Source organism: Rhinopithecus roxellana, chromosome 21 (assembly GCF_007565055.1).
Source record: "Rhinopithecus roxellana isolate Shanxi Qingling chromosome 21, ASM756505v1, whole genome shotgun sequence".
NCBI lineage: Eukaryota > Metazoa > Chordata > Mammalia > Primates > Cercopithecidae > Rhinopithecus > Rhinopithecus roxellana.
Genome location: NC_044569.1, coordinates 34,103,419 through 34,224,175, shown reverse-complemented (window position 1 = coordinate 34,224,175; position 120,757 = coordinate 34,103,419). Strand labels below are relative to the sequence as shown.

At 42.4% G+C, this 120,757-nt stretch overlaps 2 protein-coding genes and 1 long non-coding RNA gene across 3 annotated transcripts; all 3 read right to left on the bottom strand.

Annotated features, from left to right (window-relative positions):
• Positions 1-22,314: 22,314 nt before the first annotated feature.
• Positions 22,315-56,199, bottom strand: LOC104656988. Its single transcript, XR_747213.2, has 2 exons — positions 56,117-56,199; positions 22,315-23,920 (listed from the first exon to the last, which is right to left on the bottom strand). It is a non-coding gene; the product is annotated as an uncharacterized LOC104656988 (long non-coding RNA).
• Positions 33,611-34,180, bottom strand: LOC104656987 (NADH dehydrogenase [ubiquinone] 1 beta subcomplex subunit 5, mitochondrial-like). Its single transcript, XM_030925714.1, has 2 exons — positions 34,060-34,180; positions 33,611-33,903 (listed from the first exon to the last, which is right to left on the bottom strand). Exons 1-2 carry the CDS (start codon positions 34,178-34,180, stop codon positions 33,611-33,613), a joined length of 414 nt encoding a protein of 137 aa, XP_030781574.1.
• A 23,116-nt stretch (positions 56,200-79,315) lies between the features above and the next one.
• C21H18orf63 (chromosome 21 C18orf63 homolog) lies at positions 79,316-119,341 on the bottom strand. Its single transcript, XM_030926194.1, has 13 exons — positions 119,208-119,341; positions 116,586-116,664; positions 114,411-114,467; positions 109,100-109,211; positions 108,124-108,165; positions 106,172-106,248; positions 97,694-97,803; positions 94,251-94,347; positions 94,053-94,138; positions 92,690-92,873; positions 81,724-82,746; positions 81,424-81,513; positions 79,316-79,448 (listed from the first exon to the last, which is right to left on the bottom strand). The coding sequence occupies exons 1-12, from the start codon at positions 119,339-119,341 to the stop codon at positions 81,457-81,459; spliced, it is 2,058 nt and encodes a 685-aa protein (XP_030782054.1). The 3' UTR covers positions 79,316-79,448; positions 81,424-81,456.
• Between the last annotated feature and the right edge of the window lie 1,416 nt (positions 119,342-120,757).

The window sequence follows — 120,757 nt, the reverse complement described above, 5'->3', positions numbered from 1 at the left end:
TTTGCAACTGTATTCTAGCAAAAAGAAAAAAACCCACGTCAGTCACCCTGCGGCACAAGTAAATTAAAACCAAAGTTTGATGGCCAGGCCTAGGACTAGTGGCTTCCAAAGGAAAGGGCAGGGTTTGGGCTATTGGACGGAGGCTTCTATTTTCCCCAGAGCTGCGCTGGGTGCGATGCCTTTCTGTGGTAGTCAGGGGTATATTTTGGTCCATGCTCACCTTCTAGGCAGGTTCTCTACAAGCAAAAAGGTTTACGGGAAGACGGGTGTGAGACAGAGGGAGGGACGGAAGGAGGGAAGCCACCAGGGTTTTGCCCTCTGTGCCCTTTAAACAGTGGGGTTTTGCTCTGGGAGGTCAGAGTGGGTCTTTTGTGGGTAGACGCTGGGATGCCACCCATTCATTAGTGGCCTGAGCTCACTGACCAGGCAGCAAAGCCAGCCTGGAAAAGAGAAATAGTTAGTTTTCATTTCAACCAAAATGGAAACAAATGTTTTTGTTTACGATGGGGACTATGCAATATATAATTATCCAAGACAACTGTGGTTTTATTGATGAAAGGGAGCTGTTTTATCTCTTCCCTTTATGTCTGGCTACCCAGTTACACCCATACACACACCCTTTTCCATCCCTGCCTGGGAATTCCCATTAGGACAGTGGCTCTTCAGCTGTGGTGAAGTTCAGTTTTGTTTTCAATTTTGAAACCTTGCAAAATAATGCTTTTACATAATGTAATAAATTAACACTGTGTATATCAATATTTAGTATTTTGAATATGACAAATGACTTTTTTTCTGGCTGATCTAACTGAGCAACAACCCCACTCATAGAGGAAAATGTCTCCCTAAATGATTTCTATGTTTTGTTGTAATAACACATGATAGACAGAACACTCTCAGAGACACGTTGATGGGATCTGAAAAAGATTATGAAGTAAACTCATCAAGCTCAGGCTATTCCTCTTTTAAGTTTTATCCAAATTAAAGCAAATGGTGCTTTATTCATCTCCAGTCCTTCATCAGGATTCCATTGCCACAGTTTACCTTGACAAATTGTAGTTAAAACTTCATTTGATGAAAAGAAAGAATTGCGTAATTGTATACTCTATTGGCTTACAGCTGACAAAACCTTGACACATTGCGGGTTGTGTAGAAATCGTAGGTGGCTCAGGCCACACATTTGTAGATACCTGGACTGGTCAACAAGTCAGTTGGCCAACGTCAACTGGCAAGGTCATGTAATGTCACAAATGTTTACAAACACTGCCAATACTGCTAAACCCTCCTCTCAATTCTCATCTCACAGGAGACAAATTAAAGCCAACAGTTCAGAGACATGCTGCCTCCTAGAAGTGCACCCGGCTTAGCCTCCCATGCATCCTGCCCCATACTAAGGCCCAGCCTGCTCAGCCCTTCTCGAGTACCCAAGATGAACACCCAGGACGTTACCTTAAATTATTGGAAGAATAACTGTTTTTAAATCTTGATTTGGCAGTAAGTGGAGGAGTTTGGTTGGAAATTTCTAAAAACAATGACCACATAAAGATACTCTTTCATTCACCACACTAGCCCCTGTAGTTGGTAAACAAATGCCACTCTGGCTCTAATATCTGTTCGTTCAGGGGAAAACATAGCTATGAAAAGAAATGCCCCCACCTGGCTCACATTCATGGGCTGCTCCTCCTTAAAACCACCCTTTTACTTCTGTACCTTTAAGAGAAAAAGCAATCTGTGTTACAGCTGAAGCTGATGGAGCTGATTATTGATTTTCATTTAAAACCTTGCATCTCAGAGTCCGTTCCTTACCTTCTGAAATGGGGATAATCACCTCGCTCACAGCCTATTGTGAGGACTTAAGGAGATGAGCACCACGCCCATGGCACAGTGTCTGGTACGGAAACAAGCACAGGAATGTTCCTCGGTAGCAGTGGACAAATGCCAATGAGAAGGACTCCAGGTAGGGGACCAGCTTCTGAATCCCACTACACCTGCACTCTATCTCAGGAAGACCCAGTGTCAGGCTTTAGCTTTGTATGACATTGCACCTGGAGCCGTTCTCTGTGGATGCCAGTCTTGGCTAAAAGGTTGGTCTGGGTTTTCCTTACTGACTTAAAGCAACGGTTTCCAACCTTTTTGGCATCAGGGACTGGTGTCATGGAAGGCAATTTTTCCACAGATGGGGTAGGGGGGATGGTTTCAGGATGATTCAAGCGCATTACATTTATTGTGCATTTTTCTATTATTATTACATTGTAATATATAATGAAATAATGACACAACTCACCATCATGTAGAATTAGTGGGAGCCCTGAGTTTGTGTTCCTGCAACTAGATGGTCTCATCTGGGGGTGATGGGAGACAGTGACTGATCATCAGGCATTAGATTCTTATAAGGAGCCTGCAGCCTAGATCCCTCTCATGCGCAGTTCACAATAGGGTTTGCACCCCTATGAGAATCTAATGCTGCTGCTGATCTGACAGGAGGCAGAGCTCAGGTGGTGACGTGAGCCATGGGGAGCGGCAGTAAATACAGATGAAGCTTGGCTCACTCATCCACTGCTCACCTCCTGTTGTGCAACCCAGATCCTGACAGGGCACAGACCAGTACCGGTCCATGGCCAGGTGCTGGGGACCCCTGAATGAAAGGCGACCAGAGAGTGCATCCAGCTGGACGCTGCTATCAGCAACATTAACATCCTCAGCCAGCTTCTGTTGCCGGGCCCCAGCACACTTTGATAGGTGCTGACAAATTTTCCTTGAGGAAGACTACACCAATTTACCCCCTACCCACGGGCTTTTCTCATATCCTTACAAAAACTAGATATTATTGGTTGATTCTGTTTCTGCCTAAAAGCGGGGAGACACAGATCTTATCAATTTGCATTTCCACATCACTGATGAGGCTGTGCTCATGTATTAGCTACACGTGTACTTTTTTTGGTGACTTGTGCAGACTTTGCTAATTTTTCACTAGGCCATCTTTTTAAGAAATGATTAATCCAGTATATATGCTGCAGATATTTTCTTGCAATGCATGGTCTAATTATTGACTGCCACCGTCAGTGAGGAAACAGATGACTGAAGCTGGCTACTCTTTGCTAAGAAACATACTTCTTTTTCTTTCACTGTTGAGTACACTTTAGGGTAAAAGGCTGCCTGTCTGTTTTTCACCCCCAAGTCGAAGGGCTTTCATGCTTGTTTTTTAAAATGCAGCCGAGGGAGCTGTCTGCTCCTGGGCCGTGCCCTCTGCTGGACTAGCCACTTTTGCTTTGTGAAATGAGAATGCCCAAGAACGATTGGGCCCCCCTCTTGGATCCTGAAACCTGCCCTGAGGGCTTTTGATTCCCAAGGTTGGCCTGCCTTCTGCTCCTCGTATTTTTCCAGTAGGGTGTAGTTCACTCTTGCACGTTGCTGAGGCTCAGCCTTTCAAGAAATCCTACAGGACACTCTGAAGAGTGGAGAAAGGCGTTTGCTGGGCTCCACTTTGAGTGTCTTGTTTGAGCAGCTGACGAGGCCTGTCGTGCTGGACCCATATTAACTGCAGTAGGGATGGCAGTGAAGCAACTACGTTGTCTGGGGTCTATATTCCTGGGTTTCCTTGTTGTGAGCCAGGAAATTTTAGAACATGGACATATACGAGGAGTTTAGGGGCAGAGGTTTGATAGGCAGAAGAGAAAGAGGTCTCCAAGCGGAAGGGACCAGCTGGTGGCCAATGCGCCGGATTTTATAGTCTGGTATAAGAAAGCGGTGTCTGATTTACACAGGCCTCACAGATTGGTTGGATCAGGTATGACGTTTACATAGTGCATGGGGTAAGGCTGGTCGCCCCACCCTAATCTTATTATGCAAATGGACTTTCCAGTGGATCCGGGCCATCTTGTCTGCTCTTTACCGCACACGTGCTGGCAGAGAAGGGAAGGTGGAGCCGCTATCCTGAACATGTCTAGTTCCTGGCTCCCATCGGCATTCCCTCATGCAGACTCCTAGCTTGCTTGTCTCTGCAGCTCGACTTTACAGGCTGCTTTGTCATTAAAAAGAAAAGCCTTACCGAGGACTCCCACGCCTTCACTATCTGCCTAAGTAATTTCTTCTTCACTCCTGTATCAGCAGGTTTGGGAGGCTGAAGAAAAGGCCCAGAGCCAGCACACAAGACGTAGAGTTCACTGAGGGGAACTTTTACACAGAATGATCTGGCTGTGCTGGGCTGGACGGGAGAACTGCAGTCGCTTGCAAAAGGCATGCAGGTTATACAGCACTTTGCTGAGCGGCCTCCCATCAACTACCTCCATGCAGTAACCTTCATTTAACCCAAACAAACGGCCTTTACCACGCAGTGACCTTCATTTAACCCAAACAAACGGCCTTTACCCCTGGTATTGCTGCCTTCTGTGGTGTGGGCTGGGAGCTCAGATGTTCCTCATAGATAAGGAATGACTCTCCAGGATGGCCACTCCCAGATTCCTTGGCTTGGAACAGAGCTAAGGAATCATGCATACATGGCCATTCTCAGGGTGTTCTTAAGTTATCGCTGTCAAGTGCACCTGCCATAGGTGGCCAGGAGTCCAGGAGCTCACAAGCAGGGCACTTTCTTCCTGTCTTTGGACGTCTCCATGCTACAGAAACTCATTCACCCTTCTCTGCTTCTCCTGCCTCTTCCTTGGGTTGCTCTGGGCTCGGACTTTACCTTTTCCTCCTCTAAAGTCACTGGCAGACCGGGCATGGTGGCTCACGGCTGTAATCCCAGCACCTTGGGAGGTGGAGGTAGGTGGATCACCTGAGGTCAGGAGTTCGAGACCAGCCTGGCCAACATGTCAAAACCCCGTCTCAACTAAAGATACAAAAATTAGCTGGGTGTGGTGGCAGACACCTGTAATCCCAGCTACTCAGGAGGCTAAGGCACAAGAATTACTTGAACCTGGGAGGTGGAGGTTGCAGTGAGCTGAGATCGTGCCACTGCACTCCGGACTAGGTGACACAGTGAGGTTCTGTCTCAAAAAATTTTTTTTTTAATAAACTAAATTGAAAATTAAAGTCACTGGCATCCATTGTATTTCCCATGTCTAGTGCAGCCACATGACCTCTGAGATGAAAATCTGAAATTCTTTTCTCAGCAGCATCATCTGTCAGTTTATTGACACTGGGCAAGTTACTTAACCTCCCCGTGCCTTAGTTTCCCCATCTGTAAGCACATTAATAATTGTAATTGCCTTATCTCATAGGGCTGTTGCGAGGATTTAATGGGACAGTGGACATATTGAGAGGGGTCAGTAACTGGTGAGTACTGGCTATCTTAAGCCACAATGTTGGCTTTGGTGTAGGAAGAAGTCTCTCCTGCTTCTCTTTCTAACCCCTTCTCACTGCCCCCTTAAACTCCTTTCTTGGCACAGACTCTGTTCAGTGATCTAACACTGCAGTGACAGCCCCATCCCCAGCCCTCTGGAAGCCTCATCACACAGGGGAATCCAAACACAGGCTCTAGCTGACACAGGAGCCTCCTCAGCCAGCAGAGTTTGGGCCTCACCTCCCATCTCAGGGAAGAGAGCCTCAGGGGCAGGGAGCCTGGTCCCTGTCTTTCTATCACATTCCACAGGTGATTCTGATGCATATCACCTGTCTGAGACCTGACCGAGCTTCCCTGCCTGAGAGTGGTGGGCTCTGCTGTGGAGCTGTGGACTGCAGAGAACCTTCTGGCTGTGCTGCTGAGAACTGAGTCAGTGCAAGAGCCTCTGGCTCCTGCTTGACTTTGAGCAGCTGAGGTTAGCAGGTGGGCAAAGGCTGCGGTTCCTCTGGAGTGGAGGCAGCAGCTTGCCTGTTGTAGACGTCGTTTGCCGTGTGGGCGAGAGCCAGTAGTCCCCAGGCAACCTGTGCAGCAGGGTGGAGGGCTTCCCTGCAGGAGGGGCCCTGCAGCCCACACTCTCTAAGTTCATTTCTCTCTCCCTCACCTCCTTGTTCGGCCACCTTGGCCGCTCATCCTTCTCCACAGGAGATGGGCAGGAGGCCGGTTTGTTCCACTGCGATAACAAAGCTTCATCACTCCAAGCAGGTTTAGAAAGATGTTCCCAGATAGGTTCAGAGAGGGAGGACTGTGGGCTGAGGCCTTAATACATGAGATGGACCAGGGTACAGTTGTGGGAGGGGCCTTGGGGTACCTGATAGAGACCCTGCCCCTGATTTGAGGGGGCCACGGCTCCCAGGTTCTGTGCGGAGGGTCTGAGGCAGATGGGAGCAATGCCGCATGCCAGAGAAGCCCTGTATAATTAGGGAAGACGCTGTCTTTGAAAGAAAAATCGGCCGGGCGCGGTGGCTCAAGCCTGTAATCCCAGCACTTTGGGAGGCCGAGGCGGGCGGATCACAAGGTCAGGAGATCGAGACCATCCTGGCTAACACAGTGAAACCCCGTCTCCACTTAAAAAAAATACAAAAAATTAGCCGGGCGAGATGGCGGGCGCCTGTAGTCCCAGCTACTTGGGAGGCTGAGGCAGGAGAATGGCGTGAACCCGGGAGGCGGAGCTTGCAGTGAGCTGAGATCCGGCCACTGCACTCCAGCCTGGGCGACAGAGCGAGACTCCGTCTCAAAAAAAAAAAAAAAAAAAAAAAGAAAAATCAATACCCTTGAACTCATTAGCCAGAAACGTCACAAACATTTAGAACAAAAGGTTTCAGCTCACACAGCTGGTGTGAAAAGGGCAAAAAGGCAAACCTATTTATGAAAACTTAAAATAGTTTACCTGAGTTGTAAGAGCTATGAACTTTAATTCACTGTGGAGGCTCAGAAATCCCACAAAAGAAAAGCAACATCTCTACTAAAAACAATTTATAGCCTGGAAAAAAATCCTAATGTTCTGGTTTTCATAATAATGTAATTTGTGCAGTTTCTTGGAAGGAAAATGGCCAAATTCTTAAATGCTTCTTTAGTCACATAACTTCAGAAGTGCTATAATCTGGATCATCTAGGGGTATTAATAATCCAGTTTGCTAAGGGAAAGAGTGTGCACACTGGCTTGGCTGGGTCCGTGGACATTCAGGAGCAGGCTGACTCTCCCAGTCTCTGACCAAGGAGGTTTTCTTTTTTGTTCATGATCAGCAGTGGGACCAAGGCCTGGGCTGGACCGGGGCATCATCATTTCCAAGAGCATCTCTGTTAAGGTGCACCAGCCTGTTAGCTTCTGTAGCAATTGCCTCTGGTTCCCCACTGTTTGCTGCTGCTGGGGTTAGAGCCCCATGTGCTCACTCCAGCCTGCGGGGCATCATCTTCCTCTCTGCTGACACCAGGGGAAGCAGGCGGAGAACCTGTGGCCTGCGCTTGACTGCTTCTGGTTAAGAAGCCACCGCCAACCCCAAAACACACACACACTCACATGCACATTTGTACATACACACACGCACATACACTCGTGCAAGCCCACACATACACACCATCACACCATCCTCCTTCTCACATGCATGCTCACACATGCACACACACTGTCATACTCATGCATGTATCCTTACTCTCACATGCATGCTCACACATGCACACACACCATCACACTATGCACACATCCTCCTCACACGCATGCTCACACACACACCATCACACTACACATCCTCCTCACATGCATGCTTACACACGCACACACACCATCACACTCATGCACGCATCCTCCTCACATGCATGCTCATACACACACACCATCATACTCATGCACACATCCTCCTTCTCACATGCATGCTCACACATGCACACACACCGTCATACTCATACATGCATCCTTACTCTCACATACATGCTTACACACGCACACACACCATCACACTAAGGCACGCACCCTCCTTCTCACGTGCGTGCTCATACACGCACACGTACCATCACACTCATGCATGCATCCTCCCTCCACGTGTGCACTCACACACACACACACCATCACACTCATGCACGCATCCTCCCTCCATGTGTGCGCTCACACGTGCACCACACACCAGGAATCTAGTCCCAGAACTGCCACTTGCCTCTATGACTCTAGCGCCATCAGGGATTCCATGAATCAATGGCCCCCCTTCATTCTGCCTCTCTCCTTCCCACATCATGAACGATGCAGATCTGTTTAGCCCTCACAACAGGACTGGCACCCATTTCACTTAAGCGACACTCTGCCCAAGTCACTGAAGGTTTTCTGTCTGTGGGAAAAGAAAGGAAACCTACTTTTGAAAATTGCAGCTGGTGGAGAGTCACCAAAAATAGGAAACTGTGAGTTTTCCACAGCACCAAAGCAACAGCGCAGTCACACATTCCAGAATAATCAGCCCTTTACAGAATTTGGGTGGGAGACTGATAACATTAGCATCCAAGATCATTGTATAGTTCATGATGCATTGTTCTCATCTGTTTCCCTTTGTCTGTGTGCACTTGTCAAGCTGACGGTGCGCAGACACTGCCCATCCCAGTAGCACCTACGGACGCCCCAGGCTCTCTCGCCATCACTGCCCCCGAAGTCCTATTCCATGTTCAAGGTGAAGCCAAACACAATTTTATTTCCCAATCCCCACCCCCAGTTCCACGAGAATCAATCTTCCTTCTTGTTTGGTTCTTAACAGACTTCATACACTCAATTCTCCAAAATGGAATGTGTCAGCTTCCCAGACCAGGGGCTCCTCAGGGCTTTCAGACCCCTGTGCCCCATCCTGAAATGGGTGGCCATCAACACCATCCCTTCCCCCCATCCCCAATTCCCCCACAAGCCCATCAGTGCTGTCCAGTTCACTCCATCCATTCATCTCCACTTGCCCTGGCCCAGCCCCACTCTCCTCTGCTACCCGGATCAATGTGGCAGCCTCCACAAACCCGCTCTCAGGTGGAGAAGTCCAAGGCTCTGTTCACAGCCTTCCCTCCTTCAAACCTCATTAATTCCTTCCACACACTTTTATTGAACACCTACAATGTGCCCGGCACCCTGGGAACAGATCAATGAACAAAACCGGCCAAAAATCCATGTCGTCAAAGAGCTAATATTCCGAGGCAGGGGGATGGGTATGCTGAAGGCAGGTAATAAATAACAAATCCAGCAAACGGCAAGTTACGTTTACCTTAAGCTAAAGCGTGGTGAGCACTCTGGGTGGAAGCAGAGCAGGGTGGCCGTCTAGGGATATTGTCCAGGGAGGAGCGCATCTGGGCAGGGGCACAGCTTGGTAAAGGCTGTGAGGCTGGACTGTGGAGATGTGAGCAGTGTGGCAGAGGGGCTCTCTGGAGGCTGGAGGCCAGAGACGAGCAGAGGATGATGAAGAGGTCACGGGAGATCATCCCACAGGCTGGACTCTGATTCTGAGGGTGGGAAGTGGAGGGGTTTTGGAGGCTGTGTCGAGAACAGGCCTGGGGGAGGCAAAACAGGAAGATGAGGGTGAAGGCTTTGGCGGGGGCTCAGAGCCTGGCTGGGCCCAGCAAGGCCCCGTGGGGGAGTGGGAGTCTCTGCATAGAATCTGCCGACAGACCAGGCGTGGGCCAAGAGATCACCTCAACAGCACCCCATGTTTTGTGGCCACTGGATCGAGAAGATGCAGTTGTTCTTCATTGAGACTTGGTGTTGCTGGGGAGACAGGAGCCCACCAAGTTTTCAGCAAGCCTAGTGTGGGCGTCTGTCCGCTGCTGAAGCAGAGATATTGAGTAAACCGAAGGGTATTCCTGGAGAGGAGGGCTAGAGACATCAAAAGTGGTCCGCGGAGGACGGTGTGAGTCCCCAGCCGTGACTTTCCATTGCCCCAGAACTGGACTGAGACAAGCCCTCTCCATGTTACACTTTCTAACCTACACCCCACCCACCTTCTTCATCCCCTCCCTGGGCTCTTCCCCAGGGAAGTTATCCCATGCTGCAGGCTTAGCCCCTCTCTCCAGGGTGGCCTCAGCTCGTGACGCTGCCTCCATAGCACCGCACGGTTGGTCACCACTTATGTAAGAAACCACGCCAGGGCTGGAGCCGTGTCTGTTTGCTCCTCTTTATATCCTCTCACCAGGCACAAGGCCTGGCCTGGAGGAGCTGTGCAATAAACACGGTGGCTATTGGCTAAGATGAGGAACCCGCTGCAAATGTCTCCTCCTAAGATTCATGAAACTCAGGAAGGCCCCTTGCTAGGCTCGAAACAGTCATCCAAATGTTCCCTCCCTGACGGGAAACTGACTTGCAGACAGGTGACTTCTAGGCCTGCCCACGGTGGAACGGGGCGGAGGGATACAATATGAGGAGTATGGTGACGATTTTCGTAAGTTCAAAATAGCTGCAGTTTTCACACTGCTCCTCCGCACACTGCTGCTTGCACCCTGTCCCGTCTGTGCTCTGCAGGCTTCTTTCCCACGTGAAGCCCGAGTTTGTCTCATAGAAGGAGCTCCCCATGTGCCCACAGGGCCTGGGAGGATGGGATTTGGGGTTTGCCCTGCCCTTGCTCTACCCCCGATCACACAGGTCGGTGTCTCCTGCTGGTTCTCACTCTGATGTTTTAAACTTTGTTTCTTGGAGCCCAAGGAGTTTGAGCAGGCGTGGGGAGAAAAGAGGAAACTAAGGCCTGTCTCTGAGCCCCCTCATCCTATTTCAGACAGAATGTTTTTCCTGATGTTCTTAGACAGAGGTGGCCCAAGTCAGCTTTTATTTGAAAAGGGATCTGTCTGTTTTAAAATAAAAAGTTGGAAACCATTTTTTCTGGAGCTTCGAGGACCACTCCCAGTGATTGTGAATCTGAGGCTGGAAGCCGTCTCCTGAGGCCAGCCAGGCTCTCCTTGTCCGCAGTCGTACTACGCTCATCCTGTCTCTTACTGAGGCACCCAACACCATTCCAGAGACACATTTGCCCAAGTCAGGAAAGCCACACGCACGGCAGACTCCACGCTGGAAAGCCGCATGCACGGCAGACTCAATGCTGGATCTCACAATTACTAAAAATCGACGCCAATCAATAGCCTACCCACCCCCTGTTAACTGTCCCTCAACAGGGAGTGGTAGGCAAGGAGCCACTGTCCCAGCCACACCATGGGTGGGAAACTGGGGCCTCCCAAGAGAAAGGGGACACGGGAATTGAAAGACGTCCAGGATAGATCATTACATGGAAAAAGCAAGACACAGAACAGTTGGTAAATTCCAGTTCCATTTTCGTTAAAGAAAAAACAGCACATCTGTCGGTGTGTGTGTACCTATACAAATAGCTAGCCCTATACATTTTAAACCCTGAAAGGGTACATACACGAAACTACTGATTCCGATTGTTTCTGAGAGGGAATAAAGGGTGGATATTTACTTCTTAAGTTGTAATCTTCCATGTTGGAAATTTCTGACTTTTTTGGTAACTGAAAATCGATAATAAACATTTTAAAAGTCGGTGTTTTCAAAGATATGAGTCAGTTTTTGAAGTTTCCCAGGGAAACTTATTTTGAACTGTTAAATTTAATAAGATTATGGGCCAAGGCCTTGGAAAAAAACACAAGTCTATAAAAATCAAGTTTATTTTTTGCTCATATCCTTCGTACAGAACTGTTCTGTGAGCTGGGAAGGAAAGCAACCGTGCTCTCACATCCCAAATAGGCACTACCTATCTGTGAATAACATCGGAGGCACGTTCACATCTGTGTGCATGTAAGAGGCTTGATTTCATGTTGTCAGGAACATAGAACTTGTATTTGTGACAATAACCCTGAATGAACCCAGTTTCTATGATATGCTATGCTCATAGCTGAAAAGAAAATTCCGTTATTTGAATCTCCTGCTCATTCTCAAAATGTTTTAAAATTCAAGGGACTGTTTACTCACATGTTGTCTGGATAGAATTTGACTTTACTTCTGATGTTGCTTTTTCTTTATGTTTTGCAGTTTTATGGATGTAATTAATTTTCTATTTTATTTCATTTTTTTTAGAGGAAGAAAAGCAGGTAACAAGGATAAGTAGGCTGTGTACCCAAATATAAGTAGAGACAAATGATGTGTCTTTAAAATCTCTTTCTCTCTCTACAAAAATGGGGTAAGTCTGTGATTGCTGTTGCAGCATATGCTGCAGCGTAATTGATGAAGGATATTAGATCTCTGCAGCCTTTTTTGAGACTCTAAAGATATGGATAGGAAAAAAACTGAGATGCGTCAGGCAAAGAAAGTAGGTTTGTAAAATTTGTGACAGTAATTTGTTAAAATCTCTTTTGAGTCTTTGATATTTTATTTTGCTTTGGTTTGATTTTTTAATTTTTTTTTCTTGAGGATAATTGAGAAAATATATTTACTCCTAAATCGTGAACAATGGCTGTAACATAGCGATCTATCTTAAATCCTTTCTGGACCGAGAAGAGGGATGATTAAACACATCCTTTTAGGTCCAGCATGAGCCGTGTGGAGGAGGCTGTTGGAAATGTGCGTACACACATCTGCAGCTTGGCCATACCTTGTGTTCTTGGATCCATCCTTGTGACTCTGTTCTCCAAATCTTCCTGGGACTGTAACCTCCCCACGGGGGGACCATATGGGAGGGGCTCACCGGAGAGCAGGAAGCACCATATGGCAACTTGGAAAGTTCATGGCAGGGTGGGTGAGGACATTTCTACTTGAGGTCAATGGTGCAACTGACTTTCGGGCCCATTGGCAAGGACCTCAGAAGACAGCTGTTCCTGCTGCTGCTTCCAAGGGTCCATATGGCTCATAATAAATTCGAATGTGAATTTTCCTTGGAACATATATGCCTGAGATTCCTGAGGAAGTTGTCAATGCAGTCATCTCCTCCCCGGCTTGATTCAACAGCTGAGTCTGAAGAATAAAACAAGGGGCCCATTTTCAACTAATGAATAGTCAGAAGGTTTAAGTACTTGCTCTAAGGAAATAGCTGGAATGTGTTAACTTTAGAGAGAGAAGTTATTATCTTAGCTATCCACCTGTCAGTCTATCCATCCATCCATCCATCCATCATCCATCCATATCTATCTGTCTATCGTCTAGCTATCTTATGGTAGTATTTACTTAAAAAGAGATTCCATAGAAGCTCTCTTATTTTGAAAAGAAAATATTGAGTGAGATGGTACCATTTTTTAGAAGTAATATCTACAATGATGCTGAAAGTATAAATTACATAAATTAGTACAAAAATTGGAAAGCTTTCACAGTTGGGGTGCCAAGTCTTCGTAAGTGCACTGGTGAAGCCACTCTGCTGCAAAGCTTGCAGAACACTCAGTGTTCCTGGCAGGCGACAGGATGAGGGACTGGGGAAAGCCACTCTGACCCCCTCCCCTTCATGAAAGTTTCCTTTTAAAATGCACCCTCACTCCCCGCCATATATAAGTGAAAGGAAAAGCACATTTCACCCTCAATTTCTCCCCTCCTTTCCCTTTTCTCCCAGGTGAAGAGGATGGCTTGTGTTTTCCAGGCTTTTGTAAGCAGTCTTTTTAAAGTTGTACCTGGGTCTTTGTGAGTCTAGAAAAGCAGGCAGATATCTCAGAAACAATCCCATTTTTTTACCTCTAACAAACCTAAGGAAACATAATCTGAAAGGGTTTGGGGGCTATCTTAGTCACTTTCATGCTGCTGTAACAGAATACCACCAGCTGGGTCATTTATGCTGAAAAGAAATTTATTTCTCATAGTTGTAGAAGCTGAGAAGTCCACTATCTACATGCTGGTATCTGGCGAGAGCCTTCTTGCTGAGACATTCCATGACAGAAATGCAGAGAGTGTGTTTGAGAGAGAAGGGAAGGGGTCTGAACATGTCCCTTTACCCAGGAACCCACTCCCACGATAACAGCAGTAATGGGCTTTTCCTTCATGACATAAGCACTGCTTAAAGGCCTTGCCTCTTCACACTGTTGCATTGGGTTTAAGTTTCTCACACATGAACTTTGGGGGACCCATTCAAATCATAGCAGAGAGAGTTGTGGTGACAAAAAATAAAGTCTGTCCAAGATGAGTAATGTACCAGCTCCTATGTCAGCATTCAAGATCTTGCAAATTGTGTTCTTAGGAGGATGTTTGTATTCTTCCTGTTGCTTCTCATGACATTGAGTTTGGGAGTGTGTGTGTTTCACCAGTTGGCACCAGAGTGATTTTGGAAGAAAGAGACACATGGGTGAGGAGATGTGGGTGCCTGCTGGTGAGAGCCCACACCAGCCCGGACTGTTCTTCTGGTACCAAGAGGCACATCCTAAATGGGAAATCCCAGCAGGGGAAGGTACTGCTGGTGAGAACCGCATTGTCTCTGGGGCAACATTTTGGGCAAGAGAAGGGGTTAAGGCTGCTCAGTTCTTGGCCTGTTTTAGTGTTGTTCTCTGTATTACTCAGGGTCCTCTCGAGGGACAGAACTAATAGGATAGATGTCTACATAAAAGAGAGTTTATTCAAGAGAATTGACTCACATGATTACGAGGTGAAATTCCACAATAGGCCATCTGCAAGCTGAGTAGCAGGGAAGGCAGTCCAAGTCCTAAAACCTGAAAAGTAGGGAAGCTGACAGTGCAGCCTTCAGTCTGTGGCTGAAGGCTCTAGAGCCCCTGGCAAATCACTGGTATAAGTCTAAGAGTCCAAAAGCAGAAGAACTTGGAGTCTGATGTGCAAGGGCAGGAAGCATCCAGCACGGGAGAAAGAAGGAGGCCGGAGGACTCAGCAGGTCTGCCTATTCCACCTTCTTCCACCTGCTTTATTCTAGCCATGCTGGCAGCTGATTAAATGGCATCCACCCAGACTGAGGGTGGGTCTGCCTCTCCCAGTCCACTGACTCAAATGTTCATCTCCTTTGGCAACACCCTCACAGACACAACCAGGAACAATACTTTGCATCCTTCAATCCAATCAATTTGACATTTAATATTAACGGTCACATTCCCCTTGGACTGTGGAGGCAGTCCTATACTACACAGTTGAAAATCTTCCTATTCAACCACTTGTTTCCCTTTAGTTGTTCTAAACCCTTTGAGAAAATCTTATTCAACTTCACATGGTATAGAGAATGAAGGGCTGGGGCTGAGAAGGCAGGGTGCTCAGGCCACTGTCACCCTCTGCTCTGCCGGGGTACCCAAGCGAGGATGTGGATTCTGGAGAAGAAGAGGAGGAGGAGGAATGGGGCAGCCACAGGGGTGTGGGGGCAGCCCCTGGAGGGTGACTGGATTTCACGTTTGGAGTGGAACCCACCTAAGATGTCTCCGGTCGACTCATAAGGGACCCCAACAAGTCAATTAGTGGCTGTAAATAACTTACAATGCTGAGCAAGCTGCTGAAATGGGCAGAGGAGTCATCAATCTGGAATCCTGGAGAGGGAGACGTGCTGATAGATGGTTGGCAGAACAAGTCGCTGAAGCGCATCTTAACAAATGGACCTCACTTCTGGTGATGTGGTAATGAGCTTAGTGGATAACAGGAGTGGAGTGAACTAAGATACCTTTCTGTCTCTTTTAAGCACTTAAGCCTTTCCATAAAAATCTGTCTCAGGGAAAACCAGCTCATTTTATATCCACATATTGTGGTTCCATTGGTTGTGTTTTTCCTGGTGAAAGCATATACCAAGCAATTATTAATAGCTCAATGTCAAGTTAGGAGGAGGTATTGATCTGAAGAAAGCACTTTTCTCAATTGCTACCAGCTTTGGAGATTGACATTGACATTAAGCCTTCTAATTCCTTGGAAGAAACAAATGGAAATCTATAAAAGAAGGTTTATTGGGGACTAAAAAAAGAAATTGGTTGGGAAAGCAAAACTAAAACTATAAATGCAAAGTGTTGGAGACAGACATTTATGTGGACAAGAGTATGCCATGGAGGAGGATGAGGAGCAACCACAGAGCCTTTGTGGACACCTGATGCAACAGGATTGGAGTTTACCACTCATTCACAAGGGGACAGCGGAGTATTTCACAGCCACAAATGGGTGCTGTTATCATGGACTTCAGCTCTAACCTGAAGTCTTCCTGAAGGAGTTTTTCCAGCTAACAGGTGAGACTTGTCCATGTTAATAACACAGCACAGGTGGGCTGCTTCCTCTGCTTGCAAAAGGGGGATACCTAGAGTCAGCATGGCAAAGTTGACTGATCAGGGAAGGTAGACTGGGGTTTTCCTGGGGTCTGGAAGGGAATTCTGCTAGTCCAGGAATGATTTGGGAGCAGTGAGGCAGGAGGGGACTGTCAGAGGCAGGAATAGGCCTCCTGAAACCAGGGGGTCTTTGAGTGAGGATTTTACAGGTGCTTAGGTCATTCCTGTGGCCATTTGAATAACGAGGACTGAGATCACAAGGACATTCACGCTCCTCTTTGCCTCCGTGCCTCTCCACATGTTGGAATATTCTCCCCACCTCCTCCACCAGACAGGTGCCCCCGTCCTTCAGGGTGCTTCCCATTTCTTCCATTTCTCCCTTTCCCCTTCTCTTGAGACGACCTCTGGTCCCCTTCTCTGCACTCCCCTTAGCCTTGGCACATAGCTCTGTCATTGTGGGTACAATCAGTGCATGTCCTTCCCTGAGGCCATGAGGGGACCTCCATGTCCCCACCACTCAGCTTAGTGCCCAGTGGGTGTCAATGAGTGACCTGTGATCAGCATGGGATTCTCACAGATCCCTGACCATCTAGGAATAAAGAGAACTTGGAGGTGAATGCAAAGAAGAGCCATGAGGCTAGTAAGTGGATTGGGTCAGGAATGGACTGGAGGATGACTCAGGAAGCCAAGCACGGGTGACAGAAGGGGGTGATCAAGTTTAGATTGGAAGGGCAGGTATTTTTACCTGTTTAGTTCACTTGTATACGCCCAGTGCCTGGCACATTACAGGTGCCCAGTGAATGTTTTGCATGGATGTGTCCAACTTACCCTACAGAATAAGGAGTTTGAGTTGAGTGTGATGAAGGATTTCCTTGCCACAATTATACTGGGCTCTTGGAATTGATCATGAAATTCTGTCTCCGGAGGAAGTCAAGTCCCTGAAGCCAGGCTCTGCTTAATAAACATTTCCTGAGGGCTAGAAAGTCAATAGTTTCTTAAACTACTGGGGCACTGGGTTTCTTAAACTACTGGGGAAACTCTGCTTCCCCAAGCTGGCAAACCATGAGAACTCCCATAGAAACGTTTTAAAATGCAAATATGCAGGCTCCATCTCAAACCTCCTTAATCAATATCTCTAGGGATGACTCCAGAGTCAGCATTCTTTTTTAAATCTTCCCCTGCCATATTCTGAGGATCAGCCAGGTTGGTTTGCCAAATTTTGGCAGGGAAAAATAATCAACTAGGACATTTTGCAAACTAGCTAGTGCTAATCCAACCAGCTAATACTAATATACTTTTGGTATAGTTCTTCATGGCCAGGGGGCCAATGTTACACTAGTCAACTGCGGCAGGACCAGCTGGAAGTGCGTGAAAAATGCCCCTTTCGCAAATCTGCCCTTCACTCTGCCGAATACTCCACAAAATGCATATTAATTTCCAATACCAAGGACTCCCCTCTACAAAAGCAAACACTGCATTTCAGGGAGAGTCAATTGTTATATAATACACCTGGATTCATTCCCTACGGCTGTAACAAATGACCACAAACTTACCAGCTTAAAGCAACAACAATTTATTCCCTTACAGTTCTGCAGGCCAGAGCCCAAACTCAGGTTCATGAGGTCAAGGTGTCAGAGGGTCAGTTCCTTCTGCAGCCTCCAGGGAGAATTTTCTTCTTGCCTCTTCCAGTGCCTGGTGGCTGCCCCTGTTCCTGGGCTTGTGGCCACCTCACTCCAAGCTCTGCCTTCGTGGTCACACCTCCTCCCTCCTACAAAGACACTTGTGATGACTTTTAGGGCCCACCTGGATCATCTCAGAATCCTTAAGTTAATCACATCTGCGAAGTTCCTTTTGCTATAGAAGGCGCTGTTCACAGGTTCGAGGATGAAGATGTGGGCATCTTTGGGGGTTCATGATCAGCCGACCACTCACCTTCGTCTGGATGAATGAACCATGCAGACACTTGACAAGTTACTTGACCTCCTAAATGTAACAAAAAATCAGCTTTGGGGAGTGAAGGGTCATTTTTGTTTGAAGAGAGAACTGCAGAGCGAGGAGAGCGAAGGATGCGGTCCCTGTGTCTGCCAGAGGTGAGTGAACCCTGGGGTCTGAGAAGCAGAGTGAGGCTGCCTGTGTGTTGCAGGGAAAGGGCAGGAAGGGCCAGGCAAGCACCACCTGCTCCTGTGGGAGGCTTTTAGGGGAAAGGGTAAGGATTCCATACCTGCCCTGCCACCTCTGTGTCCGAAGGTGAATGCTTTGGGAAAGAGACTTTTAGACACATGTTAGTGATTAACACCATTGCTGTAACCTGTACACAAAGATTGTGCTCATACCAAGGCATCAAGTTCCCAAAAGGAAACCCTTAATTTCCACTTTGTTTATTTTATCCTTTCAACCTAAAGCCACACTGTTCTGAGAAACTTTCTTCTTCTGCAAAGCAAGATTTCACTAACGCGAACCTGAGAGCATTTCTAAGCTTCACAGCTGCAGATATTAACATGGAGACTAGCAGATTACAAATCACCCAGAACTTTTGACAAGGTCTTTAAGGAAGGTCAAAAGGAAGGGGGTATTTTTTTTAAACGTACCTCAAGATTCCAAATAGCAAGTTCCTGAACTTAAATAACGGTATTTTTTAAAAAGAGACATTATTTTCCTTAAAGCATGAGTAAATTACGATGCTTTTGTATTTGCCACCAAATGAAGTCATTTAAGATGAAACACTCTTTTGTGCTGCTCATACTGGGAACGGGCTTGGAAATGAGTGGGTGTCCCCTCCTCCGGGTGTGTGGGAACGCGTTCTTTCTTTGCGAGCCTTCCAATGGGAGAATGAGCCCTGTGACCTGTGGCAGGTGGCCAAGAGGAGAGCCCTAGGGAGGGTGTCTCCGTGCAGGCCTTGGAGACCATAGCAGGATCTCAAGCCACCCTCTTCCATTGGGGTCGGAGAGGAAAACACCAGGACAATGACACCTGCAGCCCATGCCCTGGGAGCCAGGCTCTCCTCCCTCAGCACATGCCTGGCCCTGCTGGCCTCTGCCCTTGAATGTAGGAGACTCACTGCTGGCATGGGGCCTGTGCCATGCACTTCAAATGGAGAGGCCTGGGGAAGAGCCAGCCTCAGAGGCTGACAGCACACAAGACACATGGACTGCTGGTGGTCAGTGGTTCACCTTGGCAGAAAGGCAGACTCCTGTGTTTCTGAGCTCTGTATTTTGCAGAAACACAGACTCCTGCATTTCAGAGCTCCTTCTGAGCTCTGTATTTTGTTGGGTTTTACTTTATTAAGTAGGATCAAATGCCCTCAAACTTCAGAAGGGTCGGAGGCAACAATGCATAGCGCTGAAGGGCATAGGTGGTTCACACCACGTCGTCACCACCTAGTGCATGCGTGCCTTGGTTTCCCTGTTTGTGGGTCAGATGTGGTCAACTCTCAGAAGCGCTGGGCACAGTGCACTCGGGGCCTGAGACTGGGCCTTATTTGTTCCTGAATCCTTAGCACCACACACAATGCCTGGCATATAGTTGGTGCTCAAATGGGTGTTTATGGAGTGATTGTGTGGTGGTGGTTTTCTAACTAGAGCACCCTGTGATTGATAGAGGTTGATGCTTTGATGACTGCAGCTCAGAAAAATGCTGTGAACATTCGCAGGGCTCGACTTTCCCATTTAGGGATGACCACTATAAACTTATTTCCATGGCTACGTGGACAGTTATTCTCTTTACATGACACGATTACATTAGAATTATTAATTCAACCCAAACTAAGTACTGCAGCTATTGTGGGAGAGCGAGGCAGTGAGGAGATGCACCCAGCCCAGATTTGGCTCTGACACGGGGGTGCTGGACGCCGGGGACCCGCCCGTGGCTGCCCCCTCTGCCTATCGCTCTGGCTCGGGTCTGCCCTGGGAAATCACTTGAAGGGAGCCCTCACATGAGGAGGGTTGCCATGGCTCCAAGGCTGAGATATTCTGGGAGATTCTTGTGGTGTGAACAGGACTTGGTGGGAAACCGTCGGCCCCCTGGCTCAGCACAGGGGCTGTAGCATCTAGAAAGCAGCCCTGTGGCCAGACACCAAAGACAACAGCAGAGAGGGCCCTGGTGTGAGGCGTGACTCCCGCCCAAGACAAATGGCTGGAATTCAGGGGAAGAGAGCAGGCGAGGCTGCGAGGGTGACAGAAGAAAAACACGGCAAGGGTCTCTAGGACCCTACAGAGAAGAATGATATTTGAGGACTTAAGTGTAACAATTTGCATCATTGGAAAGGAATTTTCACCCATAGCAGGGGTGTAGCCCAGTCTGCAGAGCTTCAGTGAGGCCCTGCGTATTACAAATGAGTGTGTCCCATGAAGACATAGGACTTTGCCTACGAGTGCTTTGTGGGGGTTTCAGAATGTTGTCTATACTTAAAAGAAAGAAAATTGTACCTTGGAGGGAAAAGGCTGTGATGCACTGATGCTCTACCCGACCAGGTCCCGGAGTCTGTGACGCACTGATGCTCTGCCCGACCAGGTCCCAGAGTCTGTGACGCACTGATGCTCTGCCCGACCAGGTCCCGGAGTCTGTGACGCACTGATGCTCTGCCCGACCAGGTCCCGGAGTCTGTGACGCACTGATGCTCTGCCCGACCAGGTCCCGGAGTCTGTGACGCACTGATGCTCTGCCCGACCAGGTCCCGGAGTCTGTGACGCACTGATGCTCTGCCCGACCAGGTCCCGGAGTCTGTGACGCACTGATGCTCTGCCCGACCAGGTCCCGGAGTCTGTGACGCACTGATGCTCTGCCCGACCAGGTCCCGGAGTCTGTGACGCACTGATGCTCTGCCCGACCAGGTCCCGGAGTCTGTGACGCACTGATGCTCTGCCCGACCAGGTCCCAGAATGACGGGCTTCCACTGCCCACCGTGCTCTGAATGGCACAAGCAATACTTAAAACCAGCACTTACAGAGGCCGCTTCCCCCAAACACTCCTCAACAGCCTGCCAAGAGCTTCCATAAATTTAACTTCCATGAATTTCCATCTCAGTCCTGCTCTGGCATCCATGAGGCTCTGTCTTTGAAACACTTGCAAAGGCTCCATCTCTGCACCCTCCCTCCCAGTCTCTCCTGTCTTCTCTTTCTGGCGTTTCTAAGGTGGACTTGCATCAAACAACACACCGAGTCCAAGAGGCCTGTGCTGCGGCCTCTGCCTCTCAGTGTCTGTGGAGCACCGAGGCCCCCACTGCGCTGTGCTGAGGCCACCGCCTCTATGAACACCCACTGAGTCCAGGTGCCTCCTAGCTCTGAGTGACAAAGGCAAGGAGACACTGTCCCTGAGCTCGAGTACCTCCTGCTATAACTGGGGTGACCTGGGCCGTTCTTTAGGAAAATCCGTGACCCAGAAATGATTTCTTTCAAGACTATGACCTGCCCCAGATCAGGTGCACCCCCTTGGTTATAAAACAGAAGATGAAGATGCTTTGGCTCTTGTTTTCGCTTCCGCCCAAGCCAAACAGTGCTGACATCAGTTATGCTGTGCTGCTCCTGTCTTTCGAACCATGCGTGTTCACTTTGTTCTCATTCCTTCTAGTCTGTGCCAGCACTTTGATCAGTGTGACACAGGAGAGCTGATTGGAATGCTGAGAGCTTAGGCTAAATGAGCTGAAGGAGGTCGGCGAAGTGGCTCACACCTGTAATCCTAGCACTTTGGGAGGCCAAGGTGGGTGAATCACCTGAGGTCAGGAGTTTGAGACCAGCCTGGCCAATATGGTGAAACCCCATCTCTACAAAAAAATTCAAAAATTACCCAGGCGTGGTGGCGTGCACCAGCAATCCCAGCTACTCAAGAGGCTGAGGCAGGAGAATCTCTTGAAACTGCGAGGTGGAGGTGGCAGTGAGCAGAGATTGAGCCACTGCACTCCAGCCTGGGCAATATGGCAAGACTCTGTCTCAAAAAATATATCATCATCATAATAATAAATGGGCAGAAGGAGAGGGTTCAGGATGTAAATAGCTGTAGACAGCCTCAAGAGCATTCTCCAAAGCTGAAGATGCTCTCTGTCTGGGATGAAGCCGCCGCTTTATATCCTCTTCCCACTGTTCATCCTTGAATCCTTGTGCTCACTTCAGTGGGGAGGACCTTCCTAAGACAAAAGCCACAGGATGGCAGATCGCCTTCCCTTTGCGTGCACGGCACCAGGGTTGTGTTTGGAAACCCATGCCTGTGCAGAGAGAGGATGGCCTGGAGCCACACTGCCTCCAGCTATCCCAGCTGGGAGCCGAGGACCAGGGCTGTTAGGGCAGGCATCCCCCAGGGCTACAGAGGATAAACAGGTCCTTTCCAACTGTCCTCAGGGGCGATGGGACTAGAGTGAAAGCAGCCACCACAGCAGAGATTTCTTCATAATTCTAGTTCTGTTTTCTTTCAAGGCCTTTTGTAGATATCTGCAAAAGAGGACTTGAGGGAGTCAGCAGAGGCCTTTCTGGTGCTGGTAGCAGGGAGTTGTCCCTCTTTGTTCTTCATCCACTGCCCTCCTAGGCATCCAGGGTGAAGGTGAACAGCTTAGAGCCACTGAGATGAGGGTCCTGGGAAGGCCAGCACGCATCTCAGTGTGAAGGCCCCTCAGGTGGAGAGGCCTGCCTTAGGGTGAGGACGAGACCAGGGCCCTGGAAAGGCCAGGAAGCCAAGGTGAGACCAAACCAGGACACATGGGGCGAGGAGGGGCACAGACCACTCACTCCAACTGACCAATGGAGACCTGTCCCACAGGCTCAGGGATGGGCTCCCTTCTCACACAGAACCCGGTAGCTCAGCTCTGAACGCGACTGAGAGAAACTGCACCGCACCTGGCCACACAACTCCTCAGTAAGCTGGTGATACGTGGACACAGGCCTGGCCCCATGCTCCCTGAGTGCCAGCAGGTCTTACCTCATGGAACCCACTTCACTCTCCTTGGACAGGGATGAATTCTTCGTCAGTACTGTAGCCGCACAGGCACAGCGAGCTCCCTGCCACAGGGGCAGGGGAAGCCAATCCAAGTCCATTGTTGGAAAACACTTTCAATGGCCCTGTCTCTGCTCCCCCTCCCCCTCTCTCCTTTATTTCTTCCTCTCCTGGGTTCTACTGCCCACTTCAGTGGCCTGACAGGCTTCTCCCCTCTCCCCCGGGTGAGCTTATGAGACTGTCACGTGGCAACAGGCGGGGGCCCTGCGACCAAAGCTCTCATTAATCCTGACGAGGGGGGACCCACCGTACAGTGCCCACTGTGGAAGAGAAAAGGCATCCAGTGTGCTCTGCTCCTGTAACTGGACACCCTCCACAGTGGCTGGCCACCCGCAGAGAGCTACTTGAAGCTATTTGGGTCATCAATTAGATGAAATGGGGCATTATAGTCCAATGAATGGCAGACTCTGAATAGACAGAAAAACCGTTTCGCTAGAGTCCCAGAATGGACAGCACCCGGAACGAGCATCTAGGCCATCACTCAGCTGTGGCAGGGTCCCCTTTGCCTTGTCCCTGCTGGCTCATCCTTTCAGGACCTCGATTCTTCGAATGTCTGGGAACTTGCCACCCTTCCCAGAGGCTCACCCATTCCTTACTTTCCTTACGTTTAGTTTCCATCCATTCATCTCCTCTCACCACTGAGGTTGTGCAGTATAATCCCCCTTCCTCCTCTGCACTCAACTGAAAGAAGCCACAGTGTAGTAGCCACCAAAGCGGGGGCTGTGGACACAGACCTTGGGTGGGATGCCCGGCTTTGTCGTCTTCTATCAAGTGACCACAAGCAAGGGACTTCATCTCACTGGGTCCCAGGCTCTGCACTTTAAAATGTGGACAAAGTACATACCTACTTCCAGTGAAGATCATAGACAGAAAGTAGAGTGTGGATGCCAGGGGCAGGGAGGGGGAGGGGCACCCGGGGCCGAGTTTCAGTTTTGCAGGATGGAGAGAGTTCTGGAGATGGGAGGTGGTGAAGGTTGCACAACGGCACAAATGTATTCCATCCTGAAATGTACACTTAAAAATGGTTACGATGGTACATTTTATTTCAAATGTATTTTAGTACAAAATAGTAAATTTTTAAAAGGAACAAAAAACGTAGCTACTTCAAAAAGTTATGAGAATTAGAGACGACATCTGTAAAGCATGAGTGAGGGGCAGCTGTCTGCTGCGCGGGCACCCAGGCGGGGCCAGGCACAGGTTTGATCCTGAAAATGGAAGGAGAGGCAGAGATGACCCCTTCCACGGTCCAGGGAAACGCAACAGTTCTCAGACTCGAAGTGCCCACCGTTAGCACCAGGATGTAACGTCCTTGGGTTTTTCTTTCGAGCTCAACTTGGTTATATTATGAACTGAGAATTCCAATTCTGTCCCCATAACCCCCATGGTGGTGGAGCTGATACGGAGATCAACCTGTCACAGAGTGGCCCTGATGCAAACACATAAATATGCTCCATAAAATAACAAAACATTTGGAAATTCAGATCCTCGCTTGAAATTCCCTAGCGCCAGAATGAAGCAACTCCAAGCCACAGCTGAGAACCAAGATGGGAACTCAGTGCACTGTAAAGTGCTCAGAGCTCTGCCTCCACCTGCCTGGAGGAAGGAGTTGAGCCCACAGCTGTCCCCTGTCCCCTGCCTCATGCCCCACACTCCACCCAGAGCTGGGATTTGTCATTCATGAGGGAGCCAGGAGGATTGCCCCAACTGTGATCTGGGAGTTAGAAAAATCTGTCCATCTGACCGCGGACACAGCTCAGAGGCATCCCGTCCACTCTAGGCCAGGCGTGGAAAAAGCATTGGCAGAATTCTGGGCCAGTTGAAGGTATGGGCTCCAAATTCACACTGCCTATGAGCTGGGAAAAGAACATGGGAAACTGGCCCAGAGATGAGGAAACCTGGGAGCCCTGTGGATGGCCCACACCCCAGGGCAGGTGCACGTCTACATATGGAACTAGCTCACACTGAAGCCAAGTATTACACATCACGTGGGGGAACAAACTGCCCAGTGCCAGTGACTGGATGTGGCAATGAGAATAAAGCACACCCTGGAAGAATCTGGAAGATATGTCAACAAAACTGTGCTTGAAGTCTTAGGAGAGGGGATGAAAAAAGCACAGGCAAAATTAAAAAAGGAACAAGTAGGAATTCTATTAAGAAGAGATGTGGTTGTGATAATGAAAACTCAACTGATGTACCACGCAGTAAACCAGCCGTAACTAAGAGCATGTGCAAGCAGGAGGGCAGGTCTGCAGAAGCCACCAGGAACATGGGACAGGACGCGGCAGAGGGAACCGCAGGAGGGACACAGAACAGCGTGGGACATGAAAGGAGAACTTCCAACACATGCCCAGAGGAAATGTAAACTGGCTTAGACATAATTGAACCCACAGAGCTTCCTTCAGAGGGAAGGCATGCAGAGAATGGAGAAGACAAAGTATTTGAAAAAAATAAAGGCTAATATTTTTTAGATTTTTTTTTTCTTTCTTTTTTTGAGACAGAGTCTTGCTCCATTGCCCAGGCTGGAGTGCTGTGTGGTGCAATCTCAGCTCACTGCAACCTCCGCCTCCCTAGTTCAAGCAATTCTCCTGCCTCAGCCTCACAAGTAGTTGGAATTTCAGGCGCTCACCACCACGCCCAGCTAATTTTTTTTTTTTTTTTTTTTTTTTTTTTTTTTAGCAGAGACGGGGTTTTGCCATGTTTGGCCAGGCTGATCTGGAACTCCTGGCCTTAGGTGATCCACCTGCCTCGGCCTCTCAAAGCACTGGGATTATAGGCCTGAGACACCATGCCCAGCCATGTTTTAGAATTTAAGAAAGACTTAAGTCTTCATATTGAAAAGCATGTGATGTCTGAATCAGGAAAAACAGAAGCAACCTCACACTTAGACTCATCATATCTATGAAATATCAAAGATGAACTTCAGAGAAAAATAGCACATCTCTTACCATGGAATGACAATTCCAGTAATACTAGATTTCTTATCGGCAATACAGCCTGAGTATCCCTTATCCACAATGCTTGGCACTAGAACGATTTCAGATCTTGACTTTTTTTGGATTTGGAATATTTGCATTATACTTACCCACTGAGCATCCCTGGTGGCGGCGCCTGTAGTCCCAGCTACTCGGGAGGCCGAGGCAGGAGAACGGCGTGAATCCGGGAGGCGGAGCTTGCAGTGAGCCGAGATCGCGCCACTGCACTCCAGCCTGGGCGACAGAGTGAGACTCTGTCTCAAAAAAAAAAGAAAGAAAAGGAAAAAAAGAAAAGAAAAAAAAAAAGAAAATCCAAAATCCTCCAGTGAGGGTGTCTTTGAGCGTCTTTGGAGCATTTCAGATCATTGGCTTAAAGATGCTCAACCCATATTAAACACCAGCAAGTAACATTTCTTTTTTTTAATGAGAGAAAATAGCTCTCATCCTCGAATTGTATACTCAGCTAGCTTATCTTTCAAAAATGAGGGTGAAATCAAGACAGCTGCAGTCTAAGATGTTTGCCAGGCCACGCCCTCTGTGAAACAATGACCAACAGGTGGATCCAAGAAGAGGATTGGTTTCTGGGAGCACGGTGAGTGAGACAAGCACACAAGAAAAAAAGAAGTGCGTAGCATGTGGTAGGAAACCTAGAGAAGTTTTAGCTCTTAAAAATGACTAATTTAGGGAAACAAGAATGGAACTAAGATAATCAAAAAATGATGTGGAAAGTAGGAGGGAATTCTGAGTGAAGACATTCTGAGGGGGTAGTTTTTTTTTTTTTTTTTCCAGAAAATAATAGAAATTTTCACTAGCTTTAATTTTGAGTGAGAGGAAATGAATTCCAGCATATTCAAGGGAGACCCATTTTCCAAAGGGAGGGAAAAACTTTCAGCTTAGCTAGGAAAATCTAAAGGAGCTAAGTTAGGAAATCCAAGTAAACTAGACCACTTTGGGAGAGAAGCCAAACTGTCACTCATTATCAAAATTAAAATTCCATCCTTTTCATGGCTTGTATATCTTCTGTTTCACCAAGAAATATCCAAATGGTTCTGACCACTTGGATGCCATTTTAGGGAAATGTGAGTTGTTTTTATTTAGTTTAGCTAAGGAGATTGGCAATAAGAGTGCTCATACTCCCCAGTATTGTAGTGGAAAATTGGGAGATGGGTTGTGGGCTGCTTGCTAGATGCCATTTGAAGCTGGGAATCTGGCAGCGACTCACCGGGGGCCAATACCTGCCACCCAGGCATAGGCAGGTGTTGTGACCATTGAGTAGGAAAGAGAGAAACAGCTGTGACATACACCTTACCAATAATCCTGAGTGGAATCAGTGTTGAATAACAAATCACACACAAGAATTAATATATGACAAATTGTCTTAAGCCTTTTTTTTTTAGCACCACAGCTTGGGAAGAAACCCCAGAAACCAGAACCCCTGAATTGGAAAAGGCTGCTATTCCTGGTATCTTTTCATCCAGAGCAATTTGATTCAGAGCTATCTGGACAGAATATTCTGGAATGTTGAGCCTACCCATAGGGGCAAGTAAGTAGGAGGTTCACATTTAGAGGTTTTAAAAGTAGGAACATGTGTTAAAATAGAAATCAAAACTGTAACTTTCTAACAAGGAAAGAAAGAGGAAAACTAAAGAAACCTTGATAAATTCAATTTTTAAAACAGGAAATGATGATGAAAGGAACCAAATACAAAGAAAAGCAAATAGAAAACAAAATGCCACAGTGGGAAGAAATCCTCACCACCCTGCACGAAAGTCCTAGCCCATGCAGCAACATAAGAAAAAGAAATCAAAGTTTAAGTACCAGAAGAAATAAAGAAAACTGTCATTATTTTTTGGGTCATACGATTGTCTAAGTAGAAAACAAAAAGAATTTGTTTTTCAGAAAACTCACTGAATGAACCTGGAGGACGTTACACTAAGTGAAATAAGCCAGACACAGAAAGACAAATCCTGCATGACCTCGCTTACATGTGGAATCAAAGAAGTCAGACTCTGAGAAGCAGAGAATGAAGTGGTGGTTATGAGGACTGGGGGCATGGGGAGATATTGGTCAAAGAATAAAGTTTCAATTAGGATGGATACATTTAAAACAAAACCCCAAATTAAAAAGAACCAATTAATTGTATTAAATGTAGCAGTTTTGCTGGAAGCAACAAGTGGTTAGAAAATGTAATTGAAAGAGTTGCCATTTATAACAGTAACAAGAACAAAATAAAGTAGCAATACATTTAACATAAAATGTGGATATCCTTTATGCAGAAACTTACATAATTTTAAAAAAGGATAGAAAGGAGCCAGGTAGCTCACACCTATAATCCCAGCATTTTGGGAGGCCGAGGCAGGTGGAGACCAGCCTGGCCAACGTGGTGAAACCCCGTCTGTAATAAACATACAAAAAATTAGCCAGGCGTGGTGGTGGGCACTTGTAATCCAGCTACTTAGGAGGCTGAGGCAGGAGAATCACTTGAACCCAAGAGGTGGGGATTGCAGTGAGCCGAGATTGTGCCATTGCACCACAGCCTGGGCAACAAGACTGAAACTGTCTTAAAAATAAAAAAAGGATAGAAAGGAGACTTAGGTTAGTGCAAAGACCTGCAACATCTGTGTATTTGAAGACATAATATTATACATGTGTCAGTTAGTCATAGTTGCTACTGCTTTGTAAAAAAGTCACCCAAACTTAGTGACATAAAAGCAACCGATTTTTATTATGCTCACAGATTCTGGAGGTCAGAGTTTGGAAAGCCTGCAGTGGGGAAGCCCTCCTTCTATGTCTGAGTCTAGAACAGATGAGGCAGGAGGATCCACTTCCAAGATGGCTTCTTCCCTCCCAGGGCCGCTCCCTGGCCTGAGATGACTTAAAGTTTAGTTCACCTGGGAGCGTCGCCTGAGCACCTGCATGTGTTCTCATCATCTGGTTTGGGCTTCACGTGGAAGGCACTGGGTTCTAAGAGAGAGTTGCTGGATGATATTTGATTCCAAATGAGAAAGTTCTTGGTCTGTATGGTGCAAGAACTGTCTCATTATTGATATTTCATCTCTATGGTTCAAAGAAAAATCAAGCAGTCCTAGACAGCAAAAGAGAATGCCCTATTTATACCACTCCCAAGTAGGTGGTGATGAGGGAGGGATTGTTAAATTCAATTTAGGCACATGCCTGTAATCTTTGTGTTGTTGTTTTTCATTTTTTTTCCCTCCTCTTCAAGCATGAATAGATGTCTTTGAGTTGTAAACCTAGGCAGTATATTCATTTTCTTGATTTGTTCAATTACATTTAAGCCATAATTGTATATTTATTATCTGCCTTGAGAAATGGAGAATGTGCCTGGTGTGAGGCAGCAGGACAGAAAAACAACACTAGCATTTTTATAATGAGAAGTGACCCACACCATGAATGCTGATTTTAGCTATGCAGGTCTTCTGATGGCTTATTCTTGGGGACTAAGGGTACCACACAGAAATAGGCTGCCAAACATGCAGATGGAAGAAAACCTTGCCATTCCTTACCTGGAAAAAGAGACAACATGTTTAGTCAATTAAAAAAAAGTCCAGGGTTGTTGCAAAATTGTTTCTCAATGGAAGTCATTTTCTTACCCTTCCTCCATGGTGATGACAGATATGTATTTGATTTGATATGAGAAAAAGTTCTCAGAATGAGAGGAAAACTTCATATTTTTTAGAAAAAAGCAGAAAAAGAATGCAAGTGGTATAGATTAAATTCATGTTCCTCTAGTTGACCTCTGAAAATGAAATAACAGCTTTTTAAAATTGCTGATTGTATAAGCCACCTAGGACCTACACCCAATTCTCATTGGCGCAGCCAGTGTTGGCCATGTGAATGCCCAATAGCACACCAAAAGATGCTCAACATCATTAGTCATCAGGGAAATGCACATCAAAACATGACAGCCGGGTGCGGTGGCTCATGCCTGTCATCCCAGCACATTAGGAGGCTGAGGTGGGTAGATCATCTGAGTTCAGGAGTTCAAGACCAGCCTGGGCAACATGGTGAGATTCCATATCTACTAAAAATACCAAAAAAAAAAAAAAAAAAAAAAAAAAAAAAAGCCGGGTGTGGTGGCACACACCTGTAATCCGAGCTACTTGGGAGACTGAGGCACAAGAATTGCTTGAACCTGGGAGGTGGAGGTTGCAGTGAGCCGAGATCGCACTACTGCACTCCAGCCTGGGTGACAGAGCAAGACTGTCTAAAATCAATCAATCAATCAATCAATCAATCATAATGAGATATCACATCACACCCACTAGGATAGCCATAGTAATAATAAACAACCAGAAAATAACAAGTATTGGTGAGGATGTAGAGAAATTAGAATCCTCATATGCTGCTAGTAGAAATGTAAAATGGTACAGCTGCTGTGGAAAATGGTTTGGCCATTCCTCAAAGTTAAAAACAGAATTACCATACTGCCCAGCAATTCTACTTTTAGGTATATACTGAAAAGAATTGAAAATAGATGTTCAAACAAACATTTGTAAGCCAGTGTTCATAGTATCATCATTCACAATAGCCACGAGGTGGAAACCACACAAAGGCCCATCAGCAGCTGAATAAACAATGCCATCTCTCCACACAATGGCATATCATCCAGCCGTAAAAAGGAGTGCGGCACTGACACAGGCCACAATGCGGATGAACCTTGACCACATAATGCACAGCAGAAGAAGCTCAGGCACAAATGGACATGTGTCCTCTGATCCCATTTATATGTAATAGCCAGAGTTGGCAAATCCAGAGCAAGGGAAGGTGGATCCATGGTTGCCAGTGGGTGGAAGGAGACGGAAGTGGAGAGGGACTGGTTCATGGGTTCCTTTTGGGGTGATGAGAAAGTTCTGGAACTAGGTAGTGGTAATGATTGTACAACATTGTGAATGTACTTAATACCATGGAATTGTACACTTTAAAATTATTTAAAAGGTAAATTTTATGTTACCTGTATTTTACTACAATAAAAAGATGTGCTGATTAGAGAAGAGAGATGCCAATACTTCTCCGTCACTCAGCTAAGGACAGACAAATGTTATTGCACAGGTTTCTTCTGAAGATGACTGGGTTTTGTTTTTGTAGGCAGATACCTGTATTGAGTACTAAAAGATATATTAAATAGGACATTAAGTATACTAATCGTAAAGGAAACGTTTGATAAATTGAGCTATATTAAAATCAACCACTTATATGTTCAAAAATGACCAGTAAGAGTGATTTGGAAAGCCACAGAGTAGAAGAAAGTGTTTGCAATACATGAATATGATAATAGATTTGTTTTGTTTTGTTTTGTTTTTGTTTTTTTGAGACAGAGTCTCACTCTGTTGCCAGGCTGGAGTGCAATGGCATGACCTCAGCTCACTGCAGTCTCCACCTCCTGGGTTCCACAGCCTACCGAGTAGCTGGGACTACAGGCGCATGCCACCACGCCCAGCTAATTTTTGTATTTTCAGTAGAGATGGGGTTTCACCATGTTGGCCAGGATAGTCTCGATCTCTTGACTTTGTGATCCACCTGCCTCAGCCTCCCAAAGTGCTGGGATTACAGGCATGAGCCACCACACCTGGCTATGATAATAGATTTCATGCGGAATACATAAAAAATTGAAATCAGTCAACAGGAAAAAGAGCATGGAAGGAAAAATGGTGCAAAGTCTTGGCCAGACGCCTTAAGTAATATGTGCAAAGAGCCAAGAAATAGGAGGAGGTTTTTACTGATAGGCCTGTGTTCGTTCTTCTAGTCTCAGGAATGCAGTTCCCTCATCATCTCTCTGAATTTATTTATTATTTTAAACTAATTTTTAAAATTTCTGGCCGGGTTCAGTGGCTCACACCTGTAATGCCAGCACTTTGGGAGACTGAGGTAGGCAGATTGCTTGAGCCCAGGAATTTGACACCAGCCTGAGCAACATATTAAAACCCTGTTTCTACAAAAAGAAAATACAAAACATTAGCCAGGCATGGTGATGCAGGCCTGTAGTCCCAGCTACTCCAGAGTTTGAGGTGGGAGGATCACTTGGGCCTGGAGGGTTGAGGCTGCAGTGAGCCATGATCGTGCCACTGCACCACTATAGCCTGGGTGACACAGACCCTATCTCAATATATATATATATATATTTTAATTTCTGATTGACAAATCATAATTGTATACATTACGTTATATTCGTGTTTGATACATGCATACAATGTAATGTTTTGATACATGGTTTTGATACACGTGTACAATGTGATATTTTGAAATATGTCTACAATGTGGCATGATTAAATCAAGCTAACCAGCATACCCATGGCCTCATTTACACACACACTTAGATTTTCTTGAACTAGAGTGTTTCTTGAAAAGAACTTGGTCCTATGAAGTTCATGCATGCATAGAGACTCATCTTTGGAAGTGAGAAGACTGTGGCAGTCCAGGTCTGTGGGTTCACAGAGCAGGCTGATTCAAATCCTCCATTCTGGCTGTTTGGGGACAGGTTTCCAGATGTGGCTGGGGGTGCTGTTGTCAACACTTTGAGTTATTCCCTCTTCAGAAGGAGAGGCAGCAGCAATGGAGATGGGAGGAGAGCCAGAGGGTGGCGTGCAGGCTCAATCCTGCAGAGGCTCTGCAGTGCGGGCAAGGCCTGGGGCTTGGTCTTGGGCTTTGGGGATAAGCAGGCTGCTAGTCACTTCCGAGGGCCACCTGCAGAGCCACTTGGGCTGCAGGCTTCCACTGCAGGAAACCTAGTCAGGACAGAAATGGCATAAGAAGAGCCCAGGGGGTGAGGGTTTGGAAAGTGCCATTTAGTTTCTGTTCTTTGGTTATTTCTCCACTGGAATGCCATTCCCCTTTCACCTGGTGGACTCTCATCCATGCCTCAAGGCTTAGTTTGAATACTGTGCACTTTCCTCTGGGAAGCCTCTCAGAGCCCATGCAATCCGAGTCAGCTCCAACTGCCTTTATGGTCTCATAGACGTTTTGTATCTCGTCACAGCAGCTTTGTCACATCTGTAACTCACATGGGGATTTTTGGGCTGCCCCTCTTGCTTTTACTCCACTCCCATTTATAGGTTGGGCTGAGTGAAGCAGAGACTGTTCAGTTGGCCTTCAGCGGCCATTCTCTTCTTCCTTAATATCAGAAGCCTAAGTTTATTGAGAGAATCGGTATATCCTTTTTGCCCTTCCCCCTTCTTTCTTTTTTTTGTTTTTGTTTGTTTGTTTTGTTTTGTTTTTTGAGACAGTTTCACCTTTTTTTTTTTTTTTTTTTTTGCTTATTGAAAATCTGTTTATTAAGGAGTTAACATTACAGAGTTGGTTCAATACTTTATGGAACTTAAAATCCTGAGTTGTACCTCAATAATACAGACATCTACAACACAGGCATTTGTACAAAATACTATAATTACTTGTGCTTAACATAATTAAACTTCTTTTCTATAACTTCCATTTGTCAGGTAAATAAAACACTAACCTTTAAAAGTTGCTACAACTTTAGGAGTTCACAAATTCCTATTTCTCCAGTTTTTATTAGTACATATTAAGCCTTCTTTGTGGACTGGAAGCCAAACTTCCTAAACGAAAGCCTCAATCTGAACCAACACTGAGAGACAGTAATGTCAGAAGCTCTTTTGTTTTTCACGGAGAGCAAAAATACAGAATATATTTACTAATTTATTTTCCAACAAAGAGAACATACTTTGTATTTGGAGGAAAAAAATGCTTAATTGTCAGGAGTTGCTTTTGGAGAATGATCAGTAAGTTCCTTATCAATTGTCTCATAGTAATACCAGGGTCTATCTCCTCTCATACGCATCAATCTTCGTGCTTCCAGCTCCTTTAACCGTAATTCAGCCTTTTCAGCTTCAATCTGAAGGACAGCCATTGATCTTTCATAAACCTTTTCAGGACTGTCATAGAAATTACGGGCAATCCATCTCGATATGGGATGCTTATAATATTCCCAGTGTTCTGGGATATAGCCTTCTGGAATTTCTGCTAGTTCAGCTTCACCAATGAATACATTCACCAGAGTTATGATAATTACTACTGGAATCCCAGTCAATGCAAAGCAGAATCTCAATAACTTCAAAAAACGGCTGTCATAGAATCCAGAAGGTTTGATGACAAATAGTCTAATCCCATGGCCTCCACTGTGTCAAACAGGAGCAACAGCCTTCGGAAAGCCACGAGTGAGGAAGCCCCCAAATCCTAGTCGAGTGCCAAGGGGGCGGCCAGAAAGCGCTGCCACTGCAGTAACCGAAACCCGTCGCAACAAACTCATGCCCACCATGGCTACTACGAGCAACAGCAGAGTTTCACTTTTATTGCTTAGGCTGGAGTGCAATGGTGCAATCTTGGCTCACCGCTACCTCTGCCTCCTGGTTTCAAGTGATTCTCCTCACCTAGCCTCCCGAGTAGCTGGGATTACAGGCATGCACCACCACACCCGGCTAATTTTGTATTTTTAGTAGAGGAGGGGTTTCTCCATGTTGGTCAGGCTGGTCTCAAACTCCAGACCTCAAGTGATCTGCCCACCTCGGCCTCCCAAAGTGCTGGGATTATAGGTATGACCCACCACGCCCAGCCACCCTTCCCTCTTCTTTCTAGCTGCCTGGAAGGCGGATGTGATGACTGGAGCTCCAGCAGCTATGATAGATGAAGAGGTTTCCTTAAGTATGGAAGCCACTGCTTAGAGAGTGAAGCAGAAAACTTGAAGGAGCCTGGATCTTATCATGGACCTGCCATATCAGCTCTGGACTGCTTTTACATGAGAGAGGAATACACATGTCATTTAAGCTACTATTATTTTGGATAGTTCTGTTCTACATAGCCTAAGCAGAATCTTAACTGATAGACCTAGCATATCCTTGCAACTCAAAACTCCCTCCACAAACTCCAGAAGCATGGAAAACTAATGTCAATTTTATGAATATGTCTGAAAAGATGGAGAAGGATATTATATTGCAAACCACATGAATTTCTAAAATCCCTTTAAAATGTTTCTATTCTTTCTCCAAGATACTTTTCCCTAGGGCAGCTGTTTAATTCCTATGATTTCCCTCTCTGACCCTCCAAATCTCCTCTTAAGCAGAAGCAACCACTTTCTCCCCAGGATATCCTCAGAGCTTTGTTAACTTGCACACTCGAGCCAAGCAGTGTGCCGAGCAAGACAAGACCACCAGTTGCTCACCAAGTATGTCCCACAGGGTCTCAAGTTATTCGGCCACACTTTCTGTTATAAGTAATTACTTACATCTTTCTGGGTGCTTCACTTCCTTCCCCTCTACTCCATATGGTGGGGTTCTGGAGGCCCAGAACTGCTTCTTGGACCTTTGTATCTCATTTCCTGGCATAGCACCTGGTGCACTGGTGCTCAGAGCTTGTTGGATAAATGATGTGTAGAGTTCAACCCAACAATCCCTGGTCCTCTTTCCTGTGGCCACAGTCCCCATCACAAACCCCAAAATAAATCAAGTCTTGTATCTATTTTCTGAGTAAAGAATCTGGCTGAACGACGGTTATGCTCTGAGCCACTGGGAGTCTCTACTCCTCTGACCTTGGGGGACTAGATTTTACCTCCTTTTTGGTTTATTTTTAAGTGTCGGGTGCAGGACAGGGAGGGCCAACTTCATTTGGTCTGTTAGCTACAAAGTTGAAAATAAATGTGCATCCAGTCTTCCCGTGTTTCTGTGGGCTTTGCTCCGTGCTTTCACTGGCTTTATCCCAAGCCTATTGGACAATTATTTTTGGCTCATTCAGTGAATGGCTTTCAGTCACTTTCTTCTGTTTTGAATGTTTAAAGTAGGGCTCATCCTCATGTAGTACAGTACTCAGAATATTATTGGAAAGTATCTCTTGTTAACAAATATTTTTCTCCCTAGCCCAGTTTCCTGTTCATGGGTGCTGTGTGTGGCCTCTCTGCTCGCCTCGGTGAAGAACTCTAAGTGGGTTCCCTACTGAGGAGCTGCTTCTCAGATCCCACATCTGAAAAATACTGTCCTAGAATTTACACAATATTTAATGTATCCAGAGTCTTTAAAGATTGGTGGTAAGCAGTGGAGGTGAGGAGAACCCTGGCCGAGGCTGCCTGTGCTGCCCTTGGAAACCAATATCACAGGCCCCTGCTGGTAGCTGGGGACAGGTGGCTGGGGACAGGTTGCTGCACCTGGGCCTGGGAAAAGTGCACTCAGGCTCGGGGCAGGCATGTGGGGTACTCAGGCTCGTTCCACATCCTCTCTACATCCCTCTTCCTCTATGTGGTTTCTTATGGCTGCTGTTGCAAACTACCACAAACGTAGTGACTTAAAACAATGCAGATTATGCCCTTATGGTCCTGGAGAAGTCTAAAGTGGGTCCTCTGGGCTGAAACCAAGGTGATGGCAGAATTGCATTCCTTCCACAGGCTGCAAGGGGGCATTTGTGTCCTTGCATTCTCCAGCTCCCGGGGGTTGCCTGCCCTCCATCACCCACAGCCCCCTCCCCCACCATCAGTGCCAGAAGCACACCATCTCCACACCTCCCTGCCTCCGACCTCTGCTTCTGTTGTCTCGCCTCCTTCTCTGGCTTTCCCATTTCTCTCTTTCCTTAAAAGGACCCTTTGGAGGACATTGGACCCACCCAAGTATTTCAAAATACTGTCCCCACATCAGGACTCTTTACTTACCTGTACCTGATGCTGTGTAAGGCAACATAGTTGTGGTTTCCGGGAATCAGGATGTGCAGCCTCCCGGTGGGGATCATGACTGTGTCTATTACACCCTCCTGGTGCTGTGAGACCCCCAAAGCAAGGCCTGTGTTGACCCCTCTAGAATGTCCCAGCCCCCATCCAACATCACACTCCATCTAATGGCTGGTCAATTTTTAATCGACTAAGTCTGATCAGAATAATAATTCTGATCAGAATAGTAATTCCAACAATATTCTGAATACTATAGTACATGAGGATGAGCCCTACATTAAGCATTCAAAACAGAAGAAAGTGACCGAAAGCCATTCACTGAATGAGCCAAAAATAATTGTCCAATAGGCTTGAGATAAAGCCAGTGAAAGCATGGAGCAAAGCCCACAGAAACACGGGAAGGCTAGATACACATTTGCTTTCAACTTTGTCGCTAACAGACCAATTGAAGATCTTTGACCTGACCATTGATTTCCCCACACAGAATGACAGTCGCACTGTTTTGGTGAACCCATGCACGCCCTTTGCATCTTTTTTTGTTTGTTTTTATTTTGACTTGTCTATTTTCCTCTTGCAAGTCATTTTTCATGCTCTTTGATTGCATAAGAATCCTTCCAGAACTTACCAGAGGAAAAGGAAGAGGAGAACCACTAAGCATGGGAAAATGTTTCTTCTGGCTCCATTCCCCAAATGCAGCTGTGGGTGGAGGGAAAGGAGGTCATTAAGTGGCAAATGAGGCAGTTTGGAACCCGTTCATCTTAAGCACGGAAATGTGCTAGAACTTTAATCTCTGCGTCTGTTGGCTTTTTCTGCTTTTGGACTGGTTCTTTAGTATTCCTCTGCTCTTGCCTTAAAACATAGCAACCCTTACATGTACTCTGTGGCTGGTAAAACAAGATTAGCTCAGAGGTTGTAGAAAATGGGAGTCTTAAGATTAGGAAGCAGAATGAAGTACACATTCACCTGAGTAGCTCCATATTCTCAACAGGAGCGCATCAGTGCTATTCTGTTTCAAAGGTGAGACTTTTAAAGCCTAGGCATTTCCCTTTAAAAACACCAAAACAGTTGATTTCTTTTTTCCACATTAAAAATTGTTGTTTTTCCCATAAGTGATTTAGCTCAGTCACTTTAAACATGGTTATTATGGACTGAATGTCTGTGTCCACCCCAAAATTCATGTCAAAATCTCATCTCCGGTGTGGTAGTGTTAGGAGGTGGGGCCTACAGGAGGTGGTTGAGAGGATGGAGCTCTCATGAATAGGATTAGTGGTCTCATACAGGAGGCCCCCAGGCCAGGTGCTGTGTGATCCCAGCACTTTGAGACACTGAGACGGGCAATTGCTTGAGCCCAGGACTTTGAGACCAGCCTGAGCAACATTACAAAATCCCATCTCTACAAAAAATTAAAAAAAAAAAAAAATTGGCAAATGTGGTAGTGTGTGCCTGTAGTCCCAACTACCCAGGAGCCTGGGGGCAGGAAGAGTGCTTGAGTCTAGGAGGCTGAGCTACAGTGAGCCATGGCCATACCACTGTGCTCCAGCATGGATGACAGAGTGAGACTGTCGCAAAACAAACACTCAAAAGAGGCCTCCAGAGAGCCCTCTAAGCCTCCTCCAGCCAAGTGAGGATGTGGCTGGAAGGCAGCAGTCTGTACCCTGGAGAGGCATCCTCCTCCCTAGAGCCTGGCCACGTGGGCACCCCGATCTCAGACCTCCAGCCTCCAGACTGTGAAAAATAAATGCTTGCTGTCTAAGCCCCCCAGTGTATGGTATTCTTTTTTTTTTTTTTTTTTTTTAATAAACGAAGTCTTCCTCTGTCACCAAGCCTGGAGTGCAGTGGCGTGATCTCGGCTCACTGCATCCTCTGCCTCCCAGGTTCAGGCGATTCTCCTGCCTCAGGCTCCTAAGTAGCTGGGATTACAGGCACCTCCACCACACCCAGTTAATTTTTGTATTTTTAGTAGAGACGGGGTTTTGCCATGTTGGCCAGGCTGGTCTCAAACTCCTGACCTCACGATCTGCCTGCCTCGGCCTCCCAAAGTGCTGGCTGGATGTCAGTCTATGGTATTCTGTTATGGCAGACAGTAAACAGGAAATATGGGTGGTGTTGGCGGGAATCACAGCACACATCTTAGTTCAAATCCAGTGTCTGGCAGCACAGTGAGTCAGAGAAGCGTGGCCTGGATGCTCCTTGTTAGGTACAGCCCAGCGGCTCTCAGAGTGCCCTGGTCCCTAGACCAGCCTCAGGAGCCACCCCCAGGAACTTGTAAGAAACGTGGGCCCCACCCCAACTTACAGGCGATTCTGGTGCACACTAGGCTTTGAGAACCATGGTCCTAGAGTACACGGAGGAGGCCATAGGTGCCTTGCGATCTCCCAGGCAGCTTCCATGGTCTGAGCTGAGAGACCGAGGAGCAGGATTCCTCTTCCTGCCCCTCCTTACTCCTGCAGATACCTGAGATTCCACAATGAGTAAAGTAATGCATTCTCTCTCTCTTTCTTTCTTTCTTTCTTCCTTCCTTCCTTCCTTCCTTCCTTCCTTCCTTCCTTCCTTCCTTCCTTCCTTCCTTCCTTCCTTCCTTCCTTCCTTCCTTCCTTCCTTCCTTTCTTCTTTCTTTCTTTCTTTCTTTCTTTCTTTCTTTCTTTCTTTCCTTCCTTCCTTCCTTCCTTCCTTTCTTCCTTCCTTCCTTCCTTCCTTTCTTTCCTTTCTTTCCTTTCTTTCCTTTCTTTCCTTTCTTTCTTTTCTTTCTTGTCAGAGTCTCACTCTGTTGCCCAGGCTGAAGTGCAGTGGTGTAGTCTCAGCTTACAGTAACCTCTGCCTCCCAGGTTCGAGCAATCCTCCTGTCTCAGCCCCCCGAGTAGCTGGGGCTACAGGTGCGTGCGTGCTACCACGCCCAGCTAATTTTTGTATTCTTAGTAGAGATGGGGTTTCACCACATTGTCCAGGCTGGTCTTGAACTTCTGACCTCAGATGATCCACCCATCTTGGCCTCCCAAAGTGCTGAGATTACAGGTGTGAGCCACTGCACCCCTGGCCAAGCAATGCATTATTTTATGTTAGGTGCCACCTCCTCTTTAAAGAACAGGGGAAACTGAGGAGCAATTTCACTGAAGTTGTGCCCTTTCTGGGGCCTGGCCCTGCACCCCTCAGACCATCAGCTTTTTAGATTGCACAACTAAAGACTGAAACTCATAGTTCCTGCACTTTACATTTTATTGCTTAAAAAAGATGGTCTCCTAAAGAGTATTATGCTGATGTGATGGAATGACACGAAAAAGCTTGAGGAAGCTGGGATTTACCATGTCAGAGAAAAATCATCCAAGTGATTTGTGCATTCTATGTACTGAAGTTCGCTAGGGTGAACGGTTCCCCCTTTTTTGGGCACTAATGGGGTGGAAGTTTGCAGTGGGCAACCACTTGATTTCAGGATTATAACCCAGCTCTGTGCTGAGGAAGTGCCCCCATAAGCTTTACAGGAGCAGACAAATTTGGGCTTGAGAACTGCGAGGATTCTGTCTCCCGCACATATGTGCTATAACTTTTTGGAACGGCCTAACAAACTTTCTGGAATAGAGCCACCTTCTCACAGGAAAGGGATTGGGAAATGAATGGCTTAAAACCATTTAAAAGTTCCTTTTGCAATTACAGGGTGCTATCAGCTATAAATGCTTGCTAATCACTATTTTCCCCAGGCTCCTAATTTCTACAGGTGCCAGAGAAATGCAAGATTAAGTGAAACATTAGCAAATACTTCAAGTGCTGTATTTTAAACATAGATACATTAACTGTGGTATTTCCAGTTGGGAAACATGAGACTGTAATAAAGAAATTGGAATCCTAAGTGCCCAAGAGTGCTCTCCCAGGGGGCTTTTAATCACTGGAAGTAGCAGGATTTCTTGAGAACATGCCCAGAGATCTGAAAATGGGCAAAGGTGTTCCAAGTTTGAGAAATAAGAAAATATTAGGTTAGCGATAGTCTGGAAGCATTTTTCTTTCCTACATTTTCTCATGGTGTTGGGATTTGTCCCTTTTCCTCTCGCAGCATGAGTCTGACATGCTCCAGGTTCGTCCTGGAAGCCAGTGCCTGGGTGTACGCTGTGTGCCTGAAGTCAGCTTATGGAGTGAGACCCCAGGCACATGGGAAGACCTGCTTTCTGGCCCCTGCTCTACCAGTGCCTCCCTTATGAGTCTCGGGCAAGTCCCAGTTTGTGAGGTTGACCTCCAGGCCCCGGCCTGCCACTCTGCTTGTGAGTAGCAGACTTGATACTGGGAAGGCCGTGGGGCAAATCCATCTCCAGGGGAGGGAGGCTTTTGGTGGCTGGCTGCGGTCTGAGTGGACAGCAGGCAGTCAGCACTAATTGCTCACCTAGTTTCCCTTTGTTCTAATCATGCACTTTATATTCTGTCAAGAGGAATGTGTGTGTGTCTGTGTGTGTGTTGTAATTATCCGACCTGTGAGTTTATTCGGTTAAGTTTTATTTGTCATACAAAAACAAAATTTCAACAAAGTGTGTTGATTTTTGTGCAATTTCCTTCCTTCTGTTTAAGCAAATTCGATTTTTTTTAAAGCAAAACCATGAAAAGCCCAGTGCTTAATCACCTTCCTCAAAAATCTATATATGCTAAGTGCAGTGCGGCATCATGGATTGGATCCCAGAAAAAGAAAAAAGAAAAAAAAAAAACCTAAGTGGAAAGCTAATCAAATTCAAATAAAGTCTAGAGTTTAATTAGTTCCAAAAAAAAAAGCAAAGCAAGGAAAAACAATTAATGTATAGCCAGATATATGGGCACCCTATGTGTCAGACAAGTTGGCACATAAAATTATCACCGGGCCTCTAAAATTTTTCAAGAATAGTTGAAAGACCATGAGCATAGGAGTCAGACAGATCTGACTTTGAGTACCAAGTATCGGCTCTGCTGCTGGCCAGCAATTCTCTTCAGCCTGTCCACCTGGAAAAGGAGGTGGCGAAAATATCTCCTTTTCAGAGATGCTGGTCCTTGTTCCCAAAGACCCAGCCCATGGGCCATGAGCGATCCCAAAGGTGCACACACATACACACAAAAACAGTCTACTCAATACGATTGTCTCATAGTTCCATCCACCTTCCAGCATATGACCACCCACATCACATGACCGGGTGATATGGTTTGGCTGTGTCCCCACCCAAGTCTTACTTTGAATTGTAATAATTCTCACACGTCAAGGGTGGGGCCAGGTGGAGATAATTGAATCATGCAGGCAGTTTCCCCCACACTGTTGTCATGGTAGTGAATACATATTATGAGATCTGATGGTTTCATAAACGGGAGTTCCCCTGAACACGCTGTTTTGCCTGCTGCCATGTAAGACGTCCCTTTGCTCTTCCTTCACCTTTTGCCATAATTTGAGGCTTCTCCAGCCATGTGGAGCTGTAAGTTCATTAAATCTCTTTTCTTCATAAATTTACCTGGGCTTACGCATGTCTTTATTAGCAGCATGACAACAGACTGATACACTGGGTGTGGAGGAAGGGTATTGAGAACACCAGGATAAATTTATTTTCCTAATCAAAATTTGCCTTTTTCCCTCAGAGTTCTCTGCCACCTTCAGCTTGTAAGGTCTGTCATCTCATCGGGGTTAACACCTGCCCGCAGGTGTTGATAAAACTGTGACTACAGACCTTGGTGCTTGAGCCCCACCCATGGTCAGCACTGATAAGTCATCAGGCTCAGCGTAGCATAGCTCTTACCAAGCAACTAGAGGAAAGGTGAAGAGCATTCTAGAATAGGGGACAGAGGAGTATCCCTTAGGTAATATCATGGGTAGTCTCACTGTACAGGAAATAGAAACATTGCCTTATCCTAGAGCAAGGCACACCCCCAACTGGGACGCTCCTCAAGTTCTACAATTTCATCTGTGCCTCCAAAGTGGTAAGATTTTAACGAAATGGTGACATGCTGGAACTACTCAATGGTGCAGTGGTTTTGTGACAGCAATAAGTCATGAATATTTATTTAGACTTTTTTGAGATCATTTGGACATAGGCTGGGCTAAATCTTAAGGTTTTCATTTTTTGTTTTGTGTTCTAGTTTTTATTTTCACCAAAGTTATGTATGCACATAGTTTAAACATTCAAAAAGCTCTGCAAAGATTGTTACAAAAAAACCCAGTGGCTCCCAGCCCTCCTGTCCCTCATTTCCCCTGCAAGGAAGTAGCCACTTCACTGGGAGCTGAGATTTGAGTATTTACCTCTGTCTTTAAAACCCATGCTCAATTGCCACTGCCACCCTTCACCTTGCAACATCAGGCATTATTTACTCACTTGTGGTGAAGACAAGGGTTTGCTGAACTCTCCTCCTGCCCCTCCTCCACTTCCATCCCCACCGCCTTCACACACCTCCCCAATGTTGTTCCACCATCAGTTTGCTTATGTCAGTGTTCAAAGTTTACATCATTATGACTAAAGATTATTCACAGCTGAGCCATGCATTTGCTCTGCAAAGTTTTGTTTTCCCTGCACTTCCTAAGTGTCTTTTTTGTTTGCTTGGTTTTCATGTTTTTGTTATGAATTCAACCTCAAACTACTTTCCATTTGTCTGAATCTCCTGTCAAGACATTCAGCCACCAGACCTGCTATCCTGAAGATGTCTCTCAGGTCCTCCTACCCTGCTCCATCTGGGGGTCACCCTCTAGGCCAAGTGAGCAGCTAGATTCAGAGATGGCCCTTCACTACTGTGACACACATTATCCTCCTCTCACTTCCTTTCTGTATTCCATAGCTTCACCTTCTTGGTTTGGTGGAGCACAATTCAGTGGCTGTCTGAGAAAGGGAGCCTGGGGGTTCATTTATTTTAGACCTTGACTCTCTGAAATGCCTTGAATCTGCTCTAATGCAATCTATTTGGCTGGACATAGATGTCTAAGCTGAAAATTTATTTTTCCTTTAGAATAATGAAGAAATTAGGCACCATTGCCTCTGAGTTCCTGCTATCGCCTAGTGAAGCGATTCTGATTTCTGCTTGTTAGATGTTACTTACGCTTTTCTTTCTGGACATTTGTAGTATTTTTTTGGGTACAATGTTCTGAACCTTCACCATGCTATAAAATTCCATTCATTATATTGGGTCCTTAGTGAGTCTTTCTATCAGCAAACTCATGCCTTTTACTTCTTGAGAAGTTTTCTTGAATTACTTTTTTGATTATTTCTTCTGTTTTAGATATTATTTTTATGTTTTTTAAAACGGATATTAGGCTTTCTGGAAATATCTACTTCTGTCTTATCTTTTCTCTCCTCTTTTCTATTCTCTTTTTGCTCTATGTTCTGGAGATTTCCAAATCTTTATCTTCTAATTCTTCTATTGAGTTTTCCATTTTGCCATTATATTTTCATAGCCAGGAGCCCTTTTACTGTTATTCCCTGAGTGTTCCTGGATTTCCTTCTTCTTCATAGTTGGTAACTGGGACAAAGAAGCTGATTAAAGATATGAGGATTTATATGGATTTGGTGGGTGTAGGGTTCTCATGGGGTGATCTGCTGAGCTGTGTAATGGGGGAACCACTAGCACCACTACCTGTATTTAGGAAATTTCCTCTTGAGCTGGTCAGGTTCCCCAGAAAAGCATTTTTCAGTCTGTTGCCTGGAGGACTTGGGCTCAGTGCTAGAGTTCCAGGAGCAACTTGGAGGAAAGCTGAGGCCCTCTCAATGAGTTGGGTTCTCCAGAGGAGCAGAGCCAGCAGGAGATTGGCTCAGACCACCACAGGAGCTGTCAGATCTAAATTCAGCAGGGCAGGCCAGCACCTGGAGACTCAGGCCGGAGGGAATGTTGTAGTCTTGAAGCAGAATTCCCTCTTTTCTGGGAAATTTCAGTTTTTACTATTAAGACTTTCAACTGATTCAACTCATGTTATCAAGGGTAATCTGTCTTATTGGTGGTAGGTGTTCACCACATCTACAAAAGACCCCATGGCAACACTTAGGTCAGCATTTAATTCAGTAACTGTGTACCATGGCCTGGCCAAGTAGGCAAAGAGGCAAACTATCACAGCCTCCCTATCCAATTAAATACTTACTAATTCATCAATAATTAATTCAATACATGTTTATGGAGCACCTGCTCTGTGCTGGGCACTGCTGTCGGCCTTTCTCCCCTCTCCTCCGAGCGTGCTGCAGCTCTCAGCCGTGCAGTTCTCCCAGCCCAAGAGCCTGGATCATGTCTGTGGAGAAGAAACCCCAGCCTGTCTGTGGCAAGCAAGTCACCTACATAGCAGAAGCAGGAAAATATGAGCTTGCTCCTTAGACAAACCTTTGGCAATGCCTTGCTCAGTCCCACTTCTTCCTAGCCATGCAAAGTCACCTGTCAACGGGCCAAGATGTTGTCCAGATTTTAAAACCACCTTGCACTGGATTATATTAACTATGTCGTAAGTACATTATCAGTGCCCATTGTGGTCAACTTAACATTGTCAGTGTTTCTCACAAATTAAATAGTATTTGCAAATCTTGAAGGAGTTTCACTTGGAAAAACTAAAAAACAAACTTGCAATTCTGTGTAATTAGAAGTAATAAAATAAAATTTCCTTAAGTAGATCCACTAACTGAGTCTTACCTTTCCCTGGTTAATCTGATTTAATGAAGTTTTGCTCTAATATAGGATTAAACACATGAAGGCTTTTATTGGATTGACTATCATTTGAAATGTCTTTTTCTCTCCTCAGTGCTAAGCCTAAGTGCTTAGTATCATGAAGATAAGAATCATGAAACTCAGATTTTCTTTAGCTGCATCAAATTGTTAATTTTTTTTTTTTTTTTTTTTGTGAGACGGAGTCTGGCTCTGTCGCCCAGGCTGGAGTGCGGTGGCCGGATCTCAGCTCACTGCAAGCTCCGCCTCCCAGGTTCATGCCATTCTCCTGCCTCCGCCTCCCAAGTAGCTGGGACTACAGGCGCCCGCCTCGTCGCCCAGCTAGTTTTTTGTATTCTTTAGTAGAGACGGGGTTTCACTGTATTAGCCAGGATGGTCTCGATCTCCTGACCTTGTGATCCGCCCGTCTCGGCCTCCCACAGTGCTGGGATTACAGGCTTGAGCCACCGCGCCCGGCCTATTAACCAAGCTATATGGAGTAAGATTTTCATCACAGCATTATGTAAAAATGGCAAAAATTATAAGCAACATAAATACCCAACGTTGAGGAAATATAAGTTCAGGATGAAACATTTTCACCATGAAATCGGAAACATTCAGTCATTAACACAATAATTATGTGGATTATATGGGCAACATGGGAAGCTGGTCATGGTGTAAATTTAAGTTGAAGAAAATCAAACTGCAAGATCACCAGAACACAATGAGGATAACTATTTATTTTGTATGTAAAAAGTAAAAGAGAAACCATAAAACCATAACATTTGGGTCATAATGTTAAGGTTATGAGTAGTTTTCTCCCTTTATTTTCTAAGCTTTCTATAGTATGTTATATATAATGCGTTATATGATTTATTTAGTATTTTACCCAAAACATATTCATTCAACCAATATTTATGAGAACTGTGCTGGATGCTTCACTTGTTCTAAAGCAGGTATTTTTTCTGTAGATAATTCTCTGGTGGTTTTATTTAGCAAATCAGAATACTCCATTAGCCCAAAGGCTAATGTAATTATGTAATCACATTATGTAATTTCTGCATTATGTAATTTTTATGCCTAATTAAAATAAGAGTTGTGACATACAGGGGTTGAGAAGGACATGGAGTACTTTAGGGGAGGCCTGTCGGGGGACCATCTGCCCAGCATGAATGAGCCAGTCCCATGGAAACTGGGTTTTGTCTGCAGCTCTCTGCTCTCTGTTGTGGTGCTCTTGAGGTAGGAGTTGGGACTCAACATGTAGGGCAGGGCTTAGACACTGGACCAAGTTGAGGACTAGCTAAAACAGGGATGGGGTTGAAGCAGCTTTCCATAAGACATACTCACCAGTGTGCCATGCCAGTTTAACATTGCCATGGCAATACCCGGGAGTTACTGCCTTTTACCATGGCAATGACCTGACAACCCCGAAGTTACTGCCTTTTACCTAGAAATGTCTGCATAAACCTCCTCTTAGTCCACATGTAATTAAAAGTAGGTGTAAATATGACTGCAGAACTGCCTTGGACTGCTACTATCTGCCTCTGCAGGAACAGTCACAAAGCGGTCACACTGCTGCTTCAGTTAAGCGATTTCCTCTGGCCTGTCCCTGAATTCTTTCCTGGGCAAAGCCAAGAACCCTCACAGGCTAAGCCCCACTTTGGGGCTCACCTACTCTGCATCCCCCTCACCCCGGGCTGGCTGGAAGTTCATGGCTTGTGTTTGGAATCCAGGTGATTCTAGGCAGCAGGTCCCAGTGCCTGACCCCCAGTGCTCCTCCCCTGGTCTCGTGGCCATGTTATCTCCGACTTTCTCAGAATGCAGGCAGGCCACACTAGGATCCATTCCATCTCCCACTGTCTAGGAAAACATTTGAAAGACAAAGATTAATGACCAGGGTTAGGGATCCGGGAAGGAAGGTGAAAAACAAGAGCAAAGAATTTGTTTGTGGTTGTCAGACGATACACGGAGCCTGCAGGAACTGTGTCCTCTACAAGGAGCTGAGCAAACACTTCCTGAAGAGCCAGTTTCACCATGAGGCAGGCTTTGATCTGATTAATCTGGAGAAGTTGTGAAGATCACAGGTTCATCATTTCCTCCCCAGGTTCAGACTCTGTCACAATGAAGAGAAGTAATGGAATGGTGAGTGTCATCTCTCTGGACAGTCACAGAATGCCCCAAGACCAGGGTTAAAGAGCCTGGGCCCTGCTGGCAGGGAGACGAAGGCAGCTCTCTCTTTGTGATTTGAATAAAACCAAGGCTCTCCTCACCGAGCCTAGCTGTGTCACTTCCACTGCTTTCCTGGCAGAGAAATGGGCTGTGTTCCCCAAACTCCATGCAGAGAGCTCCAACCCCAACCTTGGCTTCCTCAAACTGAAACCAGATTCAGGAACTATATTCTGCTGGGGGTGCCCAAACTAAATCTGACAAAGGAAGGGCCAAGACTCCATGGATTTAGGAACCACTGTCATTGAAGATGCACCGTAGTTTGGGGACCATCATCCGGGCTGGCACCATCTACCAGGAGCACCTCAAAGGCATTTTCAGGCCTATTCTGCTTGTGGACCCCCAGTAGGTCCTGCATAGATTGACTTTGGGGACCCATTGCAGGTGCTACTCAGCCCTCTCTGCCCTCAGGGAGTCAACACATGAGATGGAGTCATGCAGTGTCAGGCACCTTCATGCCATAGACATGTCTCTGGGAAGTTACATGTACATCCAACCATTTGCCTACCTGCTGTTGAATTTTCCAGTTTCTGAATCTGCTGTTGCATCCACATTTCCAGGTTCCAAAACCCTACCCATTCTCTGAGGCACAACTGCAGCCTCACCCGTTGCTAACACTTTCCTGGCAGCCTCAGGCAGCACATCCCATCAGCTTTGCACTGGTCCCAGCAGGCCCAAGGGGCCGATGAAATTTCATTGCACTCCAAGCCAGGAATTTTAAAGCCTTCCCCAACCTCTTTGTATCTGGCCATTGACTAACATTTTACTGGCAATGCCTTGTGTGTGTCTACATATTTATTTCTAACATCTTATTTATAATCTCAATTAATGAGAAAGATACTAATACAGGACCCAGACAATACAGTGAGGTATGTGTAGGAAACAGGTGACTTTGGACCTGCAGATCCTTTTCATATTTGTTCCTTCTGTAAACAACTATTGTTCTGGCCACAAAACTAACAAAAGAAAAGTATCTAGTTAATTTCATGTAAGAAGCAATACTGCACTTCTTTTGGCTGAACTAGCACAAAAATAAATAACATATAAAAACATTTCAGGATCTCAGAAGCTCTTCTAATATTTTCTCAGGTGCTGGGGCTGAAAAAAAAAAAAAAAAAAATGAAATAAGACCAGAATGGCCCTGAAGGAGTTGATGGTCTGGGAGGGAGGTGGTACACCCAAGTAAATGTGAGATGACAGCTGCGTGTAAGCTCCATGGACATGAGGAAAGGGGGAGCAGTGGAGGTGGGCTTTAGAGCTATGCCACCTTGAAACGCGTTTCTGGCCAAGAGGAAAGATCAGAAAGGCCTGGGAGAAGGGTAAGCCATTCGCTGTAGTGGGAACGAAAGGGTCCTGGCAATCGTGAAGTTAGAGAGGAGTGAGCTTGCAGGTTAAGCCAAAACAAGTGAATCATCCTCTGAAAGTTTTGGAGGAGTCGTCGTGGTTATAAATCTGGGAGATGGAAATATTACATCTTGAAAGAGCACTCAGGCTGCATTGTAAGAACGGATCAGGTTTCGGGAGCCTGTCCAGAGATGTGTAAACTAGCTAGGAAGTTTATTGCAGCAATCGAGGGAGAATATGGCAAGAGTCAGAGCTCAGGCATTTGCTGATGAATGTTGGTGCTAACTAGGCACTGATGTAGAGATGACCCGCTTGAGCGAGCTCAGGCAAAGAGATTTGCATTGGAAATATAGATGTTGAAATTGTTTGCATATAATTGATCATTAGAGCCATGGAGTGAACCATGTCCCTGGAGGGTGTAGGAGCGAGGACAGAATCCTGGGAACACAAGATGTAACGAGAGGGGGATGAATGGGAATATATGGAGGAACAACTAAAGACAGAAGAAACCCAAGGCAGCTGGTGTCCCATAGGCTGGGGACACACCTCAGGAGGAAGGGTGGGGGCCACCCACCTGATGTCACAGGAGAGTCAGTCCACATGGCTGTGGCTGGGAGGTGGGCATGTGATCTGGCCTTGGTGGCCTCTTTTGGAATATTTTCAGTGGAGAGATGGGGGTGGTGGTGTGGGTAGCAACTATCTGGGGCCAGTGGTGTGGGTGGTAAAAAGAATTTACCAAGACAGTTGTAGGTAAAGAAAGGCAGGCTTATTAGAAAAAGTAGGAAAATATGTTGCAAGAAAGCAACATGAAGATTAGCAAGAGAGGAGCTGGCTGCTAGGAGATGCAGGCTTGCAGGGCGTTTTATAGGATGGTGCTTGTGCTGGAGAGGGCTACCTAGGTTGCAGTGAGTTAACTTGCATTTTTCTATCAGTCAAGGTGTTTGAGGATAAGCCAGTTGCAGGAAGATTGTGAGTTATTTGTGCATGAGGGCTATGTGTCCTGGACCACAAAGAAAGGCAGACTTAGGGCTTGTCTGCTTTTTCTTTTTGCTTTCCCCTCTTCCTACCAGCCTGACTCCCTTTCCCTTATTAGAATTCCACAGGTGGGAGAGTCAGAATGCCGTAGCTAAGAGGAAAAGGGTGCTGAGAACTTGCAGTGGGTGCAGATACTGAGTCTGTCTTGGTTTCATAAATGGGCAGACACTTCCAGGAGTGTCTTACCTTTACTCTCCATATGCACTGAGGTGGAGTCAGACCACCGCCTCCTGTCGGGCCTCTCTGCTCACATTTCCAGAATGGCTTTGAGGTTCTCAACCTTGGCTGCCCTCTGCAATCACCCAGGGTTTTAAAGGCAGCATTAACACCTGGGTCCCATCCTCAGCGCTCTGGTGTAACTGCTGTAGGGTATGGCCTGAATATGGTACAGGTAGTTAGACAGGCATGAGCGGGGCGGAAGAGGGCTCTTCTCCCATCCACTAGGAATCCCAGGTGATGGTTCGACAACTATCACACTGCCTCTCTAAAAACGATAATTTAGCAGCTGGTGCCAGTGCACCAAGGAGTGACAGGCTCCTGATGACCCATAGCTGTTGACATTAAAGTGTTCACTGAATGCAGAGCCAGGGAGAAAAGACTTCCTGGGCGTGCACGTTAAGAGACAAAATGGCGAAGTCTGACCTTCCAGGGGCACTCCACGGGAAAGGGAAGAAAGCCTCAGATAGGCATGCATATGACTTTCTAAATGCACTGTGCGTGCTCACTTCCTCAGGGTAAATAAAGAGGGCACTGCACATGTGAGAAGCCCACCCTGAGGGGAGAATCATGGGAAAGAGGTGGGCCTATGAAGTCCTAGGATCACAGGTGAACAGGGCACTTGCTCTTTGACCCTCAGGTGCTCACTTGGGTCCCTTCCAAGTGAATCTTATTTCTTTCCTGTTCTGAAGGAGGTTGCAGTGAGCTGAGATCATGCCACTGCACTCCAGCCTGGGCCACAGCGGGAGACTCCATCTCAAAATCATAATAATAACAATAACAATAATAATCTTCCACTCCGGCTCTGAAACTTTTCTCGGTCTCTTTTTCTGTTTTATGCTCCTCAGTCGAATTCTTTCTTCTGAGGCGGCAAGGGCTGAAGTTGCTGCAGACCTGTCTGAATATAACACCAGTAACTCGTGGTAACTCAGATACCTGCCACTGGTAACAAATACGGGGATGTTTAAAGTCCCCCACCCATAGGTTCCAATATGTGGCCGGGAGGGAGGGAAATCCTCTGGCTGGCAGGGTGTTGTGAGGTTTGAATAGAAGGTAGGTGTGCGTGTGCCTGGTCTGGTGTAAGATGCCGCACACATCTAAGGGTTACCATTAGCCAGAGTGTTAGTAACAATGATCTGCCATCAAAGTCAGGGAATTCCTATCGAGCTGATACTCTCCTAGCAGAATCACATGCATTAAAAAGACCAGAAGCAAACTCTGCAGGCAGCATGTGCTGTAGACGAGGTAAGGGTACTTGCTGCAGCTGTGTCTGTAACAGCACACAAAGTCTGAACCAACCATGTCTTCACTAGTACAGAGCTTGTGGTGGGTGAATGGCGTTTTATGCACCTGAAGGACTAGGATGTAGCTGTTACCTGTAGGCTTATACGACAAGCTCTCCAACATGTAGTTATAGGAAAAGTGAGATGCAGAGCTCTGGGCATGCAGGGTCCCTCTTGGGCCATTAAAAAATAAATGGATAGATTAATGTGTGCTTAGAGGAGCACAGTGTGGAAGGGGTTTAAGGAATCATAAGGAACTTAACACCGGCTGCCTTTAGGGGTAAGATTGGGGGCACCAAGAATTCCCCACTCTGTTTAGAAAACCACAGCCACTGAGATTGTCATCCCGTGGGGCTTGCTGAAAGACACCATTGCAGCAATTGATGGAGCCCCACCTTGTACCAGGGGAGGACTTGTAACCACCCAGTGGGTTCTCCTTGCTTGGTGCCCAGACAGAGCCCATCTAGCAAGGCAGGGGAACTGCAGGAGAGAAAGAGCTTTACACACGTAGAGCCAGTTAAATGGAAGACTAGTTTTATTACTCGAATCAGCCTCTCCAAAAATTTGGAGGCTAGCGTTTTTCCAGGACCGTTTGGGGGAAGAATGGTGGCGGTGGCTAGGCAATGGGTGCTTGCTTGCTGCTGACTGGTTGGGGGTACAATCACAGGGCTGTGAGAAATGGTCTTCATGCACCATGAGTCACTTCTGGGTGGGGTCACAGGAGCAGTTGGTGGGTCCAGGTGGAGCCTTCAGTCATCAAACATGCAAAAAAAAGCCTGAAAAGGTATCTCACAAGGCCGCTCTTGGGTTCTACAATAGTGATATTATCCGCAGGAGAAACTGGGGAAGTTGCATATCCTGTGGCCTCTGGAATAGTGGTTTGTAATGTTTATATCCACACCTTAGTGGAATTCAGGCTCCTGACATCCTCCTAGCCTGGTAGCTTTGCATTAGCTTTACAAAGGTGACTGAGTTTAGGGAAAGGCTATTATCGTCTAAACTATAAACTCTGTGTCTCCCAAAGTTAGTTTGACCCAAGTCCAGGAATAATCAAGGGTGATTTGAAGGCCAAAGGCAAGATGGGGGTTGGCTAGATCAGATCTCCCTCACTGCCATATGAGGACTAAATTCAAATTTTTTTATCTTGCCCAAATTCCTGTTTAAGGGGTCTGAGGAGTCATGCTCTATAAATCATAAATTCTCATCAGATGGCTTTTATTTAACCCTATATATTGTGATTTACTTTCCAAAATGACTCTGGCATAACATTATGAGACAAAGAAGAAAATAAAAGTATTTTACCCCAAAACATGTTTCTTTGCCATATTTTGAAAAGGTCCTGCAAAGCTGTTCCTTGTGGGGGAAAATTTGCATCTGTAAAGAATCTCTACACAGCTAGATCTTTTTCTTCCAGACCCTCCCAATCCTAAAGAGATTAAGATCTGAATAGGAAACATTTGTCGCTTATTATTATTTTATTTTTATTTTTTGAGAAGGAGTCTCGCTCTTTCGCCCGGGCTGGAGTGCAGTGGCCGGATCTCAGCTCACTGCAAGCTCCGCCTCCCGGGTTCCCGCCATTCTCCTGCCTCAGCCTCCCGAGTAGCTGGGACCACAGACGCCGCCACCTCGCCCGGCTAGTTTTTTGTATTTTTAGTAGAGACGGGTTTCACTGTGTTAGCCAGGATGGTCTCGATCTGCTGACCTCGTGATCCGCCCCTCTCGGCCTCCCAAAGTGCTGGGATTACAGGCTTGAGCCACCGCGCCCGGCCAGTCGCTTATTATTTCTGAGGGCAGCTACTACAAGACTTCAAAAGAACTTTGGTCTCCATAATCTTTATCTTAACCTGAACATTTCCTTTCTATCTATCCCAGGTCTTTAGACAAAGTCAACCAATCGCCAACCAGAAAATGCTAAAATTCACCGATAGTCTGGAAGCCCCAGCCCTGCTTTCAGTCTTTGAGTTGTTCCGCCTTTCTGGACCAAACCAATGTCTTTCTTTTTCTTTTTCTTTTTCTCTTCCTTCCTTCCTTCCTTCCTTCCTTCCTTCCTTCCTTCCTTCCTTCCTTCCTTCCTTCCTTCCTTCCTTCCTTCCTTTCTTTCCTTCTCTCTCTCTCTCTTTCTCTCTTTCTTTCTTTCTCCCTTTCTTTTTCCTCCCTCCCTCCCTTCCCTCCCTCCCTCCCTCCCTCCCTTCCCTCCCTCCCTCCCTTCCTTCCCTCCCTCCCTTCCTTCCTTCCTTCCTTCTTGATGGAGTCTGGCTCTGTCCCCAAGCTGGAGTGCAGTGGCGCAATCTCGGCTCACTGCAGCCTCCGTCTGCTGGGTTCAAGTGATTCTCCTGCCTCAGCCTCCTGAGTAGCTGGGACTACAGGTACCCGCCGCCACCACGCCCAGCTAATTTTTTGTGTTTTTAGTAGAGATGGGATTTCACCATGTTGGCCAGGATGGTCTTGATCTCTTGACCTCGTGATCTGCCCGCCTCGGCCTCCCAAAGTGCTGGGGTTACAGGCGTGAGCCACCGCACCGGACCAAACCAATGTATTTCTTAAATGTATTTAATTGATGGCTCCTGCCTCTCTAAAATGTATAAAATCAAACTGCGCCCTGACTACCTTGGGCACATATTCTCGGGACTTCCTGAGGGCTGTGTTACGGGCCGTGGTCATTCATTTTTGGTTCAGAGGAAATCACTTCAAATATTTTACAGTGTTCAACTCTTGGTCGACACATAATTTTCTCACTGTTACGATTTTTGCCAAGGCCGTTTCAGGCAACGGGGAGGAGAGCTGCTGTTCTGGAGTAGGTGTGCTCTTGGAGAGGCTGCCCCACCCTGCACCTCCCCCGGGGATGGGAAAAGAGGAGCAGTGAGGCCCAAGGGAACCCCTCATTACGTCCCAGGCGTCTTCCAGGAAAGGGCACCTCATGTCCTTCCCAGCAAGGCATCTGCTCAGCCATGAGGAAGCTGACTGGCCCACAGCTCCTGGAGCAGGCACGGTGTGCTGGGACAGCCAGGAGGAGGGGGCAGGGGCCATCACCCAAGTTTGCAATCCCAAAGGCAGGGCCCGTGGAGCCAGAGAAAGCTCCGAGCCTCCCTGGGACCAGGGCGCAGGGCTCTGCTGGGTGGACGGAGCTGCTGGCCCGTAGCCTGCACAGTAGCCCTCAGATCCACGGCTGAAAGTGAAGCCAGGATCAGCCCAGAGGGAGAGGCTTTGCCAGGGCTGTTGTGTTGGAGATGAGCTGTCTCTGTCTCTCTTGGCCCTCCCTGGCCCCTGTTGCAGATCGAGCCAGGAGCGAGAAGGGGAAAGAGTAGCCCCTGCCCCCTGCTTTCCTCCCGCCCTCCCCCTAACGCACACAATTCACAAATCTCCCAGGGCTAGTCTAGGTCTGCTCTGCGGGGAGAGAAGGGCCATGGGTGTGATGTGAGATCTACATCTCAACATGAATATGGCTGAGTCTTACAGAACTCAAATACAGCTTGTTAAAAACTTGAAGTTATGGCGCGAGGCTCAGATGTTCATAAGGAGGACTGCTCACCCATAGGGAAGGGGGAGTTGGACGGGGCATTGTTCGCAGTTTTGACACAAAAAACTGTTGGCAAGCTGCCCTTCCCCATACCGATGGGGGCCCTGGTTCACCGGCCATTAACAGCTTGCACCTCATAAACAAGGAGGGTTTAGAAATGGTTTCCTGTTACTTTGTCCCCCAGAGCCAAAGCGATTGGCTGGAAGGACACAGAGGAGCAGCATTTCTCTCTCTTCTTCCCTGGTGCGGCTCCCACAGTAGGAAGAGGGCACCGCTCAGCCAATGTTGAGCCTCTCAGAAGCTTTGTCTGACAAGGACACTTTTGTGACCTCAGGCAAGCAGCGGTCTTTGTCTAAAAGCAGTTTTGAGGGAGAAGAGTCATTCTTGCCATTTACAGCCTGGTGAGCTTGATTCTCCGGCAGAGGTGACCATGGAGAGGTGACCATGGGGTCCGTTTTATTTTTCACGTGTTGATGGGCCTCACAGTCCAACCATGATCCTTACCTAGCAGTAGGGATGCAGGGCCGCTGCGGCTCGGTTAGTTTTTGGAATTCCTGGTGTCCAGGGTCTTAACAAACTCCAACGGTGCCCCACGGTGCTGTTTCTACAGTTTGAAAATGTGCAGCAAGACAGTCCCACTCACTGCCGGCCACAGCTTGAAAGCCACACCCCTCCCCGCACTGGCCCAGGGCTTCTGGCTACAGGCCTGCCCGGTACAGGTAGGACACAGACTCTCTTCTCTTCTTGTGGCCTTGGAAGCTCACTCACATCAGGGGTTTATTTGTACTTAAGTTCATTGAAGGCCCTTGTTTAAGGCCCCGGATTACATCTTAGGCTCATTCTTACCTGAGATTTATGATTCCACAATGAATCAATGTTCAAAGCATCTGTACAGTTGGTAATAAATGTGTGTTGCTTGGATAAAAACAGGATAGTGGGGATATAGGGCTCCCTGCTGTTGGCTCCCATGGTTGAAAAAAATCTACATTCCTTTCTTCCCCCTCTGCTGCCATCTCTTACTGGCAGCATGAGGACGTCTACTTGTCTCAGGTCTAGGGGGAAGGCAGCAGAAGCATGAAATAGAATTGTTAGCTACACAACTGCGGGAGGAGAACTCAAAATGCATGTCTCCCTTCTCACCTTTATCATTTATTTTAGAAACTTACTGGATGCTTTCTAGTGATTATAAAATCACTGTGGGCCGGGAGTGGTGGCTTACACCTGTAATTCCAGCACTTTGGGAGACCAAGGTGGGTGGATCACTTGAGGTCAGGAGTTCAAGACCAGCCTGGCCAACATGGTGAAACCCCAGCTCTACTACAAATATACAAATTAGCCAGGCGTGGTGGCGGGCACCTGTAATCCCAGCTACTCAGGAGGCTGAGGCAGGAGAATTGCTTGAACCCGGGAGGTGGAGGTTACAGTGAGCCAAGATTGTGCCACGGCACTGCAGTCTGGGTGACAGAGTGAGACTCCGTCTCAAAAAAAATCATTTTGAGTAAAATCCCAAGCCGCCTGAAGGCCCCCAACACACCATTACAACCTAATTCCTACCACTTCTCTTCACAATCCCCCATTCTAGACAAGCTAGTCTACTCCCTGCCTTCCAACACATGTGTAAATTTCCAGCATCAGAGATTTGCACATGTCCTTCTTTTGCCTCTCTTATCCATTCTCAGGGTTCTTCTCAAGTCTGCAATTCACAGAGGCATCTTCTCTGTCTGTGCCAGATGGAAGCAGGTCCCAGGAGGACCCTCTTTGTCCCCTGAACTCGGGCCACTTATTGTCTGGGCCATTTGTTAGTCTTTATTAGGTATGCTGTGTGTTCAAGTTATTTTTCTCCAACGTAAACATATCCTGTAGATCAGGAGTCCCCAACCCCTTGGCCAGGGACCAGTACCTGTCCATGGCCTGTTAGGAACTGGGCCACACAGCAGGAGGTGAAGTGGCAGGCAAGTGAGTGAAGCTTCACCTGTGTTTACAGCCGCTGCCCATCGCTCATATCACTGCCTGAGCTCTGCCTCCTGTCAGATCAGTGGCAGCATTAGAATCTCATAGAAGTACAAACCCTACTGTGAACAGCACATGGGAGGGATCTAGGCTGCAGGCTCCTTATGAGAATCTAATGCCTGATGATCAGTCACTGTCTCCCATCACCCCCAGATGAGACCATCTAGTTGCAGGAATGCAAGCTCAGGGCTCCCACTAATTCTACAGGATGGTGAGTTATGTAATTATTTCACTATATATTACAGTGCAATAGTAATAGAAATAAAGTGCACAATAAATGTAATGGGCTTGAAGCATCCTCAAACCATCCCCCAACCTTGGTCTGTGGAAAAATTGTCTTCTGTGAAACCAGTCCCTGGTCCCAAAAAGGTTGGGGACCGCTGGTGTAGATTAGGTCCTATTTTTCTGTAACTTTGGGTTACAGAAAATGTAGTTTTTATAGCTCTGTAGTTCTGAGGAGAGGAGGGTCAGCAGGTGTACCTTCATGTTCTCTGGCTCAGGGTCTCTGAACCTCAGTGCTCTTCCCATTTTGGGTAGAGAAGTCTTTGTTGCTGGGTGGGGGGGCTGAGACAACAGATACAATAGTACATCCTGTTGGATCCTAATCTCCTCTCTAATAATTTCCACATATTGTCTTCTGGATTTTCTTCCACAGAATCATCTTAGAAGAAACCCTCCAGCTCCTCACTCTTACCTTGTGCAGATAGAAAGGTCCTCAGGAGTCCATCGGGGGACAGATGAAGACTGCCTGGCAGGAAGCTGGTGGAAACTTCTAAGGTAGAAATGCTGGTGGAAATTAAGAAGTTGAAACCTTGAACATGGTTGATAGTGGCATTTATAAGCAATCTTATTTTAGAAAACTTGGGTAGAAGTCTTGTGTGATTTTCGGCCGGGCCCTCTGGTAGCTGCTGGGTGACTGCAGGAGCTGGGCCAGCAGTCAGGGAGGACAGGTCTGCATGTGGAGAGAAGCTGGGCTGTGGCTGGGCAGCTGCATGGCGTGTGGAGGTTTCCAGTGGTCATGAGCATGACTAGACAGTGTACAGCATCTCCCATGAAGCTGTGGTCAAATCAGGACTTGATTCCAAACTGGAGCCTGATGGAGGAATGAACTAAATTGCAAGGGTGGCTGCTGGCACAGAGCTCCTCAAGATGTTGACAGAGGCACAAATGTGGTGTTCTCAGATGAGGGACAGACGTGGCTAAAAATCCCTGGTTAGGGAGTGTGGGTAGAGATCATGGTTTTAAGGACCTGGAGAATAAAACGTGTCCTCAAGCTGTTTTGAGTTGAAGCTGTAGCAGGCTACCACTGGACACCATAGCTCACTTTATAGCCCTTTCTTCATCCCACTTCCTCTTTCAAAGTACACAATTCTGACTGGCAAAAAAAAAAAAAAAAAAAAAAAAAGCTCTGTTTTCTTCTCTAAATACCACCAGGTTCCCTAAAATTTGTGATTTTAAGGACTTACAGGAATTCAAACTACCAGCTCCAGAATTTCTTCACTGTATTTTTGTCAACTACTCCTTTGATTGTTAGCTTACAAGGCAAGAACCTTCCCCGCATTTCCTGAGGACAGCTGTCACCCAATTAAATCGTATTCTAACTCTTCTGCAACAGGAGAAATGACCACAGTGTCTCCAAAGTTACTAGAATTTCAGTGTTGTAATAACGAGGTTGAACAACACTTTCCAGGGACCATTATAATTGGAAAAAGGAGCTGGCATTAGATATCAGTAGATGCCCATTGGGATTCAGAGGTTATTTTTATGCTGTAGCCACTTATAGAAAACAAAGCAAAATCCACATTTTCTAGCCAGTGCACCCAGCCTAATACAGGATTCTCTTCCTTATGAAACAATAGTAATAAAACACAGGCTGAGGCCAGATCCCAAGGTTTTGTTTTTTTGATTTATTTTTTTTGAGACAGAACCTCACTCAGTCACCCAGGCTGGAGTGCAGTGGCACGATATCAGCTCACCGCAAGCTCCGCCTCCCAGGTTCAAGCGATTCTTCTGACTCATCCTACCAAGTAGCTGGGACTACAGGCGCACACCACCACACCCAGCTAATTTTTTTTTATGTATTTTTATTTATTTTATTTTATTTTTTATTTTTAGTAGAGACAGGGTTTCACCATGGTGGCCAGGATGGTCTCGAACTCCTGACCTCAGGTGATCCGCTCCCCCTCAGCCTCCCAAAGTGCCACCACTCCCGGCCAGTTTTAATTATATATAAATGGTACGCGCACGCGCGCACACACACACACACACACACACACACGCACACACGTCCTTAATGAAGAGAGAATATTTGAAAGTTGTAAATTTAAGGTTCCTGCGATTTCCTGCCTCCTAAGGGATAGAAACTTGAATTTGTTTTTCAGGCCTTCTTTATTCTTGGAAATCACCCCAGTGGGGCATGAACCTCCTCCAGGAAGAAGCCAGAATGCAGCCCTCCCTCCAAGGAGCTAACCCATTTGGATAATAATGTAAAGGCTGTAATTATTGTGGGCCGAGTCACATTGCTGCAGATTGTGATTCTTTAGAATAATTTTCTTTCCCAAATATGGATATAGACCACAATGTGCAAATATTTTATTGCTTATTTTTGTGGAGTTGGTGCAGGCTGTAGGAAACCCTGACAGCTTGGCCTTCTCTTCACTTCTCTGCACTGGAGGAGAGATCATTATAAAGGAAAAAGAGACAGAAAGAGAGGAGGAAAAGTAAGTTGAGGTCAGGTCAGGGGGGGGAAACAAAGGGAAAGAATGAACTGGGCTTGGGGCTGTGCAACTTGCAGAAAGGAAGGAGTGAACTGGGCTTGGGGTCTTGCTATGCAAAAAGGAAGGAATGAACTGAGCTTGCGGCTGTGCAACTTGCAAAAGGGAAGAAATGAACCAGGCTTGGGGCCATGCTATGCGAAACGGGAGGGATGAACTGGGCTTGGGGCCGTGCTACTTGCTCTAGGTTACTGGTGTTTCATCTGTTGTGTTGTTTAGAAAGGCCAATCCAGCCTTTGGGAAGTATACCAATGCTGGGCCATGCACCCTAATATTTTGGAAGACTAGGGGGCAGGATTATCCCAACTAAATTTCACAAATACACTTTTCTTCTAAAATAAGTGGATATAACCACTGCTGATTACCCCAGGGAAGGGGTCAGTACCCCATGGCAACTGCAGCCCAGAGTGGAATGAAGAGACAGGTGGAAGTGCCTGAGGGAGTTGTTCTGTAAGCTCCGCTGCTTTCTCGCTTCTTTAATGACTTGCAATTAACTCAGATCCAACGGGCGCGACAGTAAACCCAAGGAGTTCTTTCATGCCCTCCCCTACCCATGTTTATCACCCTGGATTTTGTCATCTCTATGAATGGGACCATCATCCACCTGCTTGCCCATGGCAGTAGCCTCAAAACTGCCCATGACTCATTGCTTTCTCCATAGTCTCTGGATCTCATTAATGAGGGTACACATGCTTCTGGCCATGAGGGAGGAAGACGGCCTGTGATCTCCCTCCCTCTGTAAGCAACTATAAAAAAAGGATAGAATATAGAAAGCAACTATTTGGATATAGGGCAAAACAAGACTGTGATTCCTGAGAAAATGGAAGAAAACAAGGTGAGCCCTACCATCAGCTAGCCTTTCTGCCTAGAGGTAAGTCCTGGGCTACAGTCCAGGGAGGGAGAACTCCAAAACAGTGAGGCAGCTTCACAGAGCTGAAGAGACAGAGGTCAGAGATGGGGAAGGCCAAGCGGCTCCGTGAAGACCCTGTGAGGCAGAGTTCTCAAGGGAAGGGGCCACACAGATAAAAGTACTCCAGAAATCTGCACAGGAGTTCATGGAATCTTTTTAAAACACAAGTCTATAGAAATATAAGGCCAGATAAGAAAAGCTTCTGGTGAAAGAGTAATTATGAAGAGTTCTTTTTTTTTTTTTTTTTTTTGAGATGGAGTCTCACTCACTCTGTCGCCCAGGCTGGAGTGCAGTGGCATGATCTCGGCTCATTGCAACCTCCACCTCCCATGTTCAAGTGATTGTTGTGCGTTATCCTTTTGAGTAGCTGGGATTACAGGCACCCACCACCACACCCCGCTAATTTTTGTATTTTCAGTAGAGATGAAGGCTCACCATGCTGGCTAGGCTGGTGTCAAACTCCTGGCCTCAAGTGATCTGCCAGCCTCGGTCTCTCAAAGCACTGGGATTAACAGGCATGAGCCACTGCACCCAGCAAGGAGTTCTAAAATGAACAATTCCCTAGAATTGCAAAGCCAAAAATCACTCAAGTTCCTTCTAGCCAGAGAGAGACCTCACTGAATATATGGGGCATTTAGAACAAGCCCCAGAAAGACCATGACTTGGAAGAGGAGTCCTATCAGTCCTGGAATAAAGGCTACTCTAGGCCCAAAAAAGCTTATAAGTAAACCTCAAGGGGATCACACTAATTTCTGAATAATTTATAGAACAAGTAAATAAAACATCAGTAAGAATATAGAAGACTCAAACACAGTATTAATGAAATTGACCTCATTGACGTTTATAGATGGCTTTACTCAACAGCAGCAGAATACATATTTTCATAAGTGCTCGTAAAACATTTGCTATACCAGATCATACATTGGGCTATAAAATAAGCTGACATAAATTTAAAATAGATAACCACAGTGGAATAAAAGTAAACAGCAATAAGAGAAAGATATAATATATGGAAAAGCCACGAATATTTGGAAATTAATAAGCTTCTAAATGGAAATTGGAAAGTATTTTAAACTGAATGAGAATGAAAATATAATGTGTCAAAACCATGAGATATAGCTAAAGCAGTGATTTGAGAAATATTTATAGCTTTTCATGCTTTTATTGGCAAAGAAAAGTCTAATGTCAGTCATCTAAGCTTTTACCATATTCAGTTAATTGTAAGTCCTGTCAACTGTACTTCCTAAACAACTCTTAATCAATTTCCTTCCCTCTGTCCTGCTGTCACAGCCTCCTGATCCTCCTATCTTAAGTCATCTCCAATCCCAAATCCCCAGTTCTTTCTGGTCAGCTGCACCTCTCACCACTACTTTCTCCTTGCACTTCAGCCTTACTGATGTCTCTAGTTCCTTAAAGCTCTCATGGTCTTCTCTGGGCCATCTCACAGACATTTGCCTTGCCTGACCACCCTTATTTCCAAGTCACCCTGCTAATTCCCACCCATGGAATTTCTCTTCTTTCTGGAAGCCTGGGTCCTGCTATATGCTTCCATTCTAGCTCATTGTACTTCCTTTGTGGTGGCATTTAACCTATGCTGGTGATTTCTTTAATTGTCTGTCTTCCCCAGAAGCTGGGTCTCGTCTTGTATGTCAGATTGTTTATCTGTCCCCTTGCACAGTTTCTGGCACTTACTGAGTGCTTAATATCTATTTGACAAATGGATGAAAGCCTATTTTAGTGGAAATATGACCACTGAGTTTGTGGTTACAGGTTGAGAAGATCAGCATTCCTGGATCACAGTTCACAGTCAACACTGGGCATCTCCCAGCATCCATTTGTCTTTCTTTTTTAATAGCAGCCCTGAATTCTGTTGGGGGCTCATGAGGTTCCTGAGAAGCCACTTGTCCTGGCTCCAGTAGCTATTGAAGTATTCATCACTGAGAAAATGGATCTGCTTTGGGGGCTTCAGTTCCTTAAAACTGTCATTTCTCACTTAAACATGTTACTGGGATTCCCTGGAAGTGTACAGGGTCCTCCAATTTAGTCACCCCCTTTAATGAGCGGCACTGGGGTAAAGTTATCTGGCAGGTTCCTGTTAGGCTTTTCTGGCTGGACTATTTACTTTTTAGCTTCGCACGTTCAAAAGGATCTGGGAGGTTTCCTAGTGCCCTAGAAACAGCACAAGCCATAATGTGACATCTCTGAGTGAAACAGGCCTAAAGCCACAAAGGAGATAAAACAGATAAGGTAAGAATAAGACAAGAAAATCGAAGTGGAATTAACCTAAATTTAACATTATCACTCCTGTGGTATTTTTGCATATATCAGACAAAAGGAAATAGCTATCTGGCCAGAAGACAAAATGCCGTGCCTCGTACCACCTTTTTTAAAAAAAACAATAATATGAATGATCTTTTCCTTGATAATACAAATAATTCACATTTATTATGGACAGTTTGGACACTTTTTAAACGTATTTAAAAATGGGTCACCCAAAATAATATACAAAATAACCACTGGTACGGCCTTTTTTTTTTTTGGGGGACAGAGTCTTGCTGTGTTGCCCAGACTTCAGTGGAATGACATGATCTCGACTCACTGCAACCTCCGCCTTCCAGGTTCAAGCAATTCTCCTGCCTCAGGCTCCCAAGTAGCTGGGATTATAGGTGCTCGCTACCATGCCTGGCTAATTTTTGTACTTTTAGGAGAGGTGGGGTTTCATCATGTTGGTCAAGCTGGCCTCAACTCCTGACCGCAAATGATCTACCCGCCTCAGCCTCCCAAAGTGCTGGGATTACAGGCATGAGCCACCACTCCCAGCCCATTGGTAATGTCTTGATGCATTTCTTTTCGTACTTTTTGTACATGTACAGACAGATGTGTATTTTTCTTTTCAAAATTAGAATTTTTTTGTAGATTACTTTTTTCACATACATCATAACCCAAAAAAGTGATTTTTGGTCAGGTGTAGTGGCTCATGGAGGCCAAGACAGGCAGATCATGAGGTCAGGAGTTCGAGACCAGCCTGGCCACCATGGCGAAACCCTGTCTCTACTAAAAATACAAAAATTATCTGGGTGTGGTGGCGGACGCCTGTAATCCCAGCTACTTGGGAGGCTGAGGTCAGAGAATGGTTTGAATCCTGGAGGCAGAGGTTGCAGTGAGCCAAGATCATGCCATTGCAATCCAGCCTGGGCGACAGAGCAAGACTCTGTCTCAAAAAAAAAAGTAATTTTTATAACTTTCTATTTTGTGGATATGCTATAACTTTTTAAACAACTATTTTTCTATTGTTGCACATTTAGGTTGCTCCTACTTTTTTACTAATATAAATTACTCTGTGTGAGCATCACGGCTTGAATCACAGGTCCCCTTCTCCTCTTGTGTTCTGGGCCATCTTTTGCTTTCTCAGGACCTCATCCCTGCAGTTAGCCACGTTCTCTCCTGCTCCAGCAATGTCTCCCTCTCCCATGAATTCTTCCCATCTGCACACACATTCTCTAATAGTCTCCATCACAAACGAATAAAAGCCCTCCTCTCACCCTGCATTCCCCTCCAGCTTTACCCTGATATCTCTGGCTCCCTTGAAAGCTACACTTATTATGGGAAGATCTGATCTTGGTTACAGTCCCCATTTCCTTTCCCAGTATTCACTCCCATGCATGCTGACCAGGTACGTCCCCTACCCCTGAATTAAAACTGCTTTCTCCAAAGTGACCACCCACTGCTGATCAGATCCACGTCTCTGTCCTCATTGGCAGCGTTGGCAGCGTTCCGTAGCGCAAACCCTCCTTCCAGACACTCTCAGCTCCTGACTTCCCAGACACACTCTCAGCTCCTGGCTTCTGCCACCCCAACCCTTTTGCCTCTCCTCTCACCCCTGCATCCTCTGCTGGCTTTTCTCCCTCATCTGGTCTAAAAACTGTTGAGAGTACTTAAGGGTTTCCTTTTGGACCTCTTCTTTTCTTTTTTTTTCTTTTTTTCTTTTTTTTGAGACGGAGTCTCGCTCTGTCGCCCAGGCTGGAGTGCAATGGCCGGATCTCAGCTCACTGCAAGCTCCGCCTCCCAGGTTCACGCCATTCTCCTGCCTCAGCCTCCCGAGTAGCTGGGACTACAGGCGCCCACCACTGCGCACGGCTAGTTTTTTGTAGTTTTTAGTAGAGACGGGGTTTCACCGTGTTGGCCAGGATGGTCTCGATCTCCTGACCTCGTGATCCGCCCGTCTCGGCCTCTCAAAGTGCTGGGATTACATGCTTGAGCCACCGCGCCCAGCCAGACCTCTTCTTTTCTAGACATTCCCGGGGTGATCTTATTTTCTCCCATGGCTTTGACTACCAGTGGTCTGCTGATGATACCACGCTGACTCCTCCAACCCAGACCTTTCTCGGGGCGGCGCCCTAACTGCCGCCAGCTACTCTCTGGGTGTCTATTACGCATCTCAAACCTAACATCGCTAACACAAAAGTTTTATTTTCCTCGTATCTCTAAAACACTTCTGCCTTTCCCCTAGCCTTCTGCATCTCCAGTACCCACCATTACAGTCACCTGGTTTCTCAATGCAGGAATGCAGGACTCAAGCTCAATTGCTCTGTTTTTTTTTTTCACCCTTCATGTCCAACCCAGCAACAAAGGCATCTCTCTCTTTCCAAAGTTTTCAGTTCGTTCTCATCTCTCCACCTCCATCTCCTCTTATCTAAGCCACCATTGCATGTTGCCTGGATTATTTCAACAGTCTCCTAATGGCCCTCCTGCCTTCTGTTTTGTACAAGTATAATCCGTTCCCTACATGTTACCCAGAATAGCCCCTGTACTCCACTCACTGCATCCAGCCTTGACTGGTCTGTGTGATCTTGCGTCTGTCTGCCTTTTAGATCTCATCTCTACCACTTTCCCATGGGCTCCCAATGCACTGGCCGCCAGGGCCTTCTTGTTCTTCCTCTAGCATCCCAAGCTTCTCACTGCAGCCTTGGCACGCTTCGCTCCTGTTTGGAGCACTCTGCTCTGTTCATGTGGCTGTCTCTTTCTTACCGCTGGGGACTCGGCTCAAATGCCACTTCAATTTAAAGGTGGCCCTCCCTTCACTTTCACCTCTAGTGTCCAGAGAAACTTACGGATATGCAAATCACACACAAACAAAAACAAACAAATGACAATGACAACTGGGAATGATCCAAATTGCTTCAACAGTGGAGTGGATAAATTGTGGTAGATTCATATGATGAGACTGTATATCTAAAGGAAAATGGATAAGCTACAACTAAGACATTGTCATGGTTGAACCTCAAAACATAATGTTGAAAAAAAGAAAAAAGTCACAGAAAAACACATACAGTGTTGAGTCCATTTAGATGACGTTCAGATGTGCTGTATAGAGATGGATACATCCGTGGTGAAACTCTAAAGAAAAGCAAGGGCGACCCCTGGAAGAGCCCTTAGGAAGCTTCCGCGGTCCCTGCGGGGGTCTGTCTCAGCCTGGGAGAGAGTGCGAGGTCTCTGTTTCATTATTATTCACTCTTGTTCTTTCAGTTGTACATACGACTGCATGAACTCTCTTGAATCCATGATATTCTTCACAATAAAAACTTTTTAAAAGAAACAAGAGGAAGATGGAAATACACAAAGTGACATCGTGGTATTTGCTCATACTCATCGTGTGAGTGGGAACTGCATGGCGTCATCACATTTCAGCTCCCTCCCTGCCAGTGAAGGCTCTGGGCTCACAAGCAGGAAGATCCCTTTCTGTTCTGTGTCCTGTGACTCAGTCAACCGCAGGCAGGCTTGAGGAATCTTGAGGGGACACCTGGGGCATCTCCATACTTCCCTTGCAGAATTGCTAGTTAAAGCCAGTTCAGGCAAGAGAGCACCAATCTGATTTGGAAACCCCAGTCCTCCCTTTCCCCAGGAAGAAATTCCACAGCCTGGTTGTATCATCAGCTTTAAGTGTCTGAAAATTCTTTCTCTTGACCTACACAGATTTTCCACAATTTGGAGGCTCTCTCCAAACAACGTGACAACACATTCAAGGTTCGCAAAATTTTGGAGGACTAAATCTAAATGAAGCTGCCTGTCAAAACGTCACAGTTCCCTTCAGACGATGGAAATCTATATTCTTTCCTAGACACGACAGGGCTGAGATGTTGCAGATGGGGGTGTGTGTGTACACACGTGTGTGAAGAGGTGATCAGTGAGGAGTGCAGGTTAATGTTCTCCTTGGCCAAATAAAGTTGTGAAGTTGATGGCAAATGCCATGTTCAGTGATCTCTGAAAGTAGAACCTGCCTTCTGTGTGTTAGTATTCCTATACAGCAGGGAAACTCAAAACTACGTGTTTCAATATAAATATTTGCTGATAATTTAGAGCAAGTATTCTGTTTTTCATAGCCCCAGAATTGAACTGCACTTGAAATCAGGTTAACTAGAGCTGAATTTAATCATTGTGTGACCCGATTGAGAATATGCAACCTGGGGTATTGAATATCCTCCTTTATGTTGTTTTTATTCTCAATTTCAGCTACTTATTTCCTTAGGGACCACAGAGCAATAGTAGGCAGCAGAGTAATGAAATGTGGTAAATCTCCTTAAAGAGAAACATAACTAAAAATACTTTCCTTTGTTTCATCTCAGCAGCCCTGTACATAGTGTGGTTTGCTTTGGTTAACAAAGTTCCAAAGTTCTTGGGACGAAAACGGCTGAATTTATTGCTCTGGGAAATACCACACTTGCTCAATTTTACAATATATAAAAGTTCTTTGTTTTATAGATATGCCATGAAAATCTCAGTTGTAACCATTAGCTGTCATTTACACCGGGAGCCGTAGCAAGTTTACCAAATTTCCTGGGGACCTTCTGAGGCAGTGGATCACATGGCCACGTGCGTTAGGGGCTCTGTCAGTCCCCCGGCTTCCCTGCCTCAAAACAACTCCTGGCTGGGGACTGGGGATTGGCAGGGAAATGTGTTACCATTCGATGGACTTTGGATGCTTGACCACAAGCTCTGAGGGCCAAGCCTCTATAGGGAGCATTTATGCTTGTTCCTCAAAAAGTTCTCAGTGCTGTAAACTAGGAAGATTTCAGAGCACTGGTGCAAACCAATTAAGAGTGATTGTCAAGGACAACAGAGGAGAAGCAGGGAGGGCGCTCCCTGACTACACGACTAACTTCAGGAGGGGTTTTTCAAATAGATTAGCTCCGGGGGCTGCCCTCAAAGCCTCGGCCACCCCTGAGTGAACTGAGAAGTGAGTTTACATGGGAACAGGGAAGGACAGAAGAGACAGAGAGTTACCAATCTGAAAAAAGGTTTTCAAAGGAGTTGTATGTACGTACAGCGGAGACTGCTGACACCCATGAAAATGACCATGTGAACATGCCTTCTAGATCCTTCCTTTAGATCACACGTTTCTGTTTATTTGTTTTGCTTTGTTTTTTGAGACGGAGTTTCACCCTTGTTGCCCAGGCTGGAGTACAGCAGCATGATCTCGGCTCACTGAAACCGCCACCTCCCAGCTTCAAGCAATTTTCTTGCATCAGCCTTCCACGTAGCAGGGATTACAGGCACATACCACCATGCCCAGCTAACTTTTGCATTTAAAAAAATTTTTTTTTAATGTTTTTAGTTTTTGAGATGGAGTCCCGCTCTGTCACCCAGGCTGGAGTACAGTGGTGTGATCTCTGCTCACCGCAACCTCTGTCTCCTGTGTTCAAGCAATTCTCCTGCCTCAGCCTCCCAAGTAGCTGGGATTACAGGTGCCCGCCACCATGCCTGGCTAATTTTTGTATTTTTAGTAGAGATGGGGTTTCACCATGGTGGCCAGGGTGGTCTCGAACTCCTGACCTCAGGTTGTCTGCCCACCTTGGCCTCCCAAAGTGCTGGGATTACAGGGGTGAGCCACTGTGCCCGGCCTAGATCTCGTGTTTTTAAACACTGCTTGAAAGTAGCGATGAACTGTGTGGCTTAGCAGGGAGAATGCTGCACTAAGCATTAAAAGATCCAATTCTTGCTCTGTGTGTCACCGGCCTGCTGAACTGACCTCATGCAGAGGTCACCTTGCCTCTCACAGCCGTGGCTTTCTTTCCAGGCTGCCAGGCATGTCAATGCCACATGGCCCCTTCCTCCCAGGACGGGCTCAGGAGCCCAGCACGGCCCAGAGAGAAGTAAAAGAGCAATTACAAAACCAAGAAAGTCCCATGAAAGGGAAAAGACAGGGTGCTGGGAAGGGGGCACCTAACCCTGACTCGGGTTGACCAGGCTCTCTGACAGAACTGGTATGTTAGCAACACTGGGGGGAGTTAACCAGGGAAAGAAACCCTGGCATTCCATCATTTCCCAATCTTGAGAAAACAGTTAGATCATGTTTCCCATGGAGTGGGTAGACTTGGTGAGAACACAGGTTTCCCCAGACTTTCTGAGGAATCTGTTTTGGGTAGTAAGGCTTCAGAGCTTTGTTCTCCTCCTACGCAAAGCGAGGTGAGAGTGAGCCCAGTCTAATTTGCACAGACCTTTTCTCAGATTTTTCATATGACTGTTCTCAAGGGCTTACCTAGCTATTTGGCTTGGAACCCCTCATTCTTGACCTTGTTCCTACACTGCACCACTCTGTTAGTTATCTGTTGCCATGTAACAAATTAACCCCAGCATCCAGTGGCTGAAAACAGCCATGAATATTTACCCCTTGCAGTTTCTGTGGGTCAGGGATGTCATTGAGGCTTGGTTATGGGAATAGATGACACAGGCCACGTGCAGAGGAAGGTGGGACTCCGTGGGAGCCATCCTGGAGGCTCGCAGTAATCCTGCTGGGATTGATAAGATGCTGGGTGGACTCTGCCTCCCATCTATCCACACTTCCCGTTTGCAATACTGACTATAGCTGTGAATCCCGTACCCCTATCCATTCTTAAACAAGCAAACTTTTTGGTGACTATCTCCTGCTTTTCTGAGTCACTTAGTTTTTGGAGGGGGGCATTTCCCCTCCTCCCTTTAAAATTTAAGATATGCTAGGTCCTGGCTATTTCTTCATAGTGCTTCCTATTGCACAGTATAACAACTTGCATTTGCTTTTCAAGTGAGGAAAAGAATCGTTTTCTGGTGTACTCTTGTTCTCTAGTTGATCCTGAAGAAGACACATCAAATAGTAATACCTTAGATTCGCATGGGTCACAAGTAGCTCCATCTTGGAGCTTCCTTCCCCCCTCTTTGTCCTCAGGTCTATCTCTCAGCATCTTCATTATGTGGATATCTATTAAATTAAACTAAATTGGAAACAGAGAGTATGAGGTATTGTTATTTTCTGGAACCCACATGAGTTGATTTTTTTAAAAAAAGAGGCCCCGAAAGTAAAAGCCATGCAAGCCAACTGCAGACCTAAGACCACAGTTCAATTCACGGTCTTATCACTAACCATTTATAGTATAAACTTCTCCAGCAGCCTCATATGATTTACATTTCATGCCATAGCAGGTCATAGGTGGGGCTTCCAATCTAGTTCTACGAAGCTGTGGGTGTATTGGTTGGCAACCACATTTTCTGAAAATTTTGCTTATTTCTAGGACTTTTCAATTCACTCGGAAGTTAAAAATTGCAATACCATCTCCGGAAAGCATTTTATAGTCTTAGCAGTTAAATGAAGTGATTTCCTTCTTCTAAAGAATTTCCTTCTTATTAATAGACACATTTTCCTACATAAGTAATGGATCTGGAAGACAAATCATTTCTTGTTCCACCTTTCCAAACTTCCAAAAAAGGAAATACATTTCCTTGGAATTGTGCTGGATCTCTCCCCTGCAAGCAGCTGTCCAAAAGACAACCAGAACTTATCAATAACAAAAACAGGATCCCCCCACTCCAGGGCGAAAAGAGCTCAACTGGTTGGACAGCAGATTGGACAGTGGAGGCCCCCCACCTGCCAGGCCTCCTTTCCATTTTCACCCTTTATTTTTCTTACTTTAAATAGACCACTTGTTGGCTGGCCAGAACTTGTGCTTCTCAAGAGGAACGCAGTGGAGGTTAATTACACTCTGGATTAGGAGAACTCTTCTATCTCACCCATTCTTACCAGAGGAGGAGAAAGAGCAGGAAGGAAGTTACAGGGTCCACAGGGTGGCTGAAAGCTTCATCTTCAGAACTGCTCTCAGCTCCCCACATTCAAGGGTGGATTCTTATTCTTTACTTGGCTCAGGAAAGGCTAACTTACTTTTTTGTGAATGTCGCCCTTTTAGAAGGTCAGGAGCCACAGCCACCTAAAAGTAAAAATCTAAGAGTCTGAACACCTGGGTTCCAACCTTAGCATTGCCACATAGTTCGTTGTACGACTTTGAGCATATTTTATAAATTCTCTCCATATCAATTTTTTCATCTCAATGAAAATAATAACCTCAAGATATTATGAGGAACAACAATGGAAAATTGTAGTGAAAGTGCCTTTAATTATAAAATATAGTACAATTTAACATATTATTATATGTATTTTTTCAGAATTTGGTATAAATAATAATACTGATCAAAAAGCTATTCTTTTGTGACCTTGAAAAGCAACTGTACAAATTTTAAAATTTTTCATAGAATAAAAATAGAAATAAAAAAATTCAGGGTCAAGGTGAGTACCTGCAAATTATATAAACTCTGTTTCCTAACTACAAATCATCATTAAAAAAATTTCTAAAGGTGGCACATTTTACTTAGTTTGTATTTCTTTTTTTGTTAGCTTTTCAAAGTAGACAGAATTCCAGTAGATCCTAGTTGCTGTAAACTCATTAATTTGCCACTATGATGAAACGCTATTGGCTAAAGTAGTATCACTGTTTTTGTTTTGTTTTGTTTTAAATAAAGGATTCACCTAGTAAGGTTGTATAATTATTCCTAGTTTTTTTCCTAGCAATAGCAGAGATAAAAGAAGGATCACGTAGACAGTCGACGCAGACCCTGTGCTTCTCCCTACACGGATGGTATGGGTTTCATTCGAGTCAGAATGGCTGGTCCCTAACCCACGAGGCACGCTTTGACTATCGGGATTTTTATTTCTGTATCTTCGATGCTCATAATAGGAGAGAGTCCCAGGAGTCAAAAATGGTTTACTAAATTTCTGCTAATGGAGTAGTTTTCAAACTCAATAGCTACTTCAAAAGAGTAGGATGTCATGCCTGATCCCGGCACTTTGGGAGGCCAACGTGGGCGGACTGCCTGAGCTCAGGAGTTTGAGACCAGCCTGGGCAACATAGTGAAACACCGTTTCTACTAAAATACAAAGAAATTAGCCAGGCATAGTGGTGTGTGCCTGCAGTCCCAGCTACACGGGAGGCTGAGGGAGGAGAATTGCTTGAACTTGTGAGGTAGAGGTTGCAGTGAGCCAAGATCATGCCACTGCACTCCAGCCTGGGCGACAGAGTGAGACTCTGTCTCTACAAAATAAAAAAAAAAAAAAGTAGGATAATAATAAAACAATTATTATGTTTTGGCATATTCACATAATGAAAATTTATACATTTCTTAAAATAATTTTTGAAGCCTATTCAACAAATGAGGGTTATATAAAACAATGTTAACTGAAACAAATCAGGGTACAAAACAGGCAGTATGCCAGGAATTTTGTAAGAATAAATAACAGGTTTCTACACATACACATGAAAATCTAGAGGGAAGAATGCCAGTGTGTTGACAATGATAATTTTGGGGCAGTGGGGTTTGGGATGATTTTTAATTTCCTTCTTCACATTTTTCTGTATAAACTCTTTATAATTAGGGTGTGCACTGGTTATGACTTCTTGAGTCACAAGAGTCAATAATACCCAACATAAACCAGCTCAAAAGCAAAGGGAAATTTTTTGTCCCCAAGACTGAAGAGCTGGCTTCAAGCGCTGTTTCACTGGGACTCAGACATCACTGGGACCAGTTACCATCTTTTTTGTGTGGATCCCAGTCTCACACTGCCAGGATAGCAGCTGACGGTTTAGGTTCAGCAGGAAAAAGTGCCACCTGTTTGCTCATAAAGGTCGCCTTGCTCACTCTCACCTCCGGAATGAGTTACATCCACATCTCCAAGACCAATCTACGAACGTAGCAGAGTTCTCCATTTACTTTGATTTCCTTTAATGCCACTCAGTAAAGTTTGAATTTTCTCCCTAAAGTTTTTGAGATTTCTGATGTTGTTTTAAACTAAATTCTTGGTTTGGGTTTCCTGGATCACGTTGCTGATATGAATATAGGCTGAAATCCACCAGGGATGGTGAGGGGGTCTTCTCAGGGATGCTTTTCCCCTACTTTATTCAGTACCAAGGCAATAGACCCCCACGGTGCCCTGCGGGTGGAGGGAGGGGAGCTGGTAACTCATGGCTGAGGTTTACTGAGGGTGTAGCCCTGCAGGGACCCAGCAAAATGTGTGTGCGGCTGGGATTGGTGGGCAGCTCTGGGGGGACTCCCAGCTTTGGTGGGACCTGGACTTCTTTGTTTCCGTTGCCCTCCCTCCTCTGCGTCGTCGAAACTGCAGCTTACCTTCAAATCTGGGTTATCAAATCTTTTCAGAGCAAAGTTCATTTTGGCTTCTGCTTACCTTTCTGGCTTTAGACAGGTAATTCCTTATATTATTTTGGTTCTTTGATGTTTCCATAAACTTTAAAAAATTAATCCAGCATGATGAGCTATTGTCCATGAGAGGCAAATTTGAATAACCTAGGCTGCCATTGGCCCCAGCAGAAAGCGATTAGTTTTCAAATTCTGATTCAGACCAAAACAAGAGTTTAGAACTAAAGAGGAAAAGAAGGTAGTGAGGCTCTCTCTGCTTAATATATTTATATATTGCTTAATATGCTTACTTGTTTCAGTATGGCAATATTGGTAAACAGCAGAACTAGAAATGAATTTGAAAATTTATATACGATTTTTATTCTCAGAAATAAAAACTTTATTGTTCTGTGAGTTAGGAGAATAAAATAATAAGACTTCGTAATGGTTTAAACAGTTAGTTTATAAAATTCCATTAAGTTATTCATTTTAACTAAATGATTATACTGATGTATGTTCCCTCTAAGCACTGACCCAGGACTTTATTTTAAGGCAGCTTAACTCATGTTCTTCACATATGTGAAGATTTTATTTCAAAATTATTTTAGTGGTGAAGTAGATATAGAATAAACGGTACAACAATTATGTTTTGCCAATTTTCTCCTTGAGGACGATTGCAGATTTGTACTTCTTATACAGGAATACAGGCTGTCAAGTAGAAATAATTCTTTTCAATGCTTTGGAAAGAGGTTAGTGGAACAAAATTTAAAATATTGTGTGTATACTCTCTACATAATTTCATAGTATCAAAGTGTATAATATATTATCTTTGAATGCAAATAGCGAAACATTTCTTGAATATTTTTAAATTCAGGGATTTCATAGTACAATGAATATATGTATTAGTAAATAGGATGATCTTTGTGGCATACAATAAAACATTAATGCATTTGATTTTTTATGGAAATTAGGAAAATTTTTACTGCAGAAAACAGGAGTAAAAATACATGTAATATTTAAAAATTCAGTCAAAACTAAGATGACTATGAGTTTTCTTCTGTTAATATTAAGTGGTAGCAGATTCTCCAGATTTAAAAAATCAGAGGGGAAAACGTTAAAATGGAAAAATCCTACCTATTTTTATATTCTCACTAGGTATTTTTGAATTTCCTGGCTAAATTATACAAATTATAATTATAAATTATATAATAAATATATATAATATATAAATATATATAATTATAAGTTAGATAATAAAGTGTCTATCCATTTCTTCACACCACAAAGATTCCTTTGCTCTTTCTTTGTGCTGCCTTGCCTCACAGCCACACTTCTCATAGAGGCCTCAGACACTCGTCTCCTCCATGCCCGACCACCCCTCATGTCCTCAGGAGCTGAGTTTGGATTGTGGCAGCCACCCAGACCCCCTCAGACACCAAGTCCCCTCGTCTCTTCTCAAGTCCTTTTCCTGGACTTTTCACTGCACTTGACACTGTGAGCTCCTGATGCTTCCTTCTCCCCGGCCTCCCTGACCTAACCTCTGCTTTCTGACTTGAGCCGACTGTCTCCGTCCTCTTTCCTCCCTCCCCACTCTGCCAGCATCAGTAGCACTTCACTCCCTGCACTTGCACACATACCTCCAGCTGACATGTCTATGTGGATGACTCCCCAAATGCTGTCAGTTCCTGAGATTCCATCTCATCGATGGGTTACCTTTACCAGGGTCTTCCACTAATGCTACCAACCCAGTTTGTAACACATAAACCAGGCATCTATCTGCTAACATTGTTTCCTACCATGCCTTCATTTTCTGTTTTTAAGAAGCAACACTCTCCTTGCAGTGACTCAAGCTTGAAAATGCAGCTTCATCTCTGCCTCCACCTCTATAGCACACGGTGATCTCAGCTTTCCAGGAGCTGCCATTTCTGGGTCTGTCCCTGGGGTCTGATTTTCTATCTCTGCCCTCTGGATTCCTTTTCTGAAAATCTCCAGATGACTTCATGGCCCTGGCCTGGGACAACCTTCTAGTTTCATCTGCAGTCATTCTGGTCCCAACATGAAGCTCCTGCTGAACACACCAGAATCGGCATCTGCTGCTCCCTAAACACACAAGCATCTTCATGCCTCTGCTCATTGTAGTCTTCCTCTTTGGAATGGCCTTCTTTCCATTTCTCCTGTGACCCAAATGTGTTCTTCCTCCAAGGTCCCTGGGGTACTTAATGCCAGTCAGTAAAGGAGACTGAAAAAATGCATCCAGAGATGTAAGACTGTAATGGCCATGGGAGAACAGCATTTAAAGAAGGAAATAATCAAAAGCAATGATATTTAGGGGAAAATGAAAATAAGGATTTAGAAAAGTCCCCTGATGACTCTTCTCTAAGGAGCTGTCTGTTCTTGCGATTTCCAGTCCTGGTCTCCCTTCTCTCTTAGATCCACTCCAGTAGGGCTTCTACATCACTCCACAGAAACTGCTTCTCAGGGTAACAATGGTCCCCATGTGTAAAACCCCATGGTCAATTCCCAGTCTTCTTCTTACTCCAAAGCCCACTCCTTCTCATCACAGTTGACGATAACCCCATGCTGCCAAGTGAGCCAATAATCTTGCTGCCATCTTATACACTTTTCTCTCAAATCCCCAAGGCAGTGGGCTCTCCCCTTCCGAATCCCCACTTCTCATAGCGTCTGCTGCTACTACAGTGGTGCAAGCCATCATTGCCATCTGTTTCTTGGATTTTTTTTTTTTTTTTTTTTTTTGAGATGGAGTTTCGCTCTGTCACCAGGCTGGAGTGCAGTGGTGATCCTGGCTCACTGCAACCTCCATTTCCCAGGTTCAAGCGATTCTCCTGCCTCAGCCTCTTGAGTAGCTGGGATTATAGGCATGCGCCACCACACCCAGGTAATTTTTATATTTTTAGTAGAGACGGGGTTTCACCATGTTGGCCAGGATAGTCTCGATCTCCTGACCTTGGGATCTGCCCGCCTTGGCCTCCCAAAGTGCTGGGATTACAGGCGTGACCCACCACACCTGGCCACTTCTTGGATTCTTAACTGGTGTGCCTGTTTCTTCTCACACCACCCCCCCACCCCAAGTCTATTCATAACACAGTAGCCAGAAGGGTCCTGTTGAAACGTAAGTCAGATCACTTCACTTCTTTGGCCTCAACCCCATTTTCGTCAGGGTAAAGCGAATCCTCCTCTCTGCTCCTTGTACTCTAGCCTAGGCTCCCCCTGAAACATTCTGCAAACACACAGGTCGTTCCTTATGCCTGGGAAGCACGTCCTTCAGAGGACAACTCCATGTAGCCAACTTGCTCTCCTCCTTCAAGTCTCTGCTCAAGGAGGCCTACCCTTACTATTTCTCTTACCTTGCTCTGTTTTTTTTAATTTTTCCACTGTACGTGCCATTTTCTAATGCGTTATATAATTTAATTACTTATGCTTATCATCTGTGTCTGCCTGCTAGCATGTAATTTCAGTGTTCACAGGTATATTGTGAGTATCTACAATAATGGTTGCACATAGCAAATACTAAAATATTTGTCGAATGAAAGCATGAAGGCCTTTGGAGAATAAAAGTTCTATGAAGCGCTAAGGATGTAAGATAGTTTACATGGGTCCAGCAGCAAATGCATGTGAAGAAATGGAACCAGAGAGGGAAAGAAACTTGTAATTTATCTAAGCCTTTCCATTCCTATACAGAGTCACTCTGACATATGAAAACTACATCTATTAGAAATACCTTTATTATTTTCAATTTTGAATAAGACACTGTAGCGTACAACAACGTGAACATTTTAAACAACAAAACATAAAGACCATGAGATTCTTAAATATTTATAAATACTATCCTTAAGTATCAATAAATACTCAATATATTAGCAGTTTCAGCATAATACCCCATCATATGCAATTTGAAAACAGAGCAAAAATTGGTCAACTGGTTAGTCAAATAAAAGCTGATCATTAACAAATCCATATTTTTTTTACCTTTTTACTACAGTAAGCAACAAATGCAAATAAAAATGTGTAATTATGATATGTAATAAAATAAAAACAAATATAGTAAGCAACCAATACTGTGAAACATAATATATGAGTATGTGAGAAGCACGTTTGCATTCCTAGAAATATGATTCTTGGCATTAATTTTGACATTGCCATAGATTTTTTAAAGTAATTGCTGATTTCTTCAGCTCCTGGAAATAGGCAAACATAAAATTATTTGCTTATGGTTTTGAAATTAAAATGGTTCTAAAACTCATGTATAATTGGAATATAAGAACAATTTCTGGGGGGAGGGCGGTCCATACTGCATATAAATCACCAATAACTTACACAAAGAAGTAAAATGTAGCTTCCCCTAATTAGATTTGGAATTATCTTGGCTTTCAAAACTTGCAATGTTTAAAATGAACCAAAATCTTATTGATTTCTCTGGTGATGCTGAATACAGAAATTTGATCTAGAACCTCTTTTTGGAACATGAAATATGAAATCAGCTATCTATATACCTATTTATATTAAATCTTACATATATACATATATGCATATATTTTTATAACTTTCATTAGGATAAATATTTTAAGATAAAGATAAAACCTACTTTATACAAAAAAATACACTAATATTAACATGGCAGGTTTTGCCATGTAGGTTAACATTGATCTAACTCAAGTACTATACTATATATTCTAAATTTTAGACACTAATGGAGTATAGGAGGGGCTATCAAGATTATTTATATAAAGAACTGGAAGATGTTAATACCACTTCAGTAGTGGATGTATGGTTTTCATTATTTTGCTCAGTGCAATAATAAAGTAAGTCTCCATTACCTGAGACATAGTGACTGGGCAGTAACAGGAAGGCAGCCTGGGAATCTGTGGAACAGTGGGGAAGGCTGGTTTTAGGAATGATTACACGCTGTGGATGACTGTGCTCATCAAATATGCATATTTACTAACGTTATTTTCACCACAGCCTCACAAACAAAATGACATACCACTCTTTATAAGAGTCTACTAGATATCTATAATACAAACTTTGGAATGAGAAAAGCACACTCAAAATGGGCTTCAGACAAAATGCTTGTCCTTATGAAAATGGTAACATCATTGGGAAAGAGAGATAATTCTGGAAAACAGAAATGCTTACAGTAAAGGTATATAGCAAATTAATTAACACAATTTCAGGAGCAGAAGTTACATTTAATGTTTGAAGGAGAGTCTGTGTTTACTTTTGCTTTTAATTGCAATGGTTTAGTGAAGTGGTGGACAATAAATCACATTTACAAAATCAGAGTTCAACTTATACTTGGATCTCTACTGGCTATTTTTATATAATTATTGTTTCAGTGGAATAGCCAATGAAGATTTTGGTTTCTTTTAAATATATTATAAGAATTAAATAATATTTTGTACATCAAACATATAAAATGTTTGAAAGCCAGAATAACATTCATTGTCTGAGAAGCTCCACTTCTGTTTCTCTTTTTTTTCAAATGTTAGATAATTTATTTGTAATATGGACCAGAAGGTCATTCTGGACATGTGCTTCAATTCATATATATCTCTAAGTCTGTGCCGGGAACCCAGAATGAATGTGCTTGAGACTAGACCACCAGCCCTCAGGGGCTCAGGCCATGGCTGTCTCATCCATTTCTGCAGTGGACACAGTGTTTTTTCCCCACTGCCTGGCACACAGAAGATGGTAATGAGTATTGGTGAACACAGAAATCTCCACCCCAATAAAGGCTCCAGTTTTGTTGAGAAATAGGTTTTACATTTATTCAGGGCTTCCTGTTAGTTTGCATATAAAAGCAAAAGTGAAATTTAGTGAGCCTGCAGAGATATGGTAGAGATCCCCAAAATGTAATATATATGCACATTCTTTTTTTCTTAAAATGTATACTGTATCTTACATTAGAAATATATACACTTTAGTGTTTATGGGTAAAATTATATGATGTCTTGAATTTGCCTTAAAAGATTATAGCAACATAAAAGCATGTCTGTGAGGAACAGATGAAACAGTGACAAACTATTAGTACCTGACAGATCTGGGTGATAGGTACTTAGAGGTTCTTCATACTCTTATCTGTGCTTTATGTGGTTTGAAAATTTCAATAACAAAAATGATACATTCAAATTTCAATAATAAAATAGTAAGGGCAAAATAAAGATATTTTCAACCATCAAAACTACTGTATAAGATCATTGGATATTTTGCAAAGATCTGCAGGAGACTATTTACATGACATTGTTGTAATAGTGAAAAGTTGGGAAGAACTGAAGCATCTGTCAATAGGGAACTAGTTAAATACAGAAACCTACATACAACAAAATCCTACGCAAACATTAAAAAGAAACTGTCGAGTGAAAAAGGAGGTTCCACAGCAGACTGTAGAGCTGATTTCATGGTCACAGGAGTGTGAGAGACATCCGGAAGAGTGTTCGTTCTATATTCAGAATGGTCATCTCTGCAAAGAGAAATTACAGATGGTTTTTTACTTTTTTCTTGAAACTGCTCTGTACTACTCAAGCTTTTCACAGGAGTATGTATTAATTTTATATTTAGGGGAAATTATTTTCTATAATGATTCCTTTAATTGAGAGCTAAATAATGTATACACATGGACACAGAGTGCAGAACGATAGACAACGGAGACTCAGAAGATTAGGGGGTGGGAGGGGGGTGAATGATGAGAAATTACTTAATTGGGTACAATGTACATTATTCCAATGATGAATACATTAAAAGCCCTGACTTTACCACTACAATACATCCATATAGCAAAGTTGCACTTGTACCCCACAAATTTATACAAATAAAATATTTAAAAATTTCTCATTATGTTATTCTTTCTACCTGATGAAACGATTTTTAAAATTTACTATTTATTGACTTTGAGACAGGCTCACTTTGTCATTCAGGCTGGAGTGCAGTGGCAAACACAGTTCACTGCAACCTTCACCTCCCAGGCTCAAGCAATCCTCCCATCTCAGCCCCCGAAGTAGCTGGGACTACAGGCATGCACAACCATGCCCAGCTAATATTTTTGGCAGGGGATGGAGTCTCACTCTGTCACCCAGGCTGGAGTGCAATGGCATGATCTTGGCTCACTGCAACCTCTGCTTCCCGGGTTTGAGTGATTCTTCTGCCTTAGCCTCCCGAGTAGCTGGGATTACAGGCACCTGCCACCACATCCGGCAAATTTTCTGTATTTTTAGTAGAGAAGGGGTTTGCCATGTTGCCCAGGCTGGTATCGAACTCCTGATCTCAGGTGATCCACCTGCCTTGGCCTCCCAAAATGCTGGAATTACAGGCGTGAGCCACTGTGCCCAGCCCTAGTTTTTCATTTTTTTTTTTTTTTTTTTTTTTTGTGGAGACAGGGTCTCACCCATGTTGCCCAAGCTGGTCTGGAACACCTGAGCTCAAGCAATCCACCTGCCTCAGCCTCCCAAAGTGTTGGAATTACAGGCGTAAGCCCCCACTCCTGGATGACTTTTTAATTTTAAAATTGTATCAGGATTTAAGCAGTTCAAAGTGGAAAAGTACTATATTTCTAAAACAATATGAAACCTAGAATATATTTCATTTATTTCTAAAAATGCAAGTAACATCTTAAAGGCACATGCATTTTTCCCTCAATCACCTACTGAGTACATTAAAATGTTAAGATGTCAAAAAGCACATAAAATACAACACATAACATATATAGGAATAGATTTAAATACCTTTTGGTTAATTAAAATCAGGCTGAAAATTCTGTTAGTTATAGGAAGAAATAGCAGTTGGAAAAGATAATGTTTTCTAGTTGGTTCTTAAAGAATCTGAATTGAAAGTATTCCAATAGTTCTATGTAAAAAATAACTTGTGGGTATTTTAGTAATATGTTTGTTCTTAGAATAGAACAGATGGCAGAACAAAATAAAATGTAATTTCCAGATGTATCATGTTGTAAATTCAGTGCCATGAACTCAGCATTATCAACTGAATATCACGTTTAAACATAGCCAGCACTGTAGCACTTTTCGAGTAAATTTTAACTAAATGATTAACCTTTGAAACATCATTTAAGGTTTATTATCTTGGGCAGGTATCCCAAAAAGTGGATATTGTAGTAGCTGTTCAAATCTTCTGTTTTTAGATTATCTGCTGCTGCTGTGTGAGCTCTTCCTAGTCTGCAAGGATCCCCAGAACAGAGTTGGGGGAGCCCACAGAGGACCATTTGCACTCATCCCTCTTTGGAGTCATTACAAAACAGCTGCTGTGTACGGTCCTTATCCAAGGAGTGTACTGTTCCCACCATGTCCTATTTCTTTGCTGATTTTAGGATTTCAAAGAATTAATTGAAAACTAGCTGCTTTTTACCAAGAGGTTGGGGACCCCTAAACTTGGCAATCCCAATTAACATAATGTATAAGCAAATCAAAAGCTATCACCTCATTTACCTGGTAGACATTTCCTTCTTTCAGGTCCATGTTCTAAGCATTAGGAATGATGAGAGATTTCTTAGGTTTTGATTTATCTGAGTCAAGTATCTGTATTAGATTGAAGAATCACATTTTGTTACAAATTAACTGCATACACTTACAGTTGCTCTAAGGTAGATACTCTGTTTATTAATTAGTATGGTTATAAATGATCTTGGGGAAATCATTTAAATACTTATTTAGGGATTTTAAAGGTCTAGCATATGATAAGTAGTGCCAGGTTATTATTATTATTATTATTATTATTATTATTTTTACCTGCTTCCTAGAAGAACTGGATTGGCCATAGTGCGCAGTATTGGAATGATGCTTCTTTGAAGTTTTGGAAGACTCTGGACATAATTTTCTTTTAGACCTGTGGGCTATTTTGCTTACTATCAACCTGTGGTCACTTGTACCAACTTCTTTAGCTTGATTTTCTGATTGCTGCTGTAGCAGTCGGGGATCTTCTGTTTCTCCATCTAATTCAAAAATGTGTGGCTGTCTTTTCAGTTTTAGTGACCCATGGCTTTTCCCTAAAATTTGTGTTATACATTTGCCTGTTAAATTTTCTTTTCCTTTCATTTGGAAGTCAACAGCACTTTTTACTACCCCTAAATTGTTATTTGACCTCAGCAATACTGCACTGTTAGATAGTTGCTTATTTTTGTTTAAACTCACAGTCGATTTTCCATTAGAAGAGGGAAACTTTGTCATATTTTCAGAAGACTCTGTATTTTTTTCTTGCAGAGGTCTGGAATTCTCCTGATTTAAATTGTTAGCAGCCTGCATCTGAATGTTACTATTATATCTGTTTTTTATAGCTGGACCTAAATTCAGTTTGTCATGCTGGATCATACTAGTTTTGAGTGAAAACAATTTAGATTGTGTCACAACATGCTGTTTTCTTTTCGGGCTGCCAAGTACTGAGGTATTTTTGTTCATTTGTAACAATCTATTTTTGAAAACTGGTACAAACTTAGGGGTGATGTTGCTTTGGGAGCTAAGATTTGTGTGTTGAACTTGAGCATTTCCTCTGTTGGGCATTAATACTTCCGAACGTACTTGCGGAGCCCTGATAGACAGGGATTTCTTTCTACCCTGAACAGACTCTGGCTGGAGATGCAAAGCTGAGAAAATGCCTGCTGTTGGCTGGCTGACTGAAAGCTCCACCTTGTGGTCCACTGCTACCGAACATGGTAGAAGACTTTGAGCCCAGGCAGGTTTTACGGAAGTGGCTTGAGTCAGAGATGCCCTGAACATTTTTTTAGTGGTCAAATTGGGTGGCTTGACTTTGTGTTCCTGAAAAGATAGAGATTTAAAAAAATTAAAAGTGTTAATAATGTCCTTAATGGAAAAGAAATAAAATATAAAATACCATCCAAATAAGAATATAAAGCAACACGATGATTTACAGAACAGGTAAAGAAAAAACAAAATAAAAATGAGCCTTCTGGTGGAAATGTGTACATTTCTTAAGGTTTGTATCCTCCTTCAGATACTATCCAAGATACTGTCTTAAGATAAAGGTATATACTACATTTCATATAAATTTACTATAAAAACCATTCGCACAGCTACCCATTGTCCTCCAAACATGCTCATGCTGCTGTCTTGCTCACTGAACAAGGGATGGCCTCCTTTAGATACTCAAAGTCCCACCTTCTCCCACCCATCAATCTACCAAAATAGAGTGACTGTTTTTCTGTCAACTCTCCAAGGATCTGCTATAAGTTAAATAATATTTGTCACACACACAAAAAATAGTACAAGGTAAGCTATCTTATCTTTTAGTGCACATATTCCATCTTCCTAAGTAGGTACTAGATTCTTGGAGGGTAGGAACCAGGACTTATTTACTCTTAAATCCTTCACAGTTACTAAAAATCCTTGTTGAAAGAAATTAATAAAGAGGTGGCTGCACCTACACTAGGCCTTTAGGAATAAGTGGGATTTTGACTACAGGGAAGGTATTATCTGTGTCTTAATCATGTTTATTTTTTCACTGCCTACCACAGTGCCTGGTACCTGGTAGCAATTCAGCAAGTATTTGTCAAAGAAATTTGTCAGGTGCATTAAAAAGATTCAAGTGTTTACAGTCTTTTAAAGATGAACTGTGAATACACACACACATACACATAAATAATATAAAATTTACCATTTTAACCATTTTTAAGTGAACAATTCAGTGGCTTTAAGTACATTTACCACTGTCCTGTGTTATGTAACCATTAACACTATTTCCAAAAACTTTTTTTCATTCCAAACAGAAACCTTGTACTCTGTAAATAGTAATTTCCTGTTTCCTCTTCCTTCTGTCCCCTGGTAACCTCTCTATTTTACTTTCTGTTCTATGAATTTGCCCATTCTAGGTACCACATGTAAGAGGAATCATAAAATATTTGTCTTTTTGTGTCTGGCTTATTTCGCATAATGTTTTCAAGGTTCATCTATATTGCAACATGAGTCAGGACTTACTCCTTTTAATGACTGATTATTTCCCTGTACATATATAGCATATTTTATCCACTCACCTGTTGGTGGAAAGTATTCTTTTAAAGTACATGTCTATTGAGTCCTGTTGTCTGTAAAAGACTGATAGGTCTTATTAAGACACAGATAATATCTTCCCTGTAGTCAAAATCCCACTTATTCCTAAAGGCCTAGTGTAGGTGCAGCCACCTCTTTATTAATTTCTTTCAACAAGGATTTTTAGTAACTGTGAAGGATTTAAGAGTAAATAAGTCCTGGTTCCTACCCTCCAAGAATCTAGTACCTACTTAGGAAGATGGAATATGTGCACTAAAAGATAAGATAGCTTACCTTGTACTATTTTTTGTGTGTGTGACAAATATTATTTAACTTATAGCAGATCCTTGGAGAGTTGACAGAAAAACAGTCACTCTATTTTGGTAGATTGATGGGTGGGAGAAGGTGGGACTTTGATAGGTGGCAATAATCTGAAACACTGAACGCCAAGTTCTTTTCTTACTTTCCCCATCAAAACACAGGTTCACAGCTTGAAATAAACATTTTAAAACTGCTAGGAATAATATGCAAACTTGAATGACTGGTTTTTCTCTCCACTACTGGAGGCTCCACTGTTGAATGAGGTTGAGAAGAGAATAGGAAAGATTTTGGAAAATCAGAGTTGGAAATAGGCACAAGTAAGAGACTAATCCAATTATCTATTAGGCATAAACGAATCACACCAAAATGTAGTTGCTTAAAACCAATAATAATGATGTTATCACCTCTCACTATTCTGGGGGTTGGCTTGACTTAGTTTGGCATCTCTCATGCTGTGTGGTTAGATACTCTGCAGCTGGAGATCACTTCCTCTTCCACATGTGATAGGTGATGCTGGCTGTTGACTGGAATGCCGACAGGCAGTCTCTTCCTGGGCTGGGGATCTCTCACAGATTGGATTCCAAGAACAAAAGTCCCCAGAAAGACCAGGTAGAAGCTGTTTCTCCTAAAGACCTAACCTCAGAGTATGTTGCATCACTGTCACAGGGACATCCAGACTCAAGAGAACAAGACCCATACCTCAATGACAGGAGTATTTTTCCATGACCAAAACGATGTGGAGAAAATTCCAGGAAACTTAGTTCCATAATACTTAACTTGACATAATAGAAAGTCATTACAGAGAACAATACTCTTCCTTCCATGTTGACTATTCTTGGGAAAAATGGAAAGTCTCCAAGAAAATATTGAGTGAGATTTGGGGGTGATGCTGAAAATAGGTGACTGGGATTCATTTCTGGAGATTATTTCAGTTGGAGGCTTACCCATACCATCAGGGCAAGAAGACATCCTGTCTTAGTTTGTTTTGGCTGCTATAACAGAGTAGGTAGTTTATAAACAACAGTTTTGGAGGCTGGGAAGTCCAAGATCAAGGCAGATCCCTCTTGGGCCTTTTAAATAAAAGCCCTAATCCTGTTTAGCACAGTTCTACCCCATGACCTAATTACCTCCCAAAGACCCTACCTCCTAATATCATCACCTTGGGAGTTAGGGTTTCAACATTTAAATTTTGGAGAAATACATTCAGACCATAGCACATCCTTCTTAATTTGCCCATTATTTTCAAGGGATATGAAGAAAACCCAGCGAAGTTTCATGACCCTGAATGAAGAAATACAGAAGTTAACCAAGGAAGAATTACTGGCTTACTGCCCCTTGACATTGCTCAGCTGAGTGAAAAAGCATGCATCAAGAAGGGGTTTTTGTTAGTTTGCTAGGGCAATGTGGTATAAAGTGCTACACACTGGATGGCCTACACAACGGAAACATTATCTCAGTTTTAGAGCCTTGAAGTGTGAAACCAAGGTGTTGGCAGGGCTGGTTCCTTCAGAGGGCCAGGAGGAAAGGATCTGTTCTGGGCCTGTTTTCTCGGCTTGTAGATGCCCATCTTCACATTCACACGGTGTTCTTCCTCTATGTGTGTCTGTATCCAAATTGCCCCTTTTCATAAGAGCACTAGTCACATTGGATTAGGGGCCCACCCTACTACAGTATAACCTCATTTTAACTAACTATATCTGCAGTGACCCTATGTCAAATAAGGTCACATCCTAAGGAACTGGGGGTTAGGATTTCCGTGTATGTATCTGGGGGTACACAATTGAACCACAACAGGATTGGGTATATACTTCTGGAGAGAGTAGAGAGAGGAGGCAGACGTTTTTCTGAAGACTCCCTGTACAAGGGAGCTGGGTAAAGCTAAAAAGTAACTGATAAAACCTCATATACTATCTCTGTCGAGATACCATATAAGAGACCACCACCATCAAATCAACCCAGGTCAAGAAGTGAAGTTGTGAAGGCCTCCTACTCCCACACTCCCCACAGCCAATCTCTCTGCTGTGACTGCAATGGATAGGATGGACTGGTATTCAACCTCCGTTCCACCCTCCTCCTAGTGCTCCTACATAGACTAAAGCCTGGAAATCTAAAATTTACATTTCATCTTTTGCAGCTAGGGTTTGGATGTGATTTAGAAACAGCCAATCAGATGCACTCATAAAATATTTGGAAGTAGAAGTAAGGTCAAGCCACACTTCTGCTGTTTTTGCAGTAACGCTTAATTATGAATGCCTTTGATTTTCAGTTGCAGAGTTAGCAGCTTAAGTGTAGGGGAGGAGAATGTAGGGTACCATTCTCTTGCTATAGAGGAGTAGTCCTCAACCTTTTTGGCACCAGGGACTGGTTTTGTGGAAGACAATTTTTCCATGGACCAGGGTGGCCGGGGGGGGGGGGGAGGGGGGATGGATTTGAAATGAAACTGTTCCATCTCAGATCATCAGGCATTCGAATCGCATAAGGAGCATGCAACCTAGATCTCTCGCGTACGCAGTTCACAATAGGGTTCGTGCTCCTATAAGAATCTAATGCTGCTGACAGGAGGCTGAGCTCAGGTGGTAATGCTTGCTCGTTCTCCTGCCACTCACCTCCTGCTGTGTGGCCTGGTTCCTAATAAGCCATGGACTGGTAGGTCCATGGCCTGGGGGTTGGGGACCCCCACTATAGAGCATACTAAGCAAACATATCAATGTACTTCACCACATACCACTGCCCTTGTCCTATGCAAGGTCTCCCTGCACAGATGCTATCGTGAGAAGAAGGGTTCTTAAATTGGAGTGAAGAACATTTCTACCTTAAAGAGATGTTTTGTCATAAGGGACTGAGTCACCTTAAAGTGTCCAGATTGAATTTTTTTCCATTTGATGAAAAAAGGGTTAAAGAATTAAGTTAAAATGAATATAGAAAAGCAAAGAACACGCACTGTTTGGACCCTTGGGTTCTATAAACTGTAGTAACGTTTAAACAATATATCCACTACTTGAGATAAAAGAAAACTCATAGGCAGATTCATATAAGTTACTTGTATTTGGACAGAAAACTGTACTAGAATATCTGTGTGGTATATGAAATATGTTTATATTCACACACTGTTTCTTCTTCAGCTGTCTTTTGGAAATATACATATGGTGAACATAACTTCTAGAAGTTTATTTTGCTCCCTAGCCTAGCCTGTCAATATATTATTTACTCATTCTTTCAATTTTTAAGATAAAGTAAATAGCTCAAAGGGGGAAACCTCTAGGTTTATATTCAAAATTTATAAAAAGACTACAAAAGAGCCTATGTAAACAGCAGATGAGATCATAAATAATTCACAGAACTTAGATACACTTAATAGTCAACAAACTACAGCTTTGTGAAGTCATAAGCCAACAAAAAAATATGCTTTATTATATCATTATCATTATTCTGCCAAGTGTCATTGGCAAATGTAACCTGGTTGAATTTTAATTTCTAGAATTTATATACAACTTATGTAACTTTATACATTAACATAAAATTATAGAAGAAGACTAAAAGCTTGAACTTGCATATGAATGAATATCTCCCAGAAGCTTAATATTAAAGTAATAATTAAATGAAACTTGAGAAATGACCAAGATGACTAATCAAAAGTTTTATTGCTCAAAATTTGGTTCAGTGCATTGCATCACCTCAGTGTATTTCTTGCTTCAAGCTGAAGCAGAATTCAGTCAAGCTTAGATATAACCACAGGTTTATAGGACATATGGGTTTTTGAAGAATATTTTCTTTAAGTGACATGACACAACAAGGAAGCAGTCAAATTCAGAATATGGGACATTCTCTAGGGAAAACAATCTAGTTTTCCAGCAAATAACTGGCCTAAATAAAAGGGGAGAGAGTTTGAGATGTTACAGAATAAAGAGATTTAAGAGACATACATAAAATTATGTGGACCTTTTTTTGGATTCTGATTTAAACAAAACTCCTAAAAATAAATCTGTGTGAGATAAATGGGGAACTGCAGTGTGAACTAGTACTTAACAGATATTAAGAAACTATTGTTAGTTCTGTTAGGTGTAATAATAACATAGGGGTTATATAAAAATATTTTGAAATGAGATAGAATGTACACCATAGTCTTTACAGGTAAAACACTCTATCTGGGATTGGTTCTAAAATCCCCCAGTTTACTCCCTACCCAAAAATATGTCAAGGGGAAACTAGATGAGAAGCACATGAGAGGTGATTATACTAATTTCCTTTATGTATCTTTGACATTTTCTGTATGTTAAAATAAAACAAGTTTGACTAAGCATTCCTAATTTTTTTAAGCTGACTGAGTTTTCTCAAGTAGTCTGATCAATTTATTTTCCATTTTTAAAATTTATGCCTTTTACACTGCATGAATCTTAAGAGTTAACATGTATGTGGCCTAGCAATAATAACTTACTGAGAGCTCACCAAGAAACTTTTCTATGTGTTATCTCATGTAGTCCTAAAAACCCCTATGAAGTAAGTACTGCAAAAGACATGACCCTCTTCAAAGGAAGGACATACTGCCTCTGGTGGAGTGCTGTCAGCAGAAACCCCTTTAGGGATTGCTTTGGTTACAGAGGGCCAATGCCCAAGGATATGCCTGTCTCAGGGTGGCCCAAATCCAATGACAGATGCAGAAGGGGTTATAAAGGCCTGGCTATTTGGACGAGTGCAGAACAACTCTGATGGGCCATTTTAGTCTCAGAGCTCCTCAGAAGGGTGGCCAGGGCCATCTGGTGTCTGCTTTGTTTTTGACTTCTCCCTTTCTCCAATCTTGCTTCCTCCCTGCCTTCCACAGGTATTGTTTCCAAGGGCAGTCCCTAACAAACATCATGTGCACTAGGCCACCTCAGAATCAGATCCTAGAGAACCCAATCTGTGACAAGTTTTATCATTACCACCACTAGCCTCTGCCTCATTTTACCCATGGAGCATTTTAAAATGGGGCACACGGAGATCAAATAACTTGTCCCAAATTATACAATTAGTAAGAGGTTCAAATTCAGGCAGCCTGTTTCTAGAGCTTGAGCTCTTAGCTACAAATATAAACTTTTTCCAATTACAGGACTAAGAATCTTGGGTTTCAATTCTAATTCTGCAATGCATTTAACTGTGTGGCTTTGGTTAAATAATTTTGGTTAAATTATTGGGATGTTCTGCCTCCTCTTCTGCAAAATTGAATAAATTCTTTATCCAAAGATCAATTTTTTATTATTAAATGAAATAATACACACAAAAGCAGCTGGCATGCAGAAGGCACTCAGTAGAATTGAGTAGGATAAATTCTTATTGTAAGGAACAATATAAAACCATAATTTCCAATTAAGTGTTATTTTACATTCATGAAGCAAATTTTAACAAGCACATTGTTCTGATTAACTATTTCTAAAACAAACATGGGCTGGAAATCTTAAGAATTCCAGAAATATATTCAAAAAACATGTGTGATATAACAACATATCTTTTTCCAGATTCTTTAGGTTCAGACCTGGCCAGCAACTTTAAAAGATGTTATGTGTTAACAAAACTTTAATACTATTTTAAAGATGTCACTGGGCATTTGTCCACTCACTCTCCCTTCTGAGGAGATGACCTTGCCTGCAGGCCTTCGTGTCTAGGTTGTCAGGTTTTTGTACCATTTTTCTCTAACTAACAGTAGGAGGAGTTGGTCCCTGACCAGGAAGATAAACAACTCTCAATTATAAATTTACATGTATCTAATATTGTGGTCTCAGAATACATAAAGCAAAATCTGAAATAGGAAAAGTAGATAAATCCACATGATGTTGGGGGATTAGAACACACTTCTCAGCAACTGACTGACAGGTCATAATGTATTTAAGCCAGAAACCCGTAAGAAAAAGATAGCTAGAAAATTCCCATATCTTAGAAAGTTAATAAATATATTTTAAAATAATTCATGTAATTAATACATTTTGAAGTAATTTATTTATAGGAAGTACAAAAAGACTGCCCTATACCTAAAGTTATAAACTATTGAGAGAAATTAAATAATATATGTTTAATATGTGGAGAAATATACAATATTCTTAAATTGTAAGACTCAATGAAATTCCCATCAAAATCCCAACATGCTCTCTCTGTCTCTATGTGTGTGTGTGTGCTCGCGTGTGTCTGTCTATGTGTAAGTTGACAAGTTGAAACTAAATGTATATGGAAATGTACAGATCAATAGATAAGATGCTTTATCAGATTTCAAAAATCTTATAAAATTTAAGATTAAAACACTATAATAAATATAAATTTTAAGATGACATAATTAAGATGATTTGAAAAGCATGGTGTTGGGGCTAGGATCAACAAACTGACCAGAGAAAGAGATTAAAGAGGCCTGAAACAATACTATACACACAAAGACACTGGATTTATGACAAACGTAGTGCTGCAAAGTTTTGAGGGGAGAAAAAGTATTGAGAAAAAAGTACTGGGGTAAGAATGGTCTTTTTTATTTTTAGCTTGGACATATGGATATCCATATTAAAGAAATCTGACTCCCTACATCACATCATATTACAAAAATAAATTCCAATTGCATTGTAGATCTACATGTGAATGCAAAACAACCTTTTATTGGATGATATTAGAGGAGAAGACCTTCATGACTTTGGGGTACAGAAATATTTTTTAAACTTTTTAAAAAGTAGCAACCATAAAGAAAAAGACCGATCACTCTGATTATAAATTAGGACCTGCTGCCAAAAGATACTATTAAGACACCAAGACACCTTTAAGAGAGAAAGCATGTTATAGAATGAAAGCAGATAATTGTATATAACTGATAAAAAACTCGTATCTCGCTTATGTTAAAAATATGTATAAATCAATAAAAACACAAACACATAACACAGTAGAAAAATGAAAGAATGGCATTTCAAAAAAAAAAACCCAAATGGCCAAAATACATATGAAAAGATGTTCGATCTCATTAATAATCAGGAAAATGCAAATTAAAAACACAATAACAAATACACCTATCAGAAGGGCTGAAATTAAAGACCAACAATACCAAAAATGGGCAAGGATGTGAAGCAACATAAATTCTCCTATACTGCTTTGGGGCAGAGGGGAGTACAGATTGGTTAGGGAAATAGTTTGGTGTCGCCAGCAAAGTTAGAAATACCCATACCAATTCTACTCCTGGAGGTTTCATGTACATGAAACATATATGAGACATACACAAGAATGTTCATCACAGTATTACTAGTAGTAGCCACTAAAGAGAAACAATCCAAATATTCATCAATAATATTCTGGATAAACTGCAGCATAATCACATAGTCAAATGCTACATATAAAGGAAAATAAACCAACTATAGCTAAGTGGAGCAACATGGATGAATGTCACAAATATGATGCTGAGCCTAAGAAGCCAGGCACAAAGGAATACACACTCTGTGATTTATTTTACATGAAGTTCAAAAGCAGGCAAAATGAAATATGATGTTTAAGGACACATACTTAGTTGATAAAATCAGGAATCATTTCCATAATAGTGGTCATCTTTTGGGAGACGAAAGGAGTTACTACTAGGAAGGTATAAGTAGGAGGCTCCTAAGTCTTGGCAAGGTTCTATGTTTTATCTGTATGATAGTTACATGGACGTTTGATATTCATTAAGCTGTACAATATTACTTTTCTATCTGTGTGCCATATGTCACCATAAGAATAGATTTTTAAAATGCAGAGGAGACAAACTCAGTAGAAAACACCCTCCCTCCCCAATAGTTTCCAGCTTCAGTAAAAATAAAAACCATGAATCCGATTTCAAGTTAAGTCCTCAACCGCTTTGTTCTGACAAACTCTGAGTTGTAGGCCAATCCCCATATGGCCAGTTCATCTTTAATTTGTCCATTAGCAGATAGCTAATTATATTAATTTCTTAATGAAATCAGACAGGAGACAGACACTAGCCCTCTGCTTCCTTATACAGCAGGGATCATACTTTAATCTCTAAGTGGTTCCATAGAAGCCCCAACTTACTTGACTTGGTGAGGGACAGACATCTTACCTTCCATTTAACTGAACTTGTACTGACAGCACAGTATCTCCAAATAAATACTCTTCATAAAACTCTGTCTCTTCAATCTCCAATAACCCAACTCATTTATATCCTTGATGTGGGTGAAACATTTCAGTAAACAACCACTACTATAGTACCGTGTTAAATACAATAATAACAACAAATGACTAAGTATAGTAGTAGTAATAACAAACAGTTTTAGGGAAACATTGAACTGAGAGAAAAGAATTACTGCACATTGGGTTGGGTATTCCACCCCAGAAGGCAAGAGATTCAACTAAAATAGATAGACAGTATGTCTTGGAGAACTAGATAGGACAAGAGATCTCTTACCTGTATGTTAGGTTTAGTTAGTTCTTGTGTGTAGTAGCACGGTTTACTTGTTATCTTTATGGGAAATCCACATATATGGGGCAGTTTAGATTTTAAATCTGAAAGAAAACTTTTCAACACAACTTCTGAATCTACCCTTGGAAAGAACTGTATGGGCTGACTTCTGATGCAACTGAGAGGATATCTGAACAATGTTAAAGAACAATGTCTAATTTTATTACATAAGAGGTAGCAATTTATATGGGATTTTAAAAAGTATTAAAGTAGTAATGTTACAAAGGCACACATAAATATATCCTAACTCTTTTATATTGCTTATCTGATACCATCCACAGCTGAAAGCATGTTTTCTCACAGGGATCTTCATTCCTTACATTCTAACACTCCAAATAGAGACAATTCATAGTATCTTACTACATGGTTTTCTAAATGGAAGGGCAACTACGATAGTCCGAAAACAATTTATAAGAAAGATACTATAAACCTTATGAATTACAAAATAAGTATTATAATAAACAATGAACAGGTTGCACCTCCAAAAACAGTAAAAAATTCAGGACAGAGAAACAACACATACAGATTGTATTTAAGCTGTGAAAGCAGTTCTTTGAGAAAGCAGTTACTTTTTCTAATGAAACATATTCTGAAGATTTTGAATAATACGTTGGCATCTACTGAAAGAAAATAACTGATATATGTTAACCTCAGTTTTACTATTAAAATAAGTTTGGCTTAGGAAACATAGAATGCGAAAAGACAACACTAAGACAACCATTTTTAAACTCCAGCAGGTCAGAATACAGATAGAACTGGTGAAATCAGTACTAAGATTTAAGAGTTTCGCCTGAGCACTTAAGCTCTTCTCGTGTGTATATTTCAATTTTAAATAATATTGTTTAAAAAGATATTTTCTTAAGTCAACGGGGTGCAATTAAGTATAAGTCAAATCATCTAAACTTTGCCTATAAAATTAGATAATCTCCTCAAAAGAAAAATCTTGTTTTTGTTTACAACCTAACCTTTTAATTCAACCCTTTCAATTATATCTGAAATGCCACTGGAGGGAGCACTTGGCTAAGGAGAAGCATGATTGCTTTAACTTTCTAAGAAAGTTCTAACTTTGGTTTTCTAAATTGTTGAAATGGTGTTTAAGGAAAATATCCTTATTAAGTTCATCCTCATATAAAAATAGAAGATATTCTAAGCAAATCAAAAACACTTGTGCAGATAAGAAGTAGGGGGAAATGTACCATAGTTTCAGTTAGACACAGAGAAGGCTGAAAAGTATGACATGAGAATGGGAGCAAAACTAGATTATAATGTGGGCAGACAGTATTTGCTTCAGTTGGTGTGTAAAGGATATGTGAAGGTCCTTTCTCCGAGCATTTTGAAATAGATGTTGCAGTATATTTTAATTTTTCCACAATCTTCTGGAAGTTTATAGCCATACTAAAAATTAAGCACAAAATTTAAAATATCTTGGAGAAAGCTAAACTTAGGCTAAGTTACAATAAACAAAAATCAAATAACTTCTAATGTAACATATATTTCCATTCCTTACCAGGGCATCCCAGTGTCTCTGGAAATCTCCATATGAGCGAAAAGGACAGTCAGGGGGCATGGCATGAAGAATATTTATAATTTGTCCCATTTTCATGCTATGAAAAATTAGAGGAAGTTATTATGAGCCAATGCTTAGATATAGTTTAATAAGTCAACTACATGATTTAGAAAGTGTTCAAAAAAGATTTAACAACTATCTCACTAGCTATATATAGTAAACTAAACATCTCAAATTTCAAACATTGTACTAAATCTTTTTATTTTGCTTTAATTGACAAATAAAAATAGTATATATTTATCATGTATGACATAGTTCAAAATATGTATACATTGTGGATTGCTAAGTCGAGCTAATTAACATGCATTTACTCACATACTTTGTGTGTGTGGTAGACCACTTAAAATGTACTCTTTGCTCTATTATTTATTTTTTGAGACAGTGTCTCCCTCTGTCGCCCAGGCTGGAGGGCAGTGGTGCGATCTCAGCTCACTGCAACCTCTGCTTCCCGGGTTCAAGCCATTGTTCAAGCGATTCTCCTGTCTTAGCCACTAGCTGGGATTACAGGCGTGCACCACTATGCTCAGCTAATTTTTGTATTTTTAGTAGAGACAGGGTTTTGCCATGTTGACCAGGCTGGTCTCAATCCTGGCCTCAGATGATCTGCCTGCCTTGGCCTCCCAAAGTGCTGCAGTTACAGGTGTGAGCCACCTCACCCCTTCTTAGTGATTTTTAATATGTATATAAAAAAAAGTAATTGCGATTTTTGCCATTACTTTCAATAGCAAAAACTGCAATTACTTTTGCACCAACCTAATACTTTTTTATTAACTGTAGTCACCATGCTGTACAATAGATCTTTGGAAGTTATCCTTCCTATATAACTGAAATTTTGTATCCTTTCACCAACATCTCCCCAATCCATGCCTTCACTCCCACCTACCCTGCCCCTGGTAAGAACTATTCTACTCTCTGCTTCTGAGAGTTCAATTGTTTTAGAGTCCACAAGGAAGTGAGATCGTAAGGTATTTGTCTTTCCGTGCCTGGCTTATTTCATTGAACATAATATCCCTTAGATTCATCCAAGTTGCAAATGACAGGATTTCCTTCTCTTTTAAGGGTGACTATTATTCTACTTGTGTATATACCACATATTTCTTTATCCATTCATCTGTTGCTGGGCACTTAGGTTGATTCCGTATCTCGGCTGTTATGAATAATACTGAAATGAACATGGTGGTGCAGATATCTCTTCAATATACTGATTTAACTTCCTTTGTATCACCAGTAGTGGGATTGCTAGATCATAAGATATTTCTAATATTTTGAGGAACCGCCATACTGTTTTCCATGATGGCTGAACTAATTTACATTCTCATCAACAGTGTGCAAGTGTTCCCTTTTCCCCACATCCTTGCCAGTATTTGTTATACTTTGTCATTTTGATAATAACCATTCATCAGGTATGAGGTGATGTCTCATTGTGACTTTAATTTGCATTTCCCCTGATGATTAATAGTGTTGAGCATTTTTTTTTTTTTTGAGACGGAGTCTTGCTCTGTCGCCCAGTCTGGAGTGCAGTGGAGCAATCTCAGCTCACTGCAAGCTCCGCCTCCCAGGTTCACGCCATTCTCCTACCTCAGCCTCCCCAGTAGCTGGGACTACAAGCGCCCGCCACCACGCCAGGCTAATTTTTTTTTTTTTTTTTTTTGAGACGGAGTCTTGCTCTGTTGCCCAGGCTGGAGTGCAGTGGCGCAATCTCCACTCACTGCAAGCTCTGCTTCCTGGGTTCACATCATTCTCCTGCCTCAGCGTCCCGTGTAGCTGGGACTACAGGTGCCGCCACCTCGCCCGGCTAATTTTTTTAATGAATTTTTAGTAGAGACGGGGTTTCACTGTGTTAGCCAGGATGGTATCAATCTCCTGACCTCGTGATCTGCCCGCATCGGCCTCCCAAAGTGCTGGGATTACAGGTATGAGCCACCCCGCCCAGCCGGTGTTGAGCATTTTTCCATACACCTGTTGATCATTTAAATATCTTTTGAGAAATGTTATTCGAGGGCTTTGCCCATTTTAAAATCAGGTTGTTTGTTTTCTTGCTATTGAGTTATTTGAGTTCCTTATGCAGTTTGGATAGTAGCTCTTTATCAGATGTACGGTTTACAGATATTTTATCTCATTTTGTAAGTTGTCTCTTCACTCTGTTGACGTTTTCCTTTGCCATATAGAAGCTTTTCAGTGATGTAAACACATTTGTCCATTTTTGCTTTTGTCATCTGTGCTTTTTCACAGATACGTAGTTTTCAGCGTACAGGTCTTTCACCTCCTTGGTTAAATTTATTGCTAAGTATGTTTTTGGTAGCTATTATGGACAAAATTATTTTCATTGATTTCTTTTACAGATAGTTTGTTGTTACTATATAGAAATGCTACTTTTTTGTGTGATTTTGTATCCTACAACTTTACTGAGTTTATTAGTTCTAACAGTTTTTTGGTGGAGTCTTTAGGGTTTTCTATATGTAAGATCATGTCACCTGCATACAGCAACAATTTAACTTCTCCCTTTACAAGTTGGATGCCTTTTATTTCTTTCTCTTGTCTAACTGCTCTAGCTAGGACTTCTAGTACTATGTTGAACAGAAGTGGAGAGAGTGGGCATCCTTGTCTTGTTCCTGATTTTAGAGAAAAAAGCTTTTAATTTTCCACTGTTGAGTATGATGTTAGCTATGGGTTTGTCATATATGGCCTTTATTTGTATTGTATTTTAACAACTAGAATTACTAGAAAAAACTAAATTAGATTGTTGTAAACAATGTGCCAACTGTAAACACAAAATAATGACTAAGAAATTTTTCAACCCAAAGATATTACTGGTAATTGTTAGACTTTAGGGAAAAGTCTGTTAAGTGGTAAATCAATTAGAGTTAAACCTATGTTTTCTACCTACCTCCTCCCAGCTTCAGTGATTGAATTATTATGTGTATGCCACTAAAGTTCTTTTTCCTAAGCGATTTAAAATTTTATCCCAATTGTCCTGCTTATACTAGTAACAAAATATTTTTTCCTGAAAATAGTACAAACTTAAAACTCAGTTCATATCAAATTATAATGAATCATTAATGATTAGATACAAGTTTATGAGGTTTTATTAATATTATTTTGATAGTTTTCATTTTATAATGAGAAATTTAGAAATATTACCTTTTTTGAAACTAGATCTAATAAAATTTGAATATACAATAAAATTAGTAATTTGATAAAGAAAATTCATGGCTTTTGTAAATATGACAATATTGTTTCAATACCTTTGTGAAGTCGTAAGTCAGTATTTTAAAATTCACCAAAATGGTTTATACTTTTGTACATGTCAATGTTAAGAAAGCAAAATAACGGAAACCACCATATTTTGAACTCACTCTAGACACTACAAATTGAAATCTCACCTTGGCAAAACGTAGCACCAGTTGCTTAAAATGGAATGTCTCTCAATGACAGCATGCTTGTTAGTATGAAAATCCTTTATAATACTCTGGGAAATCTCAAACTCTTTTAGCTTTGAATGGAAATAAGATTTGTAAGTCCTCAATTTGGCAAAAAAGGAAACATTTTAAAAGATACGTATTTGTTACATGCACATAGTAGGTTATAAAGTGGTTTTAAAGACTTAAGTTACATTGAATCATGCATAACCACTTTACATAAGTAATCAAAGTTGCAGCTCACCCTGCTTCTCCTTTATACAATATAAAAAGCATTTCATGCTTTCCCTCTTACCGTTCAAGCCCAAACACCTATTTTGCAGTTATTTTAGCTGGTTTTCAGGTTTTTTTTAAATTATGTTAATTTGCAGGGAGTTGAATCTCTTCCAAAGGAAGGTGTTCATGTTTTAAAATAATAGCTTTTAACCTCAATTGGTTTTTTAAATGGAGGATGAGTAAGGGAATTATACTTCTATCTGGTCTTTTGGAGGAGAAAAGACAGAGCCAATGCTCCAGTCTCCTTTTATACCCCTAACAGCCTCCTAGAACACTTTCTTCCCTGTTCCTCCAGTGTCCTCCCTATAGGGCATTTACAGCTCTCTTACCCTGGAAAATCTCCCTGAGAGGCACTGTTTCAGTTAGCCAAAGATATAAAGAGACCTCAAGGAGGGTGAAACAGACAAAGTATTAATGGGTGAAAGGACACTGTATTAAGATTAGAGAGAATGATTCATAAACCGTTACCCCATTCCCCATTTTTCTTCTTCTTTTTTTTTTTTTTTTTTGAGATGGAGTCTTGCTTTGTCACCCAGGCTGGAGTGCAGTGGCGCCATCTCGGCTCACTGCAAGCTCCGCCTCCCGAGTTCACGCCATTCTACTGCCTCAGCCTCCCCAGTAGCTGGGACTATAGGCGCCGCCACCACGCCCAGGTAATTTTTTTTTGTATTGTAGTAGAGACGGGGTTTCACCGTGTTAGCCTGGATGATCTCGATCTCCTGACCTTGTGATCTGCCCACCTTGGCCTCCCAAAGTGCTGGGATTACAGGCGTGAGCCACCGCACCCAGCCCACCCTTACCCCATTTTTAACCAACCACCTAACATCTTTTGAGAAACAATGTTCTAACCTCACCGCCTACTACTTTTCAAGGAAGTCCAACTAAACTAGACAACTTTTTATTGCCTGGACAACTCATTAGCATCTTAACAATACAGTTGCTTAAAGTATTGTCCCCACTCTGATTTCTCTGACTCCTACCAATAAAGTCCTGATGCCTGGATCTAGACCCATCTTCCCCATATCCAGTGACTGATCCTTCTCTGAGTTCCTGTGGCATTCAGTAAAACTAATGGAAATGAAGGATCAGGGAAGAGCAGGAAAACATGAATGCAGGAAGAGGATGATAGAATATGTGAGTTACATTGTGAAGTAAAAGAGTAAGGCCACACAGAATGAATAAGGACACATATTTTCCTGTGCACAAGAGATAAATCTTGCACTGTGATGTACTGTGCTTAAGAGATCAGTTGCCTGAAATGTGTGATAAAAACATGGTTAGAACAGGCATAGTTACGAATGTTAGAAAAGACTGGTTGTAGAGGGAGGAATAAACTGAGAGAAAACAGAACTTAAAATTGAATTCAAAGAAGGTAGGTATCAGGTTCAAATGTTTAAAGTTTATGGGTTCTCACACACACGTACTTATGTAGCTTGAGTATATATCCTCTGGGTACTTTCTACAATATTCAGAGACTCAAGTCAATTGCTGCAGGGACCTCAATAAGTACCGGTACTTATTGTTTACACTAGTCTTTCTCAACACAGACTAAAGACTGGCAAACCACCCAACTGTTCACTATATACTCCAAGAGACTGCGAATGCTAACCCTTTGTATTTCCTTATTTAGCAAATATTTGTAAAGTGTCCTTATATGATCAAAACCGTATTGAAAATCAGGTATTCAATAAATATTATTTTCTTCTTATAATGCCAATCTAAAGAATTTAGACTTAATTTTCTCTAGGGAAAGTTGAAATACTAAAGATATTTAGGCTGGGGACCTTTGTTTTAGAAAGTGAACTCTGTTCACATTGTAAGGAAAAATTAGATAATAAACTTGGAGGAGAAAGGCTGGAGACAAGGCCTATATGGAGACTGGTTTAATAGTTCAAGTAAAAAAGGGAGTCTGAATTAGAGCAACAGAAATGGAGGCAGAGAAGAGTCCTTTTCAGAGACCAGAGTAGGCTATTAAAGACTCACTGGAAAGAGAAAGTGAGAAAGAGGAAAAGCCAAGGATGACTCTGAAGTCTTTAGGTAGGTAAATTATTGACTGCTGATGCCACTAATGAAAAGAATAATTACACAGGAGGAACAGATTTGAGATTGGGGAAGGTGACAAATAAGTACAATCAGTTTTAGAAATAACTGAGTCTGACTGCGATTTGTACATTCATTTGAAAGTATCCAAGAGAGGACAGAAAAATTACAACTATACAAGAATATTTGGGAAGTATGGTGTATAGGCTGAAGCCACTGAAATGGGTGAGCCTGCTAAGGAAAAGAGGGCTGAAAATGGAACCCTAAGAAACAGCAACATTTAAAATGATAAATAAATGAAGATAAATGAATTTCAGGAGATTCTAGAAAAATCAGTTTCAGAGAAATCAAGAGAGGAGATTATTTCAAGAAGAAAAGGGTGAAAAATAGTACAAGTGTTTCAAAGATTTCATATATGATTCCCTCAGACATTTTCTTTTTCTCTTAATTCCTGAAGTAACACAGTTCCTATAACACTAATTTTGATACTCCATTACCAAACACTGTTTTTTAATTGTATTTTTATTTAACACATATTGGGTATCTATTTCTGTAAGGCTCTATGGGACATACAAATTTGAACCAAAAAACCTAAGGATAGGTGAAGGAAGCATGGTATTGTAGAAAGAACAGAGTTGAAGGACAAACTCCAATTCTGAATCTTACTACCTTTATGACCTAGAGCAACTTATTTAACTGCTTGTGTCTTAATTTACTTACATATAAAATAATAACAATAACTATCATTTTTAAACCTTTACTGCCAGGTACTATGCTAGGCCCTTAATGTACTTTACCCCATAACCTCCTTACAACCCTAGAAGAGATATCATTATGTCCAATTTATAAGAAAAATGGAATTCTGTGAGATTAACTAATGTACCAAAGAGTCACTGCTAATAAGTGCAGATCTGAGAATTTTAATGTGATTCTAGGCCTACACTGAATTTTCTGGGTATGTGAATATTAACCAGTACTCAGTAAATGTTCCCTTCGTCTGGTAAGTTTTATGTGTGCATGCTCTTCTTTCTTCTGACCTAGATAAAACATTCTAGGAGGAAAAGGTGTTTTCCATCAGCACTTGGCATATACCCATAATAGTACCCAGTAAATATCCATCTATGAAATAAATAGAAATTTGTTTTGAGGCACTCATTTCCCAAATATTCCATATAATTAAATTTCAAGGCAAACAGTTTAATATTACATAATGCTTTTCTGAAATATATCCCTCATGTAACTGTGGATTCAATTATAATCTCAACACACCAAACTGTAAAAGGGCAACTTATGCATATAAATTCCTTCAGAAACATTCAATTACTTCCAGGAAAGTATTATTTTAAAGTTTAGCACAGTCCCAAATTTGAGAAATGAGTAAATTACTGTTTCAATTACCTCTTAAATTTTTTTATCTCTATTTAAATTGTAAAGATAAGGGCTGAAATCCCATTTTTCATAATGAATTATAATAAACTGCTTTAAAATTGGTCTAAATAGGGTCAAAGGTCAGGATTTAGAAAACTACTCCAATCTCTAGCCCAGAGGAATTAAAAAAGAATTTAGACACAAAAGTCACCTAGTTCAAAAAATAAATGAACTCACTCCAGTCAACGCTCAATGCTCCATTCCATTCATTCCATAAATCTTTCTTTTTTTTTTTTTTTTTTTTGAGACGGAGTCTCACTCTGTCGCCCAGGCTAGAGTGCAGTGGCCGGATCGCAGCTCACTGCAAGCTCCGCCTCCCGGGTTTACGCCATTCTCCTCCCTCAGCCTCCCGAGTAGCTGGGACTACAGGCGCCCGCCACCTCGCCCGGCTAGTTTTTTCTTTTTTGTATTTTTTTAGTAGAGACGGGGTTTCACCGTGTTCGCCAGGATGGTCTCGATCTCCTGACCTCGTGATCCACCCGTCTCGGCCTCCCAAAGTGCTCCATAAATCTTTCTAAAGTGAGTGACAGGCACTAGAGTAGGCTCCTATGATAGATTAGTAAGACACAGACCCTTCCGTCTAGGACTTCTCAGTTTAATGAGACATTTGCATAGATAATACGTGATAAACAAGGCAGGGAGCACCAAGAGAGATGACTTAGGAGATGGGGAATTCTTCAAAGGGGTGATGTCTGAGATAAGCCTTGAAAGATGAGCAGAAGAAAGGGAATTATAGGCTTAGACAACTGTGTGATCAAAGACATGGAGGATGAAAGACCGTACTATCTTTGAGAAACAATTCATAGTTTGGCTACTTGGAGAGCAGTAATGGGAGATGCGGCTATAAGTAGGGTTGGTTTGGATCAGTTTGCTGAAGACCTTGCATATCATAGTAAACGGTTGAGATTTCATCTTATAGTCAATGGAGGCCATGGCAGATTTTTGATAAGGGGAATGAAAGCAAACAAAATAAACTGGAGGGAAGAGAAACAAGAAACATCCTCCTTCTCACCTCTTCACCCTTGTTTCTCCCCTCCCCCCAACCTGACCATATAACTATGAAAGAAAAAACCAGAATCTCAGAACCCCAAACTCGCTATATCAAAGGGAACATTAAGCTTGGTAACTGAATCACACAAAAACAAAAAACAAACAAAAAACCCCTGCCTTTTGTTCCCAGACAGCTTAGTTTCAGATTATGACAGTAAATGTAGATTTACTGAGTGAGAGAAGTGCACAATTGACTTTTCCTCTACCCCTTTTCATGTGTATAATGTAGATTCACTCAGCTGTAATCAAAGCCTCACAAGAATGTAACCATTTGGCTCATTGTCTGCCCTCCTCCTCTTTTTTCCCCTTCCTCTTTCCCCTTCTGCTTGTTCTTTCCCTTTTAAATACTGAAGTCCTCAAAACCCTCTTTGGAAAAAGCATGGGGCATGGATCCTATTGTAACTTGTATTTCTTTTCCCTGGGCATGTCATCAACCTTGGCAAAACAAACCCGAATCAGTTGAGATCTGCCTCAGTCACGTTTTCGTTAACATAACCAATGCCAGATTTTAATAAAAGGAAAATTAAATGCAATTATCTTTTAGGCTCCATGGGGAATAAAAATGAATAACACAGGACCTAGAATCTCAAAAAGATTACAATTTAGTGGGAACAAAGGTATATATGAAACTAATTTTTGTAGCAGTCAGAATGTGTAAGATGCCATATCAAAAACTTAAGTAAAAGTGAGATTCAGAGAAGCTGATGAATAATCATAATGTAGAGAATCAATTTAATTTAACAAGTACGTGTTGAGTCTATAATGTTGAATAGAGGAGAGGCACATGTTTGCCCCATTTTTGGTGTTTCTTTCCATGCCCAGAAAGCTCTACTAACACATATTCCTGGAATCATTCTGCTCTGTCATTCATTCCTCCCTAGGGCATATGGATGGTGACATCTTGAACTGTAGTTTCCATAATCCGCACATGTTGTAGGAGGGACCTAATGGGAGGTAATTTACTCATGGGGGCAGTTACCCTCATGCAGTTCTAGTGATAGTGAGTTCTCGCGAGATCTGATGGTTTTATAGAGAGCCTTTCCCCCTTTGCTCTGCACTTTTCTCTCCTGCCACCTTGTGAAGAAAGACATGCTTGCTTCCCCTTCCACCATGACTGTAAGTTTCCTGAGGCCTTCCCAGCCATGAGGAACTGTGAGTCAATTAAACCTCTTTCCTTTATAAATTAACTAGTCTCAGGTATTTCTTCAGAGCATGAGAATGGACTAATACAGATGGTAAAATTGAGATGAATAACCAGGCATGCTGGCTCACCTCTTCCCCTTCCTCTTGGGAGCTGGCAGAGAGTGGTGTTCTGCATTCTCTTTGTCACTTCAGAACCAGTGCCTGGTCTCCCAAGGGAGGCCTGTCATTTTTCCACTACTGCAATTAGTGGATGGGTATTACATCTGCCTAATTCTAAGGTTCAGATAAGCCATGTCCTCCAAGAGCCGTTTTTCCTTTCCAGTAATGAACAGCATGACCATATATCCCAGTTCGTGCATGTTGGGCTAGTATCTCACCAGGTTAGTGTGCCTTTCACTCTCAGAAGCATCCTATTTTGAGGATAAATTATAATCTCACCCTAGTAATAAAGGTGACATTCTGATCTCTATTTATGTCTTACTCCTCTGTCAATCTCTAAATTGGTTCAAATTGAGGTGGAGAATACAGAAGTATCATCTGTAGGAAATTCAAAGGTGAGTAAGCCACAATATTAGTCTTCATGATGCTTCTTATAAGAAAATCAGAGGTATAAAAATAGAAATAAGTATGTGAGTATAAACTACAATTTGACTATGTATCCCCTCCAAAACTCATTTTGGAATTTAATCCCCAATGTGGCAGTATTGAGACATGGAGCCTTTTTTTTTTCTCTGAGACGGAGTCTTGCTCTTCTCTAGCCCAGGCTGGAGTGCAATGGCGCGAGCTCGGCTCACTGCTACCTCTGCCTCCTGGGTCCCGGTTCAAGCAACTCTCCTGCCCCAGCCTCCCGAGTAGCTGGGATTACAGGAATGCACCACCATGCCCAGCTAATTTTTGTATTTTTAGTAGAGACAGGGTTACACTATGTTGGCCAGGCTAGTCTTATACTCCTAACCTCATGACCACCCCACCTCGGCCTCCAAAAGTGCTGGGATTACAGGCATGAGCCACCGTGCCCTGCCAATGTGGAGCCTTTAACAGGTGATTGGGTGACGAGGGCTTTGCCCTCATGAATGGATTAATTCATTCATGGATTAGTGGATTAGAAGGTTAATGAATTAATGGCTTATCACGGGAGTAGGACTCACAACTTTATAAAAGGAAGAGAGACCTCAGCTTCCATACCCAGCCCTCTTGCTATGTGATGCCTTGCGCCACCTCAGGACTCAGCAGAGAATCCCCAACAGCAAGAAGGTCCTCACCGGACATGGTCTCTATAACTTTAATAAATAAATTCATTTTCTTTACAAATTACCCAATTTCAGGTATTCTAAGTGACAGAAAACAAAGTATGGTACAGGAAAGTATGAGGGTTTAAATGAGGGTGGGAGATCACACAGGGTTTGGAACCTTGGGAAGGTTCCTCATCAGTCCAAGATATGCATGTCATGTTACCCATTCCAGTTATTTATATGCAGGTCATCTTCCCTACTGGCTTACATGATTCTCCAGGGCAGAAAAGTGGATCCTATTCATCTTGGACTTATCCATTGTCCTTTGTTACTTATCCACATAAGAGGTAATCAAATAGTTAAATGGAAATAAATGAATGGAGAAGTAGCATTTGAGTTGGCCCTTAAATGATTAGAAGGACATGTATAGCCAATCAGAGGGGCCACTCTAAGCAAAGGAAGCATCATTTGTCCTATGCCTGGGGTTTCTCAACCTCCACACTATTGATACTTTGGGCTGGATAATTCTGTGGGTGGGGATAAGATGACTGTCCTGTGCAGGGGAGGATATTCATTAGCATCCCTTCTCTGGCCTCTACCCACTAGACATCAGTAGCAACACCATCCTACCTCCATTGAGATAACCAAAATTGTCTCTAGACATTGCCAAATGTCTCATAAGAAGCCAATCATTCATTTCTCTGCCCTCAACCACTTCCATTTAGAACTACTGGCCTAGAGGAAACACAATAACATTGAGTGACACTAGTGTATAAGATGATTCTATACTAGGTGCTGTGGGAATCCACAAAATAAAAGACATATATCCTTCTACTAAGAAGACAGAATGTGTTATGTGTAAAAAATAGATGCAAAAAAATGCTACCAGAATATCAAGGGCAGGGGAATTAATATTAAATTTAATATGAGCTAAAATTGTGCTTTTTACATTTGGAAGCGAAGGAAGAGGCAAGAAGTGGGTGCTAAGACAGGATAGCTTGTGGAGAGTCTCAGATAGCATCTTAACAAAGTTTTTGAACAAAGGAATAATGTGAAGACCTGTGTTAAATGGACAGAATAATATTTTCTTGGGGAAGCAGATTTAGAACAATATAAATATATCAAGCATTTAATAATACAGATTTTGATAATAAAAACCTTTCTACCACCCTTCATGTTAAAAATTAAAACCTAATTACATGTTAGTAACAATAATAAACATAAAAAGTATATAGTAAATATAATAAAGTATAGAAATCACAATATGTGGTACCTCAGGTGGTGGCAGTCTGATTGTGCAAGCTTCTATACTTAGACAAACTTGAGTTTCTGTTACATTGATGTTTAATACTGAAAATAAAATATTTAACTGTGAACTATTTGGAATTATTACTCTACTATTAAATGAAGTATTTTAGTAACAAAGGAAACTAACTTATTCAAGTCAAAAATAAGAACAGATTTTTTTCCGCACATGGTAAAATTCAAATAATAACCACTTAATATTTGACAGTTTACAGATGAGACATCTAAAAGAGGACAAAGGTATGAAACAGCATGAATATGTGTGTGGGGTGAGGTCACAGGCAAGGTTACAATAAGAAAAATGAAACATCCCACAGTTAAGAGAAAAATCCAACAAATACCTTACACAAATCTGATTTATATTATATATATATATATATATATATATATATGGAGATTGTCCTGTTCTGTAATCTAAAGAGGTATCACACCATGTTTCTGACTTGAGTAGTCTTTTACTAACAAATAACCTCAAATATACTGGCAGATATATTCTGGATCTCCCAGAGCCTTGAAGTCCTAGAGTCTTGAAGTCTTTACCTTTCTTTTTCATAAAGAAAACTACTTCTGAAATGTAAGGATAGTGGGGACTTTGGAAGGGTTAGTACATGAAGAAAGCATGAGGGGGATTCTGAGGTGCTCTTAATGTTGTTTCTTGATCTTGAGAACTGGTTACAAGAATGTTTAGTTTGTTAAAATTCAATGAGATAGACACTTAAAATTTGTCATAGTGTATTACATTTCAATAAAAGTAAAAAAAAAAATCCTAACACAGGAGTGAGGAATTTTCCTCTCCTAAACTGTTATTTTTAATCCCTACAGCTGTAGCGTCATGACAGTGTTTGGAGATGAAACTAGATGTAGGTAATGAACCTATTAACCCAGAGGTCGGGCACACTGACTGACACTACACAAATGAAACATAAAACTAGTTCAAGGAGAGCAAATAGGCTTTAGCTGGAAAGTCAAACCAGATCTAATAGCTGTAGATTACAGGTAAGGATTTTAAGGCTATGCCCAAATGATGTGAGAAGCTACCATGATTGATTAATAATGTCTACGGTGGTGACTCAAGATTCTCATCTATCTGCTATCTCTGTACTACTGTTCAGGAAAGTGTCTATCTGAAACACAACCATGCAAATCAATGAAAGAACTGGATTAGGCTATCTAGTAAACTGTACACTTTAGATCATCTGTGTCTCTTTTTACAATTTTTTAAGGAAAAAAGAATCCTATTCTTACAAGAAATAAAGCTTTGACTTACAGCAGTACTAAAGAATTTTTGATGATATGATTCTGGAAGCTATACATTATAAATGCCTACAGAATTAAACTCCTTCACAGTCATGATTTTCTTTAAGTAGAGAAAATAAAAATATAGCTTTTTCCAATTAAGATGAATTTTTCTCATACAGTTTAGAATGTACATTTTGAACAAGAAGTGATTTCCCAGGTGAAATTCTGATTACAATAATATCTAATTAAGGTCTTATACAACCTGATTAATCAATACTTATACAACCCAATGATCTATGTTATCAGTTTTTTTGTTTTGTTTTGTTTTGTTTTTTTGTTTTTTTTTTTGGAAATAGGGTCTTGCTCTGTCACCCAGGCTGGAGTGCAGTGGCACAATCATGGCTCACTGCAGCCTCAACCTCCTGTGCTCAACTGGCCCTCCACTTCAGCCTCCCAAGCAGCTGGGGCTACAGGCGTGGTACCTGGCTAATAATTTTGTAGAGATAGGGTCTCACCATGTTGCCCAGGCTGGTCTTGAACTCGTGGGCTCAAACAATCTACCTACCTCGGCCTCCCAAAGTGTTGGAATTACAGGCATGAGCCACCGTGCCCAGCATATGATACTGTTTTCTTCAGCAACTATGAATTATATTACCTATTGACTTACGCATTTTTACTTACCAACAGCACTTTGTTTTCCCATCTGAGAAAGAAAATCTCTTCCTTAAAAAATTCACAGAATATGCCATATTATTACAACTCATAATCATGCTTGATATTTATAACTATGCTTGATGTAAAATTAACAAAGCTAAAGAAAATATTTTAAAATTCAGTTGTTATATACAGTAATATCTGATGACAGCTGAAAAAATATAATCATTCAGAAGGTATCTCTTCAATTAAAAGGATGGAAATACCAATTCTTCCCCCAAATATCTATTTCCTGCTATGAAATATTTAGAAAACAGTCAGACTTTAAGAAAAATTCGGGATAGCTTCCCAGTTTTAACAGTATTGTGTTCATTTTATCATACTGCTTTGTAACTTACATTTATTCCTAAGTATCAAGTATTATATAGTAATTTTTTAAAAGAAACATCAGGTCTCTGTATATAATCCCAAAGTAAAGAAATGACATTTATGTTGTTGTGGGCTTGCTTGAGATTGCCTAGTTGGGTCAGTTTTAAGAATTATTTTCTAAAAATTATATATCTTAAAATTAAGAACAGATGCACATTGATATGGTTTAGCTGTGTCCCCACCTGAATCTCGAATTGTAGTTTCCATAATTCCCACATGTTGTGAGAAGGATCCGGTGGGAGATGATTGAATCATGGGGGTGGGGCTTTCCTGTGCTGTTTTTGTGATAGTGAATAAGTCTCATGAGATCTGATGGTTTTATAAAGGGGATTTCCCATGAGCACGCTCTCTTGCTTGCTGCCAAGTAATACATCCCTTTGCTTTTCCTTTGTCTTCCACCATGATTGTGTGAGGCCTCTCCAGCCATGTGGAACTGTGAATCCACTAAACCTTTCCTTTATAAATTAACCCAGTCACCAGTATGTCTTTATTAGCAGCATGAGAACAGACTAATACACACATAACAGAAATAATCTAGTTCAGAAAGCCTCAAAGACTAAAAAGATAAAGTTACCTTGTATCAAGAGATGGCCAGTTCTATTCCAGGCTGGAGCAAGTCTAGCCGTGAATGAATATGAAAGGCAGTTCTGAAGAATTACAGGAATTACTCTTTGTGGAGCCTCCATCTAAATATATTAAATGGCAAAATATGGACAAATTTAGAGCAATTGCTGTGTATGTATATACTAATAGGAAATGACTGCCCATTTAGATCACCACCCAACAAACTGGGGTATTCTAGGTAAAAATTATAGCCATTGCTAGAGCTAATCCTATCTGGTTCTAACGTTAAAGAAGTGTTCAAATATATTCACTTCAAAACCACTACTATTGTCATACTATCATGGCCAAATACTACCTGCTTACCCTGGCCAATTAGTCTAAATCTTGAGAATTCTATGCTAAAAACCTTGATCTTTACTTTGTATTCTACTCCACAAAGAGAAATCCAAACGAGGACAAACTTGTAATAGTTCTCATTATTGTTCACTCTGTTCCTGGACCAAACTGAGGGTCGGGCTGCTATTTCCTGTGGCCCAATAACAAGATGCAAATGAACTGGGGAGGAAGAGAGTTTTTATTTTCTGCAACTGGTTACAGGGAGAAGGCCTGGAAATTATTGCCAGACCAACTCAAAATTACAAAGTTTTCCAGAGCTTATATACCTTCTAAGCTATATGTCTATATAAGTGTGCATTTATCTAAAGACATAAGTGATTAACTTCTTTTAATCTATAACTAAGGTCTGAGTCCTGAAGACTTGCTTCTGGAGCCTCAGTAAGTTTACTTAATCTAAATGGGTCTAGGTACTGGGGTGATTACCCTTATCTTGTCTCCTGCTAAATCATAAAGGTTTGGGGAGTTCCTTTAGACCCCAATAAACTTGTTTGTGGAGGCCTAGGGAGTTTCTTCAGCCTCACAATAAAACTTGTTTAATCCTAACAGGGTCCTGTTAAGAATTCCTTCATTATCTTGTCATGCTTCAAGGCCCAGGAGAAGCCTAGGCAAAACTCTTGGTGGGTTCTTTGTTACATTTCAGCCTTTGTATAAGGGCATAGGCTCAATTAGCTTTTAATGTTTAACCTTGCTACTCAGGCAGTGCTGGAACAGTTGTAATGGAGGCCTGAGTTAGTGAGACCTTGCCTGCCACAACTGTAGAAAACAATACATACTTGCATGGGCAGACATGCAACCAAGAGAATATCTCTACTTGTATAATACACAATTAATTTTAAAAATTAAGATTTTTCACTTATAGTTAAGACCAATAAGTAATAGGAACCAGATTTATCCTCCCACTTGAAACACCTAAAACACCAGCCAAGCTATATGAAATAACAGTTCACAAGATATCAGACATCAGGCAACAAAGAAAAGTGATCCCCAAAAGATGGGAAATGAACAAGATAAGCCCTAGGATTTCCCCAGCTTCTTGATGATAGAGGGTTTCTAGGCTGCAGTATAGAGCAGGGGAACCTAGGAAGAGGCCAGGAGTCTCCCTGAATTAAGGAGACAGAGCTGAAAGTCAAGGAAGCTAGAGGTTTCAGTGCAAAGTATGGGAGAGGAAAGAGCTGCACAAAAAGCAAACTCTGGAGGTCAACAGAGTCAGCTGAGTATTGATTAGCACAGACATGTGAGGAAGCTACCCAAGGCTGGAGAAAGAGCCAAGGCTGTTTGATAAACATCCTTGAAAATACAGTCCAGAAAAAATTGCTGCCTTTGCCTCTGTGAAAAATGACATGCAGAACCATGAGAAAGTCGAGGAAAATTGTCTCCCGATATTATCCATCTCTAAGTTTTGTACCATTTTGACTTCTGATGAATGTTTCCAGGACATAACTGAATGATCTGTTGGCAGAGGATGGAGCCAAATTTCTCCAGTTTGTCTCATACATAATTTAATTAAGGCTACTATCATTGGGACTCCATAATGCTGACCTCAAACATGGCCCTAGGGGCCCAGACCCAAACAGTTGAATAAATCCCATAAACCACCAGGGTCTTCCTTAGAGAGCTAGGTGGATTTCTCATCTTAATTTTTGTATTGACTTTCTCTATGGCCCAAGGAATTAATTCAGATACAGCAAAATCTATCAGCACAGACTCAGCCTTGGCATGCAAGGAGGAATTATGGGGCAATTCTGTCATTCATAGCCATCCTGGTTGGTGACCTGGATAACTTGCAGTGCAAAGATGGTGTGAGTCATCACTTCAGCTAAAGTCAGGGACAAATTCTCTACCACCTTTTCTATGTGAGTGACTCCCATCGCAGGGAAAACTGCTTTCAGGATGTGCATGAAAAATGGATTGTTATCTCTCTAAGAAACTCCTCCAAAATAACCAAGGGCAGTCTCGTTTTGGAGAGTTTGCGGCAATTGTCTAAGGGCTACAAACAGAACTTCAAGGAGAAACAGACGAATTCATAATTATAGGTAAAGACTTCAATACTACTCTCTTAATAACTGATACAAGTGAACAGAACATAAGTGAGAATATAGCAGACTTAAAAACACTATCAACCAATGTGACCCAATAAACATTTATAGAATTCTTGATAACACATTTATGGAATACTTATTCTTCTCAAATGGACAAGGAACATTTACTAAGATAGACTATATTCTGGGGCATAAAATAACCTCAATTAATTTAAAAAGATTCAAGTTATAAAGAACGTATTCTCTAACAACAACTACACTGGAAATCAATAGCAGAAAGATCCCTGGAAAATCTTCAAATATTCAGAAACTATATAACACACTTCAAAATAACCCATAGATCAAAAAAGAAATCAAACAGAAATTATAACATATTTTTAACTGAAGAAAATCAAAATAAAATGTGTTTAGGAAGAAATGTATAGCACGAATGTGTTTAGAAGAAATGTCTCTATATTACAAAACAAAGAAATTCTCAAAGCAATGACCTCAGCTTCCACATTAAGAAATTAGAAAAATAAGACCTATAAGATTACCAAGGGCAGAGACTTTATCTGGTTCACAGCTTCATCGCCAGTATCAAGTACAATGCTTGACATGTTACAGATGTTCAATAAATATCTGCTGATTATGATTATGTGAAAAGTATTCATATAAAGAAAAACTGAGCATAACCATAACGGCTCAATGAGGGTAGAAAAACAAGTGATACTGGAAAAAGGCTTGTGAATAATAAAGAATTCAGGGTTGAAAAGTCTAGTGAAGGTAACAAAAATTTAGTTTATAGGAATGGAAACTGAGATAAATGGAAAAAGGATAAGAGTGTAAACAGAAAAATGTTAAACATTTTGGAGATGTGACACCTTGTACTGATGAAGTCACAGGTGTGAATTAACAAGGTGGAAGAAAAATAAAGTACAAAGCATTTTTATTATTGTATAAGGACTATGGGTGACATTTTCTTAATTTTTCGTTTTTTCTTATAAAGTACACAAAAAAATGATGGTGCTTACTATAAATAATGCTTTATTAAATCAATACAGTAAGTCCTCATTTAATGTCATTGATAAGTTCTTACAAACCATGACTTTCAGCGAAATGACATATAACAAAACCAATTTTGTTATATTGGTTTTGGCTATTGCTAAAACTATAGGCTAACTGATACAATTAAAAGTTCCTATGGCATAGTTCTGGTCACAAAAAATCACTAAGCTTTTAAATAAAGACCAAAAACACTTGTAATATTAACATTGAAATAAATGTAAGCTATACATACATTTAAGAAAGATTAATAAAAACAAGTAAGAATTATTCACCCAATTTTTGGTGAATCAGTGAATGACAGTGGTAGTAGTGGTGGTGGGTAAAATCAAAGAATAAATGTTTGCAAAGTGAAAATTTTAAGGAGCACCTCCTACTACCACATAGTTCAAAACAATCACAAATATGACAGGCTCCCTGAGTGCTTTCGTACCGCATCATTTACTGTAGTGCATCTGTATGATTATTGTACACTTTATGAACATTTATTTTATAATAATTTGTATTTGTGCATCAATTTATTCATTCATTTTCCAACTAGCTTATTCTAGTTCAGGGTGGTGGGTGGCCAGAGCCTATCCTGGTAGCTCTAGGTGCAAGGTGGGCACCAGCCCTGGACAGGACTCCATTCCATTGCAGGGCAAACACACACATACCCACCCTTACTCAGCCTGGGACACTTTATACATGCCAATTCCCTTAATGTGTGCATATCTGGGATGTGGGAGGAACCCGGAGTATAAAAAGAAAACCCACTCAGACAAGGGAAGAAGGTGCAAACCACACAGACAGTGGCCTTGACTGGGAACTGAATTATTTTCCTTTCTTATTAATGTTATATTGAAACAATGTTGAACAAAATTATTTTATTCAAGGATCTGCTATACTAAAATGTTACCTATTCTTAGGCCTTAATAAATAATAGAATTTGGTAGAGATTGCTTAAAGACCCAAGTCCTAGTTCTAGGTGAACGACATACTGTAAATCTGGTTCTCATAGCTAGCTTGTAAATGGCCTTTCAAGATAACCAGAATCCTTAGATGACCAAAGACTTGTCTCAGTAAAAAGATGTAAACATATTCTTTCCTCATTGCTCTTGAATAATACTGTTTTCCCACAGAATGTAACTGATGGCCAGAACCAGCTTTTCAGGTCATTCAAAGATTTCTCAGGGAACTGGAAAGTGTTACTGAAATTTTACTTGCCTAGGACCTAAAGGCAACATCTCATTTTAAAGATGACTAGAAACCTCATTATCCCAAACTCTACTAGACTTAGGAACAGAGGCCAGCAGTAACAGCTAGATGGGCTTCTGGGATAACCAATGACAGTGTCTCAGAGTTACATGCAGAGGCATGAAGAGAGGTCTAGTCAAGGCTCCATGACTCAAATTACTGAGACACAGAGGGGTCTCAGTAAATGAATACTAACCACTGTATTCATCTTTCTCTTTGTGAAGATCCAGAAGCTCATCACCATGTAGAATACAATCTATAATGTTTTATTTCTCTACATATTAGCTATATCATATGGGCAATAATCTCATCTCTCTGGGTTTATCTGTGCAAATGATGAGATTCACTTATTTGAAGATGTATATGGCAAAAAAGATTATGCCACATAAAATGCCTGAAATAAAGCATCCAACAAAAAAGCCTCTTCTCCTCTTTCTACACTAAATGTGCACATAATAATTGTTAGGAAAAATTTGTTGGGTTCTTTCATATGTATAACAATAATCTGTGAGAAAGATACTCCAGTTTTTGTTTGTTGACAAAAGGAGTGGAACATACAATCACTATAAACAACATACGGTATTAATATCATTTTTTAACACTTACCTTAGCTCCATATTTTTCAACATAGGCGTTAAGTTTTCTTGCTTTATAAAATGGTATCTGTAACAAAAATCCACATTTATAAAAAGTACTTAACATAAATATATAATTAAATAATGCAACAAAGAAAGATTTTAAGCATTATTCTGCAGAGGGCAAAGAATCAGGCCATCATCCAATTAGCATTTGTGCCTTGGAGAAGAAGTGATGATCATTTTCTCCCTGAATTGGAATCTGTGGGCACATTTTCAAAGTGAGGAAAGCCTTTCTAGGAGTGACATGACCCCAGTATCCATATAAAGGAAAAGGCCAATAAATTTTGTATAATAAATACTTAACACGTTTCTTAATATATAATTCTTAGGCATGAATAAGGAAAATAGACATAAATGGAAGACCATGTTCAAAGGCTTAAGTGCTCCAACTCATTAATAAAAAGAATATAAAGTAAAGGAAAATATTATTTGTAACCTAACAGACTGACAACTATTTAAAGGCCTGAATATCTACAGCATTCACGAGGGTATGGAAAAACAGGTTTTCTTCCAGACTATCTGTTAACATACAATCCAGCAAAAAGCTTTTCAGACAGCAATTTAGCAGTATCTATATTATAGTTTCAAGTGCATTACAACCTATCTCTAAAACTGTAACCGACAAACTATCAGACAAAAGTGATACAATTTCAATGATGCTTTCTGAAACACTGTAACAGCACAGACTCAGATGTGCACTGGAAAGTATTAAGTAAATTACCATACATCCATACAATGAAGTATTTCACAGCCTTAAAAAATGAGGAAGATATGTGTACTGACATGGAAAGATATCCAGGAAAGGCTGTTAAAGGGGAAATGAATGGCAAGTTTCAAAACAGTATGTATGCAATCCCATTTTCTACTTGTAAACATCAACTTTTTTTTTTTTTTACAGAATACCTTTGTAAGAAAGCAATACATTTTTTAAAAAACAGAGAGCTAAGAGGAAACTCTTATCACCCTTGCTTAAATTAAATTCACATACTTGAATTTACTAGCACTCTAAAATAATGTCCTTGTTCCATAAAGATGTTTAGGTAGAAAAAGATATGAATAAGATATTAATTTACTTGTTCACCAACAGCTTGCCTTTTAAAAAAACTATATTAAGAATAAGAAAATAGGCCAGGCGCGGTGGCTCAAGCCTGTAATCCCAGCACTTTGGGAGGCCGAGACGGGCGGATCACGAGGTCAGGAGATCGAGACCATCCTGGCTAACACAGTGAAACCCCGTCTCTACTACAAAAATAGAAAAAGCTAGCCGGGCGAGGTGACGGGCGCCTGTAGTCCTAGCTACTCGGGAGGCTGAGGCAGGAGAATGGCGTAAACCCAGGAGGCGGAGCTTGCAGTGAGCTGAGATCCGGCCACTGCACTCCAGCCTGGGCGACAGAGCGAGACTCCGTCTCAAAAAAAAAAAAAAAAAAAAGAATAAGAAAATATGGCTGGGCATGGTGGCTCAAGCCTGTAATCTAAGCACTTTGAAAGGTCAAGGTGGGAGGATTGCTTGAGCTCAGGAGTTCGAGACCTGCCTGGGAAACATGGGGAAATCCTCTCTCTACACAAAAGACAAAAAATTAGCTGTGCATGTTGGCGTGCACCTGTAGTCCCAGCTACTCAAGAGGCTGATGGAGGAGGATTGCTTGAGTCTGGGAGGTGGAAGTAGCAGTGAGTTGAGACGGAGCCACTGCACTGCAGCCTGGTCAAGAGAGCCATACCCTGTCTCAAAAAAAGGAAGGAAAGAAGGGAGGGAGGAAAGGAGGGAGGGAGGGAAAATACGACATGGACATATAACCAAGACCTAGGAGAAAAATAAAAGAACTAAACTTTGAATAAAATATGATAAAATATATCAAGCCCATACTATCTTAAAAATTATACTGTAGCACGTTTTATTCATTAATAGTCTTTATCTTAGCATTTATAATGAGAAAAATAAATGTTAAATTAGAACCACAAAAATGGATTTTACACATCAGGCGTTTCAGTATTAGTTTGTTAATAATCCAATTAACCTATAACACATTTTGATTAATCAATTAATCCTCATAAACATCTTAACTTTAGCTATAATACATAAATTATTATTTATCAATATTGTTCTCAACTAGTAATAACATTTCAAAAATATTAAAATACTAACCGCCATCACCACCCAAATTTGGTTTAATATTCCAGACACAGGCGATGCAAGAATATCTTGATGCAAAAACAGCAATTGCCTGTGGAGATGAAATATATTACAAAGTGGACTTGCTCACTGATATGATTTGGTTCTGTGTCCCCACCCAAATCTCACGTTGAATTATAATCCCCAGTGTTGGCAGAGGGACCCAGTGGGAAGTGATTGGATCGTGGGGCAGATTTCCCCACTGCTGTTCTTGTGATAGTCAGTTCTCATTAGATCTTGTTTAAAAGTGTGTAGCACTTCCTCCCCGCACCTCTCTCTCTTGCTGCCTTTAGAAGAAGGTGCTTGCTTCCCCTTTACCCTTCTGACATGATTGTAAGTTTCCTGAGGCCTCCAATCATGCTTCCTGTTAAGCTTGCGGAACTGTGAGTCAGTTAAACCTCTTTTCTTCATAAATTATCCAGTCTTAGGTAATTCTTTACAACAGTGTGAAAACAGACTAATACACTCACTGTCTGTTCTTTATTGCAACATTTTAAACATTTGCTTAGCTAAAATGTTAAGTTTCTCCTAGGCAACAATTGTGTTAGCGACTTTCTCTCCTCACACTTAGCATAGCACCTTGAACAGTGTAGGTGTAGGTACTCAGGCAATATTTGAATTAAGAGAATTAGGAAGTTTTAGATACTAATACTAACATGAGAACTTGTCCCTGCATCTGAATTTCCTAACCTCTTTCATCTGTGAACCTAAATTTATCTTTTAGAACTCAAGTTTTGTCCTAAATACTTGAAGAAATCTACACACAGTGAAGAATCTATCTCTTTTAACTCCTATTTCTTCCATGTTTCCTTTTTAAAAAAAAAAAGGTGGTAGGCAGGGGACACCAGAGGCAAGAGTCTAAGGATTCACCTGTCAGTGAAGTTACCAACCACTTAAACATTTAGAACTACTGACTAAATCCTTTTCCTTCAGAAAGGAAATTCTTCCCAAGCCAGAAAGAACTAGGTAGTGGTTTCAACAGCCAAATGAACTTAAAACAAACATCATCAGAACCAAATTACCATTAATAATTTCATTTCAAGGTTCAAGGGAAAGATAGGAAAAATACAAAAAGAATACAACTTGAAATCTGAAAACCTTCAACATTACTAATCATCAAAGAAACAAATTAAAATAACCATTAGGATGTATATAGGGTTACCTTGAAAACCAGCATAGGCCAATCTGTTTCTGGTGGCTTCATATTTGTTGGAACCCAGGTGTATCAGGTACTTGCCTTGGCAAGGCCTGCCATTATCTGACACAGCCAAATGCTAATAGAGAGAGCTCTGCAATCTCTATTCAAGACTCTCTGTCAATTACCACCAGGGTGAGTTAAGATAACCCCACTCTGTGGGCATGGCTACCTTCAATTTGAGGGCAAACAGAAGAAAAACCTCACTTTAGGTTTTCTACCTATTTTAATATTTCCAAAAGGAGTCACAGATTAAGTCCTTAACAGGTATCAAATTATACTTTAGCAGGAAGGGTACAGGCTCCCTGATGCCCTTGGGTGGGAAAATATGCAATAGAGAGAAGAAAAACTTTGTAAATAAGAGGAAAATGAAGGACACCCCAAAAGTGGCTTCCTTATTTCTTGCCTCTGGGTATCTTCTAGTTGTTTGTTCTTCCCTAAGCAATTCATTTAAATATAGAATCTTCTCATGTGTTCTATGACTCTTCCTTTGAGTGCCTCAAACAATTTAAAGGAAGGTCCTCAGTAATCATGGAATTATACTTTAGGTTTCCTCTAAGCTGTTTTTTTCTTTTCTTCTTTTTTTTTTTTTTTTTGAGATGGAGTCTCACTCTGTTGCTCAGGCTAGAGTGCAGTGGCACGGTCTTGGCTCACGGCAACCTCTACCTCCTGGGTTCAAGCGATTCAACTTCAAGCGATTCAACTGCCTCAGCCTCCTGAGTAGCTGGGATTACAGGTGCCGGCCACCACGCCCAGCTAATTTTTTTGCATTTTTAGTAGAGATGGGGGTTTCACCATGTTGGCCAGGCTGGTCTCGAACTCCTGACCTTGTGATCTGCCCACCTTGGCCTCCCAAAATGCTGGGATTACAGGCGTCAGCCACCATGCCTGGCCCTCTTAAGCTGTTTTTCAACGACTATGTGGGATCAGATATTTTGAGACAGATCCTAGAGAAATACTTCTTACTGTCTTATACTGACTTGAGAATTAAGAAACTACTAATCTAAGATGTTTATAGGACCTCTAAGGGCCCCACCTACTAGAAATACCTACTGGAAAACAGTAGGTATTCCATAAATATTGATTAATTAGGACCTCTACATTTCTGGGAGCCTGAATTTAATTCATGAATGTCTGTGGAGATTTTAAACTTTTAAAAAGCACGTAAGAGGTCACAAATATAAAAACTCAACAGTGACATAATTCTATTGCAAGTATTTTAAGTCCCTGCTTAAATGTAATCCAATATACCTGGTCAAAACAAAATATGACTTCCTTTATTTTAAAATTATGAAAACAAATTGAGTGAATGAGTATTTTGCTTTATAGAAAATTCCTCTAAAACAGCCTTTATAGGTCTTAAAGTTTTAAAAGTCTTAGTTATAAGATGTATTTTTTACCTGCACATCTTCATTTGTATAGTCCTTATCTCAGTATCTGCCACTTTATTACTCAGTATTATTCTGACAGCACAGAGTTTGTTTAAATCTGGAAGTGTGATGAAGAACAGAGACTGCTGCCTAGAATCATTCATACTTTCTGACTGAGTGTCTCAGCAATCAGGCCTTTAAAAATAAATAGCAAAAAAAGGTAGTAAATTATCTTACCAATAGAGTTCCAATACCAAGTCAGCACACAATATTTGATATTGTTTTAGAACAGGATCATACAAACAAGTTAGTTTGCAAACTTCAGCAGTTAAGTATCACTGCCATTTACCTTTAAGGTCTTCTAATGATTTTCTATGATTTTTGGTACAAGTTTTATTAAGATATAGTTCATATAACATAAAATTCACCCATTTAATGTGTACAATTCAGTTTTTTACTGTATTCAGAGTTGTGCAACCATCACTGCAATAAATTTTAGAATATTTTCATCACTCCCTTTTCTATAACAATAATTATTTTTTAAAAGTCAAAATGTATAGCAAAGTATTTTGTTGTTTCAGATTTTTCTGTAAAGCACTTCAAGGTTGAGGAATATATTATTTGTCATTGTACACGAAAGAAAATGTTTACTGAAGTCTCTAAATTCTTCCCTAGTTTTTGTTTCCACTAATTATCCAGCTTTCAAATTTTATTGGAGGCACAGTTTACAGTTGATAATTCACAAGGTATACCTTTGAAGTCTACATTACGTTTTACTACAGAAACAAAAACTAGAATATAAAAGTAAAGCAACCTAGTGAAGCATCAGTACTCTAACTTGCACAAATACATTGGGGAAAAGTAAGCTGGACTCTAGTACTTTCAACTTTTCAACATCAACATGTTTTTTCTTTTTAAGAAAGAATAACATACTGGCCCGGGGAATGTGCATTGTGAACAGCCTTCTGATCACAATGCTGAAATGAGTTTGTGGTGTCATCAGAGGAATGCTGGCAATGCCCTTTGGCTCCAACACATCTCCCTCACTCTAGCATCACAGTGTTTGAAATTCTCATCACTAGAGAACCACTTGGTTCTTTTAAAAATAGAAGTAGTCTTACAAAGGTTAACATAAATTCACACGAGGTGTTGATGAATTAAGATGATTCCTGGTATCATTAACAATAAAAATATTCCCTTTCTGATTTGACGTTTTGAAACGTTAAAAAGAAAAAAAGTACAAAGTTGCAAGGTAAACACTGCTGACTTCACAATTTTAATTCTCTTCACCCGAAGTTTTTTAGTAGAGAGCATCAATAATGATCAAGGTAAAATATATGGCAAAAGGGTGATTACAGCTTAGGCCCAGGACAAATACATGTTTTAAAGAAAATAGGGCAAAGACATGGGCGAAAGTTTGTGATCTGTTACTTTCATTTCTAATGCACATTTCCCACTAAAATTACTTTTTTTTTTTTTTTTTTTTTTGTCTTTTTGAGGCCGAGTTTTGCTTGGTCGCCTAGGCTGGAGTGCAGTGGCGCGATCTAGGCTCATTGCAACCTCCGCCTCCCAGGTTCAAG

Bases quoted from the DNA above. Each gene is read 5' to 3' on its own strand.
- LOC104656987 (XM_030925714.1), bottom strand. From the start codon at position 34,180: ATGGTGGGCATGAGTTTGTTGCGACGGGTTTCGGTTACTGCAGTGGCA. The intron at 33,904-34,059 runs TTGCTCCTGTTT...TGAATGTATTCA, and splicing joins TCGTGGCTTTCCGAAGGCTG to TTGGTGAAGCTGAACTAGCA.
- C21H18orf63 (XM_030926194.1), bottom strand. From the start codon at position 119,341: ATGAATGATTCTAGGCAGCAGTCTCTGTTCTTCATCACACTTCCAGAT. The intron at 108,166-109,099 runs GTAACTTTATCT...GAATTTTTTAAG, and splicing joins TGGCCATCTCTTGATACAAG to GAAGAGATTTTCTTTCTCAG. The intron at 94,348-97,693 runs GTGAGATTTCAA...AATTTTTCATAG, and splicing joins TGGTGCTACGTTTTGCCAAG to CATGAAAATGGGACAAATTA.